The 142,837-nt window shown below is 38.1% G+C and overlaps 13 protein-coding genes and 1 pseudogene across 23 annotated transcripts in view; 7 read left to right on the top strand and 7 right to left on the bottom strand.

Moving 5' to 3' along the window:
• LOC131333758 (bifunctional dethiobiotin synthetase/7,8-diamino-pelargonic acid aminotransferase, mitochondrial) overlaps window positions 1–6,667 on the top strand; it is a 9,910-nt gene extending 3,243 nt beyond the window's left edge. The window contains exons 5-14 of one of the 3 annotated variants that reach the window (XM_058368498.1): window positions 1–87; window positions 382–530; window positions 1,641–1,735; window positions 2,380–2,495; window positions 2,571–2,717; window positions 3,826–3,959; window positions 4,037–4,168; window positions 4,849–4,983; window positions 5,372–5,484; window positions 6,136–6,667. The exon at window positions 1–87 is cut by the window's left edge and continues 34 nt beyond it. In XM_058368498.1, coding sequence (XP_058224481.1) covers window positions 1–87; window positions 382–530; window positions 1,641–1,735; window positions 2,380–2,495; window positions 2,571–2,717; window positions 3,826–3,959; window positions 4,037–4,168; window positions 4,849–4,983; window positions 5,372–5,484; window positions 6,136–6,337 — 1,310 coding nt within the window. In that variant the 3' untranslated portion in view covers window positions 6,338–6,667. Of the gene's footprint in view, window positions 88–381; window positions 531–1,640; window positions 1,736–2,379; window positions 2,496–2,552; window positions 2,718–3,825; window positions 3,960–4,036; window positions 4,169–4,848; window positions 4,984–5,371; window positions 5,485–6,135 lie in introns of all 3 variants that reach the window. The other 2 variants (XM_058368502.1, XM_058368493.1) reach the window with 2 other exon arrangements.
• Window positions 6,668–9,639: 2,972 nt separating this feature from the next.
• On the top strand, window positions 9,640–16,072 carry LOC131334939 (calmodulin-binding protein 60 B-like). Of its 7 annotated transcripts, none has more exons than XM_058370224.1 (9): window positions 9,640–9,811; window positions 10,164–10,318; window positions 11,160–11,235; window positions 12,497–12,555; window positions 12,925–13,418; window positions 13,509–13,669; window positions 13,746–13,949; window positions 14,313–14,544; window positions 15,224–16,072. In XM_058370224.1, the coding sequence occupies exons 2-9, from the start codon at window positions 10,203–10,205 to the stop codon at window positions 15,799–15,801; spliced, it is 1,920 nt and encodes a 639-aa protein (XP_058226207.1). In that variant the 5' UTR covers window positions 9,640–9,811; window positions 10,164–10,202; the 3' UTR covers window positions 15,802–16,072. The 7 variants fall into 7 exon arrangements, with proteins under 7 accessions (XP_058226207.1, XP_058226204.1, XP_058226206.1 ...); XM_058370221.1 differs by having other exon boundaries at window positions 15,218–16,072; XM_058370223.1 differs by having other exon boundaries at window positions 13,746–13,953; window positions 14,317–14,544.
• A 1,157-nt stretch (window positions 16,073–17,229) lies between these two features.
• Window positions 17,230–27,230, bottom strand: LOC131335015 (xyloglucan endotransglucosylase protein 7-like). 2 transcript variants are annotated; one of them, XM_058370227.1, is made up of 3 exons: window positions 26,870–27,230; window positions 19,621–19,814; window positions 17,230–17,813 (listed from the first exon to the last, which is right to left on the bottom strand). In XM_058370227.1, the coding sequence occupies exons 1-3, from the start codon at window positions 27,131–27,133 to the stop codon at window positions 17,354–17,356; spliced, it is 918 nt and encodes a 305-aa protein (XP_058226210.1). In that variant the 5' UTR covers window positions 27,134–27,230; the 3' UTR covers window positions 17,230–17,353. The 2 variants fall into 2 exon arrangements, with proteins under 2 accessions (XP_058226210.1, XP_058226209.1); XM_058370226.1 differs by lacking the exon at window positions 26,870–27,230 and adding an exon at window positions 21,096–21,641.
• Window positions 27,231–41,212: 13,982 nt separating this feature from the next.
• On the bottom strand, window positions 41,213–42,690 carry LOC131334923 (xyloglucan endotransglucosylase protein 1-like). The gene is made up of 3 exons (XM_058370217.1): window positions 42,283–42,690; window positions 41,985–42,178; window positions 41,213–41,727 (listed from the first exon to the last, which is right to left on the bottom strand). Exons 1-3 carry the CDS (start codon window positions 42,667–42,669, stop codon window positions 41,328–41,330), a joined length of 981 nt encoding a protein of 326 aa, XP_058226200.1. The 5' UTR covers window positions 42,670–42,690; the 3' UTR covers window positions 41,213–41,327.
• Window positions 42,691–50,190: 7,500 nt separating this feature from the next.
• LOC131334901 (probable xyloglucan endotransglucosylase/hydrolase protein 23) lies at window positions 50,191–73,640 on the top strand. 2 transcript variants are annotated; one of them, XM_058370216.1, is made up of 4 exons: window positions 50,310–50,663; window positions 50,769–50,962; window positions 51,114–51,538; window positions 73,631–73,640. In XM_058370216.1, exons 1-3 carry the CDS (start codon window positions 50,379–50,381, stop codon window positions 51,514–51,516), a joined length of 882 nt encoding a protein of 293 aa, XP_058226199.1. In that variant the 5' UTR covers window positions 50,310–50,378; the 3' UTR covers window positions 51,517–51,538; window positions 73,631–73,640. The 2 variants fall into 2 exon arrangements, with proteins under 2 accessions (XP_058226194.1, XP_058226199.1); XM_058370211.1 differs by lacking the exon at window positions 73,631–73,640 and having other exon boundaries at window positions 50,191–50,663; window positions 51,114–51,709.
• On the bottom strand, window positions 61,354–67,781 carry LOC131334890 (4-coumarate--CoA ligase 2-like). The gene is made up of 6 exons (XM_058370203.1): window positions 67,022–67,781; window positions 65,771–66,124; window positions 65,349–65,547; window positions 62,426–62,639; window positions 62,232–62,334; window positions 61,354–61,863 (listed from the first exon to the last, which is right to left on the bottom strand). Exons 1-6 carry the CDS (start codon window positions 67,670–67,672, stop codon window positions 61,744–61,746), a joined length of 1,641 nt encoding a protein of 546 aa, XP_058226186.1. The 5' UTR covers window positions 67,673–67,781; the 3' UTR covers window positions 61,354–61,743.
• Window positions 73,641–76,751: 3,111 nt separating the features above from the next.
• Window positions 76,752–77,865, bottom strand: LOC131322680 (uncharacterized). Its single transcript, XM_058354096.1, has one exon. The coding sequence runs from the start codon at window positions 77,662–77,664 to the stop codon at window positions 77,272–77,274; it is 393 nt and encodes a 130-aa protein (XP_058210079.1). The 5' UTR covers window positions 77,665–77,865; the 3' UTR covers window positions 76,752–77,271.
• Window positions 77,866–85,297: 7,432 nt separating this feature from the next.
• LOC131323826 (uncharacterized) lies at window positions 85,298–86,729 on the top strand. Its single transcript, XM_058355669.1, has one exon. The coding sequence runs from the start codon at window positions 85,445–85,447 to the stop codon at window positions 86,387–86,389; it is 945 nt and encodes a 314-aa protein (XP_058211652.1). The 5' UTR covers window positions 85,298–85,444; the 3' UTR covers window positions 86,390–86,729.
• Window positions 86,730–87,154: 425 nt separating this feature from the next.
• On the bottom strand, window positions 87,155–88,219 carry LOC131332587 (uncharacterized). The gene is made up of 2 exons (XM_058366892.1): window positions 87,912–88,219; window positions 87,155–87,813 (listed from the first exon to the last, which is right to left on the bottom strand). Exon 2 carries the CDS (start codon window positions 87,782–87,784, stop codon window positions 87,254–87,256), a length of 531 nt encoding a protein of 176 aa, XP_058222875.1. The 5' UTR covers window positions 87,785–87,813; window positions 87,912–88,219; the 3' UTR covers window positions 87,155–87,253.
• Window positions 88,220–89,367: 1,148 nt separating this feature from the next.
• On the top strand, window positions 89,368–93,182 carry LOC131323716 (F-box protein At5g07610-like; annotated as a pseudogene).
• On the bottom strand, window positions 92,930–95,726 carry LOC131323708 (probable xyloglucan endotransglucosylase/hydrolase protein 23). The gene is made up of 3 exons (XM_058355558.1): window positions 95,442–95,726; window positions 95,148–95,341; window positions 92,930–93,443 (listed from the first exon to the last, which is right to left on the bottom strand). Exons 1-3 carry the CDS (start codon window positions 95,724–95,726, stop codon window positions 93,044–93,046), a joined length of 879 nt encoding a protein of 292 aa, XP_058211541.1. The 3' UTR covers window positions 92,930–93,043.
• Window positions 95,727–97,472: 1,746 nt separating this feature from the next.
• Window positions 97,473–98,976, bottom strand: LOC131323698 (xyloglucan endotransglucosylase protein 7-like). Its single transcript, XM_058355549.1, has 3 exons — window positions 98,587–98,976; window positions 98,291–98,484; window positions 97,473–98,116 (listed from the first exon to the last, which is right to left on the bottom strand). The coding sequence occupies exons 1-3, from the start codon at window positions 98,884–98,886 to the stop codon at window positions 97,720–97,722; spliced, it is 891 nt and encodes a 296-aa protein (XP_058211532.1). The 5' UTR covers window positions 98,887–98,976; the 3' UTR covers window positions 97,473–97,719.
• Window positions 98,977–102,155: 3,179 nt separating this feature from the next.
• On the top strand, window positions 102,156–106,442 carry LOC131326191 (protein YIP4b). The gene is made up of 3 exons (XM_058358855.1): window positions 102,156–102,888; window positions 104,911–104,985; window positions 105,985–106,442. The coding sequence occupies exons 1-3, from the start codon at window positions 102,388–102,390 to the stop codon at window positions 106,243–106,245; spliced, it is 837 nt and encodes a 278-aa protein (XP_058214838.1). The 5' UTR covers window positions 102,156–102,387; the 3' UTR covers window positions 106,246–106,442.
• A 9,227-nt stretch (window positions 106,443–115,669) lies between these two features.
• Window positions 115,670–117,664, top strand: LOC131304492 (AAA-ATPase At5g57480-like). Its single transcript, XM_058331741.1, has one exon. It carries the CDS (start codon window positions 115,825–115,827, stop codon window positions 117,409–117,411), a length of 1,587 nt encoding a protein of 528 aa, XP_058187724.1. The 5' UTR covers window positions 115,670–115,824; the 3' UTR covers window positions 117,412–117,664.
• The last annotated feature ends 25,173 nt before the right edge of the window (window positions 117,665–142,837 follow it).

The raw sequence follows: 142,837 nt of genomic DNA, 5'->3' as shown, positions 1-142,837 counted from the left end.
CTAGATTTGGTCATGTAATGTTTCCAGAGAATGTTCATGAACCTGCTTTAGAATGTGCAGAACTTTTGCTTGAAGGCGTGGGTAAAGGTAAGCTACTTGGTCGTTTCACTTCTAAGATCCATTCAGATAACATTTACGGGGTTTTTTCCCCCCTTGTTTGAGCATTTTGATTAACTTTGGTCTCTCTCTCTCTCTCTCTCTCTCTCTCTCTCTCTCTCTCTCTCTCTCTCTCTCTCTCTCTCATGTCCGCATGCCATTAATGTTAGACATTGTGTAGTGCATTGCCACTTTAGAATGGAGTGTGGCATTGCTGATAGCCTGATAGCAGTTCTACTTTGGTGTAATAACAACAATACTCAACCAACTTTGTTTGACATGCAGGATGGGCTTCTCGAACATTTTTTTCTGACAATGGATCGACAGCAATTGAAATTGCTTTGAAGATGGCATTCCGGAAATTCTTGTTTGATCATGGGATGCTTTTGGACCATCCGAAAGCAAAGACGGGTGACAGATGTATTGAGCTCAAGGTGAGATCACAAACTGACTCGTCTAAAAGACTTGTTAAAACAATGTAGTATCTTAATATCTGATACCAAGTTGATGTGTGCTAGAAATTTGCTTCTCTGTTTTCTTCTTCTTGTGGGTAGCAATGAATGATTTGCACTCAGCAAATCTAAGGTTTCGCCTGCTCATTTCTGACATACGTTTTTAGCGTAGATTTGAAGTATTTGGATCACAACTTTAGAAGTAAAAAGCATGCTATAAATTGCATGGTAGAACTAAAAGGCAGAAAAATATATTTTGAGTTGTAAATCAAGATTTATGAAACCTTTTAGTGTTTTAGCCTACCTCACCATGTGTTCTCCTCTGTCTTTCTGCTCTCTATCTGTTGCTGGACTCCTGTGCATGTTTGGATGTCACATCAACAAGATTAGCTGGACCAAGTTGCAAAGAGCTTCTTGCAGAATGTTTTAATTGCAAAGAGCTTCTTGCTCCTTTTCTAACAGAATGTTTTATCCACCATGTACGTTTCTAGCTTTTCGTACTTGTTATTTTTCTTGTTACCTATCGTACTCAAATAGATGCTTATTTAAGCTTAATTGCTCAGCCTTATATGGTCTTAATCCTTCCTAAATTGATAACTTTTTGATGAGTATATTTTAGAGTTATATCATATATAGTGGAGGATTGTGCTAAAATCAACCACTGAAGTGCTTTCTTTTGGCACATGTAAGCCATTGTTTTTGTCACTACAACTCACCTTGATCCTGATGCATTGTGCTGTCTCCCAACTGTTGTTTAAGATCACGCCCCTAAGTTATCCATTTTTTATTATCCCTATCAATACGTTAGTGAAGCTATGGATGAAGTTGTTTCCCGGGGAAGCTACATTTTCTTGTTCCTATGCACGTAGGTTGCCATTACCCTGCAAGGCTCAATTGTTAGGCCATCTCCTAGATGCTATGACTATTTTGTTTCATATTGATGTGATTAAAAACCGTTGAAGTATAAGATTTAGGTATCCTTACAGTAGGCTTGATAATTAGAAGTTCAACGGATATACTATACATTAGACATATATATGAAATCAACTTTGGTGGAGCTAGTCATAATTCGTTCTGTGTTCTTTAAAACAGGTCTTAGCTCTTCGAGGATCTTATCATGGTGATACATTGGGTGCTATGGAAGCACAAGCACCGTCATCCTATACAGGTTTCCTCCAGCAACCATGGTACGGGCATTTCTTAGTATGTGTTTTCATAGATAGTGTTGTATACCTTTGATACTTTACCTCTGGAGCTAATGTTCTTTCGGCCATCTTCTGTGTCTTCTTTTGATTATTGCTGTTTTGAGCAGATGTAGTTTGATTTATCATTAATGTTTTCTTTGTCATGTTTTGTACTCATTGATTTCCAGATGTACCTTTGGGGACACTCAAGGAGGATGTTATCCTTAAAGTCTGGTTTCCGGATTTGAGTCATTTGACAGTTATGCTGCTTCTAAGATAGTATATTTGCCATGTACTTAAGATTTGTTCCTAATAACTTGGCATATATGAACTGGTGATAATTCATTATGGTCCCCCATGATTAGTCGAGGTGCGCATAAGCTTGCCCGGACACCTGGTTATAAAATAAAAAAGAAAGAAAGAAAGAAAGAAAGAAGAACTGGTGATAAATCATTTTGGCCGTCATACTGCATGTTTTGGTTAGCAGCTATATATGCAATAAGTATAGTTCATTTGCTCATGTAGGTTATGTACATCTTCATGAATAGATTGTTTAATGGTACTTGTCTCGGAACAATGAATGGAAGTTAAGAGCAAACCAACTTAGAATAAGGTTCTGTAATATTTTACTTTCCAATTTTTGACAGGTATACGGGAAGAGGGCTTTTTCTGGATCCTCCCACAGTCTTTATGGACAACGGAGTTTGGAAACTTTCTCTACCTGAAAGGATACATCCTGAAAACGTGAATGTGGAAGATATGGGTGAGTATATTGTGTTCCAATAGCTTGCCTGCTGATCTTCTCATTTCTGAATAATAGGTGTTGAACTTTTGACAGCCTTTAGGTTGCGCGACGAACTATTCTACAAGAGCAGGGATGGGTCAAGTCTTGCTGCTTGTTATTCATCATATATATCACAAGCGTTATCACTACATTCCAGGATGAGTGAATTTAGCCATATTGGAGCATTGATTATAGAACCAGGTAAGATTACACCTGATTGTGTTTCAGAACTACTATTAAGCTTCTTAGAATCTTTTAGTTCCTAAAATAGTTGGACTTAGTGTTCCTTAAAGCTGTTAATTGATTAAGATTCTATCAATAAATATTTTCTTTGGGTCAACCTTCCTTTCCTAGGGCACATTCTACATCATGCTCTTTCCACCCTGTTAAATGAGTTGGATTATGAGACCTCACTTTCAACATTGATGTTGCATCTTCATCATCCATACTGGTTTCTCATATGGTAGTGACACAGGTGTTGGAGGTTCAGCGATTATTTTGTTGGCTCTGTTGGGAGGATTAACCCTTGAAGTGATGGATGGATAAGGAGAAAAGAGAGAAGTGTCTCACATGAACCATATTGGACCAATGATATAAAAGTCAAAACATAGAAGATATTCTTGCTGGACCCACAGTTGCCTAACTCATGCTTGGGTCTGAACAGTTGGCTTTTTAACTTTTAAGTAGTGGTATTTCGGCATTTTTGTAATCTACCCTGCCTAAAGTCCTGTCCACTTTAGACATTGGCTCTCTTGAGCACTTTGGGATGCATTGTAGACAATTCTTGGATGCGTGCAGAAATCATAAGTAGCTTCCTTAGTTTTCTGAAGGAAGTAATCAATATTGGCCCTGTGGTCGTTTGGTCAAGCATGAATAGACTTTTCTTAAATTGTAATCATGTCATCGGAGAGGTCATCCTCAGCTTGTTAATGTATTTCTCTGCAATGTATGAAGAATTGACAAGGTGATCTAGGTCAGTGTTAGAATGGTACTGCTACCTAATTTGGTTACAGCGAGTTTAGATCAAGGAAATCTTCCAGATTTATGGTCATTGTCAAACATCTATTCAAATTTTTTTTCTTTCTAACCAGCTATTTTGAGGTTGGTGTTAAATGAAAGGCCAAAAAGTAAGGGAAAACTTAAGGTTGGCTGAAGCTTGAGAGCCTAAGTTTCATTATCCTAGTTGCACACACATGTTCTTATTAGGTGCACTAAATGGCCAAAGATTGTGCCGCAGGATCTATCTATCGTATTCTGACTCTATCGTATTCTGACTTTATGACTTTTAATTACCTGGATGGTCTTGTAGTTATACAAGGTTCGGGTGGAATGCTGATGGTTGATCCACTTTTCCAACGTGTACTTGTTGAAGAATGCCAAAGGAGAAAGATTCCAGTCATCTTCGATGAGGTTTTTACTGGTTTCTGGCGTTTGGGAGTGGAGGTTCGTTGCCCATGTAGTCTTACTTGCATCTTCTCCCTCATACTATGTTATCTGATTAAGCTTATCTTTCTTTCCAGTCTGCTGCAGAACTACTTTGCTGTCAACCAGATATAGCTTGTTTTGCAAAGCTGATGACTGGTGGGATTGTACCATTGGCAGCAACATTGGCAACAGATGCTGTGTTTAATGCATTTGTTGGAGATTCAAAGGTAATTCTGTGATGGTTGGGCATCTTGACTTTAGCAGTACATCTTTTCATTTATTTGGAGGAAAGAAAGTACATCTGATTGAATTTTTCATGAAGTAATGACTCGTGACAGAATGATTGTTTGCCCTTGGCAGCAATACCAGTTGGCAGTTGCTGATAACAAGTTATACAGTTGATTGTCTCACTTGAGTTGAGTTAAAGAAAGTTTGTGTCATTGTATGATAGAACAACATGAATTTGTGTGCTGGTTCTGGTTCTGGTTCTTGATAATGCACAATAATGTCAGTATGAAAACAAAGAGAAGAAAGAGAGAGCACCCTCAAATCTCTCATGTTTTACTAATCTACTTGTTTCACCCTACTTCAGTGGTGTTCTTTTTATAGATGCCTACGAGTAGATTTCTTGCTAGGAATGGATATCCTAATGTCGACCAAATTAAGTTTCAAAACTGAAGTAGGGACCAGTTCAATTCCAACCAAGTAATGAACCACTAAAATGCATTGGCAAACAACCTAGGAGGTATGAACCGGAATTTAGCTGGAATACAGTGAATTTTAGAGGGCCATATCAATTTATTTTGGTGAAGTCAATGTTGCTTGTCCTCCATGTTTGATAGTTAAAATATTTGCATGTTTTTCTAAGGACAGCTGTCTGCTTACATTATCTTTTGCTCTGGTTCAGCTTCAGGCTCTGTTGCATGGCCACTCGTACACTGCGCATGCTCTAGGATGTACAGCAGCTGCTAAATCCATAAAATGGTTTAAGGACTCTAAAACAAACATCAATTTAATATCTGAAGGAAGCTTGCTAAGGGAGGTATGCATAAATGAGCTTTCTTATTCATTGCTCTATTTTTCCATGTGGTGCCTGCCTTGTTTACCCCATAAATTTCCGCCTTCTGCTTATCCATTATTTGTTAAATTATCTTGTCCCAAGCTTGTGTGATGGGTTATTTTCATTTTGTCGTTCGTCTGTCACATGATTTCCACCCGTGTGCAAATCTGAATCACATGGATTTAATGGTACTGTGTAGTTGTCTATGTCTTCTTTGGTTGCTTGATTATTTATCTTGGGTTGTTTGGAATACAATTATTACTGGCTTACGTAAAATGATGCCCATCTTGCAAACATTTTCGGTATGACTATCTGATTGTGTCATTCGTGATTTTTGCGAAGGCTGTTATTTGTTTTTGGGTTTGTGCAGTTATGGGACATGGATCTAGTGCAACAGATCTCATTGCTTCGAACAGTCGATAGAGTGGTTGCATTGGGAACACTTTGTGCCCTAGAACTTCGAGCAGAAGGCTCTAATGCTGGGTACCATCTCTTAACTTTTAATTCCAGCTTTCCATTCTTTATGGCACCATCCTTCTGCTTTGGCGGAGAGTGGAATGTCGCAAGTCTTGTTCATCACTTTGGATTTGCATACGACATTTTCAAACACTAGGAAATAGAATCTGATGGGTCCACCCGCTGTGTGCTTAAGTTGTAATGGGACTTGCAAGAATGGTTGGGACACCGAACATCCATCTCGTACGTATTTTGAATACCCTTTTAAAGCAATGTTTGGATCTAAGAATGAATTCCGATGTCAATTCGCCAGAAAAACGTAGAGAGTAGGCTTTACATTATCATTGATCACCAATTGAGGTATTGGTCATTCCATTTAGAGATGAAGGAATGATCACTCGGTTCCTTCCCACATTGCATCAAACCAAACACTACCCAGTTGTTTTTGCGTTCCCTGCATTGGGTTTTGATACTTTCTGCATCTGTTCAGCGTTTTACCCAGAAAAAGTTCCCACAAAGTACTCAGTAAAAGAATTTTATGGGACCAAATTTATTCTGACTTGCATGACACCAACATTGAATTGAAACTATACACCTCATTACCTAACTCTCTGAGCATGCTTCTAAGAAAATATTCTTGGTTTCTTAACGTTTGTGTTTTACTTGAGAATTGTGCAGTTATGCATCTTTGTTTGCTAGATCTCTTCTTCAAAACCTCCGTGAAGATGGTATTTATGCGAGGCCTCTGGGAAACGTTATATACCTCATGTGCGGGCCATGCACGTCTCCTCAGACCTGCCGGCAACTACTGGGGAAACTTTACAGAAGACTTGAAGAATTTGGCCGGGCCAATGAAAACCTGAAATCATGTCAGGTTTAGTTCCGCTGCTGCTGCTCTCGATTTCTCTAAAGAATATTTCCCTCCAGTTGTAGCTGCTCGCTTTTAGGTTTTCTTGAAGGGGTTAAGATTGGGGAGGCACAAATGAATTGCTGTGTAAGCTGATCATTTCCAAGACCTGTCCAAATTATGGTTCCCTGATTAATAATGAATTGAAATGGCTTAAAACTGATCATACCGCAAGGGAGGAACATTGTTGCTGATTTTAACTTGTTTATCTCAGTTATTATGTCAACAAATAGTGGACTCATGATATAATTCTCGACAATTTGGGTTTTTTCATGTGCCTATATAAGAAGGAAATCGGTTTTTTCCCAACTTTATTTTTCCTCTCTCCTTGGTCTCTTCATAAATCCAGCCAAATATGGTTTGGGATACCATAGAATAGGAGTTGTTCAACAATGCACGATGCCCGTTGTTTGCAGTATTGGTGGGGCCTATTTTATGCCTGCTGATGTGATTTGAACTATGATTGATGGAAAAATAGTAGTAGTAATATTGGACGGATATCAATAACTATAAGTTTTTTTTTTATACATTTTTTGGCAAGTGTAGATTCTTATTATGCCTAACCGATAGAACACAAAGTCTAGAGAGAACAACACCTTGCAACAAAATCAAAGTAACAAAACCAGGCTAACCAGCACCAGTAGAAGCTATACAAAAATCAGGTTGAACCACTCTTGGATTATTAGTCATTTGCCAAGGCATCTCCTGGATCACATTTCTGTCCCACAACCTTTGCCGCTCTAGTAAAGAATAAGAGCATTTGAAGAATAGATGCTGATTGGTTTCCACACCATTTCTGCACAAGCAACACCTGTCTCACCACCTCAGTGGGCAAGTTAGTGCATGGGCAGATATTGGCTTCCCTTTCACATTCGTACTCAGCAGGCCTTCAAAAATGGTCCCCAATGACATGCATTACGACGAGTGGTGGTTGCCAAACCGTGGTGTCATTTCATGCTGCCTTTCTTTGGTGTGGGCAAGCTCAGCGTTGCCCAACTCCTTAATCTGTCTCTGGTATTCAATCTTTGATGAATGCCTAGCCAAAGAAAAATGGACCATCTAGGACATGACTTGCTCACTGACCACTTTATGCCAACTCTAATTCGTAGATTTCATCCTAATTTGCATTCCTGTGCAATAAAACACACCACTAAGGTAAGGCAGCCTTGGATCAAAAAAAAAAAAGTTCCGGCAGCCACACTACAGTGTCATCCTGATTAGGCATTGCCGCATTGGTAACAGGGGTGGAGGAGTTTGAGCAATAATAGGAGCTTTAATGGCTTGGTTCATTGTCAAGGCCAACACCAATTACCATGGACAATGACTGAGGCTACCTTAGCTCCTAGAGACCTTCCTAAGTTAGACATCACCCTTTCCCAAATCTAGCAAACAAAGGAACAAGAGATGTCAATTATCCAACCACAAAAAGTGTTTTTATCATTATCAATTTAGATATTGAAACAGGGATTGTCCTAAATGTCAATTAGCCATGACATTCCATACAGTCCATGACGCATCATTGGGATCATCTATCAACTAGATGCAGTGGTCTTTGATAATACCCATAAAGTATCAGTTTTTCCGTATAGAGTTTATAAGTGAACATTTTATTCTTAAAATTGTTAGTATGTTTTTGGAGAAAAATAACATTATCGATGTCAAATTACTATGATAATAACCACAAGTTTTTCTATACAAGGTCCGTAAGTGAATCTTCTATTCTTTAAAAATTATACTTATTGTCCGTTTTTAAAGAAAATAACATTTTTGGTGTCGAATAAACAAAAGAGGATGTCAAACAAAACGTAAGTAGGCGATATGCTATGCTCGACTAGCCTTGCATGTGAACTATTAGAGCATCCACAATGGTAATAATCAAAACTAATAACAAAAATGTGCCACTTCAGCATTTGATTATTCATTTAGTTCATAATCAAACTTAACAGCCTTTACCTCCACATTGGTTATTTTTTCATCCCTTACCAAAAAAACCCCTACAATACACACTGCACATTTGTCCAATCGCAAATCTGTCCAATCGCAAACGAGTTCCAATCATGTATCCGACCACACTAAATTAGACGATTTCAATGTGGGGTGTTTTTGAGTTATTGAGTTTTGAGTTTGGTATTGAGTTTTGGTTAATGGTAAAAGTTTTTAAGTTTGGTTATAGAATGGATGAAATTTGGTTATTTGCTAAAAGATTTGTAACTTTGCTTAGTACAATGTGGGGTATTTTTTAAGCATTGTTGTTAAATTTGGTTATCCACACTCATTTGCTTATTACAATGGGAATGCTCATATCCTGAGAAACTTTGTATATCCCGGGGATACCAAGCCCTTTGGTATCCCCTCCGGTCCGTTTCTCATTTTTCAGCATTTTTCAATCACATTTTGATGATCGGATCCGTCATTTTGTAGAGTTTGGTGAAAATCTTATTCATACCAAAAATTGCGTTTATTGAACTTTATTTGATACATGATCAACACACGTGAATATTGAAGAAAACTAAAACTGGATTCAAAAACACACTGAATCAAAACCCAATTTTAGTTTTTTTGCGATTTTCACGTGTTCCGATCATGAATCAAATAAAGTCCGATGAACGCGATTTTTTGCATGTATAAGGTTTTCACCGAACTCTACAAAATGAACGGAGTCAATCGTCAAAAATGTGATCGAAAAATGGCCGAAAAATAAGAAACGAATCGAAAGGAATACCAAGGGGCTTGGTATCCCCGGGATACACAAAAGTTTCTCATCTTATCCCACCATTAGATCTAAAGCACCAATGCCGCATCCTTCACTTGGGATCGCCACAGGTAGAACCACCTCTCTCATCATGGTCTCAATAAGTTTTTCTCTTCACTTATTACTCCCTGTCCCCTATTATCTCTTACGCCTGAGTAAAACTTCCCTCAAATTTTTTTTTGGTCCCAAGACAGGTGCATGATTACTCCAAAGCAAATCACCAGCACTGTGCATTAGCAAATAGCCAAATAGTATAGCACTGACTCCTAATCCGCCAAATGTCCGCTGTACGCCGAGCAGCACGGAAATTCCATCCACCCGCTCATCACCACAGTGAGATCCATTATTGTCTAAGAGATAAAAATCCAAAGTGACGTGGCGAGTCCAATCGCAAGCCGTCACAACTCCCAAATTCAACGGCCCGGATCCCAAAGGCCTCGGCCAACCACATTGAAATCAACGACCAGAAGCGGAAAACCAAGAAAGATCCACAAACAGCAGATCCACACCCAATCCAATCAACAGAGGAGAACCAATAGCTGCCACTACTCTTACATAGACATAGTCGTCAGACCAGACCAGACCAGACCCATCTCAGCTCAGCACAAAAATTCACTTGCCTCTCTCTCTCTCTCTCTCTCTCTCTCTCTGTCTTAGAGAGAGAAACCTAGTAGACCCAATTCACGCATATATAGGTACGCATATATAGTTACAGATATATTTGGCATGTATCCTGATTATCCAAAATTCCAGCTAGCTCATCAACTGGCGTCAGTTTGTTTCACTTTCTGTCACTGTCTGGTTGTTGCTCAATTGGGTATTTTGTTGAGTCTGATTTAGTTTTGGAGGCACACAGTTGATTCACTAGGGGTAATTGTTGTGATTTGTGCTATTGATTTTGCATATTGGGAAGAAAACAAAATTAGGGCTTTTTTTAATGTTGGGTTTGTAGATCTGTGTAAAGCTTGTTTTTGGGGGTTGGTATTGAGAAATTTGTGTAAAAGTTCGGTTTTTTTTTGAAGTTTTGTTGGTTTTTTGGTGCTGCAGATCTGTGAGGTTCTGGGGGTGTTGCACAGTGAGGGCAAAATGCAGACCAGGTACATGGAGAGGACGAACTCGATGAGAGGGAAGCGGAGTTTGGATGGCGGCGGCGGCGACGACGATGATGAGCAGCCGGAGCGAAAGCGGCCTGCTTTAGCTAGGTGAAATCGCGTTCGTTCGGTCTGTTTAGTGTCGATTTGGTGTCGTTTGTTGTGTTCTTTCTTCTGTTACTTTTGTTGATTTTTGAGCTGTTTAGTGAATTTGCAGTTCCATTATATTTGCGGTGACTGTGTTAGCTAAAGCTCGTACCTTTGAATTGTAGTTGGGTATTCTGTAATAGTGGTGTTTCTTTTGTGGAAGTGGGCCTTGGATTTTGATTCAGAGGCCTCAATTTCCAATTTTGGGAGTTTTTGTGTTGGACTCCAATTCCACAAAGCTGTGTGCAAATAAAAATCTCTTTTGAAATCTGCAATGTCATGTTTATAAAATTTATCAGGCTATCAGAAACACTCAAAACCTCAAAATTGTGGTTTCAAGGAAGGTTAAAATTTGAGGATTATATCAAGAACAATGTATATTTGAATCATTCTTTTGTTTGACCGTTGCATTATTGTGGGTGCTTCAGATATTTCTGTTTGTTTCTCTTTCTTCCTTCCTCCTGCTAGTTTCTGTGGTTTTCAGTTCCTCCTCACATTGCTTGCATTTCAGTATACTTCTGCCAAGGTTCTTTTTTTAATGTCATGTTGCTATTTTGATGCTGTTATCTTTTCCCTGAATGTGATGTCTGCTGGTTTTTCTATCGTAAGTATCGATTTCGCTTGGAATTGATTTATGGGGAGACTTTGTTCATTCTTGGAAAAGGGGCCAATGTTTTCCATTGTTAGGTCATATTTAGAATTAGATATTTTCGTAAATTTACTCTATGTACACCAGAGTTTTCTTCCGCTTATTGTCAAGCTTGGAAAAGAAAGAGCACTTTTCTAAAAGTATTCATTCATGCAGTGTAATTGTGGAGGCTTTGAAGGTGGATAGTTTACAGAAGCTTTGCTCGTCATTGGAACCTATTCTTCGAAGAGTTGTAAGTTGCATTAGTTAACACATAACTCTACGCTTGTCTCTGAAGAATAGGAAGTGACAACCTTTCCTTTATGTTTTTGTTCTGTCTGGTTCATGGAACTCTTGAGCTGCTTTTTGTCTTTGGGCTTGTGATGCCTTTCATTTCGAATGTCAACCTAGTGACTCCAGTTGCAAGATGGAGCACTTCTTCTGGTTGTGTAACTTTCTTAATTCAGATTACTCTTACTAAAGCTAGCGGATCTTATGATTATCATTTCTCTAAAACCATCATTGTTGCACATGCCATGCATTGCTCTGTATACTAATTATTCTCTTATCCATATTTGAAGTTGTGGACACTTAGCAGGAAAAGGGGAGTGGATTAGAATGTATTTCAGGAGACAGTCTAAAAATGGTTTAGCAAAGCTGGTTGCGGTAAGCTGGCCAGGAGTCATGTAAGACGGAGGTCCTTGGAGCAAAAATGAAACCTGACACTGCTTGTATACAAGTACATTGATCCCTGATAATCAGGGCCGGCCCTAGGGCAAGGCCCAAGAGGCTATTGCCTAGGGCCTCCAAGTTTTGGCCCAAAATAGGGGCCCCCTTCTTAAATAAGTATATATATAATTTGTCCGTGTTTATAAAAGAAGTGTATCTGTTGGCATAGCGGTAAGCCAAAGTCAGCCTATTAGGGAATGCCTGGGTTCGAAACCCCCGCACAATTCTTTCTTTTTAAGAGTTTTTCTGCCAAAAAAGATCCAATGGCTTTTAGCTGTTAAGTTTCGAACCTGGTCGAGGAGAATCCACTTTGGCTGCCTGAACCAAAGCTCTTAACGTGCTCCATAAAGATGAAATTAGCTATATAAAGAAATGTTTCTATTATTGTTGTTTAATTCTACAAATATGTAGGGCCCCACCCTCCGATTTCGCCCAGGGCCTCCAAATCCTGTCGGCCGGCCCGGCTTATAATGATAAACCATGATTCACTAGCGACAAAGATGAAGGTGTGTCCTCTTAGTTGTCTGACTTGAGACACGCATGCATGTCTGTGTTATGTCCGACATGGATACTGGGACAAACTTAGGGGTCTCGGTTCTTTATAGATAATAATTATTCTCTTTTAAATGTACTGTAATTCTTGCATGGTTATCTCAGCATTTCTCCCTCACCCCACCCCTCTTTTCTCCTTTTCCTAGTTAAGTTCTGAATACTGTACCTTGATTTTAAGCAATGTGTATGTAATTGGATTTATAATGTCTGATACTGCAAGTGGTGGTAAACAGGTTAGTGAGGAAGTGGAACGCGCTTTGGCAAAGTTGGGACCTGCTCGAATTAATGGAAGGTCTGAGATATCTTTAAATATTGACAAAATGCCAGTCTGCATACTGCAGATAATTTGCTTCTCATATTGATGGTATTCCATTGCTATGTATTTTTCGTGTCCTTATGCGTCTTTGACTCCATTTTTCTTAACAAATTGTTAGTCGCATTAGGATACCTGAGAAAGGGTTCTCAGACTAAAGTATTAGCGGAAATATGTTCGATATGATTTCTTCGGTGTCATCACCTAATTCCGTAGCCAACTAATGTTGCTTCATTAATTGGTTTTCCCTGCAGTAATGTGCACCTTTTGCTAATGTATTTCTCGTTTCTTCGTCCTTACACTTTTTGCTCTTTGCAAGAATTTCCATCATTGCACTTGGTATTATAGGTCTTCTCCTAGAAGAATTGAGGGACCGGACGGACGAAACTTGCAGCTGCAATTTAGGTCCAGGTTGTCTCTCCCCCTATTCACAGGAGGAAAAGTAGAGGGGGAACAGGGTGCTGCAATCCATATTGTGTTAGTTGATGTGAATACAGGGCATGTTGTAATATCTGGAAATGAATCCTCTGTGAAGCTCGATGTGGTTGTGCTCGAAGGTGATTTCAACAATGAAGATGATGAAGGCTGGATCCAAGAAGAATTTGAGAGCCATGTTGTGAAAGAGCGTGAAGGAAAGAGACCACTCTTAACTGGTGACCTCCAAGTAACGCTCAAAGAAGGGGTGGGAACGCTGGGAGAGCTTACTTTTACTGATAACTCAAGTTGGATAAGGAGCAGGAAGTTCAGGCTTGGCCTTAAGGTTGCCACAGGCTTTTGTGAGGGCATGCGTATACGCGAGGCCAAGACAGAAGCTTTCACTGTTAAGGATCACAGAGGGGAATGTAGGCTGTTCAGTTTTCTTTCGATTTTGTCTAAATTCGTTTTGTGGGTTGCATGGTATGTTGGTGTTAACTTTGGATTTTCATTTACAGTATACAAGAAGCACTACCCGCCTACATTTAATGATGAAGTGTGGAGATTGGAAAAGATAGGCAAGGATGGGTCATTCCACAAGAGGCTGAATAAAGCAGGTATTTTCTCGGTTGAAGACTTCCTCCGACTTGTTGTCAGAGACTCCCAAAAGCTACGAAATGTAAGTTTATGTGTTGTTTTCAGCATAAGAGTTCCTTGGTTTATAATAATCTACTGACTTATTCTTCTGTTCATAGATTCTTGGCAGTGGTATGTCAAATAAGATGTGGGATGCTCTTATTGAACATGCAAAGACTTGCGTCTTGGGTGGGAAGCTGTATGTCTATTATCCTGATGACTCGAGATATGCTGGTGTTGTTTTTAACAATATTTACGAGCTTAGTGGCCTTATATCTGGTGAACAGTTTTTCTCGGCTGACTCCCTTTCTGACACACAGAAGGTTTGTGTGATATATGGGTGCAATTTTTGTGCTATTAAAACAAATTTCTGATCCCATAAGCTTCTTCAAACCAAATAATGCCATTGTTTAGTGCACCAGGGCTCTTTTTTTTTTTTGGCGCCAGTGTTAGTATTATTGATCATATGTTTGACCACTTTTCAGTAACTACTCATCTTTAAACCCAATGTTTGATGGGAACTTTTGTCATTGTGAATCATGAGCCAGTGCATTTGCTGAGGTGTGATTGAGGGTGTTTCTTCAAACTAACGTAATGAGATGAAGTGGAAATGGAAGGTGGAAAATGAGAAGCTTATAATTAGAAACGCAATGCTTATGGAAAGCTGTAAAATTTTGTTGCCGCAGGTAGATGTTGATACTCTGGTGAAGAAAGCATATGATAACTGGAACCAAGTTGTCGAGTATGATGGCAAGTCCCTTTTGAGTGTCAAACAAAATAAGAGGTCATCTCGGAACGAACTTCCGATGGGCCCAGTTGATTATCCTAATGCTTTGGATAACCAGCTTACTCAACCACGTTTACCTGGTTCAATTCCTTCGGAGCAGACTCTGATGGATTCAAGTCTTCTAATTGGAGGTAAGCATGCTCTCTTTATGTAGAAAATATCTTTCATTGTTTTTCCTTTTTTCTTTGTTTACTCTACTTAGTAATAGCCTTACCAGAAAGAAAACATGAAGAAACAAAAGTTTCTTAGGCTGTTAATGACTAGGTGGTACCAAACTGTTCGACAGACTGTTAAACTTTCTTATGTGGACTTGGGTACTCGTTTCTGCTATACGGGTATGTGTCCAGGTGTTGGGCTCATCTTATTGTCTTTTAGTCCTATCCATGAATCTTGTATCAGTTGTTGAAGCCTCAATTTTCTCGTGTTTCGTGTTGTTCCTGTTTGATGGATAAATCCTCAGCATTCTTGTGAAAATATTAGCCAGTTTATCTATTATGATTTCACTGCACTTGATACTACCAAGTTCAAAATGGGTACGGAAAAGATAACATGTTCTGTGAACTTTCACCACATACAGTCATACACCATTCTCTCTCTCTCTCTCTCTCTCACACACACACGCACGCATCCCCACACCCACAGATATTTGCTCACATCCCAGACACACGCACACACCAGAAGTCGTCAATTACTGTCACGTGAAGCAGACTCTTTTTCTGGTGATTTTTGTTAATTCTTTTTCATTATGTATGGAAGTATGTAATACAGCAATTAATTATATCTTTTCACATTTCCTATTCCCAGCTTCAGGTTACAATGACAATCTGGCTACTAGATACCCCTCACAGTTTCTCAATTCCAATTCCCGTAGCCAGTTTGACAGTAGTCTCTTCCCACTGCATGATCAGCAAATCAGCCCTACTCACCAAATTCAAAACAACAGTTTCGATAACAAGGGGGGCTTAGCACTTGGTCCTTCGCAATTGTCAACGTCGTTCCAGACCATTGGCTCATCCGTTCATCACTCCAATATCAACCCCTTTGATGAATGGTCAAATAATCGCGACAAGGGTGCCACCTCTGAGTTCATGTCAGAGGAGGAGATTCGCATTAGAAGTCATGAGATGCTTGAGAATGAAGACATGCAGCATTTGCTTAGACTCTTCAGTATGGGAGGTCATGCCTCCGTTAGTGGCCCCGAAGATGGATATTCTTTCCCTTCATACATGCCGTCACCGTCGCCATTTGGGTTTGAGGAGGATCGCAACCGTTCTGGCAAAGCCGTTGTGGGTTGGCTTAAAATAAAGGCAGCGATGAGGTGGGGATTTTTTATAAGGAAGAAAGCAGCCGAGAGGAGGGCACAACTTGTAGAGTTGGATGATGAGTAGTTCTTTGCACTGAGTTGATGAAGCTCTTGGACAACGTGGAAATGCTTTATTTCCTGAAGTCTCCTCGAGTTTGTGGGCTCTGTATCAGATAGTAGGGGATTTTCTTCTTGTACAGTTGCCTCCCTGTACAGTAAGTTCTTCCAGCTTAACATCCTTGTTATTTAATTCCGTATGGTGATTTTAATTCATCTCGACATCTGGTTTGTGTATGAAATATGGGCTTTCGGACCTTAGTTTGTACTGTTTAATTGATGACTTTTTCGATGCCTAAGACTGCTTTCTACGGAAACATTCTAATGAAGTTAGGTATGTCGTGTGTAAGCTGTTTATCTAATCTGATTAATTTATAAGATATTTCTCATTTCTTGTTGTATCACCGAAACTTGCCAAGAGCCTACAACCCCATAGAAGGGCATCAGAGAAGGAAAATACAAAGGCTGAAAAGGAAGGTAAGAAGTCCTATTGGGCTACAGAGTTGCTGTTAAGAAAGGGAGGACTCCACTGCCATATTATGAATATCATCAATAATGGAAGCACATTCCTGTGGAGGATCAATCATCTTCTGTAGGGCAAGAAGATTGTTTGCTTGTTTACTTGAATTTTGATGCTTGTTAAGTTTTTCGTCTTATCAAGAAAACAAGCACACAATGCTGATAAAGCATGAATTTTCTTTGCAAAACCATCAGTATGGATACTTTTCAATCTCGTATCACTAATGCAATAGGGGAAGTCTTTCAATTTCAGGGCTGCATCACTGTTGATTGTAGGAGGGCAACATTTGCCTCCGGACAATGCAGAATAAAGATTGACCGACTATAACCCTCTGTGGCTTTTAGAAGTTCCATTCTTGCATATGACCCCTTTCAAATTGGAACGGTTTAACTTCAGCGTGTGTCCCATGCAGCTGCTGGAGTTATCTCGCTAGTGTGGTTTGCATAAAATTCTGACCAATCGGAGTCAACTGCATTGCGAGAAATTTATTGAACTGCCTGGAATAATAACTGAAGAGGATCTATTACCCTTCCAGATAACTTGCTTCCAAATTGGATGCAAGAACTTTTGATCCTACAGCATGAATAGGTCGGACAATATAGGAACATTGAAGGGAGGAATTTACCATAAACTCTAAATCCACACATTGTATCAGTATCAGCACAAACCCACACACTGCCCCAGTACAATGTTTCGTACCCGTGTCCTGATAGCATTCCTGAAAATTTGCTTAAACCAATGAATTTTGGCCCATTTGCAATTTTATCTCCTCTTATTAGCATAATCACCTTGTGATTCTTGGACCAATGTGAGCAATTACCATCACTTTGGGCCCACACGGTGTGTGTGAAGCTGTGTGTCTTTAGACTTGTGTTGCAATTTATGGGAACCAATGAACATGAATAGTGTGTTCATTTTTATTTTTTAAACAGCAAATGGACAGAACAAATTCATCGCGTGGTAATAATTAATTTGCGTAATAATTCCAGTAATTACAGACACACCAAGCACACCCCCCAACACAAAAAAATTGACTCGTATCAATTACAGGGGGACACAATCAACTGTTTACTACACCGTTATTCCTGGATTGGGCAACAAAGCATTCATATGGAATGCCCTGGGGGTACTTTTTCCAATCAGTGCAGTAGTTGTATACCATGTAGTGTGTTTGTACCCATTTGATGCTCTCTTGGACAAAGAAATCTGATTCCTCTGTATACAAAAAATCACCGGCACCATCACCATCACCATCACTGCTGGTGGAGCCAAATGAGGTTGAATTTGATTTGCAAGAAGATTTTCCGGAAGACCAAACACAGGCATCGACTTCGAATTTCCTGTAGGAAGCAGTGAAGGGAGCGTAGGTCCAGTTTGTTCTGACTGCGCCACCCCTTGTGGCCCAGTACTCAGCGTTCCATAAACTCGCATATAACCTCATTGGCTGGTTATTCGCATATGGAACACCCCCTTTCTCTAGATTTCTGAATTCTCGTATGGGTGTTTCATCTACGGATAAGCTGAAATAGAGACAAGAAATGCAGGTGAGTACAAAGGGAAATGATCCACAAACACAATTCTATACAGGAAATTCCACCACAATGGTGTGACGATGCTTTTGTGTAGTTATTAGTCAAAAGGATGTGTTAGGATCGCAACACACACGCACACGATTCACGAGTATAAAAACAGTAAAGAAATTGACACAAAGATATACGTGGTTCTCCAAAACCGGGTACGTCCACGGGAGCAAGAGCGGCTACTTTTCTTTATTATCACAGTATATGTTATTAGGGTTTTACAATAGAGAGCCTTTATAATACTCGACCTATTCCAACCCTAACCCGTTACTTACTGCGGTAGCCCTACAGCTTACTCGACCTATTCCAACCCTAACCCGTTACTTACTGCGGTAGCCCTACAGCTTAAAGCTGTAGAGCTACGCGCGTCTCTGGCCAATCAGCTAGTCTCACCCGTAGCCCTACAGAGCAAAGCCGTAGCCCTACCGCATTCACTAGCAGACTTTTCATGGCTTCTCTCGGCGACATCCAACAGGCCTATTCTTGGAACTCCTCGGTACCTCTCATACTTGACATATGAGCCACAGTTCCAACAGGATGTGTGTGTTCCCTGAAACTACAGAATCATGTATAGAAAGCCACATAATTTAAAAGAAAATCTGATGTGAAAAAAAAGTTCTTGTAGCATTACCCAGTTACCCAATTATGAACTCCCAAAGCAGAAAGAAAATGATTCACGACAAAGTATACAGAAAATGACATTGATTAGGTCGTTGTGTTAAGACTCTGAGCCACAGTGGAAGGTCTTTTATATTGAAATTAAAGGACTAGAGGCTAGAACTTCTAGAGATTTCTTTGCACATTACACTTATGCAAAAAATTACAAACCTTGTAATGAAAGGCAGTACTATGTATCACTATGTTTTTTTTTTTTTTTTGGAACTAGGCAATTTTATAAAGGGACTCAGCCCAAACAACACAAGGGGGAGAAGCCCTGATGTATCACTATGTTGTATACTACTATCTATCGTTGTCCTTGTATGAGTTGTATCAATTTATGCATAGTTAGATGTGACACTCCATGTGTTCAACTTATAGGATAATAGGATATCCGCCAAACACTGAACTGATCAACAGAACTCAAATCGGCAGCCACAGAAGATTGTGATGGAACCTAGTGCGATGTACCAATTCTTTATTTCTTTTACAAGCCTGGATAGAAGTTGCGACCTCTTTCCAAATACTGACCACCTCAGTGTTACAGTGTGGGCTCCCGCATCGGGAGTTTGGGTTTGGGTGTGTGTGTTTAAAGGGTTTACCGAGCCTCTCCCTAGTTAGCAATTGCCTAAGTGAGTTGGTAAGTGAAATTACCCTCTTGACCTTCATAAAAAAAAAACTAAGTCGTGCCTACCCGTTGTGGTGGTGTTTGACCTCTGGTGCAGGCCCGTTTGTCATAGTGCTGCGATCCGCGACGAGGCTTTTGGGCCTACGTCAGTTGGGCTGGCTCCCACATCGGGAGTTTGGGTTTGGGTGTGTGTGTTTAAAGGGTTCACTGAGCCTCTCCCTAGTTAGCAATTGCCTAGGTGAGTTGGTAAATGAAATTACCCTCTTGACCTTCATCCAAAAAAAAAAAAAAAAGGTGTTCCGGTGTGAGTTTTGGTCACATGAATTGATTCTCTTACAGTATAAGTGAAGGGTAAAACTGCATAACTACATCTCTCAGAACTTCTTTAAGGGGTAGCTTTGTGTAGGTTGTGCGTGGCAGGACAAAAGCAATACAAACAGGTAGGATAAAACTGGTACTTACATGATGCTGTTTGGTGTCCAAATGATGGAATAGGTGTGGAAATCAGCAGTTGGGTCGAACCACAGCTGGAACTGCTGCTCTCTTCCTCCGCCTCCATTGGCGAATATATTGGTGTGAAGAGTGTAAGGGTCACCACTCAAATTCCCCAAGAATTCAAAGTCAACTTCATCGTGGTTCGATCCTAGGGATGATAACTGCACAAACAATAATCAACCCCCCTCCAATAAGTTATCGCAATATCAATGGCGAACATCGATGCAAAATAAACACCCTTTTGTTTCAATGCATAACATTTTACATGGTAGGAGTAATTGTTTTCAATGTCCAAGATTCTGCACAAACCATGCGTTTCTTTCTTAATTTTTCTGTTTCTAAACAAAGCAACACTCGAATTCGGCACAGTTTTCGCCTCCATCTCTAAATAGGGGAGTGCCAGCAACACTAGCAACCGGACCCAACATTTGCATACCACAACATTGGAGCTTTAAACTAGGATATCAATGTAAAAAAGAACTGATTAACATCAAGTTTCTCCATGTATATACTACAAACTTTGCGTAGGCAACTTTTTCCTGCAAGAGATTACACATAATTCTCCATCTCACGTGTATCAACTACCATCTAAGGTGGACGAAATAGCAACCTTAAACGGAGAGAAGGAATTTAATCATACTTCCACTCCTTAAGGTGCGAACACTAGACCTCCTAAAGGCCTTGATCAGTCTGTTAGCCTATTGGTTTTGATCCAAAACAACTCGCTTGCTTGATTGAGACATAAAGCCGAACAAATGAACTTCAACTCTTGTTTCACCATCCCAATTTCACCCACTTGCACTAGATCTAAGATCCCAATTTTGGTGGTTTTCCAGAGTATACCAAAATTTAGTGTGGTACTCGAATTTCAAAACCTTTTTAGGAGAAAAAAAAACTCAATTTTAAGAAAAGTGGGAATAATTTTCCTTAAAAACTACTACTATTTTCTAAATAAATACAGGCACAGTTGTAGCTGGGATCCACTTCTCATAAACAGTTTCTACTAAAAAAAACAGGGCTTCTTTGGGGTTTCGACCAAAAAAACAAATTGCTCAAAAAATCCTTCACGTCACATCAGAAACCAAAAAGAAAAAAAAAACAGCGATGTTCTGATTCTAAAGTAGCCCATTTCTGGATTTTGACCAGGAAATAATTTACCTCAATACAAAAAGCCCATAGATGAACAGAATTTTAAAAAAAAAAAAAAAAACTTTACCCAGAAAATTATTTTACCTCTAAAGCAAAAAGAGCATAAATGAACAGCCAAAACAAAAAAAAGCTAAGTTATGATTCTGAAGGTAGCCCATTTCTTGAATTTTGACCAAGAAAAATTGTACCCAGAAAATATTTTATCTCAATACAAAAATCCTGTAAATGAACAGCAAAATTTGGAAAAAAAAGAAAAGGGGGGAGCAATATATAAAGTGTAAACCGAAACATACGTAAAACGAAGTAACAGTGCCAGCAGAATTTCCAGGGACAAGCTTGATCTGCATATCGAACCTCCCAAACAAATACTCATTCTTGGATCTGATACTCGATCCAGAATCCTGATCTAACGACAAAGTTAAAACCTTTCCGTGATTAAGCACTCTCGCACGGCCGTCTCCCCACACTATCTCGAAATTCTTGTAGAAGTTCCCGTCGAAGGCCCCCCCGGCCGCCGTCACAGACCCCAACAGAAGAAGCAATCCCAATGTTGGTATCAGCAACATCAGGAGAGAAGAAGAAGGCATTTTTATTACTAGGGTTCTTTTCCTTTGTGGAAATGAATTTGAATGGAAGAATGGGGAAGGATAAAATGAAGGTGTGGCACAGAGGTAGAGGAGATTTAATGGGGCTTTTTTTTAATGTCAGCTGGGATACAGATGGATTGAGTAAAGAAATTGCGAAGATAATACGTTTATTAAGGTAGTTCTAAAATACTCCATCACAGTCTAGACTACGCGACACAGGGAGAGAGAGAGAGGAGAGTGAAGCGAAGCGTTAGTTCCGTCGGTTGGTGGGTTTGCTCCTTATATACTTACATAATTACAGAGGGTTACTATTCCGCTCGACCCAAAAAAAAAAATTTATTAAGGGTTTGATTCTTGTAGTCAGATTGTAAAAAAAATATTTTTTTTTATAAATTTTATAGTCTCGATGTGAATCGTCTTTAACTCGAATTGACGAAAAAATTAGTTAAAATGCGCTTAAATTGTCCCGATTACCGATTGAGTGACCGTAGAGACTAGAGAGAGGAGAGACTGCGTAAGAGAAACGGGCGGGATGGTCCTTGATATTAGCTGTAAAGTAGAATCTTCAAACACGTAGAGCTAGGCCATGTGGTCAAAACGAAAATACAGACTTCCATCTTCTTAAGGAGAGAAAATATAAAAAAGATAAACGCGGTTTTTTTTTATTACTTTCTTGTAATAAAGGGTCTTTCAAATTCAACTTTTTAAGACAAATGGCTTTTGGGGGCCTACTAAAAAGTTGTTATTCGCTCTGTTACGATTGATTATCGGCTGATTAATGGGGTTAGGTTAGCCTTGGTTCATAGGGTCAGTTTTTGGACACTTTTGTCCTTACAAGTTGAGAATGAATTATTCCATGCTAGCGTTTGTCTTCGTCCAAGTCACCTTGTGAATTGAAGTCATTTTCTGTATAGTTGGTGTGAATAAATTGTGGTATAATTGTAAACTAAACCAAATCAAATCAAGTCTTGAGTTGCAATCAACTGAGGTCAATTATAAGAATTCATTTTTAATTGGGTTCATGTGAACAGAATGGAGCGGGTCTTTTATGCCTAACTTTTATTTTATCTTTTATCCAAGTTGCGATCAGTTGTGTGACAAATAAAACTCGAAACTTGATCGAATAGTTATATGGTTGAATTATATTGGTCCAACATATATAGTAGTTAAATTATGTCAACACGTTAATAGAAACTTTATTGTTTTAGTATTTTTTTGATTCCTTTACTGCGAACTTTTTATGATAGGAATTACGTACTATTTTGATCAGGTTATGAATGTATTTATGTGCGCACATAAATATCACGAATAGTTTTTGCTATTGTGACTAGGTTACGAAACTTTGTGTATGTACGCACATAGATGTCAAGAATAATTTTTACTAGTGTTGAATATATAGAATATTAATTTTATAATATATGAAAACGAGTTTAGGCCATAGGGGCAAAATAGGCCACTTCAAAATTGGGACCATAACTCTTGGAAACACATGCTTTCGGCTCCATTAGCACGATATTTTATTTTTAGGGGGGGACCTACAGGCAAATGAATGTAGGAACACCAAAGAAAATCGAAATGAATGCGAGACAAAATTATACTGCGAAACACATGCTGTGGAGTGTAATTAGCATTCTTCACTTTCGGCTCCTTTGGTGATCATAATAAGCATATTTAGGGAAGGTAGTTTGGAAACTAAAGAAGTGCTGACACGAATACAGATATTGACACGCGAAGTGACAATTCTAACGAAATAGAGATACGGGAGAAATTAAATAAATATATATTTAAGTTTTTAGAAATAGAAATATTATGTAACAACTGTTGTTTGTCCTCAGTAGTGATGCCGCTATGTCTATGATGCCTTTAATCTTTGTAGGCCTTTGTTCAAAGATTAATAAAAAAATTCTCTTTTGCTGAGAGAAAGATTGTTGTATTACAATTAGCGACCAAAATTAGTGAACCACAAACGCTAATTTTGCCCAAAATTAAAAACCAACTCGGCTTCTGCATAATTAAGAGAGAGATTCATCGGAGAGACAAATCATGAGGCATGAGCGACAAAATTGTCATGATATCAACCCTTGAAATAAGTATCGTATGCGATGAAGTGATATCATGTTGTGTTCCTAAACGTGCGAGACACGTGTGTTCCCTGTGTAAATTCAAGAGCGGGTAACCTTTTGAGTGATCAATTGAAACGAATCCTTTAATTTCGAGCAAAGTGCATGCATAATCTTTGGAAGTTAAGCTAACAAATTTCCAGGATTGTTTTTAATGAGCTGGCCGGCCTTGTCATGATATTGAAGTCCAAATCCGTTTTCTAGTTTTAATCACATGGGTTGTCTTAATTCCTAGTCATGGATTGGGATTAGTTCGTTGAGAGATCAGATCCCTTTTTAATTAATCAGCCAACGGACAAACATTAATTATTAGCCAGTTGGATAGGTGAAAAAAAACCCATAGATTAATCCCGGTATTAATTGCTTGACCAATGCTTCAATTAATAAGATAAGCAAGAAAGGGATATTATAAAGATTGATTAATTGATATATTGTGATCATGCCAGCTTTTGAGTCTTTTTTAATTTTCATTGGGAGGATTAAAGAACTGCTATAAACACCCTTATTTATGCAGGTAACCTCAGTTATGCACCTCATTATATCGCTTTAGCTATATTATATTTTTGTATAAAAATTTGCAATATTTGTTTAAAAATTCTGAACATCAAGAAAGATTAGAATAATTACGGATAATTGTATTCAAAGTCAATTCGATAAATTTATCTCCAAAAGTTATAGTTTTCTATACAAAAGTAATGACTTCAAGATTGATTTTATACTTTCTTATGCAATGAAAGCAATTCAATGAAGTACATACCATACACATCTAAATAAGAATGTGCATTGTAAAATTTCCCCGTGTTTATATTGGTTTCAGCTAATGAAAAGAGAGAGAGATGTTGGTTTTATTCGTATCTTCACTCTATAGTGGGAGGCTCATGTCCAGTTTTGGACAATCCAGTTCTGGACAATTCAGTTTGGGGTCCAGTTTGGCCTTTTGTGAGCCTATCTCGGCCCCACAACGATAATTAAAATCATTCGTTTTATTGGGTTTGTTGAGTTTGTCATTCACATAAAATATCGGACATTGATATATACATGATCGAAACAAATTTGTACAAGAAAAAATGGTATTCGATCCCTAAACCAACGAGTTAGCGTATTTGCAACACGTACCCACCAAGTGGGTCATTTTTTTTTTTTATCTCCTAACTCAACAAAATTATTACCACCTATTAAATTTGTCGCTACGTGATTGGTTGGGACCTGAAAGTATCACATAATTAAAATACTACTCCATAAGGTATTCTAGGAGTGTTACATGACCCATTTACGATTGAAACCGAATACTTGTACAAATTACAGGAGCAGGAGAAAATCAACGGGGTTGCCCAATTGACCAAAGCTCTATCTTACACCTCATTTTCGAAGTCAATGGCTTAATCTAGACACTCACTCTTTCTCTCAGCGTGCACTGCTTGAATAATTAATACTCCTATAATAAACAGGTTTAATTTGTTGGAAGGTCAGATACGTTTTGGGATGATTAATGATTAATGTAGCAGGCCACCTCTCATTATCGGTTCCCAGTTGGGGATGGTTGATCATGGTTGTTACAGTTGAATATTAGGTCAACTGTATGATTTGGATATACTAGGATCATCCAACTCAATGATAGGTTTACTATGCCCCTCAATTTGCCTGGCTTCTCACGTATGTATATATTTATTTTATATTCGGGATATAAGGTTAGTTTACGCGTACTTTAATTAACTTCTAACGAATCAATCCTGCTGTCAACTAGCCACACCAGATTAAATCTGAAAAGGTCTCTTATGGAATAATTAATCTCATGAGAGATGATAGTACTTAGGAGATTTCAAACCTGAGGCTAATTAAGAGAGAGTAAAGACTTAGGTACCAGAGCTTGACAAGAATGATATGCAGACGAAACCGGGATTTGAATTTATAAGTAAGTGATCGAAAATATGTAGTCAGTGGACAATGAGAGCTATTACATGTTGCTCCGACCTCCTATTTGAGCATAAATCCTTTCTATGATAAATTCATCATACGAGGTAGCCAGGGCTGTTCACGGGTTGGGTATCATCGGGTTTCACTCGACCGACATTTTGTCAAGTTGGTCAGATGAGGACCCGAGTCCGACCGAACAGGTGGTCGGTTTTGACCGAAATGGAGTTCGGGTTAGGCGGCTCGAGTTAATCGATTTGGTCGGGTGTGGTCCGACCGAACAGGTGGTTGGTTTCGACTGAAATGGAGTTCGGGTTAGGCGGCTTAGGTTAATCGGTTTGGTCGGGTGTGGGTGTCTGTGGTTACTGGTTTTTAGAAAAAAAGTGAAAATATGGAGTCAGTTGACACTGAGAGTTGCTCCGACTTCCTATTTGAGGATAAATCCTTCGTATGATAAATTTATCATAATAGCCTACTACGACATGGTAAACAATGACGGTGCTTGACCCAAAATAAAACTTTTTCAAAAAAAAATAAAAAAATAAAATTAAACACAACCAACTTAGTAATGCAATTAAAGAAAACAAAGCTATTCAAAGAGTACTGCTATGGGTACCGACGGTACCCATAGGGAAAATGCACCGACGGCCACCGGACGGCCGTCTCCGGTCACCGGACGGCCGATCCGAGCCGTCCAAAAATTTTAAAAAATAAAACCGAGTGGCCTTACGCGAGAATCAATGGCATCCGAGGTGTGTAGGGTACTTGATCCGAGCACCCATTTTTCGTGTATATTTGTATATACGTGTATATACACGAAAAAGGGGTACTCGGATCAAGTACCCTACACACCTCGGATGCCATTGATTCTCGCGTAAGGCCACTCGGTTTTATTTTTTAAAATTTTTGGACGGCTCGGATCGGCCGTCCGGTGACCGGAGACGGCCGTCCGGTGGCCGTCGGTGCATTTTCCCTATGGGTACCGTCGGTACCAATAGGATTTCTGCTATTCAAATTGTCTAGGTCATGAGAAATGATTTTCACACTACCTTTTTATTCATTAACACTCTCTTTTAATTTTTGTCTTTTATTCATGTAAAATTACTAAATTACTCTTTCTCAATAAGTCACTTTTCCCATCTAAAGGAAAATTTGTTACTTTCACGTGAATAGAGACAGAAAAGATAGTGCCATAAAATTTAGTGCCGTTCAATTTGTTTAATAGTGGAGTATATATTTAAGGGTCTTAATTAAAATTTAGCTCGTCAGATAATTGTAAGAGCTTGATAATTCATTCATTCAAGTTTCGGTCCCTGCAAATTTAGGAACTTAGGAACCAAGAATAGAAAATATTTATCAAAAAGTGTATTTTTAAAGAAGAGCATATATGAATAGAGAAATTTAAGATAAAACAAGCAATAGATAGAGTAATTCAAAAACCGAACATACATAAAACGTAGCAACCGTGCCAGCAGAATGTCCAGGAACAAGCTTGATCTGCATATCGAACTTTCCAAACAAATACTCCTTCTTCGATGTGATACACGATCCCGAATCCTGATCTAGCAATAATTGTAAGGCCTGCCCATGTTGAAGGAACCTTGCATGGTCTTGTCCCCACGTTACGTCGAAATCCCGGAAGTAATTCCCAACGGACGCTCCGGCGGCCGTCAAACACCCCAGCAGAAGCAATCCCAATATTGGTGGCAACATTAGGAGAGAAGAAGACCTAAATCAAAGGGTTTTCCGTTGTGGGTTTCGGGTAAAATTCAATGGATAATAGAATGAAAGTGTGGGGAACGTTGACGATCGGGCACATATATATACGTAGAGAGGGAATTTAGTGGGTTTCTATGTTAGCTGGGAACAGAGAGATATGGAAAAAGACATTCTAACATTAATTTGATTACTTTTTTCTCTAAAGGTTTCAAATTCAACTTCTAGGACAACCATGTCATCTTTTTTGGGCCTACTAAAGTCCCCATTGCTAGTCTTCTTTGCTTGCTTTTTTTTTTAATAATCAGACGTCTGAACTAGCTTGCTCGTACCTCAACTGATTTTGAGATCTTGAAGTTAAGGACTGATGAAATTCTCTAGTAGTCCACGATTTGTGATATTTTACTTCCATGAGATTCGAACTTGTGATCTCATGAAGAACATGCAAACTCTTTAGGATTGTTTTCATTGATCTGTTAAGATTGATCATCGACTGAATATGAGATTAGCGTATATAAGATTATGTACAATTCTAGCCTAGCTAGTGTTTGACGCATCACCTTCTGAATGAAGTCATTCATCATTATTATTATTATTATTATTTTTTAGTTTGTGTGATTACAGCTAGGATTCATTTACGTTGCATAGCTAAACAGCTAAAGTATTTGCATAAAATTCAAATTGATCATATGGTTGCAAAAAAATCAAATCGAGTCTTAAGTTCCAATTTAGTGAGATGGACTACATTAATCATCTTTTATTTAGATTCATGTCATAAGTATGGAACAAGTCTTTTAAGTGCTAGTTGTCAACTATATCTAAACTTAATTGGATATTTATATGATTAGAATATATTTTGTCCAACAATTGGTGTTAATCTATATCGATATTATATTACACAAAGTTTTTAGTAAATGTCCTACATGGAGTATTCGATGGTTGAGATTGAATTACTTTCTCAACTCTACTAAACAAATCAATGATATAGATGCAACTATGAGGATATTAACTAAAGGGAAATGATTTTGTCACTCCTTTTTTTGTTAATGCCACTTTTCTTTGTGTCTTTATTAAATGATTTGTTTTGTGAGAAAATGGAAGTGACATTAAAAAAAAGGAGTGGCAAAAATCAATTCCCTAATTAAAACGAATACTGTCAACTTTGGCTTTCATAAAGATTATTATATAAATCTTAAATTATCCCAACACTCTTTTCATAAAGTTTGAGCACCCAACTTACTATATTTGCACAGTTAATTAGACAAAAGTTGATGTATTTAATTTATTTATTTTTGGCACATATTGATATTAATATTAGCCTTGTTTCGTGTTTATGAAATTTAGGTATTTTTATTAACATTTGAATTCTTTAACGACTATCTTGAAAATAATTTCTCGAGCCGCCACCGAGACAAGTGTATTCTCAGGAAAATGGGAGGGGCTGTAGTGTACTCACCGTACTACATAGTGCGGCCGATCCAATCGTTTATCTCGGCACGGACGACTTGGATTTAATCCGAGCTCCTACAAATCCTAGCCGTCCATTGTTCGAATGAAAATCTAAACCGTCCATTGCCGAGATGGACGGCCGAATTAATTGCACTACACATGTAGTGCAGGGGTGCACATGTCCCATGCTTCAAGTTTATTGTACGTCATATAGAGTACCGCAACGTGTCCTTCAGCGTGCATGTCAACCAAGAGGCGCCGGTACTTTTTTTTTTTTTTATCCGCAAAAACACCTCAAGGGCAGGTGCCAGTACTTCACAACTTGTACGGAGTATTAAAGTTTTGGGCGCTGCTATTCGCAGCCCTCTATTTTCTTTCATAACCCGTAAAAAATTTCTAATTATACTTGACAGTTAGTTACCGAAATTGAGATATATTTTCAGCATCCCATTACCGAAATATAATATTTTTTCAACAACTATTTACCGAAAATGTATGTTCGGCAGTTGTTTACAAAGAGTTAAACATATTTTCGACATATAGTTACCGAAATATAATCTTGTTTTCAACGGCAATTTACCGAAATGTTATTTATGATTTTCAACAACCATTTATCGAAATGTAATGGGCTATGGAAGAAAATAAAATGCTGCGAATAGCAGCGCCCTTAGTTATAGGTCCAAACCAACAAATTCGAATTTTTTTTTTACTTTAATGCGGTGGCCTGTCATGATGTTGAAGCCCAAACCGTTTTCTAGTTTTAAATGTCATTATTGCATAACACTTCAGAAAAGTTTGTTACAAAGTTGTAATTTGTTTAGCATTTTTCAGTATTTGATTAATTATGATTTTCTACCTTGAAATTGATTTTAAGTATTCCAGTTAGTTAGAATGTAGTACTAACATTAATTACAAATACAATTCATTTGAGTCACATGGGGTTGGCATGATTAATTCCTAGTCATATAGGATGGGACCAGTTTCGTTGAGAGAGATATGTTATCAGCCAACGGACAACATTATTGGCTAGTTAGACAGGTGAAAAAAAAACATAGATTAATCCGGTATTAAAGCTTGAACAATGTTGCAATTAACAAGAAGATAAGCATGGAAAGGGATTAAAAGATTAATTGATAATGATTATGCCAGCTATTGAATCTCTTTTTCACTTTAGCTATAATATGAACTCTCATTTAAGGGGTATGATATGGATCTTTTTGAATAGCTTTGAATTCATACTCCCCCGTCCCTTTTTAAATGTCCTGCTTCGTAACTCTAACTTATTAAAAAAACATCATCATTACACTTTTCACATCAACTTTTACCTCTACTTTTCCTATTTACCCTCTATAAAGACATCATCATTACACTTTTACTCACTAACTTTTCAAAATAGAATCTTCTTTTAGGGGCAAAATAGAAAATGCACCAACTTTTACCTACTAACTTTACAAAATGGACACTTATTAAGGGACAGCCCAAAATAGAATACTAGATCTTAAAAAGGAGACAGAGGGAGTACTACTTTTTAGGAAATTTCGTAACATTTTTATTATTATTATTTTTTGTGTGTGGAAAGTGGCATGAATTACACCAAGGTTACAAATGACTGTGTGCAACTATTATAACACAAATAATGAATACGGTACCTACTACACACAAAAGAGTGCGCCGACAGCATGACAACATAAAAAAGAAACGTGGGGATGAAACAAACTATACACTAGCGAACATTGATAAGGCGAGACCATGTAGGAGATGCGCATGCAAATCGTAGACAAACAATTGCAATAGTGCTTTCACTAGAGATGAGTTTTTCAATAGAAACCGACCAATAGCCAACCAAGTGACGAACACCTTAGGTAGAGAATGCTGCACGCATGGATTATATATGCAAACTAGTTAGATCATAGAACTCAACTACAACACAAAACCTGTAAGGAAAAAACAGAAAAAACGTAACCGTGGTTATTAGAAGTCCTTTGTAGCTTGTGGAAGGCTTTACAAAAGGATAGTATGGTCCATTGTAATTAAAATTTGATAATGTTAGACATATTCCGACGAATTTTCTAGCGGCTACATCATGATAGGGGATAATTTGTTATGCGACAAGGAATACTTTGTAATTTCTCAAACAAGGGGGGACAATCTATGATTAATTTGCAAAAATCTTGGGGTGATTTTGGTAATTTGCCCATGCTAATAAGTAATAATTACAAGCTGTTGAAATGTCAGAGCACCCTTAAGTATGTTTTTGGACGATTCATGGATGTTACAGAGATTGTTACAGGCCACCTTCGTTATCATCTCCCATTTAGGGTTCATAATGCCCCCAGTACCAATTGAATATGAGGTCAACCCCAGGATGATTAGAGTAGTCTAAAAAATCAATGGTAGGTTTTTAATATCCCTTTATTTTATATTTTCAGCTTCTTACGCATTCATATCTTTTATAGTTGGAGTGTGTATATCAACTCACGCTACATCTTGACTAATTTCTAGGGGACCTGATCCCGTAGTTCCAATTGAATATGTGATCAATCGCATGATTAGGATAGTCTAATTCAATTAATGTTAGGTTTTTAATGTACTCATAATTTTGTTCAGCTTCTTATGCATTCGTACTTTTTTATAAGTCAGAGTGTGTGTTGATCAGCTTACAAATATCTTGATTAATTTTTAGAGGACATTTTCCAACATTCACTATTGGAGGTCATATTAAAGCCAAGAAAAAACATTGTGTGAACTGCCCTAACAAAAGTTGATAGTAATATGTAAGAACTTGTGAACCTTTAGGAGCTAGCAAGGGAGAAAAACCTAAATTGTACGCCTTGGCATGTATGATATACTCATATTATTTCTCCCGCTTTCTTTGTGCTTCAATCCTTCACCAATTAAAGTAAGGGACGGAACAAAATTTAAATTTAGGGGTCGAAAAAAAATGTAGTTAGTTGACGATTACGAGGTCAATGGCTAGACATACTCTCTCTCTCATAAGTAACGAGTTTGTTGCTTATTGAGAAAATCAGAGAAATGCATCTCAAAGTGCACGCTACAAGAAAATTAAAAGAATTTGTTGTATAAACATGAGAAGGAGAAAATCACGGGGTTACCCAGTTGACCAGAGTGTTGGGTTTTTGCCCATGAAAATAGTCCAATAGTGTATGGTCCAAAAAAAGAAGATGATAAATTTGTGGGCTAGTGTTTTTGGTGGAAGTTTCTACATTTTTATGGCACATGGTTGGCACATAACTTTGCGGGTAAAGCTTCTCTTGGAACTTGGAAGCAAATAAGGTTTTATAGAAACCGAGAGAGGTGCACTGTGTGCTTGTGTGTATTTCGGTGGAAGCAGGTAAGGGAAAAACGTGGGAGTGCACTGTGTGTTTGTGTTGTGACGGTGCTAAGGAGAAGATCAAGGCAGCCACTTTCCTCTCTCGATCCGTTCAAGCAATTTGCAGCAGCTTTTGTGTTCCTTTGTGGGCTGATTTGCTCTAGCTGGGGCCCTCTCTGTTTCAGTTGTGTTGGAGAGTTTTGGGTAAGATCTTTCCACTTTGATCGTAGTTTGTTGGATATGGTGTTTATGAGATCTTTGATCTCTTTGTGACCCATTAATCTTGGTGATAGTGGAAATCTCTCTCTCTCTCTCTCTCTCTCTCTCTCTCTCTCTCTCTCTCTCTCGTGGAGTAGGCATTGAATACAAACCACTTATATTGCGTGTTCTCTTTGTGCCTTGTTTATTACATGTTTAATTATATGATTATGCTTCCATTTGCAGGTGTGATTGATTTAGGGGAAAAATCCCAACACATCTCTCTCTCTCTCTCTCTCTCTCTCTGCGCGCACGCTTGAGTAAGGCTTAGTTTTTCATATTGTCTAAACGGACTAAGCAGTCTAAAACCCACAAAAATACAACTTTCGTGACATGTCATTCTCTTCACATACATTAACTAAAAGTCCAAATAATGCAAACAACTTGTCTAAATACCATAAACTATCAACATGCTTTTTATGAAAAACTCACCTAAGGAACAAGTTTGTTGCAATGTCCCTGAAATATGTTTTGGGATGATTAATGATTGTTCTGGTTGTTAGAGGCCACCTTCATTATCTGCTCGATTCCATTTGGAGATTGTGTTACAATTGAATAAGAGGTCAACTGCATGATTAGGATTGTCTAACTCAATGTTGTGTGAATTCTATCCACCTCGGTGGAAATCAAAATCATGGGGTTTTCACCACCACCAATTGTGGGTTCCACCGTGAGTATATTGCAGTAATCTAAACCGTTCATTTTGTAGGACTCGCAGAGTAGTATATCTTCACAAAAAATCAGCTTTATCGGACATGGATAAGCATATAAAAAGTTGAAATTTGGTTTAAAAAATCGACGGTGGATGAGTTAAAAGTTAAATTATCCATAACCGTCTATTTTATAAACTAAAATTTAATTTTTGATGTACCTATCGATATCCGATAAATATGATTTTTTGTGTGAATGTACTACTCCGCAGGCCCTACAAAATAAACAGTTCAGATTACTAGAAAAAATGCTCGATGGGGCTTGCAATGCGTGGTTTCCATCTAAGTTGGAAAGAATTTTAACTCAATTCAATGGCAGGGTTTAAAATATCCCCTTTTGTCTTTTCACTTCTTACATATTATTTTGTCTATTACTTCTTCTTCTTCTTTTTTTGTTGAATTTTGTCTATAATTTTGTGTGTTTGGATCATGCATCTTACGCACACCTCAATTAATTGTTTGAGTTAAAATTAATTTCTTGAAGTAAAAAGCTAGAAGTGGAAGACCTATATTGTTTGATGGTAAGTAAAATGGTTCCAACAAAAAAAGTATAGGATATAGGCAATTTCTTTTTCATCATATCTCTAATCCACCCACCCCTAAATCCCCCAAACAAGCAATCCAATAGTTGTTCTTGGCTCTTCCTGCTGGAAAAGAAAATGCAGAGGTTAGTCTAGGATGGATATTAAGTCTTGCATTGACTGACACTCATATTGACTGTAAATTTCAAGACTAGAACGGATATATTAATTCTTTTAACTCACATAATGGGACAACAAGATGGTGCTGATAGCATGGAATACGGTCCTCCGAAGTACTAATCAGAACCAGCTAGACGGGGATTAAGAGTGTCCTTCATACCCACCATTTAGGGCCTTACGAGTTCCTCACGAGCCATATTGGCTCCCCATCCCAAAAACCCAAACCCGACAAGGACCACCGCGTGGCCTTGAAGAAGTTTTGGGTTATAGATGGGGGTGGGGGGGTGGGGGAGGGGGGCGGTAAATACCCTACAACATGTTGATTTTGTGTTAGTGCAATAATTAAGTTGTATATTTAGAAAACTTGATTTTGACTAGGAGATTTGGTTCTTCTTACCCTTTTGTATCTACGCTATGATTGTGCATGAATATGCAAGGGAGTTACTACTGGCTAGTGAATTACAGCTTGCTGCAGGAGGTACTCCCTATTCGTGGGAACCCTTCCAAAGCCATCCCCTTCAATATCTGCCTTAAATGTTGTTTTAAAAAGGCATTAATACATAATAATCATGAAGAAATGTACAAAAAAAAAAGGTTTCTAGTTATGTAGCACGAACACGGATACGGACATGAACATGGAATATGTGATTTCTAAAAAAAGGGACACGGCGGTCCCGTGTCTATGTCCGTATCTGTGTCCGTGCTACATAGCTAGAAACCTTTCTTTTGTCCATTTTTTCCCTGATTATTATGTATTAATGCCTTTTTAAATTAACATTTAAGGCGAATTGTGAAGAGGGATGGCTTTGGAAAGGTTCCCGTGAATCGGGAGGACCTCCTGCAGCAAGTTGTAATCTACCAACCAGTAGTAACCCCTTGCATATACATGCACAATCATGGCATAGATAAAATAGGGTAAGAAGAACCAAGCCTCCTAATCAAAAACCAAATTTTCTAAATATACAACCTAATAATTGCACTAACACAAAATCAACATGTTATAGGGTATTTACTGCCCACCCCGTATCTATAACCCAAAATTTCTTCAAGGCCATGCGATGGTCCTTGTTGGGTTTGGGTTTTGGGATGGGGAGCCAATATGGCTCATGAGGAACTCGTGGGGCCCTAGATGGGGGTATGAAGGACACCTCTTAATCCCCCGTCTAGCTAGTTCTGATTACTTCGAAGGACCGTCTTCTATGCTATCGGCACCATCTTATTATCCCATTGTGTGAGTTAAAAGTGTCAGTATATCCATTCTTGTCTTGAAATTTGCAATCACTGTGAGTGACAATTATCAATCAATGCAAGACTTAACATCCATCCTAGACTAACCTCTGCATTTTCTTTTACAACAGGAAGAGCCAAGATCAACTTTGAGGGGAGTCGAACTTCGAAAAGTTCACGAACGACTCATTCATTTATAGTCCCACGTGTTGTAGATTGCTCAAGTTTACATTGTGATAAATCTGAAAAATCTAATTCAAACTATATGAGCAAATTTTAAAAATTAAATTCTATAACTTAGTGTGTTTCTGATTTCATATTTTTATACCTCTCAAAGGTTGATTGCTGCTACCTTCTTTGGATGTACTAAGGAGCTTGTCACCATCACCATCAGGTAGGCATATCTACACATACAAAACTTTAGTTAAGCTTTTTCATTTATTGTAAATTTCAATGAGGTTAAACTAAAATACATACATAGTTTTCCCATGTGTTTGTTTAATGTTGTAACGACCCGCTTCTGTCCTATACAATATTATCCGTTTTGAACACCAAACCTCATTAGACTTCCCAGTGAGATCACCCATCCTTGGAATACTCCAAGGCAAGCACGCTTAATTGTAAAGTTCCAATGGACTTTGACGCTCTCACGGCTTTAAAAAGCCTTGTACAAGATAGGATGGCGATCTATTATTTATAGCACACGACTTACACTCCACCAAGCGATGTGGGACCACCCTCGGCTAACCGTCACTGATTAGACAGCCCCCGCACGGGTTCCAACTCTCCGTAAGGTGGGCTCATTGGGTTGCAGTGATTTGCAGTTACACAAGGAATTGACTTGGGCTAGAGGTCCTTCTGTATTTTTTTTTTTGTGTGTGGCTGGGCTGGGCTTTGGATTAGGCTTCTGCTGGACTTAAAGATGGAAATATGTGCTGGGTTTAGGTTTTAACTAGGGCTGTCCACGGTCCGGATTTGATCTGTTTTCTATGAATCTAATCTTAATTCGTATCTCACAGTTTTTAGAGAATGCAATCCAATCCTAATCTAAAAGTCTCACGATTCGGTCTCGATTTTATCCACGGATTTTCTTCCACAAAAATAAAATAACGCTATTGCCAACTAAAATGCAAAGTGCAAACACTTATAGTTACATGTGTAACACCCTGATTTTTTGAAACGTTAATTAATAAATTTTTTAACATTTATTAAATAGAAAGAAACATAAAGTCATTACAAGCCAAATTATCCTCAAATTCGTGTTACACTTATTTAAATAGATACGGGAGGGGTACTAGGGTAACTTCTACTCCTCTGGACGTCCGTATTCTTCTGCATTATTTTACTTAGTACCGAACTCTTTCAAATTATAAAATCTTCCATGTTCGTCTCTAAACTCTCATAAAAGTAACACCGTAAGCAATTAAGCCCAATAGCTAACTCCTACCCCTATGTCTCATACACTAACAAAAATATCATATAACAATTTATTATTTCTATAAAAAAAAATTAGCATCACAAAACAATCAAAGGTGTCGGTGTCGTTCACAGTGATCGCAGCGTATCAACATCACAAAATAATCAAAGGTGTTGGTGTCGTTCAGAGTGATCGCAGCGTATCGTAAATCGTGTCATCATTTTGTAAGTATCGATTTCACTTCCCATTTTATTTTCTCGAGCACTGATTCTGCTGACCATCTTTCAAGACCTACCGGGCTCCCAGGCTAAGTTCAGATTTTGCCACCCAAAAACACTGATTCCGCTGATCGTCTCTTTCAAGACCTACCGGTCTCTCAGTCTTTAATCATTTCTCATTTCATAACGCATACACGGCACTAGTTCCGCTTGCCATCCTTTCAGGACCTATCGAACTCCTAGGCCACACACGCACATCCAAGCCATGATTCCGCCGACCATTCTTTTAGGACCTACCGGGCTCTCATGCTCACACAATCACTATCTTCTTCTTTTTTCATTTTGTTTTCCCATTTCCTTTTCATAAGTCAATTCTCGTTTTTTGTGTTTCGTAAACATATATCATTTTCTCGCGTTCACATTATTCTTTCAAAACTTGCTAGAATCATGCGGTATAAAATAAATCCTAATTTCATGCTTTTCTATATCACCAAATCTAAGATTATATCAACATGTAGTATAAGAACAACATTCCTAACACGTTATCTGTAACACATGCACTTGGCATCTTACCACTAAATTTTTGTCACGTAAAAATAGTTGAATTTCGATTTTCCATTTACTAAATTTTAAGTCATGTTTTTCTTACTAAAAAAATTAGTAATAATAATAAATAGCAATGAACCAACATTTTAGTAAAATTCCTTCGTTCTAACCATGATACCATTTTCAAGGACCCAGCTAACCATTATGTTTCTTTTCTTTTCTTTTCTTTTTTAACTTATAGTTAACGTACCCTGATTTTCGATAATCATAAAACTCTATTTTCTTTTATCGATCAATACATTTTAAAATTAAGCGAATACATAGAACTACTATATTAAGGGGAGTAGCTAAGAGATTTCTACCATTCTTCTTGGCGGTAGAGCGGCTACGGAGTACGTCAGTTGAAAATGCGGGTGGAGTAATGTCATTTCGGCTTGACCGAAGAATAAATAGAATTAAAGTAGTTTTCTTTTTCCGGAAACACAAATACTTTTGGAAAATTTAAAAATCGAGGTCAAAGAGTGATTTGAGTGGTGTAGAAAAGGCAGCAAGGTGGTGGTGGAATTGAATTAATTTCCTCCTCCTTTTCTTTTTCTAGCCGAAACCTCTCTCTCTTTTGCTCTCCAAACTCATACTAATGAAGCATGTGAGAAGTGGATGATTAGTGGTGTGTGCGTGCTTGTGAATGTGAAAAGAATGTGAAAGGGGTTATGCCTATTTATACTAATGAAGGAAGGATCTAGATCATATCTAGAATATCGTAATCATATTTTACATAATCCTATATAATCTAACAATATCTAGCTCTTAATATATCTTATAAAATCTAGGGATATCTAGTACCCTTCTTTCCGGATTATTCTTTGGACCTTACGGCTTTCCGTCTCGCGGGGACTCGTGCCTTACTCTCGTGTCGTGATGCTGTTAACAGGGTTGTGGCGACATTAGTAAAGTTTAACAAAAATTGCCACCTAGACAGAAAAATACCCTAATTTTTAATAAACCTTGAGTCACGATTGACATACTCCTTAAATCCTAACAGTAAACGACCCACTAAAAGTTAGCTCCTTATTTGTTTTTTTTAAAATTCTTTTTAGCGTCTTATTTGTTTATAAAAGTTAGGGCGTTACATCTATGACTCTATCCTTATCTATATTTATACACTATGATTAAATTTGGATATCAATCTCTCCCACTTGCTAGGATTTGTACAAAAAAAATTCAGGTTAGGGTTTGTATGTACACACACACACACACATATATCTATATAGATTACATATTTAGTCAATAGGGTTTTAGTATTTTCTTTTAAATAATTTCATAAAAAAAATCAAATCATTTATTAAAAGAATACTAAATTAACATCTAAATGAAAGAATTGTAATTAAAATTGTAATTTTATTATAAAAATTTAGGGTTGTTACAATATGCCATAACATTACACTATTATAGTAAGTTAGTTTAAGTCCAGATACTAGGCGTAGCAAGGCAGCAACCAAAAAAATTTATGGGTTTCGGCTTTCGGACTTCGAAGTACTATGTGTGTATATATCTATGCTGTTTAAAATTTACGTTTTCTTTTTTTACAAAATACTAACAGTTTACCCCTTACATTTTAGATATTGTCACATTAATGTAAAATTGTTTTAAAAAATCATAACAATTAGTAAAGTTATAATTATTTATAAATATTACACACACATATATATTTTTTATTTTTTTAAATATCTCATGGTCCGGTTCAGTTAATACATGGTTTTGAAATGAAAATCCAATCCTAATCCGTATCTCACGGTTTTTTAATTTTCGAATCCGTGTCCGGACCATTAATCCATAGACAAAATCCAAAAGGCACGGATCGATTCGATCCGGACCGGTTTTACAGTTCTCGATTTTTCTTGGATTGCTCTAGTTTTAACAACGGATTAGATCTTAGTTGGATCAAAGTTTAGTTGGATCGGGGGTTGGGTTTGAAAGGGCACGGGTTATGAGTTTGGCTTGGGTTTCAAAGGGTTGGATATTGGTCACCTTTTGCTGATTGAAGTAGACCTCGTGCCTAGTGGAGGTGGTAAGTGAAATTACTCTCTTACCCTTCCATATTAAAAGAAGTAGACCTCGTTATCCTCGTTAGGGTCACAATTTCCAATTTCCATAGCTTTTTTGTTTGTTTGTTTGTTAAAATTCGGTACCAGACCCAATGCACTGACTCATTTGGATGACCAATTCTCCTGTCTACTATGGCGAGGCACACTTAAAAATGCGGCGAAACTTCATAAACTTGACCAACAAAGGAATCGATAAAAATGTGAGTGAGAATCTTATTCAAGACAAAAGGCTTCTTAAGGTCTCTTGTTGATAGATAAGAGCAGATATTCCCTGATCCGATAAGGGAATGGGATAGAGATGCTATGTGTTTTGTATTAGTAATATTTTTCTATGTAGATTTCAATCTGTTTTTTTTTAATGCTCGGCAGATTTCATTATGTTTAAATATAACAACATAAAACATCAAATATTATTTCTTTATTTCTTATTCTTTTACTAACTCTCAACACTCATTAAATTTCATTTTCTTGTCAAAAGCTTCCAAAGAGAACAAAGTAAGTACAAATTATAACGGTGAATGAAAATTTGGTTATTTTCGGCCTTGAATTCCAATTTTTTCCGCTCCGACTCTATCCCAATGGAAAACGGGACTGGAATGGAGAATATAAATCCGACTCCATTATGTCCCATTGCCCTCCCCATTGATTGGAGGCCACAACCGCGTAACCCTGCAATTTTCATAGCTTACACGCCAGTGTCTTCTTCCCCGATCACAAAGATGGGCCCAGGGCTCACGGCATAGTAAAAAACCAAAGACCAAAACTACACACACAAAGAACACGTACAACTTTTACAGTCCATTTGGATGGTTAGGTTACATTACATGGGTATCGCGAGAAAACAGAGAAATTGGTAGCATATATCACTTGGGTAGATGAATATATATGCACACGATCAATCTTTGTTTTTGAGCATTCCTCACAGAAAAAGGGATATATAAAGATTGGATGAAAGATCATGATTTTTTCTTTTCTATACATATATCCATCCAAACAAGAATGTTAATCTCGCTAGAGCATGTAATTTCAAAATTATTCAGTGTCTTGGGGCACCATATGTGGTCCCGGACCCTTCAACCATCATACACTAACGAATGGTGGTAGATGAGCTTGAGGCACAACGTGACGGTGTTGTTGGAGCACATGCCACTGAAATCGATCCACTTCAAACATTTTGTTGGTGAATTCTTTAACTTTTTTTTTTTGGAGAAAATTCTTTAACTATTTATTTTCCCAAAGAACTTTAAACACAATTTCGGATGTGTCCAGGACTAGTTGATGCACGTGGGTTTGTTAGGAACTAGGGAAAAGAAACGAAAATAATTTTTCCTTACTTGGTATGAGAGGAACAAAGAAGAAATAAGGGTGGTCGCCACCTCCTCGCAACACTTTTAAACTCAATGTAGACGGAGGTGGATCTTCTACTTTTTTAGAGGCTTGTGCAGGTGGTCTGATTAGGGATGCAAATGAGAAATGGATTACGGGCTTTTCATGCAAATTGGGTTTCATATCTGCTCTTGAGGCCGAAATATGGGCACTTATACATGATCTCAAGATTATCTTACAACGTAACATTACATTGGTGGAGATTGAAACGGATGCCTCTAATGCTATCCACCTTATCAACAATGCTACAAGCACCCATCATCTCTACAATTTGATTGTCGATTGCAGGTTCCTTTTGCACCAGCTGGGTGATCCACCATAAGGAAACAAGTGTGCGGATCTCCAAACGCAAGATGTAAGATTGCATCTTTTTCCTTATTTATCATATCTTTCAATTCCATTTTATATTAAGTCTCAATTCTGTGAGGACACAAGGATGTTACTTATCCCCGGACCTTGTATTCGTAGTTTTTCTAATTCCATGTTTAACCAAAAAAAAAAAAAACAAAGAATTAAGCCCAGTGATTTTTTTCTCTCCACTTTTCTCAATGTTTTGTTTTGTTTTCCTTTCATTTCTTTTCCTCAAGTTCCAAGCAGGGTGTTAGACTTCCATCCAGAATTTATACTGGCGTCAAGAAGTACAGGTGCTGTGTTTTTTACGTTACGTCACTAGCATTGCATGCCAATGTATCGTATCGATCCACAACCAGAAAATAACAAAATCACCGTTGTTTAAAATATGGTCACATACTTATGAATTTATCGCGTAAGGTATACCGTATACAATTTGAAGTTCAAAGAATCAAAAGAATCGAATCCGAATAACACACCTAAACAACAATTCTAAGAAGTAGCACATTCCGGAGGGAGGCCCTGCGGAAACCGCTTCGAATCCGAACAGTAATTGTAAATCATGTAATTCTTTTGCACCCATTTCAGCCTCTCTTGACTAGTTGAATCCAACTGTTCTTCCATCCATGCGGTGCTATTCCCATTGCTAGAACTCGAAGTACAAGAAGAGGCTCCAGAGGACGATATAACGCAAGCGTTAGCGTTGAAGTTTCTGTAGGAAGCAGTGAAGGGAGCTTTTGTCCAGTCAGTTTTCACTAGGCCACCCCTTGTTGCCCAATCATCGGCGTTCCATAGACTCGAGTAGATTCTCATTGGTTGGTTCTTCGGGTATGGGACACCGATCGATTCTGAGTTCTTGAATTGTCGGATTGGGGTGCCGTCGACTGAAAATCTGGAATACAGAGATTAAACTTGATCAGTACCATCTAAAAAACGATTCTTGAAATAGTAACGATCATGGATTTGGTTTTTTTCTTTCTTTGCATATGATTTTGGATAATGTTAAAAACATACCCTTTTTTTCCTTCTGGAAAATAGTTTCTAGTTCAAAACGTTTTTAGAAAAAAGTTAGGGACTACTTTTTACTGTCAAACCAAACAAGTTCGCGTTCGGTTGATTTATACATAAAAATTATCGCGGGTTACTTACATGATGCGTTGGGGATTCCAAAGGATGGAATAGGTGTGGAAATCGGCAGTCGGGTCGAACCATAAGTAGAATTGTTGCTCTCTGTTGCCCTTTCCTTGACTAAACACATTGGTGTGAAGAATGTAAGGATCACCGCTCAAATTCCCCAAGAACTCAAAGTCTATCTCGTCATGTGTTGGCCCCTGTGATGATAACTGCAATATTCCCAATTACAAAAATCAAGTATTAGTATTAGAGTTCATATACCAAGGAAATAAATCAATATATGTAAGTTATACAGGCATTATGAGGCACGTACATAATAAGCGGTGACAGTGCCAGCAGAGTTTCCGGCGACAAGCTTGAGTTGCATATCAATTTTCCCAAAGAGGTACTGACTCTTGGACTGAAATCCGGAGCCGGAGGTTTTGTCGAGTGAGAGAGTGAGGAGGTCGCCGTTGTTGAGTATCTTAGCGCGGCCATCGCCCCATGTGATGTCAAAGTCTTGGTAGAAGTTACCAGCAGAGGTGGCTACTATGGAACATATCAGAATTGAAACAAGAAGAAGAAGTGGTGTAACAGAGGAAGATGCCATTGGGAAAAAAGAGAGAGGAAAGAGTTTGGTTTGAATGCTTGTGTGTTGATGAGACTTATATGGAATGGTGGGTTGGTATTTATAGAGGTAGAGAGAGAAGGGAAGGTGCATGGGATGGATCAAAGGAAGGTTCTCTCTTTCAAACATTTTTGTTGTAAAACACAGCTAATGGGGATGAAAGAGAGTGGCAGAGTGGGCTGAAACTTTCAGCTGGACACAGCTGGGAATATAATTTTGGTTGGCGAATTCTGGAAAGTGCATGACAATCAATTGACAGTCCCACACGCATTTGTTCTCTCGGGTGTTTCGGTCATTTTAGGAGAATATTCATGGCAAGTTTTAGTGCTTTGAAATTAATCATCGGAGAAATTTCCAATATGTAAGGACATTTTTGATGCTCGGATTGTAATCTCGTATCCGAGGTAAAAAGAAATATATCGTCCCACATGTTCCTCATAGTTGATTAGTCCTACGATATTCTGTAAGACTAAAAGTAAGACTCGATTAAAGGGGACTATTTCGTCACTCGATACTAAATACGCTGTGAAATGATTATTCATAAATACTACCTTAAGTACAGTACCATTTAATTTGGACCTTTTGGATTATTTCGCTCGCTCAATGGTAAAAAATGATCTTGTCCTCTCATGATCTTGTCCTTTATTTCACCCAAATCAAATATAGTATAAGAAAACTTGTTTTCTACTATGTATAGTTCTAGAGAATTTGTCTTATTCACGGAACAACCATGAATAGTTTGTTCACGGCAAATGCGCGATTTCAGTCGTTTGTTTCGGCAATCAGTGGTTGAGATATGTTTTTTAATCTTTGATCGATAATAAATATTTCTTACCATTAATAGTTTGTCTTCAATCTAAATCGTTCAATACACTTTTGGACGGTTGAGATTGGCTTTCGTAAATAAAGATTTTCCCATAGTTTCATCTAGGAAAATGATTTTGACACTCCACTTTTTTACGATGATGTTCCAAAACTTATTTTTTAGTGTAAAAATTATACATGGTAAGACAAACTAAAAAATAAATTTTAAAGTGCCATTATAAAAAAAATGAAATGACATTATTCCGTGACCCGCATACACGTCTCTTCTATTTTCATCATTAGTCATATTTTATAATTTAAAATAGTTCTTTAATCATAAAGATTTTACTGTGATTTTGAGAGTTGAACCCAGAAGATCGAATATGCTTTTGGGTTGTTTCCCTTTTCCCCCTTTCCATATTTAAGTTTAAATTCTTTTCGAATGGGGGTGGAAACCAAATGGTTTTCACCATCCATTGTGTGCCCCATTGACTATTGTACTTTAATTGTAGTAATTTAAACTATTTATTTAGGCTCCGTTCCAGAAATCTTCTTAAAAAATAAGTATTTATTTTGAAACTTCTCAAAGAAAAATAAGAAGGGTTGTTCCAGAAAACTCAAATAAGCAGCTTATTTTACATTTTCAAACTAAAAAATAACGTAAATGAAAAATAATTTTTCAATTTTTTTGCACCGTATTAAAAATCTCAATGAGATCTATCAAATAAGATCCATATTGATAAAAAAATTATTTACGTAAACACATGATTTTTGAGCTTAAAGTTGCCTTAACCAAAAAATAAGTACTTACTTCTTATTTTGTGGAACAAGCTTTATTATTGAACAAAAAATAAGAACTTATTCAAGTTCTGGAATGGGCCCTTAGTATGGCTAGTATACACGCAATCAGCTTGAATGGATATCAAAAGCTATATCAAAAATTATATTTTGATTTATAAAATAGATGGTTATAGACAGTTATTTTTAAAAACTAGTGACATAATGAGGTCATTCATTTTATAAACCGAAATTCAATTTTTACTATAAGTATTGATGTCCGATCAAGTTGATTCTTATGTATGAATATATTACTTGTGAGCCCTACAAAATTAGTTGTTCAGATTACTACAATGAAAGCTCGGTTAGACCTCCAATGGGTAGTGGTTTCCGGCTTCCACCTCCCGGACACAACTCAAACGCTTTAATATAAGTGGAAATAAAAAACTAGTGGACCAATTTTAAAGCAGGAAGCATCCAAAAAGGTACTCCAAGACCCTAATGATTTTTCTCCATTTTTATAAGAATTGAGTCATGGGTTTCACTTGTGACGGATTATTTAATTGCTATTAGTTTGAAAGCTAATACTAAAAAACAGTCAAAACGTGTTGCTTCCATGCAGGTGGAATAAGGGGCACGTGTTTTTATACACACCCTTAGATTAATGTGGAAAAAACATTGGGAGTAACAATTGCAATATTTTATGCGGTGGCCACCATTTATCAGTTTAATTATGTATAAGATGAAGGGGTGTGCTCAAAATTTTATGGCGTGAAAGTTTGGTATGTCGTTTGCACATAAGAAAATTTAAGATTTAATTGCGTAAATTGCTCCTATAAAGTATGGGTTGAACCATTTTTGTCCTTGAGATTAAATCGTGTCAATTTGGCCCTTGCTGTCATTCCCCAGACGAACATTTTTATTTCGAAAGAAAATTTTATTAACTTTTGAAATTGTTATAAAAATTAAAGGGATCAAGAATTTATCGACATCATATCCCTAAACAATTGAGAACAATCATGTGCCAATTCGAGACCCAATCCGAGATTGACAAAATGTCATCAAAGGAAACACTCATTGGGAAAAGCCCACACATCAACTGGGGTTAGCTCAGTTGGCCAAGATTCTTGCATCTCACTAGGAGATCAGGAGTTTGAGTCTTCCCACCTGCATGTGAGTGTTCTCCTTTAGAGGGCTTTTCCTTTCTTTATTTATTTTTACCCTATAATGGACTTATTTATTGCATATATTTGGTTGTTGGGCTTGGTTATCTCGTGAATTCTTACAACTGGTGTAGTGTTTCGGGTTTGTACTCTATACTTCATATCTGATGTAAAACGATCTCTTCTATCGATTTTAAAATATATATATTTAAATCTTAATGATAGCCAATGGGCAAAAAAGTTTTAATTTTAGGAGTGCTATTTACATGTAACATTTGCTTATTTAAACACATAATCGATGCACATGTGATGCGTGTGCAAGTGATGAGAAAAAAAAATATACAACTAACTATTTCATATATAATATTGACAAAATTGTATTGCGTTGCACACCGATGTCTCAATAAACTTTTAATTCTCATCGGTAGAGCAAAATTCTTGGGCCACTTTGGTCGCAAGTGGCACTTGACTTGTGTGCATGGCCAAGCAAGGAAAATAGCTCCCGATCGTTATCCTGCGATCAAAAGATCTTTGTGGCTGGCGGAATCGATCGAATATAAAATAAAAACATGTCAGTCAGGTATGACAAATTGTGGAGCCAAATGCTTTCTTGCTTTTGAGCTGGAAACAGATCATAGATTCATAGGTATGGCCATGGGTAGATATTTTGTTCTGAAAGGGTAATAAATGCTAAACTCAACTCCCCGTAATTATAACACGCGGTTACGCAGACTACTGTGGGGTTGGGGGACCCGGTGTCCCTGCAGCGAGGGAAAAGAGCTGCAAATTGCAGCCCCCCTTAAAACGACACCGTTTTGAGGGGTATTGAGAATATCACGGGAATCTCTTCTCTCTCCCTCTGACCCCTCAGTCTTCTTTTGTCTTGTTCTTAATTCGTTTTCTTCTCTTCACCATAAGAACAGCTTAGGCTCCGTTCCAGAAACCTTCTTAAAAAATAAGCAGCTTATTTCAGATTTTCAAACTAAAAAATAATGTAAATGAAAAATAATTTTTTAATTTTTTTTGCATCGTATAAAAGATCTCAATGAGATCTTTCAAATAAGATCCATAGTGCATATTTTTAGATTTCAATAAGCCTCTCATTTTTTAACTTGAAATTGCCTTCTTAAAAAATAAGGGCTTTTTTTGAGTACCGGAACGGGGCCTTAACGCTGCACGCAAGAAATAATTGGTTCTCTCTCTCTCTCTCTCTCCATTGAACTGTAAGTATTTGGGTCCTCCTCTCCTGGTTATTTGGGTCCTCAACCAACACAATCCTCTGTCGGTCCTGTAATCCCAAAATTCCCCAAAAAACTTTCAAATCCCTCTCACTATTTTTGAAGAGCAGCTTTTGATTTTGGTAGTGTAATCCCATTTGGCCCCGAAGTTTGGACAAATCCAGACATAGCGGTGGGTTTAGAGGTAGAAATTAGAATTGAACAAGTTGTTAAATAGTCAACTGAAAAAAAGGTATTAATGAAATTTGTTTGTAAAGAGGCGTCAGGAGAGATCGAAGCACCAAGGGAGGAACGGAGAGAGGGAGCATGGGGATGGAAGTTTTGCGTGGGGTTGGGGGACGGGCATTAAGATCAGAAAACGAAGAAAGAAGAAGAACGAAGACTGAAGAAGACTGAGGGGTCAAAGGGAGAGGAAGAGAGATTCACGTGATTATTCCCTATACACCCCAAAATGACGTCGTTTTCGGGGCTGCAATTCGCAGCGCTTCCTCCTCCTGCAGGGACTCCGGTTCCGGGGTGGGGGTGGGGAAGCCTTCTTTTTCTTTTTCTCTCTCTTTCTTAGGAGTAATAAATTGTACTCTCTTCGTTCTTTTTTAAGTGTCATGCTTCGTAATTCTAACTTATTAAAAGATATCATCATTAAACCTTTCACATCAACTTTTTCTTCCACTTTCTCTGCTTACCCATCATCATTTCACTTTTACTCACTTACTTTTCAAAATGAAATATACTTTAAGGACAAAATAGACAATGCACCAATTTTTACCCGCTAACTTTACAAAATAAACACTTATTAATGGACAACTTAAAATAGAATACTAAACTCTAAATAAGGGGCGGATGGAATAGTCAACACTAGCTGACGCTTAATTTGGACCAAATCATACAACATTCGGCTATCTTCTTCACCATAACCCAAGTCTAAGACACTCTACCTTAATTTGTACAGTAGTTTTTACTTTTCTATTATTAAGAATGTTTTTTTATAAGAAAAATTATTAAGAAGAGATGTGCATGGCCTTACACCGACATTATGGATAACCTGATGATAACTAAGGGCTTGTTTGATAACCTAAATTCAGCACTTAATACTGAATCAATTAAGTAATAAGTGATTCAGTAGGTTTGATAACCACATTTCATATTACTTAACAAATTAAGTACCACTTAAAATATAAGCTAAAAAGTTGAAAAAAATTAAGTAGCTTTGAGCTACTTAATTTTGGCTGAATTTTTGTGTACTTACATTCAACCGTCATACCACCACCACAACCACTTCCACCAACACCTCCACCACTCCACCACCACCACCACTACCACCACCTCCACCACTCCACCACCACCACCTCCACTACCACCACTCCTCCTCTACCACATCACCACCACTCCCTCCACTACCACCACCACCACCACATCACCACCACCAACTCCACCACCACCACTTCCTCCACTACCACCACCACCACCAGCTCCACCACCACCACCACCACATCACCACCACCAACTCCACCACTCCACCACCACCACAACTCCACCACAACTACCATCACTACACCACCACCACCACCTCCACTACCATCATTACACCACCACACACCACCGCTCCTACCACCACCTCCACCACCACCACCGCCACTCCACCACCACTACCATCACTACACCACCACCACCACTCCACCACCACCACTACCAGCACTCCTACTACCTCCACCATTACCAAAAGTATATTGTGACCGTTAGTAAATTAAGATAAAATTGGAACAAAATTAATTCATCATTTTTTTAATTCAGTACTTAATATATTTATCAAACAGTTTTTCAGCTTAAAAATTTCAGCATTCAGTTTTCAGTACTTAATTTTTCAGCTTTCAGTTTCAGTTTTCAGTTTTATCAAACAGCCCCTAACACTATAACACGGAATGACTCAACTATTTGAGCTGGTGAGTTTTTTTTTGATATCACAAGTGTTCGGGCCAGCTTACGCTCATGCCTTGACTAATTTTGTAAGCCCAATCGCAGAGGCCATTTGCGTGGAGCCCAATTATAGCCAGAGCAAAACTCCATATGGACTGACCTCAAAAGAGTTGATAATGCCTATGAGATTATGAACTCGAGACCTCAAAAGCAGTGGCAGAGGCAGTTGTTGTTGTTGTTTTGGGTGGGGGGGGCGGTGGGGTGGGGTGTTGAGGGTTTAAGCATGCACATGCCACCACGGTCCAAAAATAATAGAGTAAAAAATGTAGGTCTATGCAAAAATGTTCACTCAACATATAAAAATTGAGTACTGCTATGGGTACCGACGGTACCCATAGGGAAAATGCACCGACGGCCACCGGACGGCCGTCTCCGGTCACCGGACGGCCGATCCGATCCGTCCAAAAATTTTAAAAAATAAAACCGAGTGGCCTTACGCGAGAATCAATGGCATCCGAGGTGTGTAGGGTACTTGATCCGAGCACCCATTTTTCGTGTATATTTGTATATACGTGTATATACACGAAAAAGGGGTACTCGGATCAAGTACCCTACACACCTCGGATGCCATTGATTCTCGCGTAAGGCCACTCGGTTTTATTTTTTAAAATTTTTGGACGGCTCGGATCGGCCGTCCGGTGACCGGAGACGGCCGTCCGGTGGCCGTCGGTGCATTTTCCCTATGGGTACCGTCGGTACCAATAGGATTTCTGATAAAAATTGGTCTCCCTCTTATTCCAATTCAATAGAAAAATCATTCTTTTCAAAAAAATTCTTTGAAGTTTAGTTTAGAATGATTCCGGACAATTTTCGGAATTGAAAAGAACATCGAGTTTCATTTTGATATATTGTTAAACTACTTTCGTCTATATGACGGATGATTAAATTATAAAAAATATGTAAATTTTTTTTTGTATTATGAACAGTTAATTTAGAATACTGTACTATTTTAATTTAGAATATAAATTTTGGCTCCGCCACTGCTCAATAGAAAGCAAATTTCTACGTCTCAAATCTTGACTACTGGACCAACCATATAGGGTTTTGAGCAAGTGAGTTAACTGAACTATTGAACCTTCAAACAGTCTTCGTGAGTCGAGAGGCCAAAAGTTCGAGGAATATTTCAGTGCTGGGCGGGTATTGCCGACGTGGCACCCGTTTGGTGCATCCGAGTCGTCCGATACATTTTTGGACGGTTCGGATTAAAACACTCTTTCTCCTCTCATCTCAATACTTTCTCTTCCTTTTTCTCTCTCCAAATCTGAGCTATCCAAACACATAATGGACGGCTCGGATGCGCGAGCGGGCACCATTTGGTACCCGCTCGGCACTGAGAATTTTTTTCCAAAAGTTCAATCCTTACCATCTTTCTCGTTTTCTGTCCTATAAGGTAGGCTATGCTAGAGGATAGTAATTTTGCGTGGTAAGTACTCCATTAAACTGCTGAGCTTTTCATTTACTAGAACAAGAGTCAACTTTTTGGAAACCGCGGGTGTGGTGGGCTGAGGTTGGTCCACTCCTCCACTCGGCGGTGCAGTGGGTTTGGTACTCTCTCTCTTTTTTTTCCTTACTCCGACGCTCTTTTTTTTGGAAGAATTACTCCGACACTCCAAACCTTCGTTTATCCAGCTGTTTTCCAGCCAGACTCTCTGTCCTCTCACCTACACCAATTAAAGCCCACTGCCTGCCTCAGCCTCACTTTCCTACCCACCTTCACTCTTTCCAATTTTCACCCCCACCCCCAAAAAAATCCCACCTATATAAATCCCTCCAAACACCTCCATTTCAATCCATCACGAAAACAAAACCCAAATAACCTTCTCTCTCTAAAACACTCTCTGACCAAATGGCTTTTTCTTCGAAAGTTTCAACATCAGTACTTTTGCTAGCCATCTCTCTTGTGGGTAGCTTGTGCCTTGTTGTTTCAGCTGGTAACTTCTACCAAGACATGGACATCACATGGGGTGACGGCCGTGGTAAGATACTCAACAACGGCAACCTCCTCACTCTCTCACTTGACAAAACCTCCGGCTCTGGATTCCAATCAAAGAACCAGTATCTCTTTGGGAAAATCGATATGCAACTTAAGCTTGTTCCCGGGAACTCTGCTGGCACCGTCACCGCTTATTATGTACGTGCCTAGCTAGCTTGTAACGCATGTTTAGTTTACGTTAATGTTTTTTCCAAGATGTATTATCTCTAACACGTGATTTTATTTTATTGGAAAATATTGCAGTTATCCTCACAAGGCCCAACACACGACGAGATAGATTTTGAGTTCTTGGGGAATCTGAGTGGTGATCCTTATATTCTTCACACCAATGTGTTTAGCCAAGGAAAGGGAAACAGAGAGCAGCAGTTCTACCTATGGTTCGACCCAACTGCTGATTTCCACACCTACTCCATCCTTTGGAACCCTCAAAGTATCATGTAAGTACCCCCCCAATCAGAAAGCAAATTTTTTTTTTTTTCATTGTTTGGTTACCACGAATGAAAATAACATTAGGAATAATTATATTAGAAATGATGTTTGTCATAGTATGTACTGATTCAACATTAATTTCTTTTGAGCATTTTTCAGTTTCTCAGTAGATGGGACGCCCATTAGAGAGTTCAAGAATGCAGAGTCAATTGGCGTTCCGTACCCGAAGAACCAAGCCATGAGGATATACTCGAGCCTGTGGAACGCTGATGATTGGGCAACAAGGGGTGGGCTTGTCAAGACCGACTGGACGAAAGCCCCTTTCACTGCTTCCTACAGGAACTTCAATGCCAACGCCTGCGTCGTCTCGTCTAATGGAAAATCCTCGTGCACTAGTTCGAGCAAGAGCTCCGCTAGTAACTCATGGTTATCGCAACAGCTGGACTCCGCAGGTCAAGGGAGGATGAAATGGGTGCAGAAGAATTACATGATTTACAATTACTGCACTGATGCCAAGAGGTTTCCTCAAGGATTCCCACAAGAATGCAAAATGTCCTCCTAGAATAGAAAAGACAGAGAGATATATTATTGATCGAGCTCAAGATCAATGATTTTGCCAATGCTATATATATAGAAGTGAAACCGATCGTGTGTTTTCCCTTTCATCGTTTTCTAGGGTAGTCACAAAAATTGGATTCTTTATTCTTGTGATATATGGTTCTTGAAATCAATAATACGTACAAGTTGCTATCTAATTTCCATTCATCTGCATGTGTGTGTTCAGCTGTACGGAAATTATACTCATGTATCGTATGATAAATATATAATAATGGACACCATATCAAATATGTGAGAATCAACTTGCAAGGCTTATAAATCAAATGCAATAGATGATAACGCAGAAAGAACTCGCTCCATAAGGAAAGCTAGAAACAAATCAACAAAAAACATAGGCAATTACCAGTAAACATCTGACACTAACATTCTCCTAATATGGCACAAAAAAGAAGAGAAGGAAAAAGAAAAAGAAAAAAGAGGAGGATCAACAAAACAATTCTTGTCTTAGGCAAGATTTAACCTCAATCTTGACTTCTCACTCGAGAGTGTATAAGGGTGGTCATCGTTGCTTCTTAAATTTGATGATTGAAATGGCAAAAATACATTTTTAAACATTGTTAATATCACAATTGAAACTTGTTAAGAAGTACAATCTCATATTGTTTGCTTGTGAAATGAGTGATCACTAGTGTTGTTGGCACCCCTCTCTCTTCGCCGCAACAAAATGACCTTTAGAGAAAATCCTTCTATTTCACTTTAAGAGAGTATTAAATTGAAACGGAAGGTGAATTCGTATTTTTAGTGACGCATGACACGCCAACATGAAACGAGGTGCCATGAAGATGAAAATCCACGACGGTTGAAAATAGCTGATAGCAAAAAATGGAAATTTCTGAGATAAGAATGTGGTTAGTGGATAGGTGTTTTCCAACAGCCGACTAGTGATCATGTGACTACAAATTATTTATTATGTCATGTTTTTTATCCTTCTTGTTGTGAATATTTTATTTGTAAGCATGCATAGTCCCGGGAAAAGTAACTATGGGATGGCCATGTTTACTGGTGGTATTTTGCCATGGCCCATGGATTAGTTGGGTTAGTTCACGTTTCTCATCACTTGTTCAATTACCAAAATTTGTTTTTAGATTTAGAACATCTAGTATTTTAATTACAACCCCTCTCATGCCGGGCGGGCCTGCCACTAAAAGACGGTGCCCGACACCCTTATACATTGTACATTTCTATAGAACCTCGTATTAGGTGTATACTACGGAAATGTGAGGTGGATAAAGTGTTGAAGTGTACTACATGACGGTGTCGCTGAATAATTATGCAGAGAGGAAGAGAGTTAAGGCATCACGTGACGGTGCCCAAAAGTACTCAACAATTATTTGTCATCGAGGCAGCAGTTCGGATCAAATCCTCACCTGCCACGTACCATAAAGGAATACAAATGTCTCTCACTTTACTGCCTATATAATTTGCTCCAAATTCAAAAACTTGGGCTTGAACTTGTTACATGTGGCTTGAACCTGGGCTTTTGGTGGGTATGTTTGAAAAGGCTAACGTAACCCAATCCACGAGGAAGGTACCCGAATGAATTGATTTTGACAGTGGCCCATCGCAAGCACAAACCACGCCCACGCATCTGCTGAAAAATGTAATTATTGTTACCGCCATTGTTGGACCATTTTGGAAAATTTTCACTTGAAAGGTTATCATCGTTTACATTTGTTTCTCCTATTATCCTTGAAAAGTTTCCTTTTTCGGTTCAAATTTTGAACAAAAGGTAAAAGAGTAAAGTCATGGACTTTTTCCCATCAAATTGTGAGGAGAAATGATAAGACCCATTTACGTACAGATACCGAAAATTAAAATAATTTCCACCGGGTCAGGCCCAAATCAAGAAATACACGCAGCGGCTGTGAAGTGATTTTGGTGATGGTGAAGTGAAAGTGGTGCATGGGGTGGAGAGTTGTGGTGGTGGTAGCTAGTGATGGTTATGCAGTAGCGAGATGATGAAAGTCATGTGACACTCTAGGGTGGAGTTATTGGTAAATAAAATTTGTGTCATTCTTTAATGGAAATTATTTCCTGCTTTTCTAGACCCATTGGTAAAAAGCCGAAATAATAGGACGGCAAAAAAGAAAAGAAATGGATCAAGGACAAAGACGAGTGTTTTGATAAAGGTATATATCACATCATTTGCTGGAATGGTAAGAGCAGCCAAAGTTGTCTTAAATCAAAGACACAAAAATAGCTTTACATGAAGAATCTCCAACTTAATCACATTGACTACTAAACCCAATCAATTGCACGCGTCTTGATTATGACGGGGCTTAAACACAGCTTAATTGCATGTGTTGAGATGAAATGTCAAATGAACCGATCGAAGAAGAATTGTTGGCTTAATTATTTGAGAGAAGTTGAAATGACACTGCCCCCACTGACATACATTGCGTCTTAAAATTTTCTTCTTTGATGTGTCATTAAACTTAGGCTAACCTTAAGCATTTCAGAACAAAGCATTAATTCAGGAGATATATTTTTGGGGGATCGAGGGGTGGAGATGATGTAATCGGTAGCATCTCCATCATGCCCCTATAGCCAAAGCCAAAAAATGGCTTCAAGGCCATTTTGCACCTCTCCAATGGTAGGCCAAAACCAAATATGGCCGGGAAAAGGGCTGCTGGGATTTTGGGAGTGATCAATTTTTTTTTTTCGAAATGGCAAAAAGAAATTTTATTATTCTTTGAAAATAGATTTGGTACCTTTGGATTAGTTTCGTCAAAATTTAGCAAAATCAAACTATAGCAAGGCAAAAACTAGATTTGGCTTCCAAAAATTGGCTCCTACCACTAGAGATGCTCTAAGTTGATTTGTCTCATATAGGGCTTATAATTGTGCCCGTGGGACAATGCTCTAAAGACTTTTTGCATCACGCATTAGCATGAAAATCACGCATTTTGTGGTGGTGTGATGTCCATATCAAATGTGTGATGGATAATAGTTCGCAACTCTGAATGATTTTTAATCTATAGTGTTTTTCATAATTTCGACAATTTCGCATTATAGAACAAATTAAAATCTATCAAATAGGATCTATATTACATATTTATGAAGACTGGTCACATTAAAAGATATAGACACAAAAAGAATAATAAAAAAACAAAATGGGACAGAGGGATTATTATGGGAAATGTTAATGTCAAAACTTTTATGCATAAAAAACTCGTGCCATGGGCAAGGTAAGAATATCTTATACACTACAGTTTTGACATTAACAAAAACTATTTTGGAATTATCATTTTTCATCTATTATTGCTGGTGGATCAAGTGCTAACTAACTCACCTAAAAACAATTGTTGTTAGGGAAAGGCGCAACTTAATCTTTAAAAGGTAATGTAGAGTCCTATACTTAGCGGCAGACGGAAATGAGGGGCTTCGCAATGCTGCCCATACAGCACTGATGGGTGAATGTGGTTAGTCCTCCCAATATGCTTAATTGCCCCGCGCCAGCAGGGGGCGTCTCGACAAGAGCGAAGGTATGTAGGGGCCCCTGGCTCCCCGAGTGTCCGAGTTTTAAAAATTTTATTTTATATGTACTTGATTTTAAATATTATTGATAACTATTCGTGTATAGTTACTTATAATCTTAATAATTTTGCTTCGATTTGATAAAAACTGGTTATTTTACATTTTTATTTCTCAATTTCTTTCATAAATAAAAAATAAGCACGTGACAGTTGAAATAGCCTAAAGAATCAATTTAATATACAAATGTAATGAATTGAAAAGCAAAAATCTTATGATATAATAATTATACGTTCCGATAAAAAATATATGTCTGTTAAGCCGGCCTCCTCGATAACAAAATCCTAGCACTGCCACTGCGTCTCAAGTACATGGTGGATGCTGGCCCCATAAAGCCAACAATCTACCAAATAAAACACAAGGGTATGAAGACCAAACAAACACAATTTGAAAGAATGGCTGAGATTCATTTGATTTAAGGGTTGACAAAGAACTTTGCAAATGTAATGTAAGTGCCCACATTCTTTGTAGTAATTGCGCAAAGGAACTTTGGCAAATATAATGTAAGTGCCCACATTCTTTATAGTAATTGCACAAATGCTACCGATCTTTCAATTCCAAAACTCTATATGCAAATTGATAGTTCTTTATAACTAGCTTAAAAGTTTAGTTGGGAAGTGCGTAAACATGAATAATTCTCTTTCGTACCACTAAGAAGAAGATCACATGCTATACACTAATGAATCGATTTAGTGTTTAAACCATTAGCTAGCAAGTGCCTTGGGCACGGGCAATTCCAATCGGAGTGCGTAGTGCCGTAGGCACGGACAAACACTAGTTCCTAATAAGAAACGAAGAGAATTCAATTAAGTTTATGATCACCAACCATGCATACTCACAAACATACGTACACTTATGATCACTTGCAATGGTCTTTATCTACTACCAGCTCGATCAGACTACTGCACATATTCTGGCTTCAACTCTTTTACTCTTCATCTTCAATTCAAATACATTTGGCCATCATAAACTTGAAAATGAAAAGAAAACAAGAATGAAAAATAACACTTAGAAAGTGGGCATCCGGTCTGTTTAGCTCTCTTGCCTCGCCCGTACGCAGCTGGTAGGAGCTCATCTGATGACGTTGAAGAGGGGTACCTTCTCTCTGCTCGACATAGTACATTACTCCCTTCGTCCCAATTTGTTTGTCCATATTAATTCAAACTTATTAAGGGAACTTTTAAAAGCCAATCTCAAATTGGACAGATATTTTGCGGACATGTAAAAATTAAAAAGTGGACAAATAAATTGGGATGAATGAATTATCGTATTTCACAGCCGCAGAGATAAGTCAAGTTGACTAGTGACTGCTGGCGCTACGAGTCCATCGTGTGTCAAGCCACCTGAATCGGGTCCGGACCAGTGGTTCCACCCTGCATGTGGTTGAAGGGCAGAACCCATGAGCTCTTTGTTCTTCTTGGCTAAGGTTCTTTCGAGCTTGTGAGCATTTTGATGGCCTCCAAGGGCTTGGGAGCTCCTGAACTTTCTCTGGCAGTAGTTGCAAGAGAAAACTCGATGATCGGCCGGGCTTAGTGGCGATGAAGGAGAAGAAGAAGAGAACCTATCAAGAATAATATCCATGTTTAAGTCGTTCCTAGATAGACTTAGATTAAGAGAAGCGCCTGATTGGAAACTCATGACTGACCTAATTAAATAAGAAACAAGGAAAATAGTGAAGATGGTACGAAAGTTCGAACCAAGGAACTAGAAGGGAAGAGCTACGTTTACTAGAAGTATGAGAGAGAGAGAGAGAGAGAGAGAGAATGAAGAAGAAGAGTGGAGATATCAGATATATATACCAGTAGCACCATGTGACTGTGCCGTTACTCTGTATAATTGAGCTAATAAGAGACAAAAAAATTTCGTTTATTATAGTAATTGCGCAAATTTTAATTGTGAAAGATGCTCTGTAATCTCTGTTAGACCAAGTATTTATTCGAGGAAAGTGTTGGTCTTGGTTTTATGGCTTTACGTCATGAGGTAATGTGGCTGCAGCCACAAATAGAAAATGAAGTGGAAAAACAACTACCTGCAAAGATGAGTGGGGAATCCAAAGGTTTGTTCCCTCTATTAAGGGCACCATTTCGTGTCCCTCGGAACACGTCGGTTCATATGAAAGAAATTCCTTGAATTCACTTAACACTAATCTTCAAATTTGATAATTATTGGCTTATTTTAGTTTTTATTCAAAAAAAAATTAGGTTTCTATCGTAATTTTTTACTTATTAGCTTCATCGCGTCATGACGAAGCAATAATTCACCAAAAACTAACAAATACCAAAAACAATTAGAATAAGGACAAAAAAAATAATCCATTTGGATTATTTGTGCAAAATAGGCCTAATTTGGATAATTTATGTGTCCCGACCAGTTTATTGCAACTAATTTTTTTGGAATGAATGTCACCGTTCTTTTTTCTTTTATGTGCAAATACTGTACATTTTTTTGTGTGAGGTAAATATCATATACATCAGCAATGATGAATAAGATGTTAGTAGGTCAGTACACAAAGGGTTTCATAGACTATCCATATATCTGAATCCCAAACGTCCACGACAGAGCTTGAAACCTGACCTTCCACACGGGGAGGACCAGGAGATGCCGGCCAACAGGGCTAGAGCCCATTGGCAATTTGGCTTTGTCTACAAACAATTTTGACAACAAAGAAAACAGATAGCTAGAAGAGGGGATTCATCATGTACAGTTTACAAATGCATAAAGCAATTCAAATGGGAGCCGCCGAGTTTATCATTTTGATTTCAACCATCTAACTTTACTGGAATCAGTGGAAGTTGGTGATTAAATTTGGTCATCATCTATCCATGGGGTCCAATCAAACATTTGTTGTGGTGCATGTCGTTTATCACACAGGAGAGTAGAAGTAGGAGTTCAGATCTTGCACTCCTTTTTCCAATTTCAGTACCAAGATTGTCAACAAAGATAATCAATATTGACTAGACTAAACCATGCAATAATAGAACCCCCATTTTCATATTTACTTCATTTTTAATGAGCTAGGTTCAATGAATCCGAACACCATGTTGTCAAGTACATACGATGTGGAGTGCTAGTAATTAAAAACATGTGCCCAACCGTACAACTGGGCTTGCTGTTTCCTCGTCCTCTACTGCCTAGGTTAAGGAAGGATTTATTTATTTATATATTATTATTTAACAGCAAAAGAAAATTTTATTAATCTTTGAAAACGAATTACAAATTAAGATTAACCGGAGGTTACATGTCAAATTCACGAAAGGTTACATGTCAAGTGATTTCTTTATCATCAATTATATCACGAAAGGTTACATGTCAAATTCAAACGTTTGACCTGAAGCACCCTGTAAGAAATATACATAACCACAATGTATCTAGACAAAAAAAACTTAAGTATCGAGCAATATATGCTGCCAATAATTTCGATATAGAATTGTCATTTTCGTTATCTTTATGTCATTTTCCTAGTTTGGCTCTGTTTTGGCTTTGGGTTGAGCTTAGTTGGCTTCTTGCCATCTATGTCTTCTGTCTCTCCCTTTCGTACTTTTCTTTGTATCCTCTTTCTCTTCTCTTAATATATTTCTTCTTTGCCGATCAAAAAGGAAAAAAAAAAACATGATATTAGCCAAGGCACAAATGTCTGGGCAGCTCGATGGACAACTATCGACACTCTACTCTGCAAGCTCTGCCACCAACTTGACACCTAGCTAGCTAGCTAGCTAGCCGTTTATCTTACATCCGGATCGGGTTTTAAACCACAGTTAGGTTTAATAAAATGGAATATCCTTTACTAGTAAGGAAAGCAACTGAGCCAATCACATGGGCTTTCAAAAATATAGCCAAGCTTCACATGGGATGTACATCAACTATATATCATAATTGATTACTCTATCTTAATTAAAGTTGTGATTTGAGATGGTCGATCATGTAATTAATTATTAAAATTGTTTGGCTACTGTTGCGCTGAGTCTTTGTCTCCTATTCACAGGCATAAGCCGCACAACGCAGTCCGATTCCGAGCAAATATATGTAATTAATATGTTCATTTTTTATTTTATAACCCCATGTATCGTGAGATTTGTAACCTTAACCTACGACTCTATGCTTCTGTGCCTCTTTTGAACAATGGCACTTTGACAAACCCACAGCACATGGGGGTACATCCGGGATTCGTATAGCCAAATTGGTAGACAAAACCACTCATTGGCTTCGTAATTCTTTTGGACATTGGGGTTTGGTCCAATGATCGTGCAGTGCTTCTTTTGAAACGTGAGGTTTAGAGTTTGACCCTTATTATAGCCAGAAGGTCGGCCCTTGTAGTAATTAATCTATATATTCTAGGAGTAAGGTAATATATACTACAGTAACATACTAACTCCTGCTTTAAATTTCATTAATTAGACATTGTAATTCGTTTAGAAGAGAAAGACATCGTAATTCATTTTCTTAATAGGTTTGTATTTTCTTTCATCTGCGATTGCGAGTTTCTGAATCACGGTACTTTAGGATCTGAGTTATGGGTTTCAGGAATCTTTGCGAAAAGAGTGGCCCAAACCTTAGGCCATTAAGGCCAAGGCATATGGCCTCCAAGGTGGGAAGACCTCAAATTATTGATTTTGTATAACGTTTATATCGATGTAATTATAATTATAGAAAAATCGATCTATTTCTATCTTATCTTGGATCTATAAGAAGAAAATATGACTTTTAAGTGGGGCCCTACTAGTGGACGATGGGTATAGGGTCCTCAAGATTAGTCGAGGTGCGGGTAAGCTAATCCTGACACTTGGTTTAAAAAAATTAGGTGTGGATTAGCCATATTATTAATGGAAAAGAACATGCTAGAACAATTTGATTTTAAAAGCTTGATGAGTAATTTTGCATTTAAAAAGCAAGATAAATAAATTTTTAATAGTTAAATAAATTATTATCAACTAAATTGAAATTCAAGATTTTAATTCTAAACAAACTTCAGGTTATTATTTCGACCAAGGCGTCGAAGGCCTTGGGCTGCCAGCTGCCTCTATCTTCCAAGGCATGTTCAGTGCGAGGATTCAACTTGACGAGGGATGTTTAGTCATTGGATGCGCAATCAACGGTTGGTTGCAATGTCTCTTATAACTACGCCGCATAACATATTCGAAAACACTAATATCGTGTGACCACATTTTGGATTCTATATGTTTTGTGTCACCGACATATTACAAGTAAAATACTGAATATATCTCGTTTATCATGTAGCGGAGCAAGTTAAATTGCATGGTCATCAAAATATATTGCCAAGCACCCCTTGCCAAGCAGTCACGCAGCATTTGGCTGTTCATTTTGACACCGACGGTTTGAATTGAATCTGAGCACATACAGATCTAAATCGTTCATTGCTCGGTCTAGATTCAAGCCGTCGATTCCTTAGATGAACGGCCAAATCGACCGTTTGGCACAGCTATCAAGCGGGAGTGCTTGGCAGCATCTCCAAATCCTCAAAATTAATAGTACCCGATCACCTTCCTACTTTCTTGAAGGCTGCTATCTGCTCGAGACTGATCATCTCTATGATTTTGCTCCTTCTGGACTTCTTTGCTCTGTCGAAGCCTAAATCTTACCTGGGCCAATATTTGGGCTTACACAAAGTTGGATCCAGATGATCCCCCCGGCCTGGCTTGGTTAGAACCTGCCCATGCTTTAGACTTTGGCCCGTATCCGACTGAACCCATGTTACCCATCTAGTGCTAGAATCAGTTCATCCACTGATGCCAAAATAAAATTGTCAAAGTTATTTTTTAGCTTGCAACAATTCAAAAAGCCAAATAATGAGAATGTTGTTGCAATGGTTTGGAGGATTTTTAGAACAATCTCAAATTCAAACAAGTGGATTAAACCCATCTCATGTTTCGATATTAATCAATAAATTGTTTGGAACGGCATTATCATAATATATGCATTGTTTGGTGGAGAGGGCTTTGTTATGCTTAATGCTGGAGTAAATGTCAACTTTGGCATGAGATTTGACATAAGAGTCGACTTGCTCTTATGCTTAATGCTGGATTAAATGTCAACTTTGGCATGAGATTTGACATACTCTATTTTGACTCCCTACGAAAACTTTTATCGAAATTACTAATTTAGTTTTTCCCTTACCTGGTCAGGCTGGGGATAAGTACCTTTCATGAAATACTTTCAAAGAACTATATCATGCGCGCCTTGTAAACTATATAGTTATTTAAGCATAATCACAACATTGATTACTCTTACGTTTAATAAACGGCATATATATAAATCTGAAGAAAAAATACTAAATGATTTGTCACTGATCGAACTGATCAAGAAAATATACATATGTAGTCTGTCACTGATCAAACTTGAAGCAATAATACTGAATTGTCCAATATTCATCATATACATAAATTTAACAATTTCATACAGAAACTCAGGATGCATGTCTCTCTCTCTCTCTCTCTCTCTCTCTCTCTCTCTCTCTCTCTCTCTCTCTCTCTCTCCTTTGGAATAAATTGAGTGCCTTCTTTTGTCTTCGATCTTCAGGGCCAATGGGACGAATTAAAGTACTCCATGGCCACTTGCATGCCATTGTAAACAAATCTATCAAAAGCTTGACACACCAGTACGTATATAACATATATAGGGGTTAATTGGGAAAACCAGCTGCGAGCTTCGCTCTAAGGTCTTTTCTGAGTATTTTGCCCGTTGGAGCTTTAGGGATTGAATCAGTGAAGAAAACCCTATTGATTCTCTTGTAGAATACCACCTGCAAAATACATAATACCATCCATTAAGACAAATTATTAACTAGTAACTACCAACGGTACGTATCAACATATATATTTGGTGCCAAAAATGTGTTCGAAAGGTGGTCCGTTTGACGTTCGAAAAGTGATTCCGAAACTTTAAAGTACTATTCGGATTGCTAAGCAACACAGAATCGCATTCGCATTCCACCTCCACCTGGAGACTATTCCTATTCTTTGGCTACATTTAAATTTGATGGTTGGAGTACTAGGGTACTTATCCGCGAGTCAAAAGTATAATCACCAAGCATAGTTGAACCATTGTTAATTTCTATAACATGTGCTTAATTTTGTGACAATTAAACTTTGCTCATTGTTAAAAATTTACCTGTTTTGAGATATATTGCTTGATTTCATCCTCATTGATCTTTGAACCATTGGCTCTTACCACGAATGCAACCGGAACTTCTCCTGCTCCCTCATCTTTCATGCTGCATTCGAAAGTCATATTTTTAATTAGGACTGAAAAATAATCCGCGCCAAACTTTTTTTTTGAACAAAAGGAATCAGGTTTCGACGTACGGTACAACAGCCGCGTCTGAGATGTTGGGATGAGCAATCAACATTGCTTCGAGCTCGGCAGGGGCTACTTGGAACCCTTTGTACTTGATCAATTCCTTCAGCCGATCGATGATGAATATCTCATCGTCGTCGTCAATGTAACCTATATCACCAGTGTGCAACCATCCTTCTTTGTCTACTGTTCTTTCAGTGGCCTCCGGATCATTTAGATAGCCTTTTCGATCAACAAAAGTAAACAATTATTTGTTAGAACACTTCATATAGTTCACAATTGCTGCAGCTTCGGAATTCCAATAGATTGCAATGGTTTTTAATCGATTGATTGATAAAGTTATTAGGTCAAGAAGTTATAATTTGCCGGGTACAGGGATCCCCATCACACCCATGACGGGGACGTCGTATTGAAGGGAGCTGCTCCCATAATTTTTTGACACATGTCAAGAATAAGGTTAATTTATCTTGGAAAGGACCTACACATGCAAGGACAGAATCACCTTTTATGATCGTGTAAATATGTTATGTCTTTCCCATCTAGGCATCTACAAAAGCTAAATTATTGTTATTAGCATTAAACAAAAGGAGGACGATTCAAGAGTCATGTGATTCATGGTGGATTCAGGGATGCTGCAAAGCAGATTCTGTAAGGCACATTTAGACCATTCAAAAATATTTTTAGCTGGTTGGATTAAAATCGAATTTTTTCAGAAAAAAAAATTCACTCTCTCTAATTCTTTCTTGGAAAAATTTATTTTCAATTCGAATTTTTGATTGTCAAGATGAATGTTCGAAATGCGCCATACAAAATGCTCTACAGGGAGCTGCTTTGCAGTATCCCGGGTCTGTTATTCATGTGGTAAATTAGGAAAGGTAATATTTATTATTTCATTGTGGTAATAATAATAATTTTTCCGCTGACTATATATGGTATTATACTAATCGAAATATGTGCCAAAATTGACTTTTATAATGGGTCCTAAACCAAAGATGAAAAATAATATTATATATATTCTTTCTCAATAATAATAGTAATAATAATAATAATAAATATTATTATTATTATTATTATTATTATTATGAAATCAACGAAAACATGCATCACGTTGAGTAGATCTAAATTAATCTAATCTCGTAAGATTCCATGTGCATGTCACCCACCAGACATATGATTAATGAACTAAAGATTCTGACAATCTTAAGTGTTTACGATATTAACCATTTTATATTGATATAATCACCTTCGATTTGTCATATATACAAGCTCTTGTTTTCGTCTTCGTTTTTCTGAAATTACAATATTGTCTTTTTCCTCGCTCAATTTTACATACATGAAAGGTGCTATAAATTCACATGAATAAAAGCATAAAAAAAAAGAGCGCAAAAATCAATTATCTGTATTATATGTATTGTTTTAGTTAATTATTGTTGTTGGTTTTCAGTCAATACTTATGTGATTAACCTCCAAGTGTAGAAAATATCTTACTAACAAAGAAGGCGGTTTAGTAAATGCTTTGAATACACCCCTACAACCTAGTGTTTTAGGGACCAACTTCTTGCCTTGTTAACTCCTGCTTTCAATTTCATTAATTAATTAGATACTGTACTACTCCCTATGTTGAAGGTAGAGGTTGAGATTTTGAGCAATAATATACTCTTGTCTGTGCCTATATTGCAATTCATTTGTTTTGTTTCAAACGTTTTTCAAAACACAGATATTCGGTTAGCTTACGCGCATCTTGACTCATCATGAAGGTCTAATTCCACCGCGCAAAGATGAATAACTGAGTCATAAATGTGAGAGATCAAATTCACATATTAGATTATCTCCACTCCAATACGTAGAGTATGCCGTGATGTTAGTGTTTGTGGACCCACCACGACTCTTGTTTATAAGATTCTAATTAGTGCTTTCATAAATCCTGCTGTGTAATTGTTTGCAAACAAATTTATTTTTGGGGTGTAGGTTTGCAGAAAAATTAAACTTTGTTTGGTTGTCAGTTTTGAGATAAAAAAAAGTTTTATAAGTTTGCGTATTTTTCGTCTTTAGTCAAATTTTTTTAACATTTTAACAAACTCTTTCATTTTTAGAACAGTGGTATGCTATTTACATCTAAAAATTAAAAAATAAGTAAAAAAAATCACTAAAGAGGAAAAATACGAATGACGAAATAGTCAAAAAATTTGAAGAGAAAATTTCTAAGAAGGGAACCAAACAAAGTGAGAGTACAACAAAATAACAACGAAAAGTGTGATGACAAAGTAACAACGAACAAAATGTGATAGAAAACTCGCTGTGTTTGTTTCCCATTTTAGTTCTGTTTTCCAATCATTACTTTATTTCTTTCTTCAATCATTACCTTATTTCTCCAATTATTATTTTGTCATCCCTCTCTATCTCTCTACTCGATCATTACCCATCTCTCCAATCATTACCCTATTTTTTTCTACACCCACTAACAAATCAAAACAAAACTAAAATGGGAAACAAACACAGCAAAGTTGTTGTTTGTTATTACTTTGATAAGTGCCACTTGTCTTCCAGAGAGCTAACTCAATATCCACTAGTTAAATTAGCTGTTAATTCCAGACATGAATTTTTGACAGAATACGCGTATCACGTCTGGATTGGGGTGAAAAATATCGATTGTTGTCTGTTTTTTCTTCTTCTTATTTTGCATTAGTTAAATGATTACTTTGATTTTGTTCAAGATACTTGTAATGAACTCTGTTTATACATAAATGTCATTGGGCTTTTATCCGCATAGTCTTCCTTGTTGACAAAAAATTAAGTTCTTATTCAACAACTATATACCTCTTGTCAACAACTACCAAGCGACCTTTCACATGCAATGTTCTCTACGTCATTATACTTTATAATCGGAAAAACCACGAGGAAACTTGTATGCTAATGGTAGTATGTATATACCTTTCATGATCTGGTCCCCTCTGATGCATATTTCTCCGGCTTGATTCCGGGGAAGAGAATTCCCAATGTCGGGATTGATGATTTTCATCTCGGCATTTCTAACGACAGTCCCGCATGACCCTGATTTTATCTCAAACGGTTCTTTTGCAAACGCTAAGCACATCGACAGCACTGGTCCTGCCTCCGTCATGCCATAACCCTGTGCACCAAACGTTTCTGAATATATCATTTAATTTCTCAATAGGCTTACTCATGTTACATATTCAATTCCACAGCTCTTTGGGGTTACTTATGGAATGTACATAACTCAAATCTCAATATTATACCAAAAAAATGAGTGGGTGGACCCTATACATGGATAAAGGATTAGGTGACCAAAAAATAATCAACTAATATTTGTTGCGAATTAAATGATGATGTACCTGTCCAAGTTTAGCATTCGGAAACATAGCTCTGACTTTATCCTCTAGTTCGTTCCCCATGGGAGCAGCACCGGACATCACTGTTCGGATCGACGACAAGTCGTAGTTATCGACCACCGGACTTTTGGCTATTGCCAGGACGATCGGGGGCACGAACGGTGCTATCGTCACCCTGTACTTGTGAACGAGCTCCAGCAACGCATTGATCTCGAACTTTTGCATGATCAGGATCGCAGCCCCTACTCGGAGCGCACAGAGCAACACCGAGTTGAGGGAGTAGATGTGGAAGAGTGGAAGCAAACACATGATCACATCCTCGCTGTGGAAGTACAGGTTGGGATTATCCCCATCCACCTGTTTTTTAGAAGAAAAAAAAACTAAAAAATAAGTATTATTTTAACTAGAAAGAATATTCTTATTACAGTGGTGATTTCAGTTCTTCTTAGTACTCTATTTTTACATAGTTTAATTTCTATCTAATTTAATGGAGTCAAATGAGAAATGTCTTTAAAAAATATGACCACGAATGATATAGTTTGTTTTTAATAATTGATGAATAAATTGACCGTTATCACGTGGGACTTCACCACTGAGGTAATTAAAACTCAAATACTGCATGCAATCTTTATAGCAGAGCATGGCAGAAACATAACAAAAATTGAAAGAGACATTAAGTAGCGTGATTGGAGATAAGGTTCAAAAGGCTGGAATTTTTTCCCAAAAAAATATCGGGACGAGTAAAGGTTACGGAAAAATTACTCGATTACTGCACGAAGAAAGATAAAATCAAAGATTTAACTTTCTTAACGAGAGCTTTGAAGGCCGTGGACCTCATAGCTGACAATATTTAATGTCCTTGTTTGACATAGCTTTTAATGAGAAGATATATGATGTTGTATTATATTGATGAGATTAATAATAACACAATTCCGTCGTACTTTCCAGAAATCATCCATGAATAATAGTACTCCAGTATTTATTAAAGGATTGTGATTTAGGTACTTCAAAAATTGATGAAAGGATTCCAAAATTGCACTATGTTGATACACAAAACAACGTCGTTTTGGAGCCTCTCCATTAATTTTTAGAGTGTTAAAATCAATTTCTTTATTAAAACGCCAAAGGTAGGACAAAATGGATGTATCCTCTGTACCAGGATTTGATTTGTAAATAACTTAAAAACCAAAAAAAAAAAAGTTCGAGGCACGTGCACAGCTCGTGTGACATACGTGGGGCCGTTTAAGTAGTTACCTGTTGAGCCACGCTAGTGACCAACCCCTTGTGCGTGAGCATAACGCCCTTGGGCAGCCCCGTCGTCCCCGACGAGTACGGCAGCGCCACCACATCGTCAGGGCTGATCTTCACCGCCGGCAACTCGCTCTCGTCGGCCCCTGTCAACTCGGAAAAATGCAAACACCCCTCCACGGCCGCGTCCGTACACATGACCTTGATCCCGTTTTCCTCCCCCAATTCCGTCACTTTCTCGGCGTAGCACGCCTGGGTGATGATCAGCTTGACCCTGGCGGCCCTGGCCTGCTTCTCGATCTCAGCCGGGGTGTAGAACGGGTTGGCCGTGGTGGCGGTGGCGCCGGAGTAGGACGCGCCGAGGAAGGCGAACACGAACTCGGGCGAGTTGTGGAGGAGCAGCATGATGACGTCGCCCTGGCGGATGCCGGTCTTGTGGAGGCCCGCGGCGACCCTCCTGGCGGTGAGCTCGACGTCGGCGTAGGTGTGGGTCTCGCCCGTGGCGCCATTGATGATGCAGGGCTTGGAGCTGAACTGTGATATGTTTTCGAAGCAGTAGGTGTGGAGCGGTAAGTGCTTGGGAATGTAAATATCCGGAAGTTTGGACCGGAATATGAATTCATGATCATCTCTTCCTTGATGATTTTGTTTCTCCATTAGGGTTGAGAGAGAGAGAGAGAGAGAGAGAGAGAGAGAGAGAGAGGAGGAGGAAAGGGAAGGTGAGGGATTGTTGATATTTGGTGCCTTCCCTGTTTGGTTTGAGTTTTGGTTGGAGTAATATAACAGGAGAAAGTAGGTGATGGTAGGAGGGAGCTGGTGAAATGGAGTTGATTGGAATTTTCAGGGTGTGGCAGGGGTACATGTGGAAATTTGACTTTTCATTTGTACTACCTCGTTTTAACATTTTAATTCCCAGCCTGTTTTAATCCCTCGTTGCGAATCCAACTATTTAAGCAGATATATTATGATTACATCTTTAAAAGTAAAATTTTTAACAATTGCCATTTAGGGAAAATTATTTACGTTAACCTCAAGACAAAATAAAATTAGTAAAAACTCACCCTTATAACTCAAACTTGTCTGTAAGTGGAGTACTAGAGTGCAATTCGTGCCTATCTTATAGTTTCATACACATAGGTAGGGTTTAATTTCCATAAGCACACATCCCCTCTCCAAGTCTCATAACTAGGATAGAGTATATTAGGATTAACGAATGACAAAAAAAAAAAAAAACAAATTTGTCTATTGCAAAAAAAAAAACACTCAAATTTGTGAGCGAAGGTGTCGAGAATTCATGATCTCAATGCACAGTTGTCATTTAAGAAGTGTCAATTAAAGGGACAAGTCCAAAAAAACAGGAGTAGTATTCATTTGGCTGGCTTCTAAGTTCTAATAAAACAATTATGCTTAGCTAGCTACGAAAACAAATTCATTTCGGCTATGACTCGGCCACGAAATACTTACTCCTTTGATAAGAATCTTGACTAGTTGTTTCTTTTGTGCATTTTTCAGTGTCCATAGTTTTCTGTCATGTCAAACTAATTGTTTGACTTCTAGATAATCAGAATTATAGGTTATGACAGTGGCGGCTCCAGGATTTCTCGGTAGGGTGTTCAAAAAAAACATTACAATATACTACCCAGTATTTTAAATGGCGCTTGCCTCTAGTCGGGCGGTGACCCGCCGCCAAGCACCAAACCCGCCTAGGTGCCGCTAAGCAATTCGGCATTTTATTTTTTTTACAAAATTCAAGAGATTATTTTTAATACAATATGGACTGAAATAAAAAAATAAAAGATACAACACCGTTTTTATATTAAAAAAACTATGGTTACAAGATTAAATGATCCAATTTTCAATTTGTTTCAACCGGTATGAAATTCTTATTTTTATGATCATTTTATCCTAAAAAGTCATAATTATATTTATGCTCTCAAAATTAAGTATATGCTCTTTATTTGGTTCTACTGTTCTCTTAGGGCTCTCATATGCCCTAGAGCCAAAAATTAACTATGACCCTTTAGAATAAAATAATTAGGAAAATAAATATCTTCATACTGGTCCAAACAAATTAAAAATTGGAGAACTTAATTTTGTAGACTGTTTATATATTAAGAAATATGATGAAAAAATATATAGACGGTCTCAAATAAAGAGAATAGAGACCCGTAATTTTATCACTAATCAGTGGTCATTATGTATGAACTGGGTGTTCAAAATTTTGTGAATTGCGTGTTCATTGATGTATAAACTAGGTGTTCAAATAATTTCAAAGCAGGAATTATCCTAAAATTTCTACATGTGTTATAGCAAATTTTTTTTTTTTTTTGGGGTGGTCATGTGACCATGGTGGTCTCCATGTGGAGCCGCCACTGGGTTATGATGAAATTGGGAGGCAAAATTACTTCAGTTAGTCCCTGTATATATAATTCCTTGAATACATGAATCTATTTGTTGTTGAGAAAGTTGTCCAAACACCAAACACACGACATAAGATATATAAGATCGCATAAAAAGGTGCAAACATGTTATTCTGAACGGGTTTAACTCCTCATCTACTCAAATCAATCATATAACTCGTCTTTTTTGCAATCTTTCCTGTATTTTTGTTTTTTTTTTATTATTTATAAGTTTTATGTAACGTGTGTATAATAGACACGAAACTTTAGCCAAATAAATAAAAAAGAGAGAAATTGGTTAAACATATATATGTGGGGGGTTGGTGAGATGGGGACTTGAATGGATTAGTAATCATCATATGGATGGGGAAGGCAAATGTGGTGTGGGTGCGTGTTTGTCACGTTTGACAGGAAAACCACTGATTTTGCCACACCAGAAATTTCACCTAACACACAAGGCAGGCTTTGGAGTTGGTCGGTCTACGTGCATATATAGACATAAAACGACACCATTTACCTACTACCACCTTTTCGGACAACCAAAAAAATAAAAGAAAAAAAGACACGGCCGGTACGTACACCCCTACACTAGTTTTGTTGAGGGAAATTACAAAAATATAATTCCTACTAGTATTTGACACAAGTTTAAAATTGGGTCTCGATGATATAGTTCAATTTGATCAACTAATTAAAACCTTCTACATTTTGAGTATGTTCTGACAATTCTAGCTGTTAGAATAAATACATATAATAAATACTATCGTGATTGATTGAGATTGTAATTTGGATGATTTTCTTCCATAGTTAATAATTAGTATGATTTTCTTTCATAGTTAGACTTTCTCTCTCGCACAAACAGAGGGCTAATTGTATAGTGAAATTCAATTCAGTACAATATTGTAGTGCTTTTCTCTTATTTTACACTGGCCATCTATCCTTGTAGGCTGAAATAACTAAAGGAGAAGAAAAATAGGTGATCTCTTTTTATACTTGCTAGCTATCTAGTTGCTTTCAATAGTCAAATTAGGTAGAAACATGAGAATGCAATTAATTAACCTAGCTTTGGCGGTGGCAAAGGCTATAGAGAAACTTCAAAAATAATTTTTTTGGGGGATACACTGGAAAAAAGGAAGGTTCATTTACTGAAGTGGGAAACCATAGCACAGAAGGAGTTTGGTGGTTTGAGAGTTAGGAGACTGATTCAACAAAACCTTGCCTTGTTGTCCAGATGGTGGTAGAGATTTAACAAGGACAAAGACTCTCTTTGGGTCAAAGTTATCAAAGGGAAGTACAATCTAGATAATGGAGTTTGGCTACCCTCTTTACCAAGGACTGGTCGTATCTCCAATATTTGGAGAGATATTTGTTCTTTACGAGACCCGTCTTCAAGTATTGGTTCGGTTCTCACAAAGGGATTTCGGATTCAAGTCCATTCTAGGTAAGACACTTCCTTTTGGAACCATATATGACTGGGGGACAGGACTCTCAAAGAAGAATTCCCTAGACTCTTCCTAATTTCTAACCAAAAAGAGGACAAGGTGAGTGCAGTGAAGGAAGGGTCAAGGAATATACATTGGAAGCTACAATATAGAAAGAGACGACTAAATGTGTGGGAGAACTACTTATCTGAGGAATTGCATCGAATATTGGCTCTGGTAACTCTTGATCAGGCTACGAGGGATGTGCTTCAATGGAAATGGACTGCTGATAAACGTTTCTCATCCAAGTCAGTCTACAACCAATGGGAATAGATTGGACAAACCAGGAACCAAGTCTTGGGATCACTTTGGAAAAACCTCTACCCTCCTAAGGTGGAATTTTTTTTGGGGATGGCGATTCAGGATAGGATCCCAACGAGATCAATGCTCTACAGCAGGAATATTATACAAGAGGGCCAACCGGTATCTTGCCCTTTGTGCTCCTTGCATCTAGAAACTCCGGATCATCTACTTTTGCACTGTCTTTTTTCTTGGAATATCTGGTCTCTTATTTTGGACTGGTGGCATGTCTCATGGGTTTGTCCTACTTCACTATCAGACTTGGCTCTATGGTGGTTTGACAATGGGTTTGGGAATCTGGAGAAAACTATATGGGAAGCATCTTTCTATGCCACTCTATGGTCTTTGTGAGTAGCTGCTTCGTTCACTCCGATATATGGAATAACGCCCTAAGCGTAAGGCTTAATATGTCAGTTGAAGTATGATAATCCGGAAGACCGGGATTGTACCCACGGGAATAATTAATACGGCTTTGCTGGATTTGTAGATGTAAGCTCAGGTTTACGGCTTTTAGACAGCCAACTTGGTTTTATGTTTGTAGTGGAAAGTAAAAAAAGACTAAATTGAAAAGCGAATAAACTAAGATAAAAAGCAGGTTAGGTCTAGGAATTACTAACACTCACAACTCGAGTTAAACTGCATTTCTCACCCAATTATGCGGTTCTCTTACCTACACATGAAAACAAGATGGTTCGATTACCAAGCTAGCTCTAGAAATTATTTAGCAAATGCCTCGTGCTACAGAGCTCCAAGCATCATGTGTGGTGAGTAGGCGATACTCTTACCTATACATGATCAAGGAGATTGACACCTTAGCGATTTGACAAATAAACCCGAACCCCACATCGATTCTCGAACCAAAAGTTTAAACTTTATGGTGAAAAACACAATTCCACTTGAGCCATGAGGTGCTAATCACCCCATGACCTAACCTTGGAAAACTACTCACACATATCTATTGAGATAAGAGCAAACAAAAATCTACTTAGCATAATTAAAATAACAATGCTAGAAGAAAATTGGATTAAACGATAGATTGAGGGATTCGCTACAACTTTAATGAAAACGACAATGGCAAAAACTAATTAATTAAGACAGAAAAATAAATATTCAAAGCTGGAAAATGAAGAACAACCAAGAACAATTCAAAATCTAAATCTAGATCTAAAAATGATGCAATCAAATCTATTCTACTTCCTTGTACAAAGTGACATCACGGCTTTTATATCTTCCAAGTATGCGCACAGAATATTCTTCAAGATGCTCCAAAGACGCCCTCTTAAAGCCCTCGGCATTGATGGAGAAAGGCTTAAACTGCTTCACTAACGGCCTCGGCATCGATGGAGTGTTATTCTTTCCATCGATGCCGAGCAGCTTAGGCCTGATTTCACTAATTGCTTCAGCATCGATGTAACCTGGCTTCTCTCATCATTGCCGAACCCAATAACTCCAGCCGCTTTGCTTTGCCTTGCTTTGGTCTTGCCTTGCTTTGCGTCAGGCCACCTTCGGGTCTTGGCATGCTTTAAAATTCCTACTTTGGCCAATTTTCTACACAAGCAAAGCCAACACATCTAACGAGCAAAAGCAGTTAAAAACAACTATTTAAGCAATAAGAGTAACTAAGACTAGACAGCTAGCATACCTTCCAATGCAATAACGAGTGTTTATCAGTAGTTCGGAATGACCATGTGTTTAACAATGCACCATGAAGTGGTACGGCAGTAGGGGATTTGGCGAAAACTAGAGTTGCAATGTAGATGAAGACCAAGTTCGGGATCAAGATTTATTCGGTGGAGGAGTTTAAGGTGTTTCTTGATGGTATTCGTAAGCTCAACTTGTAGTTCTTATTGAGGTGTAGAGGCTGTCCAACTTTCTGTTGGATGGGCTAGTTCCTGTTTTCCTTCTTTTTGTTTTATCCTCGATGTACCATTTCGAGTTTATATAAATTGTTTTGTTTGCCGAGAAAAAAAAAATTAACCTAGCTTAATTGAAACATGGATGGAAGGCTGCATCAATTAAAACATATATCGTCTTTCTTGATCAAATTGAATATCAAAGGGTTCAATTCGAAACTTGGGTCACACACTAGGTTCATTTTGGAAATTTTCCCTTCTATTTATTATTATTATTTTTTGTCTCAAGGACTTACGTTCCGGTGGCGTCATCATCCGCTATCATGCTCTTTTTCTCTTCTATTTCCACGGTGGCTTTTACTCCATTATTATAATCCTTACCAACTTCAGGGAGAACTCTTTCTCTCATCCCCTCTTTTAATATTTTAACGGTTGTAACATGAAAAAGTATATGAGAAAGAGATATGTTTAATAATTTGTTAATATACCTAACGTTACTATTTTACATTTTTCATTAATTCATTACTTCATAGACAAACATTTTAATTATTCATGTATAAATGGTTTTTTTTTTTTAAATAATACTGATCGATGTGTCAACTAGGCATGCTAAGACCGAGTTAAGTATTTTACAATGTTAAGATTTGATATATTGGATTAAAGAGTTACAAACATTGTAAATTAAAGAGATTAGCTATATACAAACATATGGTGGAGTGACATTAGAGTAACTGCTCCAATGATGCAATAAAAAAGTAACTGGTCTAGTTAAATAAGGAAGAAAATCTTATACAATTGAGAATATATGCGAAATTTAGTAATCAAATAGAAAAACAGAAGGTATCTTCAGGTAATGTCAACATGTCCCTCGTAATGAAAGTGATTTTGATGCAGATCGAGATAACCTTGAAACTTGAATTTGGAAGAACTATAGTATGATATATATCTGTGTGTGTGTGTGTGTGGTAGAGAGAAACTGTGGAGATGGTGTCCAAATTTTGAGTCAATCCTAAATGATATATGTGGTTGAGAGATCTAGAGATGGATTGGAAGAAGAGACATAGAGGCCGGTATTAGAGCGCATTGGTGTTGGTTGAGGCTAAAAATTAGCAAAATTTGAAATAGCGAATCAATTTAAACAGTCATAGTCGAGACATTAAAATCTCGGTTGGACAGAACCAAGGAAGCCAAGATGAGAGAGATATGGAGGGAGAATGTGTGACATGTGAGTGTGTGTATATATTTGTATAAGAGTTTGTACGTAGTGCTACGTACCATTTTTTCTGGTGGAAAATAGTACAACAGTTGCTTGCTGCGTTTTTTTTGTTTTATTATTTTAGATTAGACAAATTATGTTGGCTGCGACTTACCAAATAAAATAAAATTTTGTTTGCTGCGGTTTAAGATTTAAGTGTTGTAGCCTAAAAGAAATCTTATTTAAAGAGCAATATATTTGTTTAAAAGACTATCGACAAATTTTTCACACACATCACATGAGTTGTGGGAACCCACATAAGCAGCAGATCGAACTTGTTTGTATAGACTACGTAATTTATGTGAGGATGCGTAAATACCATGGTGATGCTTTATAATAGCATAAAAGATACGGAGTAACTTAATGCGTGTATGTTCGAAAAAGTTCATTTTGATATTTTTTTTGACTTCTACTTTTTAATAGTCAACTTGATTTTTTTTAATTCATAAGTTCATAATATTAATTAAATGTAACCTTTTTCAAGAAGAGCTAAAGGATCATCAACATCAACTAAATTTCTAGATGTTCTAATGACTAATTGTGTATGCTTCTATTGCCTAGCCCGGTTGACGTGAAATATTAAATTCAAAAATTACCAGACAAGATACTACAGCTAGCTCATTCAAATATTAAAATTAGGTAAAACCATATTGTCTATTGTGGGCCCGAGATAGCTAGCTTATCGTGTCTAATAATCATGAAAATTAACGTACGTACATCCCCATCGTATCTTTGTATAGCCATATGAATAATGTAAAAAGGGAAAATTAAACTTGAATCATATCCCTTACAGTCCTATGGATAACGTGGAGGCTAAATTTCACGCACACCTCATCATGAGGAGGTTTAATTGTCTTAATGATGGACACCTCTCTTACGTATGAGAAATGACTATAAATTCCACGTGGTTTTAATTTTTATTTCACCGACACCCAACCAAGGCAACAACTGTTCGACTAAACACGTAATAGAATTAGCCAAAAATGTCTAACATTTACGAATTCACCATTTTTAACTATAGAAAAAATAATTAAAGCTCTCAATTCTCAATTTTTTGACTTGAACGTAAAAAACTTGTCCTTTCTGACCAAAAAAAGGGTTATTTAGAGTAGTAAAAAATAAATAGGTATTAACAGGTCATATTGCTTGTGATCAAAACAGCTCCTCCAATGGATAATAAAAAGAAGTTATTTTGATTAAAAATAAGTGAGAATTTATAGTCTTTTATGGTGAATTATTAGATATAAGCCATTTTTTGCTCATTCATTACGTGTTTGGACAAACAATTATTATCGGTGAAACGCACATAGAAACCACATGGATAAATATGGATTCATTTTTTATTGGAGTAGTATATATGAGGATGTTGTAGGTGCATTTTTGCAAAGTAGTTTTGCTGGGCCCATGTAGTGGATTTGCTTGCAATGCTGGGCCACACCTTGGGCTCTTTGGCAAGCCCATCTTCACCGGATAAACCAGTGATTTGGTGGTTTAACTAATTTTCTTCGCACTATTGTGGCCAATTATTTTGATCCAGTATTATGGCCCATTTGGAAATCGAGAAATGATGCTCACCTTGTTTGGTTCTCATCCTATTTATATCGTCTGCAACTTGGTTGCCTTCCCTCAAGGTGCGTTGGATCGAACAGCCAGTTGCTATCATGATTGTCCTACACTCACTTTGAGCACACTGTACTGCGCAATAGGCACGGGACCGACCTTTGTCATTTTTATTGCTATGGCAGAATCACTTTCAACCTTCAACTCCCTCTAGGTTCTAATCTTGTGTCATTTTGCAAGTGATTGATTTTTGCGAAGTTAGAATAGCCTTCTCGACAATGATCCATTTCCAACTTAAAGTGTCTTATATAGCAGATGTTTTATTTTATATACTTCAAGAATTTATAGCGGATTATCAGATGTTTTTTCGTTGCTAAGTTCCAAAATTGTGGTTACATGTCAAGATTCCCTATAAATATTTGATGATCAAAATGATCATGCAACTCTTTGAGATCAAAAATGAAAAATGATCACTCTATATATACTATAGTGTTTATATATACTCCTTATAATAAAACAATTTTCTATACTAATTAAAATTTCGTTGTAAATTCTCTTCGTTTCTTTCTCTTCCTTTTCTTCTTTGTTGTGCGTTCTATTGCTTCTAGCATACATTAATGAAGGGAAAATTAGAGGACAATTAATTGAGTCACTATTATAAAAAAGCGTTAATATAATACTCTCACCAACATCACTATTTCATCGACTTGATGTTGTCAATACACGGTGTCCGCCACTCAACTGCTAATCCACTTGCATCCAATGTGGTGAGCTAAAGACACTCTTAATAACACTAATAATCACTATTTCATTGAAGGCTTGGGGTTCAGAAATTGTTAACTCTCCTCAGTTACAGAACACAAAGGTTATTGAACACAATCAAGCACAACATACTCCAAACGCAAAATCTAGAAATCCCATTTCATTTCATTTACACAAATACAACTTTTAATATCAAATATAACCAACTAGAAAAATCAATCAAGCATTGGGATCGAACCATCTCAAACCAAATCCACCACACACAAAAAGGTAAGACACCCGGAAAAAACGGGTCAAAATCAAATTACTAGTACATACAAATAAATGAATGTTGGCAATCAATCATAACAGCCAAGAAGCGAAAAAAATAAAAATAAAACCAAACAATTATTGCAGATTTGCTATGGAGATCCACTGATAAAACCCAGATCAATCCATCACCTAAAACTCCAATTCTTCGATCAATTATCGCTGAAGTTTTGTAGCCATGCTCTGCCCAAGATTTTCCATCTTCTCCCATCAACCAAAAAAAACATTCGTGTTGCGGACAAACAAAATTATCATACATAATGATATCAATCACGACCCTTCGTTCCAAATCAAAATACCCCTTATTGCATATTTTAACTCCACAAAAGTGCAATTGAAATTATCTAGGAGTGGGAGAGGCAGAGTCAAAGCTATCCTCCCTGCAATATCTCAGCTGCAAGGAAACTTGCCTTTCAAGCCGTAGCTGCCTATAGAAGTTGGCTATAAACATCTCAGCTCTCTTGTCAATATCATCCTCCGACGACTGTAAACTGGTGGTTCTTGAAATCCCACCACCCCGCGAAGATCCGGCGGCTGGCGAATCCAAAAGCTCTAAATCCTCTGTGCACGCACTCAGGCCAGGCCTGTCGTTGAAGCTCACCCGTCGCTTGTCAGCGCGACCCGTGATCATCGAAGCAATTCGGAATCGGTTGACGTTTATGTTTAGAAGGAATGTTATTTTCTTGACGGCTCTCTTTAGCCGGCCTAGCAATAACCAGCTATCTGTACCCATGTCAGTTGAGGACTTCCTAAATCAAATGAGTTCTTTGTGAATGATAATAGGTCGGTTGTGATGGTGATTGTGGTGGAATGAAATTATTGAATTTGAAGAGGTGGGGTCTGTGGAATGATGTTTGGTGTATATATGTATGAGAGAGAGAGAGAGAGAGAGAGAGAGAGAGAGAGAGAGAGTTGTTTAGCAGGTTAAGGATTGAGAATGCGTATCGAAAAGTGCAACCGCGTATGGATGATGGAAACAGATGACGATCAGATGAATGATGTTAATTAAGGAGTCAGTCAAAAGTTTGATAAAGTCCTAATAAGTAGTATATCCCGAAATTCCTTTTCTGGGAAGTGCTACAAAACACATTTTTTATTTGGGTGTGTATCATATGCACATTCGTTGAAATACACCAAATGTTATGATTCTAAAAATGTTATGAATCTATTGCTAAAAAGTTACGAATCGTATTGATAAAAAGTTACGAATTTTAGTATAAAAATCACGATACGAAATAAAATGTTATGAATGACCGATTCTACGAGTTTTTTTTTATGAGGTGACATAGTATAAACTACACAATAGGTACATATGATACACACCTTAAAGGGGTGTGTGTTGAAGACTTTCTTTTATTTGAATTGGAGAAAGCGATTTCGTGCATGAGAAGATTAAATGAAAGTTTTTGATCGGTTCAAAAAAAGAAAGAACAGAAGCTGCGCGGATAAATAAAATGGGTAATCTAATTTAATCGATACTTGCAGGGTGAGTGTTGAACGAGATATCCATCTATTATTAAATTAAAACACAAACGGAATTTTCCTTGTCAATTCTACGTTAGGCTGTAAGAAAACCTACCCAAGTTGTGGCGGCCGGTGGAGAATATATATTATTACTCAGTAGACATTTGCTATATAAATACCGTGTGCTAATTACAAAAGTATACATACCATCAAGCAGCGCAGTATTAACCTTTTCCTATTGACCAGTAGTATTAAAATGATGGGAAGTGCTAGCTACCCGGGTACCCAGAAATTATCCCGAATTTGAAAATCGATAGTTCAGATCGACTTTAAGTGAATCTGTTCGGGTACCCAGAAATTTCTCCGAATTTGAAAATCGATGGTCCAGATTGACTTTAAGTGAATCTGGACCATCAATTTTCAAATTCGGAATAATTTCTGGGTACTCTTTTGGGGTACATAGCATTTTCCTAAAATGATATACTTGGCATCCAAGTTAATTAATTAGAAAATTAGAAGCCGGTCCTTCTTTTTAGGCTTGATTTGATCCCAACCCTAAATATTTTTTCCAAACCTATATAGGCTTGGTAATTTTACGTAATGACTTTTATACCCAAATGGATCAAATCAGACCCCCTCTCCCTCTCTCTCCTCTGAAATACTCCCTCCCCGTCACCGATTTCCCAAACCCAACCACACACGTCTTCAACCGAGCCCCAACCAATTCAGTTCCCGAGAAGACGACGACGTGGCCGTGGGCGACTAACAGTTGCAGATGTCGTGGCCGTCGTCGGAGACTTGGACGAGTTTGAGGCCGTTGACAGAGGTGGAGCCGGCGTCGGCAAACCCATCGACGCCATCAACGTGGCACGCGAGCCCGAGTTCTCCGACTGGCCGATATCTCGTCACGACTTGTCGCGAATCACCGAGAGCCCGACCCCTCGCGGCAACGGCTCTGCAAGGGTTTCGTTCGGCGAATCGAACAATAATAGCATACCCGAACTGATCCACCGCGGGTCCAATTTCACTGGCAGCGACGGAGGCGAGGTGTTGGTTTGCACGTCCAACTTGCTAGGGCGTAATTCAAGCTTGTTGATGACGGAGACCAAATCGAGACTGCTACACCCAACGAAGCAAGATAACAGATCACAGAGGATAATAAAGTTCAATGATTTACCAAACGAGTGTAGAACGATGAAGTAAAATACACTTTTTGCTCTCTCTTTTTTTTTTTGGTCTGTGGTTGTAATTAGGAAAGGTTATGTGGTGATTGTTTGTGGTTTTCACTCTTCGACGATAAAGAAGACAAATTGGATGAATTGTAGTTTCATACTTTCATTGGACCATAGTTTGTCAGGCCAAAAACTAATACGAGTGCCAAAATATCAGAAAGTAAAATTTTGACTATGAGAATTAATAGTTCACATAGCAAGTTCTTATAGCTCAATTCAAATAGTCAGTTATGAGACTTGGAAGTTAAAAATTCAATTCTAAATCAATTTATTTCTTATGTGAACTATTACTTTTTTTATTTTGATTACTTTTTGAAGACATGACAGTGAAAACATTTATAATTATATTTAATTTGATTACCATTTTATTTTTGTTCAATTTTTATTCGTGTGTATATTTTTTATGAAAACTGTGCATTTTTCTATGAGAACTGTGTATTTTTCTATGAGGACTGCGTATTTTTCTATGAGAACTTGTATTGTCCATGAGAACTATCTATTAGAACTGTGTATTTTCTATGAAAATTATATATTTTTTATGAGAACTGTGTATTTTAGTGTAGGGTAAGACTATGTGAAGTATGTATTTTTTAGTTCACATAGCTTAGTTCTCATAACTAGTTTACAAAGCTAGTTCTCTATGAGAATAATTACTTCTCATAACCAATTCTCATATAACTGACTATGAGAGCTAGCAGTTCTCATAGAACTGACTATGAGAATTGGCAGTTCACATAGCCAGTTCTCATAGCTCAGTTCACAAAGTCAGTTTTCTATGAGAACTGCTCAGTTCTCATAGAATTGACTATGAGACTTGGCAATTCTCATAGTCAGTTCACATATCCAATGGTATTTTTGTCCGAAATAATATGATTCAGGAATTGATTCTAAAAATATAGCTCTCATAGCCTTAGTTCTCATAACCATAGTTTAGAGGTACTTTCTAGGAGATTTGTGTATTTGTCTATCAGAACTGTGTATTATACATGAGAACTATGTATTTTCTACAGGAAATGTGTATTTTTCTATCATAGACACTTCTTAGACAATTCTCCAACTGATTGATGAGCTGAGTGATGTGGGAGTGAAATTTTTGCCCACCGTCAATTCCCTTCACCATTTCTCTCTCTAGAATTTTGTAAAAAAATAAAAAGTTAACAAAAAGAAGAAGAAGACGATGACGGCATAGGGAAAGAGAGAGTAATGATGTTTGGGTCCAAAGAAAATAATCAAAGAAAAAAAAGTAATTGTTCACATAGGAAATAAATTGATTTAGAATTGAATTTTTAACTGCCAAGTCTCAGTTAATTCTACGAGAACTGCTCAATTCTCATAGAGAACTGGCTATGTGAACTGCCAATTCTCATAGTCAGTTCTATGAGAACTATCAGTTTTCATAGTCAATTATATGAAAATTGACTATGAGAACTGGACTATGTGAACTGACTATGTGAAATAATTCTCATAGACAATTTTCATAGAAAATACACAATTTTCATAGAAAAAATCATAGTTCTGGTAGAAAATATATAGTTCTAGTAGAAAAAATAGAAAATATACAGTTCTTATAGTAAAAAATACACAAAAATATAGTCAGTTCACATAACTCCAATACACACTGTTCACATATGCCACCACACAATTCACATGGCCCAACACAGACTAAAAATGCATAGTTCACCTAAATTCACATAACTCCAATATTAAAATTGTGTATTTTTCTATGAGAACTGTGTGTTATTCATGAGAACTGTCTATGAGAATTGAGTATTTTTCAATGAGAACTGTGTATTTTTTTATGAGAACTACGTATTATCTATGAGAACTGTCTATTAGAATCATATATTTTCTATGAGAACTGTATATATTTTATGAAAATTGTGTATTTTAGTGTGTGGTAAGATTATGTGAACTGTGTATTTTCAGTTCACATAGCCAGTTCACATAGTCCAGTTCTCATAACCAGTTCACAAAGCTAATTTTCTATGAGAACAGTCACTTCACATAGCCAATTCTCATAGAAGTGACTATGAAAACTGGCAGTTCTCATAGAACTGATTATGAGAATTGACAGTTCTCATAGCCAGTTCATATAACTAAGGGTATTTTTGTCCGAAACAGTTTTCATAGGGACAGTTCTCATAGAAATAGTTCTCATAGACAATTCTCATAGAAACAGTTCTCATAGAATTTTCTCATAGCAAATGGTATTTTTTTAATCTTTCATAATTTCATATTCAATATGGATCTTGTTTAGTAGATATTGTCGAGTAGGTTCCAAAAATATAATTTTTTTAAAAAATGAATATCTACAACAAAAGATATGACTTTTTGAAATTTAAACAATGTTTTAATGTTTAATGGTGCACCAGTGCTCATGGAGCATTGGATAATTTTTCTATACTAGATGCTCTCTAGTTCTGTGCGCTGATGCGCGTGAAGGGGCAAAGTTGAAATAAAAAATACAAATAATTGTACAGGACTAAATGAAGACCGAACCTAATTTTTTGGGCCGGCCTAAAAATTTCCCTTAATTAATACTATGTGTAGAATTGAAGACTTTTTCAAAAGGTGCATGTACACAGTTGTCAATTGAAGACTTTTTCTAAAGTTAGAGACCTACCGGTTAAAATGGCTTAGGTTCGTCTTTTTTCTTTTTCGATTAGCACAAGGCTTGTCTGCTGTTCACGTTTAGGCCGCAGAGATGCGGTTCGGGTGTTCTTAACATTCGGATGGTGTGTTTAATGGTCGAGATTAAAAAAAAAAACTTATTCCCGAAAAAGTTTTTTAAAATCTAAACCGTTGAATGCAAAGATGAACAACTGTGATATAACTGCATGGGCTCTGGGAAAATGGAATGTATTAGAAAGTTAGAAACAATGTCTACTTCCTTATTTTGTTAAGAAAAATGCTAGTTAATGTGTAAAAAGTGAATCAGAATCTGTTAAAAACATATTTATATTTGTAAATGTCAACTAAGTTTTTTATTAGTGCATATTATTTATCGTTCAATAAGTGGTGGTAAGAAAGACCTTTTTTTTTATTTGTAATTAAGAGTCTCTTCATTTTCAGCAAAACATTATAAACATTTTTTTTCCGATTTTCTTTCACCATGAGTAGTGTTTTTTTTTTTCCCGATCGATTCTCTTTGCTTGGATATGCCTCTTACCTTCTCTCATGTTTATTAGTGCTTCGTTGATTTTCCATCTTAGATTTGGGCTTGTTCATTTTGAGTCTCAAAAATTTTCCGCAAAATCCAAACCGAATAGGGTTGCTGCAGATACTACATGAAATTAATATGAAGGAAATGACAGAGATGGGCTGGGTATGTTACAATCACTAGTTGTTGTACTAATTAATGATCGTATGTTAAAGCCATACTGGATCTAAACCAAACAAATACAAACACACAATCATACCCAAAATAGAAATATACGTGGTTCTCCAAATTAACAACAGGTAAAAGTAACAATTGAGAAGGATTACAGTAGAGTGTGCCAACATTCAACATGCCACTGGAAAAGGGAGAAAGAAAGAGAGGGAACTCCAGATACATTTATTGTAATCGACCAAGCTTATTTTAAAGCCCACATGGTTTGCCTTACTGCCGGCTCTATATATCACAAGTTGTACCAAACTTGATCTCATGAGAAAGGTCCTTATAGATCCTCATGTGATTCTTCATATATAAAATAAACTCAAATTCAACACAATTCTATATGATACTTTGACCTGTTCATTGTGTAGTCATTGATGTGTTATCTGTTTGGCATTCATCGAAAATATAAGGCCGATCAGGGCCGGTGACTTTAATTTGCTCCCTTCTAGAAATTTGGTTAAGAAGATGCTATATATAAGCTCTTGTGAGGCCAATCTGGGACTTTTTATCCCAACTTTAACGGGCCCTGCTGGTGAATGGTGGAATAGTATGTACCTCAGAAATGCACAAATTCAAACTAAAGCAATAATTTAATTTAATTGGGTTCTTCTATTTTACAATTATGATATGATTATTTCTCCATTTTTCAGTTTCACTTTATGGTCTCAGAAATCGATGATCCAACATGTAGTAGGCCAAACATATGCAGTCCGAACCCACGTTTAAGGAAACTAGACCAAGGTTGGGGTCGAAAGGGGTAGCCGTGTTTAAGCCCAGGTTTGGCTCAATCGAGGCCTAGCCGTGAACGATGGTGCACCCGCCTGACGGCCAGCTCTAGGAGAGAGCCTTCAGGCTTGGCCACCTTCGAGCAAGCAACTTCGTTCCCCCTGCAAGTCACCTACCCACATGCTCGGCCAAGAGGTGAAGCTCGGCCAACCGAGATGCCACATGCCTCCCCACACCCCAGAACGATTATGCCAAAGGATAATGATGGGCGCCAGCTCACACCAAAACAGTTACTAGATCTTATTTGTGACATCACGATGACATCAGCCAACCCGTGCAAGGCACATGTCTGCACTTGGAGAGCAAGTCAAGCAGACTCTATAAATATCAAAGGATAGCAACCCTAAAGAGGTATAGACTACTCAATCCCTAAAACCGTAGTCTTTTGCTTTATTCTCTGCACATTCTCATCCTCTCGCCGGAGGGCCTTGCCGGGCAACCCCGGCCAGGTCTTAGTCGTGCGTTCATTGTGCAGGTTAGGGCAAGACGGCTAGGAAACTCTCGAACCAATTGAAGAGGAGTTCTAACCAAGAATCAGCGGGCCACACACAATGTATATAGGAATGCAACAGTGACTAAGAAAGTAGGAATGCGAAAACGATATACGAAGGTACATTGTCATGCCATGCCAATAAAGAGGGAACTCAATTACCAAGGCATATTATCTGAGGATCGAATATTATCAATCATTGAGCAAGAATTTGTGCATTCTTTTCATCAATATACGCGTCTTCACAGTAGCAGAAAATACCAAAGTCTTCTTGGATCTCACAGGAAAACAGGCTCCCTTTCCCTTAATTATGGCCATGGCTTCATAGTCAAGAGTATGGTACGATGCAAGTATCTAAGTTGGAGCCCTCCAACTTTCATGCAAAAACACCTAATTTCCAAAGACTGATTGATAACTTTCTTGTAGGCCATGGGCGCCCTTAAGTTCATTTCCAAGTGAAACAACCCATTGAAGTAAAGCTAAAGTTGGGCACATTTCCACCATGCGTCTTTTTCTCCGCCCTTTTCTTACACACATGTATTCAACAAAACAAGGGGAGATTCCAAATGGTATGTCGAACAGCCAAAAATTCTCTCATTTTGTTCAACTTTCCACACTTCTTGTTATATCAAGAAATAAAAATTCTCTAGTATGATTTAGATATATACTACAATTTTCGGAATAGATATTGCAATGTTAAATCCACCTAGATCTAGCTCTCAATAAAATAGAATGCTCAATCATGTAGGTACCAACTTATTCGTTCAGAATTCTTAGTACAATTTTGGTTTGTAGCCAGACAAAGGGGAATAGCAGTGCTGAAGTGCACATGAGCTCACGCAAACAGCCATTTTTGTATACAAGTTATGTATAGGAATTACGTGCCATTAGAATCTCGACTTAAAAAAACACGTTTTTTTAAGTAAATATGACACATACTATTGTGTACATAACTTTCTTGTGGAATATGAAAGAAAGAGTGGTTGGCTCAATAGTACCAAATTGCCTACATAAAGCGTTGCTACTAAGAATGTATTGAATTTATTAGGTACTCCACTATAAAGACATTCCATGATCTTCCCACTATTCCATTAGGTCTCTCTTTGAACCAAACTCTCTAATTTCTCTCTTCATTTCACACCCTTTGATTTCACATGTTACCATGAAGGTCACAAAGCAAAATGGCAGGCAATTCATCCTCACCTCTTTCTTCTTCATTTTTTTCCTCTGCATCTTAGCTTCAATCAACCAAATCCGATTCGGTAGTTGGCTAAAGTTTGGTAGATGTAAATCACCATTCCATTCCCACAACTCATCTTCACCCAATTTTCTCAGAGAAAACTCATCGTCTAACGACATCCGAATCCTCCTCGGAATTCTAACCCTTCCTGACCAATACCATCGTCGCCACTTTCTCCGCCTCATCTACGGCACACAATCTCCAGTGGGTGCGAAAGTTGACGTGAAGTTCGTTTTTTGCAACCTAACCAAAGAAGATCAGAAAGTGTTGGTTTCGCTAGAAATAATGCGCTATAACGACATTATGATACTCAATTGCAAAGAGAACATGAATAAAGGTAAGACTTACACTTACTTTTCAAGCTTGCCAGAGATGCTGAATGAGGAAAACAAGCCATACCCGCCTTACCATTACGTGTTGAAATCCGACGACGACACGTATTTTAGGTTGGCAAACCTGGTGGAGTCATTGAGGGTGCTGCCGAGAGAAGACTTGTACTATGGTTATGTGATTCCATGCCCTAGCATGGACCCTTTTAATCAATACATGTCTGGAATGGGATTTTTGGTTTCTTGGGACATAGTCGAGTGGATTCGGGTTTCGGACATTCCCAAAACTCACTTGGAAGGCCCTGAAGACAGGGTTTTCGGGGAGTGGCTTCGAGATGGCCATCGGGCGAAGAACCGGTTCAATGCAAAGTGGTCAATGTATAATTACCCGGAGCCGGCCACGAGGTGCACGCACGAGCTCTGGCCAGAGACAGTGGCGGTTCACCTTTTGAAGACTCAGGAGAAGTGGATTCGTACCTTGAGTTACTTCAATGTCACGAAGGATTTGAAGCCTTCTAAACTGTATCATATACCTTAGCTACTACCTTGACCTTGTGTTCATTCTTTTTTACGATACAGACGCCTTCTAAACTTTATCTATTTATTTGCACGTTTTTCACTCCGCTCCGGAGCATTTCTGAAGCCAAATTATGCAAGCTGATTTTTCGCGATTTCATCTTCGCGTTGTTGGCAACTAGAGTAGCACCAATCAAAAACTTATTGGCAAGTCAAGTGCCAGCCCAATAGAGCAATTCTTGTGGGGAAAAAATTACAATATGAGTGGATAATCCAGAGTACAGATTCCATTACAAACTATAAACTGGAATTCAGATTGTATACAGATTATAGATTACAGAAATCAAATGTAATGAAATCCAAACCGAGCCCTGTAAACAACCTCTTTAAAACAGATTTACCGCCTTACCGATGGGTGTTGGAGGTTGATCAGCGTCTATCTTCCAAGATAGAACGGCTAAACCACAACCGTCGGAACACGCCAAAGAATGCCTTGGTGAAGCATTTCCTCCTAAAAAATACTCTTTTATTTTGCAGTTACAACAATTGTTTTCACTGATCTCTTTTGATTATCATTTAAAATATCTTCGGAAATTGCATAAAAACATTTGGGTCTGGGTGAATAGTTTCCAAAACAAAATTGCACTCAAGATTCCTCCTCTAAGTTACAGAGAATGCTCGTATCATTAGGAGAAATCCCCATTACTTCATTTGTATTGGCAGGTGGACTTGTCAAATTATACTTTGTACAAAGAGACACAAAGACCAAACAGCCGTATGAATGTTTGATGAACACAACGAAACATTTGTTTCACAATGTATGTGCTTTGATAAATACTAGCAAAGCCATAAATTGGTTAATTATTCCCATCTTACGAATTCTATCTTAAGATCCAATTTGTTTTAAGGCTCCAACAGCATTCTCACAAGAAGTTCTGGTTCTGTATAGCCCCTCAATAAACTGGTCTGGATATCTCGGCTTTTTAAGACCGTAAAGACACACAAAATAATCACCTATTGCTTTTTGTACTAGATTTTTGGAATCTTGATAGCGGTTGTTCTTCCAACTTTGCTGTGCTAATGATAGTTTCTGCACGATATAGTCGAATTGCTGTAAGCAGAATGCGTATTCAGAAAGACCGTTCCGTGTATACGTCGTGAGCAGCTTGTCAACATCGATAGCAGGAGCATATGAACACTTGATCGCTATCCCTGCAAGGCCTCTGACATCAACTCGGCCATTCTGAGGATCGGAATCAAAACAGCGGCGACAATCGGCAGGAAATAATGTTTTGCCACAAACGCGACCAATCAAAGTTGCATCCCCATTCACCAACGCCGGGTTATGCATAATCTTGAAGGCGACAAGAAAGATAACAGGAAGAAACATTATATTGACGCTACGTGACACTACCATCTGTTTGAAGCAATTCAAAAGCGCAAAACCTGCATCAATTCAACCTCTAAATACATTCGGACATATTGTGATTCAAAGTATATCACAAAAAGGTAGTAAGAAATAAGAACTAAGACAAAGAACTAACCCCTTGAAGCACCTTCTAAAGCCTGTGGTATTGCTTTAGACGTTGATTATGATTCCAATGGATTTCGTAGCAAGCAGAAGTTATTTATATACAAGGATTTCCACCACACCTTTGTGTGACATTAAATGTTTAGATATTTCCCTATGACATTTTGGGAATCCAATAATATTGACTTCATTCCATTAGGACAATATTCCTGGGATTCTAAGAATCCAGTCAATTTTTTCACCTGTATTCATTAGTAGTATTTTCTATATTGAGACAGATTTCAAGCGGATTTCTTAGAACAAATAATCAAAGATAGTAAGTATCAAAGATGATCCCTCAACCCCATAAACTTCTTGGCAAAAATGTCCTATTTTCCCATCTAATTGCTAGCTAAAAGATAATAACCTTTTGAGATTTTTTTGGATTTGTACGTAGTTGTTTTTTGATGATAGAAAGGGAGGAAGTGGGAAAGCAGGAGAGGAGAGGGAGGTGCCCCTTAGGTGGAAAGTGTAGAGGGAGAGGCTCTCTAGTTTACAGAGAGAAAAGAGAGGCTTTCCAAGTTGCAATGAAAATGAAAAGTGTTAGCTATGGTTTCCATCCTATTGGGGGTCCTACCGTGTGTTTTTTGCAGTAATTTGAACTGTTCATCTTGTAGGTCCCGTAAAGTAATACATCCACGCAAAAAATCAGATTAATCGAATATCGATAAAATACATTAAAATTTTATTTTTGGTCTATAATAAACGGTTATGGATGGTTAAAGGTTAAACTTCTCTACCATCAATTTTTATAAATTCGAATTCAATTTTTTATATACTTATCAATGTCCAATGAAGCCTATTTTTAGTGAACATATGCTATTCTGTAGATTCTATAAGATTAACGGTTCAGATTGCTATAATATACGCACGGTGAGGTCCACAATTAATGGTGGCGGTGAAAACCTAGAGCATCCGCAATGGGAATAATCAAAATCAATAATCAAAATGTGTCACATCAGCATTTGATTATTCATTTAGTTCATAATCAAACTTAACAAATTTTATCTCCACATTGGTTATTTTTGCATCCCTATAAAAAAAACTCCCTAAAATACGCAATGCACATATGTCCAATTGCAAACGAGTTTTAATCACGCACCCGACCACACCAAATTATTCGTCTCGATGAGACGATTCTAATGTGGGGTGTTTTTAGTTTTTTAGTTTTGAATTTGGTTATTGGGTTTGGTTATTGAGTTTTGGTTATTGGTAAAAGTTGTTAAGTTTGGTTATGGAATGGATAGAATTTGATTATTTGCTAAAAGACTTGAAACTTTGCTTATTACAATGTGAAGTGTTTTTTTAGCATTGTTGTTAAATTTGCTTATCCATACCAATTTACTTATTACAATGTGGATGCTCAAGATTAGAATTTTAACTTTGTCTACTAACAAAAAAAGACTGAGTAAACATTACATTAGGTTAACGATTCATACTGAAAGGGATTAAAGTGCGAAGAACATAAGAAGTAACCAAGAATGGCACGCAAAAGCGGCTGCAGCACCAACACCACTCCCCCCTCCGCCGCCGACGCCGTTGCCGGAAACAACGATCTCCTAACAGAGATCTTAGCCCGCCTACCCGCTAAGCCCCTCACCCAGTTCAAATCCGTGAGCAAGCACTGGCTCTCTCTCATCTCCCAGACCCAATTCCCACTCCTCCATGCCCGCCGCCGTCGTCGCAAACCCGCCTCCGCCCTCTTCCTCCGCACCCCCAATGCCGACCCAGAATTCTTATTCGTGCCCTTCGACGGCTGCCACCTCCAGGGCCCTCATTTCAGGTCCTTCGGCCACCCAGGTACCACCATCTTGGATTCTTGCAATGGGTTGTTTTGCTATTCCAAGTTAGATGAAACTACGGGGGATTCTATCCTAAGGTACTACGTTTGTAACCCACTATCAAACGTTTTACTAGGATTCCTTTACTGGGTGTGGTCTACGATTATACGATGCCCAATGCTGATTCTAGGGTCCACCACAAACTCTGTAATTACAAAATTGATAAATCTACTAGACCCTGGAGTGAATTGAATATTACTTTGGTGGGTGTTTATGTGACGTTTGATCCTCTAGTGTCACCTCATTATAGTGTTGTTTGTGTCTGGGAATGGAATGCTGCGGCTTTTAATTATAAGGTACGAATCGCAATTTTTCGGTCCGAGGTAGGGTTGTGGGGTGAGCTGATGGGGCCATTTACGGTACCTGATGAAGTGCTGTTTGAGAATGGAGTGTTCTGGAATGGTGGAGTGCATTGGATTAGTAATAGGGAGCTCGTTTGTTTCGATGTTGAGGGAGGAGGCCTTAGGATTGTGCCGTTACCATTGAGTTGTGGGGAAGAAAAAGTTGCCTATTTTGGGGAGTCAAGAGGACATTTGCAGGTTGTTGTAAATGACAAAGCCGACGACGATCTATTCCATGTTTTTGAGATGAAAAAGGACTTCTCTGGGTGGGTTTATGTATTATGTTGCGATCTCAACCGAGAGATATTTTTATTTTCAGAGACGTCTTCATACTACATCAGTTCTGCATTTTCTTTGGTATTTTTGGGCAGAGGAGAAAGTGAAGATGAGTCTTTTTTTGTGGTAGAAGTGTCTGGTAAACTGTTCTCTTATGATATTAAGAACCAGACCCCAAAGGAGCTTTGCAATTTGTCACATTCTTCATCATGCTATAAAGCTTTTCCATATGATGAGACTCTATTTGAAGTTTAGCCCTTGGGTTTTTTTGGATATTAACTCATTTTAGAACTTACATTGCATATATGAATAAGTCTTTTGTTTAATGTTTAGCTTTAAAGGTTGGTACATAGTTTACATGGAACCTTAAGTCGGCTGATATTTGAGGGGAAGGATAGTTACCATGATGCAGTATGACTTGGTCTAGACGCTTTCAGGGCCAAAGTATTTGTCAATAACTATGGGATGGTGGATGCACAACTTAATGCTGAGTTTGGGGTTTGTTTGCAATCATATTCTTCAACATCCGAGGGATTTCTGGAGATGTGATCAGTTTTTGCTCTTCTTCAATGTGGCTTTGAAAATCTACGCACATCATCGGTCTACAGCCTTGTTCATCATTTACATCTGCAATGGAGGGGATATGACTTGTTATCATCGAAGCATGGAGAAAGTAATCTTGGGGCTCTACCGTTGTGTTCAAACTGTTTCACCTCTCCAAGCAATGCTATTATGTTATGTTAAATCTTAAAGCAACATGTATCTTCAGTTTCAAACATGACAATCGAGTGTAATTGATACCTATGGTTACATAAGAAGGTTTAATTCTGCTCCTAACCCCATGTTTGGTTTTTCAAGTCTCTTATTAATGATAATATAGTGAACAATGTTCGGTTTGCTCTAATTCAAACTGCAAAATTTCCCATCCGTTTTGAAGTTCTACCTTTCCCTACTTCAGGGGCTTTAGTTTTGTTTAGTTTCTGCCTTGTGTAAATAGTCAATTGTTCCAAAAGCGAGTTCAGTATTCTGCTCAGGAATATCTGATTCACTTGCATCATTTGCCTACTACGGCATCATTAGGCTGGAAGGGCATTTGTGTTTTCAGTTATGTAACTGTAATTTTTTTGTGGTTCATGGCATTACTTTAATTGAAAAGGCAAGGATATCCTGTTCGCATTCGGATAAACTGTATGAGGAGTTAGACCATAGCATGCCAATCAATTTTTTTTATAATGACTGCTGCCGGAACTCCTGCGGCTATAATGGTTATGGGCCTTATGGCTAAGCTTACAAAAGAATTGGTTTCGCTGGAATGCCTCTTTTTCTCCTTTCTTATTGCTGATTCTGCAGAAATGGAATATTAAGGACTGCATTCATATTATTTGTATTACAAACAGGCCGATATTTACATCGAAGGGAAAACTACAATTTAGGTCAATGGAAAGTCCAACACTCGGATGAAGGCTTCAATAATGCTTTTGGGACTTTCGAAAGATAGAATGGGTGTGGAAATCAAACGCATGGTCGAACCACAGGTTAAGTTGTTGCCCTTTATGCCTTTAATTTGCTCATTATTTTCAGAAAAATGAAGGGATCATCAGTAAAGTTTCCTAAGATTAGTTTATTGCACTGAGCAATGATAAACTTATACAAGTAGAGCAAGGAACCCGGGGTTCCTGTACTAGTATGTAGGGTTAGATGCATGAAGGACTGTAATGGTAGTTCCATAGCTTTCTGTCGACAGATTTGTTTTTTTATCGCAGCTAAGGGAATGAGACAATGAAACTTGCCACTGTTGATTGTCTTTTTAGCATTTAGCACAATCATCTCTCTTAATGATGTCAATATATTTACAGAAGTCACCACTAGATGCACTGAATGTTGTTGCAAGAATCATAGTGATTGCGCCGATCAAAAAATAAAAAAGAATGACAGTGATTGTCAAATCAATTGAAACCTTAAAGAAAAGCAGGGAATTCATGATAAATGGAGTCCCACTAATGAAGAAAAGCATGATGACATCGAATAGTCCAGTCAATGTTGCCTGGGCGGAACGAGGATTTCATTTCGACAGGCCAAACTTTGGTAACTGGTTTGCTGGTCAAATTGGCAAAGAGAGGGAGAATAAAATTATGGAAGTACTTTTCCTCTTTCCTAAATAGCAAGTCACAGACTCACAGGGAGAGGCCAAGTGGACAAAAAGACTCTTTGCTTTGTTTTAGTTATTTGTTGCTTATATACTTGTTGAGTAATTAGGGTTGGGGGTATGTTACCTGAAATGCAAATCGTTCTATAGGAGCAATGAGAAAGGGATCACGGTACGCCAAAGCGTAGTTTTGCCGTTATTGCCGTGTTTAAGATGGTACACGGCATCTGTCAAGGAAAGTGAGACAAGACACAATTCTGATGCATTTAGTCATTTAGATTGTTATGCTTCTCTGTTTGTAGCGTTTAAAAGTTCAGTCCATTGGTAACTCGACTGTCTTCGTCATTTGGCTAGTTGAAAGAAAAATAGGGTAAAATTCTACTCAGTATGGACTAAATCCTTCCTTCTTTCTAATGCAAACTGGTGGCTGTTTATTTTTATAAACCTTAACTAGGACACTAATTACAAGAGTGAGGGGACTGATATATGTGTGATTTTATCTTCAGGATGCTGTGGCTTTGCATTCTGGGGGGAATCCTTGGGGAAATCGTTTAGCATCGGTACAATAGTTGTAGATCATGTGGTTGTTGTGCACCCATTTCATCCGCTCTATGCCCGTGGCATCCAGCTCTTGCGACATCCATGTGTTGCCTCCGGAGGCCAAGGAACTACCACAAGATGATGCCCCAGAAGACCAAATGCAAGCGTCGGATTTGAAATTCGCATATGAAGTGGTAAAGGGAGCTTGAGTCCAGTCTGTCTTGACGAGTCCCCCTCTAGTCGCCCACTGGTCAGCATTCCAAATGCTGGAGTATATCTTCATCGGCTGGTTCTTTGGGTATGGAACGCCAATTGACTCCATGTTCTTGAACTCTCTAACCGGGGTTCCATCCACGGAGAAACTGAAACAAAGGATTACAAATAAAACCCTCTTTATGAGACAATGTATATCAACAGAAACATGGCCAACAACGGCTAAATCACAGCTCAGAGATGTAAAGAACTAGCAGAAGTAATGCTGCCCATCAATTAGGGGTGAGCATGGATTGGATTGGTTCGGCTTTATAGTAAACCAAAAACCAAACCACTACATACGGATTATGAATTTGAAAAACTAAACCAACCCACAAAAGGTATAGAACCAAACCAATCCAAACTATTAGACTACGGTTCGGTTTTGGTTTCGAACCACAGTTTACTTAAAATTGAAATATCATCTTCGTAAACTATTTAAAATACTCAAAATTATGGAGATAAACTAAGAATTCATTTTCATTTATAGAAACATAGGAAAATTTAGAAATTAATGGATCATTACATTATACCATGTGTTTTTGGTGTATCAAAATTATAGGATGATATATAAAAGTTTATGCAAAATAATTTTGGTAGTAAATAAATACTCAATAGAATAGTAGATTGAATAGATTATTAATTTAGAAAATTAGTTGACTATAACTCTCACGTGTACTTGGAGTATCTATATATATACATACATACATACACACAAATCTTCTTACAATAGCGCCCTTATTGTAGTACGGTAAAGACGCCCATTTTTCGACCAATTTGGGATGATCCAAGCCGTTCAATGTGTTTAGAACGTGATTTTAATGGTACTTGCTAGAAATAAGAAAAAAAAAGACCGGAAAGGACTTGATCCGAGCAATTTTGTTTATATTTTATCAAATGTTTCAAATAAAAACTGCTCAAATCAAACCCTTTCTGGTCTTTTTTGTTGTTGATTTCTCGCAAGTACCCTTAAAATCACACGTTCTGAACACATTGAGTGGCTCGGATCATCGAAATTTAGTCCCCAGAAAGGGCTTAACCCGAGCAGTTTTTGTTTATATTTTATCGAATGGTTTAAATAAAAACTGTTCAAATCAAGCCCTTTCCGGTCTTTTTTTTTGCTGATTTCTAGCGAGTAGCATTAAAATCACGTTCTGAAGACATTGAATGGCTCGGATCATCGAAATTTGGTCCCCAAAAAGGGCTTGATCCGAGCAGTTTTTGTTTTGTATTTTATCGAACAGTTCAAATAAAAACTGCTTAAATCAAGCCCTTCCCGGTCTTCTTTTTTTTTTTTGGCTGATTTTTCGTGAGTACCCTTAAAATCATGTTCTAAACACATGGAGCGGCTCGGATCATCAAAATTTGGTCGGAAAATGGGTGAAAAGGGGACGCCCTTACCCTATTACAGTAAGGGCGCCCTTATAAGAAGTGGACTCTGTGTGTGTATATATATAAATATACACACACATGTGCGCGCACGCAGGGTTCAAATCGGTTTGGAACCGAAATGATTAACATAAATCTATAGACCAAACCATTTAACGCGGTTTCTAATTTTTTTAAACCGGAACCAAACCAAACTACTAAATATCCAAACCAAATCATTCGGTTTGGACTGGATTCACGGTTTGACTGATTTTTTCTCACCCCTGCAATCAATACGTGCACCAGGTTTATTTTGCTGCTAAACAGTCCAAGTATGTTGAATCTTGAATGTATACTAGTAACAAGCTTGCTTGGTACTTTTCTGAGTATATATCTTCTTTTTCTTTTTGTGCATAGCATTTATGAAATAGTGCATGGGTGCTTACACAATTCCTTTGGGGTTCCATAGGATGGAGAAGGTGTGGAAATCGGCAGAAGGGTCGAACCAAAGCCGAAACTGCTGTTCCCTGTCACCCTTTCCTTGACTGTACACGTTCGTGTGAAGAGTATAAGGATCGCCACTCAAGTTCCCCAAGAATTCAAAGTCTATCTCATCGTGGGTTGATCCTTGTGATGATAACTGCAATACAAGCACACGTATCCCCGGGTGAGCATAATACATCATGAGACAATATGGAAAATAGAACATGCGAAAACCTTGTATGGACGGAAATACATACGTAGTATGCCGTAACTGTGCCAGCAGAGTTTCCAGGGACGAGCTTGAGCCGCATATCAATCTTCCCAAATAAATATTCGTTCTTTGATTGAAACCCCGAACCGGATGTTTTGTCAAGAGAGAGAGTAAGAAGGTCGCCGTTGTTGAGTATCTTGGCTCGACTGTCGCCCCAAGTGACGTCGAAGTCTTGGTTGAAGCTAGCAGCTGAAGGAACCAGTGAAGAAGCAAGTAGCACAAGGATTGACAAACACAAGGCAGCTGTGGAATATGAAAGGGAAGCAGCCATTGTTTAAAAGCTCTGTTGATGGTGATGAAGAGGTGGAGGATGATGTGAGAGAAGCTTCAAGAAGTTGAGTGACATTCTCTTGAGATAGAGAGAGAGAGAGCATTTATATATGGGTACGGGTGGGGAGGAGGAGGTGGTAGAGACAAAGGGGTGCTTTGGAGGTTTCCACTGCTAAATGGCAGCATGTGAAGAAGTTGAGGAAGAAGTGAATTTGTAGACTGAGATATGGATAAGAGGGTCATTGAATGTGCTTTTTGTGCGAGCTCCACCTGTTTCCCAGATTTTTTTTGTTCATTTTCTATATAAACAAAGTATTTCCCTGTTAGTGGGGAGGGATTTAATTGTGGATGGTGAGCCACCTGTTATGACATTCAGACATATTTGTTAATGAGGAGAGATTTTTGAGTGTGAAACGGGTATATTTCACGTGGTATTCGTTCGGCGCAACTGAGCCGTCCGATATATTTTTAGATGACTTGGATTGAAACCCTCTCTCTCCTCTCATCTCAACACTTTCTCTCTCCAAATTTGAGCCGTTCAAAAACAAAATAGGCGGCTCGAATGCACAAGCGGGCGTCATGTGGTACCCGCTCGTCACTGAAATATTTTCCGTTAATGAGAGCTGGTTTTGTAAATAATGCAAGTACAAAATGGCATCTTATTCAACTCCAGTTTGCAATCCTCAGGTTCCTTTCAGTTTTCAGCTTTTGTGGGTTCACCTTGGGCTTTTGAGGATCTTTCGGACCGATAATCTCGTAGACCTCGCAAAAATTAATTTTCATGAAAAAAGAAGAAGTTGATCAGAAAGACCAAACTCATTTGTGCAAGAGAAAAAACAGAGTGTTGAAGTTTGAAATCATATTTTTTTGTGCGCAAACAGCGGCGGATGCACTGTATGACTGGCATGTGCCCACACTACACTTCTCATTAATTTACTTCCACCCCTATAGTATAATGTCCATGACAATTTGAATCCTCAGAATTATACTATGTCTCCTTTCTTATTATTTACTTACATCCCCTATTGTCTTTGGCAATTTTCCAAAAAGATCTTTCAACTTATTTGTTTTATATAAAGACCCATTTCCTTCTGCATATTGCAGCAAATTTTACGTTTTACTAAATTCATTTCTTTATATTATTTTTGTATAGTAAAAATAAAAAAATAAGATATTCTAAGACCATGTTTAATGTTGTCCTCGCGCGCTAAATTTTTAGCTACTGCACAAATTCGACTTGTTCATGTAAATACTGATACATGACCAAGTTAATTTCTGACATGAAATTCTCTTTGCAAATATACCAGATGAACGGTCCGGGTCTCCTTACTACAAACACGGGGTGGGCCCAAAAAATTGAAAACTTGGGAAAAATTGGAGGTCACCAAACGCAAGAACAAGGGCATCTGTTAGGTTTAGATCTTGAGTTTGTGAGTCAAAAAATGAAATAGAAAACAAAAGATATGTGATTATTTTTGGCCGTTCTTGCACAGTTCAAGTTGAAGTTAAATGAAGGCAATCCAAGGCAACAAAGGTCCACAAAGGATTGCTAGCTTCTCATTTGTTCAATCTTCATGTAATTACATTTTCTAATGCACTTTATTAGACTTTATTTAATAATTTGAAAATAGCATACAAAATCGTGGGAACACTTAAATTGGAACGGAGGGACACTGGTTGGAACCAATGTAGTATCATTTTCCTTTCAGAAAACTTCCAGCAACAAGCAAAAATGCAAAAAGGAATATAAACTCGGAAACACATAACAAAGTCTTATTAATCACTCGCAAACTTCCAACATTATCATTTAAGCTGATTAATACAGAAAGAATAACAAATTATTAATATTGATTCCAGCTCTAGAACAACAATGACACAAGAATTCAATTGTGTATGTATCAAAAAGAATATCCTCAAGACAAGGCTATACGGCAGTAGCAAAAACAGATAACACTATTTGGGTTTGGAGGGTACGATCGATCTTCTCTGTCAACTTAGGACATGCTGCATTCCTGAGGCAAGCCTTGGGGGAACCTCTTGGTATCAGTGCAGTAATTGTAAATCATGTAGTTGTTCTGCACCCATTTCATCTGGCCTTGGGTCGCGTCGTCCAACTGTTCTGATAACCATGAATTACTGTTACTCCCAGAGGTACTGGAACCACAAGAAGATGCTCCATTAGACCAAACGCAAGCGTTTGCACTGAAGTTTTTATACGAAGCAGTGAACGGGGCTTTCGTCCAGTCAGTCTTCACAAGCCCACCCCTTGTTGCCCAATCCTCAGCATCCCACAGGCTTGCGTATACCCTCATGGCTTGGTATTGTGGGTATGGAACACCATTTGACTCCTCATTCTTGAACTGTCTAATGGGTATCCCATCTACTGAAAATCTGAAATTGAGACCAGAAAATCAAATGAATTATTAGTACAAAATTTAGACTATTAGGAAAAGATGGTGATTTGACGAAGTCCAATGCCTTGCCGCGTCGTTCTAGATCAATTTTGGTCAATGGAAATTGTGTTTCTGTAGACTATTATATATATCTTGCGTGTAGGGTACTTACATGATGTTTTGTGGGTTCCAAAGGATGGAGTAGGTGTGGAAATCTGCAGTTGGGTCGAACCACAGGTAGAATTGTTGCTCTCTGTTTCCCTTTCCTTGACTAAAGACATTGGTGTGGAGAATGTAAGGATCACCACTCAAATTCCCCAGGAATTCCATGTCTATCTCGTCATGGGTTGATCCTTGTGAGGATAACTGCATTAATAAACCCAGATATGTTAGAGCTAATATAATTGGGAAAACAAATTATGCGAATCGCAGTACTATATACTACATAGGAACAATAAAGATACGTACATAATAGGTGGTGACGGTGCCAGCAGAGTTTCCGGGGATGAGCTTGAGTTGCATATCCAATTTCCCAAAGAGGTATTGATTCTTGGATTGGAAGCCAGAGCCAGAGAAGTTGTCGAGTGAAAGAGTGAGAAGGCCGCCGTTGTCGAGTATCTGACCTCGGCCGTTGCCCCATGTGATGTCCATGTCTTGGTAGAAATTACCAGCGGAGACAACCATTGCTGAACCACTCACAATAGACATCACAAGCAACAATGCTGAAACTCTTAAAGAAGAAGAAGAAGAAGAAGAAGAAGAAGCCATTTGCTTGGTGAGAGGTGTTTTTGAGTGGAGGGGTTTTTTTTTTTAAGTGAGAGAAACTGAGAAGGTGTATTTGATTGTGTTTTGGAGTGAGAATATGAGTTGCAATGGTGGGATTTATATAGGTGTGAAGAAGTAATGGGCCAAAAAGTGGGACTGAGTAATAAACTAATTAAGGGAGGGAATGTGCATGGGAAGGTGAGAGTAATGGATGAATTCATACGTTTCAGTGTTATTGTTGAAGGAATTGACGTTGTAGTAATGAAGAACAGCTGGATGAGGGGAATAAATTGGCATTAAACAAACCAAATTTGGGGTTGGCAATTTCTCCCAACCAAAGCCCACACACCGCCAATAAAGAAAGAGTGGGTGAGCCACAAAACACGCGGTTTGGTTTGAGTTGGCAGACCTGTTCTTTCTAACTGCATGGCAGCTTATTCCCACTACACTCTCTCTCTCCCTCTCTCTCTCTCTCTCTCTCTCTCTCTCTCTCTCTCTCTCTCTCTCTCTCTCTCTCTCTCTCTCTCTCATACTATTTTCCATATGTTCAAAATAGAAAGAATACTATTTTCCATGGGTGGGTCAGGGACACAGTGGTCCTGTTGAAAAGAAAATGTGAGTAATTTCACATATAGAATTCTAATGCAAAAGATCACGAAAACATGTGCCGGGAACAATATTTGAGTTATCAATGATTGTAAGTAACCGCTGATCAAGGAATTTATATTTGTTATCTATATAACATATAGTAGTTATTTGTAGCAAAATAATTTATGCACTTGTGGTATTTTAGTTTGAATTTTTTTGGGGCGACAAAATGGAAGTGCAAGTATTGTATTCACATTGGAATATTGTTCCGTCACAGCACATCACTATTTGCAGAGAATTCCGCTGAATATAGGTTAGGATACGTGAGTGATATTATGAGTATGTTTAACCTCAATAAAACTATGAGAACTCGAATCTAATCCTTCTCGAACCAGGTCACCACTGAACAACCTGTCAGTGGTCTTTTAGTTTGATTAAAGGACGTGCCAGTGTGATTATCAAAAGCAATACCTTATACTCTGATAGGGTCAAAACCTTGGAATCTCTAGAAGTAGACATTATACATATTGTAGGGGCCGAAATATCCAGGGGTTCGGAACGTCCAGAGGGTCGCAGACCAATTTAGTATTCGCTATAGATACGTTGATCACTCTGTGGACCCATTCGCATCGAGAGCTACAAGAAGCTTAATGCTCGGCGGCCAATCCCCTAACGTTCGGCAGATATTTCCCAATGTTAGGTGGTTTTTCCCCAACGTTAGGAGGTCGTTTCCCTGATGTTAAGTGGTCTTTCCCTAACGTTTGATGGTCATTTCCTTAACATTCGACACTTGTTGTAACGTTTGACTGAATTTTACTCTCTGAAAGATCTAACAAATATCTAAAGTCGGTTTAGAAGCTTCTAGAAGATTCTTTTAACAAGTGGAGGACAGGTGTGATAAAGCAAATCTCTTGACATATGACGTCATCCGAAAAGTACAATATACACGTGGGTGTACGGCTTACCAGTTCAGCACTCCAAGCCTTGCCTATAAATAGAGGACTACTTCTCAAGGTTTAAGAGAGATCTTCTTCACAACTCTCTTCCTAAGAAAAATTCATTCATTCTTCTTCTTCTTCTACATACTGACTTGCTCGTCGGAACCTCTTTCCGGATGTACACCCCCCTCCGGTTTGCAGGTACTTGCTCGTCGGAGCTTCTTCCCGGAGGTATACCTCCCTCCAGTTTGCAGGTACCAATCTCGGTGGCAACCTCTCATGGCTCGGTAGAAACCTCTCTAGATTAGGCGAAAACCTCTTCGGACACGACAAACACCCACACCGTTCAACAAAAGGAAGAAATGATTTAAGTGGAATTCACCCCACACATATGTAGCTCCTTAGTTCATCTGAGCCCCACTGCCCCAGCGTATTGGATCCCTTGGATTTAACTTCTACGGCTAGCTTAAAGATAGATCTAGCTTATATGTGTTGAAAGAATCCGGGCTCTTTTTTGGGCCCGACATTGGGAGCCCAAAATCGATTCCTCCTTGGAGTTTTCATCTCAGACAGTACTCTGTAGGAACTAGGAAGGTCTGGTTCGTATGGAACTTAGACCCATTCATTCCACCAACACTTTTTGCACTTTTAGAAGAAAGTGCACATTTTGTCTTCTTTTTTTTTGTGTTTATTATTTTTGTGCTAAATTTTTATGGATTATTGATTCGTCTCGACGAGACATATCGGAAAAGTAAATTTTTTTTACCTTTACCCAAATATTTTGGCAAAAAGAGTTGACTTTTTTATTTTGCTTAAAAGTGGTTATTTCCTGAAACATTTGGTAAAGGTCAAAAAAATTATTTTTTCATCAATAATTCACAAAAAATGGCGCAAAACTAATAAACGCGAAAAAATTTGAGTAAGGACAAAACGTGCACTTTTTCTAAAAGTGTTAGGGGAACAGCACCTTGACGGTAGTTGACATGTATGGGGAGCTTAGAGCATCTCCATTTGACTTAAAAACCGATTGTGTGTTAGTTAGGCCCTATTCCGGAACTAAAAATACGTACTTATTTTTTAGAAGGGCAATTTCAAGGTCAAAAATAATGTGTTTGTACAAATAATTTTTCTAGCAATATGAATCTTATTTGATAAATCTTGTCGAGATCTTTTATACGGTGCAAAAAAAATTATTTTTTATTTACATTATTTTTGAGTTTGAAAATATAAAATAAGTATTTATTTTTTAAGAAGATGTTCTGAAAAAGGGATGGTGATGCTCCAGCCGAATAACTAAAATGTGTGGTAAAATAAAAGGGAACTTACAAATAGATGTACTTTTCTTACTCCTAACTTGTTTGTCTCTCCGCTCCTCTCCTCTCCTCTCCCTTTACATGCAAAAACTATTTCCTTGTCAATTATGTCATTCTACAGCCACACTCACTTACACATTCAAGTACACACCAACACTCACAAGGATATGGACGTAAATAAATGTGGTTTTAATTTTTTTTTTTTTTTTTTTTGTCAATTATCCAGCCCACACCCTTGTGAATTTAGCCACTGACAATGTTAAGTTTTTAAAGAGTCAAAGGCGCATCAAAACTTAAAACTTCATGTTAACTGCATAAAATCCGACAGTAAAAATGTGCTAAATTGTCAAAAGGAGATGCTCTTAAATGGTGATCCAAAAGAATTAGGAGTTTAATTGAAATTTCTAAAAGCTTAGGTTCCTTTGTAACATTGAGCAATAGTATAGGGGTTATATCAGAATTACCCATAACTTCGCGGCAACGTTTCAGGAGATCTAGGGCTGCGTCGCGCGAACACGACCCGACCCAAACAACCGAACCCCCATTTCCTTCTTCTTCTTCTTCTTCTTCTTCCTCTCTCTCTCTCTCTCCCCTCTGACATCAATTCCCCGGTAAAAGTTCTCTCAGATCCCCCAATTTCCTCAGCAAAATAAAACCTCTGAAAAATGTCACACGGCGACACAATACCCCTCCACTCCACATCCCAGTCCGACATCGACGAGATCGAGAACCTCATCCACTCCACCCTTCAATCAAACCCCCAAGCCACCGTCCTACCCGCCCGCCCACCAAGCCCGCCCCGCATCCCCGTCTCCTCCTCCCCCTTCATCCCCTCGAATCTACCCCCGCCGCCGCCGCCCGCCTCCCACCAGAAACCCACCCCGGTTCCGCCGGCCGCGTCAGCTCCGCCTCCTCCCCCGCCGAGATCCGGTGAGAGTATTGGGGCCTCGGGCTTCGGGTCGCCTCCGAACACGTTGACGGAGCCCGTGTGGGACACGGTGAAGAGAGATCTATCGAGGATCGTTAGCAATTTGAAGCTGGTCGTGTTTCCGAATCCGTATCGGGAGGATCCGGGGAAGGCGTTGAGGGATTGGGATCTGTGGGGCCCGTTCCTCTTCATTGTCTTCCTTGGCCTCGTTCTCTCCTGGTCTGCATCTGTTAAGAAGGTCAAACACAAGTATACCCTTTTTAATGCATATTACTCCAATCTGTCTGTATGTTTTTATATATGTGTATGTCTTGTAGTTTCTTATCCAAGTTTATATGCTCTTTCATTCTTGCCAATTGGGTAATTCGGTGATTCATTTTTATGTTTTGGAGATCGCTTTTCTGCACATTATTGTTTGGAGATCTTGTTTAGTAAGTCAACACATATTTGTTGATGAAACTCAAGGATAGAAGTGTTTGCTGCTAAGATTGTAGGCAGGTGTCTGATATTAGAAAGACTTGTTCAGTCTGTACGTTGTTTCTCAAAACCAATCCATATAGGCAGAGTTGCTACGATAGTTGCGTTACCATAAAGTGTGAAAGATTCAGGATGGGTGTTTTTGAGAAAGATTTATTTGTTCAATTTGTGTTGTTGTTTGTCGAGACTATAGTGTTGACACTCGTAGCTTATTAAAGCTATAGACTGATTGCAGCGGATTTCAGCGACGAAAGTGTTAGGAACATATGTGAAAGATTGAGTCCCATATCGGATGAATAGAAAAACAGTTGGATCTTAATATACAATTGGATCTTAAGTGGATATGGGTCATCCAATGTACATTGAGTCCGGATGATGTGGTGGGGCTGTGGATTCCATGGATACTCCCCAATAGATTGGCCTATGCGCAACCGGGAAATAACTCACAGCGGATCAGACTCCTAACAAGTGGTTTGAGAGCCGATGGCTGACAATATATGGGCAGATTCTCCTGGAAGCATCGGTGGTTGTGAGCTTGCACGGAGACTCTCGGAGGAGTGGAAAAATCCATTGTTACTCTCGATGTAGCAGGACAATTCCTAGTGCATGCGACAGGTGGCCTGCAGCAAGGTGGCTCTTGTGGAGTATGGATGCCCTAACTTAGGTGATGTGATTTGGACTCGGTAGATACTCCCCAAAGGATCGGGCCTACGCGCACATGGGAAAATCTCAAGGCGGATCGGACTCCCAACAAGTGGGTATGAGAGGCAATGATGGATTCTCCTAGAAGCATCGGTGGTCATGGGCTTGCAAGGAAACTCTCGGAGGAGCGGAAAAATCCGTTGTAACTCTCGATAGAAAATCTATTGATTTTTCATGGGTGTTGTTATTGCTGCTATTGTTGTTGCTACTATTTCAACAATGACTGTTGTTTGATTAGACAATCATTGCAAAGGGAGGACAGGAGGAGGAGGTTCTAGAGTTGAATAGATAACATTTGATCAACTGAATCATTTCCTTCTTACGAATTAAGAGATATAGTTGGCAGTTGGGACTGGAGTATCATTGACACTAGCTCATCCCATTTCCTTAGTTTTTCCTCCCAATTTTAGTTGGGGAAGAAAGCTCTGGGGCCTTTCTCCCTTTGTGATGCTCAATATGTAGCCCATTCGCTCTTTCTATGCAATCTTTGCAATGTGAGAATTACTTGTTCCCTTCCTTGTCCTTTATTTGCCCAAACTTCTAAATCTGAATACGGTCAGAATTGGTAGGCCTGCCTTTTGGAATATATTAATGTGAAGCCTACTTCTAGAACCAAACCGAGATCTATTGAGAAAAAGAGAAAATTTGCTAACCAAGATTTGTCTGTCTTTTGTTTGGTTTAACAATCCATATGCAAACATGGTAAGTGTTCTCCGCTAAAGGGAATGGTAGAATGTTTCGGAAGCTTGTTTTTGAGGCAGAGTAGATTTACTTGTGTGAGTAACTTCTTTTTTGCTTGTTTTTCTTCTTTTTGCCCATCATGCACTAGTTGAAGATCTCCTTGCCATGCATGGTATTGAAAAAGGGATAAAAATTGACAGATTATACACCTTGTATGATCTTAGTGCGTGTAGCACGCCTTGTTGGTGGATCGAAGGATTGTGATCTTTCTTTCATACTGCTTCTGTTACTCTTAAGGAGTACTGTTACTGTTGTCTCTCTTTGACTTCACTGGTACTTCATACTGAGCCTAGTATGTATGGCACTGATCGCTTTTTGATGCTTTTCATTTATCTTCCAGTCTGAGGTTTTTGCTGTTGCATTTGCACTACTTGCTGCTGGCGCTGTGATTCTCACGTTGAATGTACTACTTCTGGTAACTCTCTCTCTCTCTCTCTCTCTCTCTCTCTCTCTCTCTCTCTCTCTCTCTCTCTCTCTCTCTCTCTCTCTCTCTCTCTCTCTATGTATCTATCTGTCTATATACATATATACATAGAGGAATTTTCAAGTGAGGGATCCCTCATTTTGTTAAAATGAGGGACTTTCATTTCCCGATCAAATTTTGAAAATCCGAACCGTTCAATGTGTGCAGAACGTAATTTTAAGGGTCCTCACGAGAAATCAGCAAAAAAAATGACCGGGAAGGGCGTCATCCGAGCAGTTTTTTTTGAACTGTTCAATGAAAGTTGCTCGGATGAAGCCCTTCCCGGTCATTTTTTTTGCTGATTTCTCACCGGGACCCTTAAAATCACGTTCTGATAACTTTAAGCGGCTCGGATCATCGAAATTCAATCGGGAAGGGGAGTCCCGCATTTTAATAAAATGAGGGATCCCTCACCGGAACCTAACTCTATATACATATATCTATATACATATACACAAATATATAGCTAAGGTCGCCCTTAGACCAAAAAAATGCGGACTTTGCTTCCTAGCCGCTGGATCTCATCCAATGGCTCAGATAAAAGGGAGAGACATGAAGGTAAAAAAGGAGGTGGATCGGGGAAAAATTCGTTCGCGGGTCGACTGGGTCTCCTCAGTCGGATCCTAACAAAACCCCAGTCCTTCCTCGTCCCCGTACATACCCACAGACGGGGAGAGAGAGATTTATGCATTATATATATGTACGCACGTATGCATGTATGTATGTATAGGTATATATGAGGTAGTAGATTTATGCATTAGTCGAGTATTAGTTTATGCTGAAATTTGAATGCTGAAATTTGAATGCTTTGATCTGCTTGAATGGAAGAGTAGAGTGTTGATAAGAAACTCTGAAATCTCTACATATAGTCTCCGAATCTTGGAAATTTTGAAACCCATATAGTCTGTGAATCTTGGGGTTGACATGAATTGTCTATGTAAATTGTTTCAGGGGGGTCACATAATCTTCTTCCAGAGTCTGAGTCTTCTGGGTTACTGTCTAGTCCCTCTTGATATTGGAGCCCTTGTATGCATGTTGTACGACAATGTGATACTGAAGGTGATTGTCGTTTGTGTGACGTTGGCTTGGAGCTCATGGGCTGCTTACCCATTCATGAGCACAGCTGTGAACCCAAAGAGGAAAGCTCTTGCACTCTATCCTGTTCTTCTCATGTATGTATCTGTTGGTTTTCTCATCATTGCAATCGATTAGAAGTTGTGGCTGTCATACAGATTGTATAGGCTGATCAAATGCACTTGCAGTTTTTAGGCATTTTATGTAGTGGTTATTTTGCTTTTCTTATGGGATTCTTTTTCATCTTTCCCTGGATTCTGGTTTTGACACAGTATCTGGTACTCTACCATCAAACTCTATCAAACTCTATACATATATGAAGTGTTTACATGAAACTGTTCCATGTTGCGCATGTTATTTTTTAGCCATTATTTTAAGGGATGTACCACATTCAGGTTGGAAGTTATGAAATTTGTCTTTTGGGCTTGAGCAGCACTTATTGTTAAGAGGAGTTTGAGGTTTTGTAATTCTGATTTCTGACTGCATTTCTACCTAAGTTTCTGCGGATGCACACTCAAAATCCAAGGATATCCTTTGGTCTAGATGCCAATTTTCTTTTTCGGCAGTATCACAGTGATACCATAGTATTAGAGTGTTGTCGCTCGGCTGTTCGAGTTCGTTTTAAATTCTCCTTTCTTTAAAGCATAAAAGATGGTTTTATATTGTCAGGAGGATTTTAATTATGCTCTGATACTTGGTTCTTTTTCTCATATATTCGTTTCAAATGTTGACCTATTATGTTAAAAAGTGGTCTTAATGTGTTATTAGGAATATCCAAGTGGTATAGATGCCCATTGAATCCCTGTTGTTTTGGAGCTTATGGTGGTTATGTAAAGGCTCTTGATTTTTGGGTACTTGTAGAATATATTCAGTCAAACGAATCAAGTGTATGGTGATAGAAATTTGCTGAGTATAAATCCCCTGATTTTACGCTATTGCTTCTGTTGCTCTTTCTGCAAATTCCCTTGTTGGCTCCATGCTGTGGAGGAACCTTAAATCTCATCAAAGATTGTGGCTCGTCTTTTGCATTTTTTTGACTACTTTTGCATACTTTTCTCCTTCCATATCAACCTTCTGTTCTGCACCATTAGGCTATTTTATGTAGAATAGTCTTTGTCTTCCCACGCATTTAAGGATACGAAACCAGGAAAGACTTTGAAACAAGTGGTTGTAAATAGGCAACCCAACAAGTGTCGACCCTCGTTAAAAGATTGTGAATTTCACCATGCGCAGGTTCAACCCTGGTCGTTTGTGCATCGATTAACAGACTATTTATGTTAGGGTGACACAAATCAAACCTTGGAAAGATTTTTTCTTCAGGCCATCTTGAGGTTTCAAATGCATCCAAGCATTTGGTATCCTATTGAGACAGAAAGCATAGATTCGGGGTTGCCTATTACTGAAAGCAATGGAATGGTAGATCATGTATTTACATTAAGACCTCACTAATCAACCTTACACTTTTATTGTTTCCTAATGAATGAAAATGAACCCCTAGATGTTGAGAAAACAATCGCATTTTCCCATCTCAAATGGCCGTAATGCTCACCCAAGCAGATTTAAGTCCAGAAGTTTTCCTCCATTTTGCGCCGAGTCCGACTATGGGTACCCACTATATGGTGTACGCCAAATGTGCACCGTCTTTCAACTTGTTTAAAATACTTTTAAGAATTCCTAAAAAGTTTAACAAAGTCGGATGTCAATTCTTCATTCAATTTCGTCACCAAAAAAATCTTTATTTTCAAATATACTTTTGATTACTAATTTCAATCTGTAGGTGGGTGGTCCTCGTATACTGTGAAGGTAGAAGCGTAGGACCCAAGTAGTCAGCAATATACGTACACTTTCAAACAGGGAGTACTATTTACGTTAGTTTACGTGGGCTTGAAGTGTTTTTTTAAGTGTGAAGTCTCTCTCCAGTCTGTTGTTTGTCTACGTAGATTTTGACTAGTATCTATTCCTGCCTGGATTACGTGAGGCAGGTTGTGAATTACGTATTTAACAGTCAGACCAGTTACAGCAGAGAGAGAGAGAGAGAGAGTTCAGAGTTGGGAGGGGTTGCTTACTGGGAGAGGTTAACTTGAAAGGGAGACTTGCATGCTATGAAATCACGAAGAAAAGGGGTTCTCTGCGGAACCAACCAACCTGAGAAGGATTCTCTGTTATCAAACTAAACATAAACAAAAGGCTTCTCTATCACCAAAGCTTCTAAGATACCGTTCCACTTTTAAAAAAGGAAGGTTTTGGAAAAAAGAAGGTACAGTAATTTCAAGATCAAAAATCATGTGTTTAAGTAAATAATTTTTTTACCAATATGGATCTTGTTTGATAGGTCTTATTGAAATCTTTAAAATGGTGGAAAAAAAATTGAAAAATCAATTTTCATTTTCGTTATATTTGAGTTTGAAATTACCTTCTTTTTAAAAAAGAAGGTTTTGGGAGAAAGCGGAATAGGACCTAACATAAATCACATATAATTCGTGTGAGGATAGGGGAGCGTGGGTCTAAAAGCATTTTTTAAATACATCATAAACTAATATTAAAATTCTCAAATGTGAGAATTGAGAGCAGGAGCTCCTACCAATTTTTAAAAGATTATGTGACTAGGGGTTATAATTAAAAAAAAATTCGCAAGAGTGAAGATAAAGAACGTGTTTGGCATAGGGGTTAACCTAGTGATCAAGACTTAGAAATTAAAGATATACTCTTTTTAAGATCTCATATTCAAAACCGATCAGGTTCTATCAACTCCTTTAAAACCAATTTATTCATGACTTTGCTCTGACTTTAATTCAACATTTGCAATAAATGGTATGATTGAACTATCAGGATAAGTTGAGTTGTGCTTAATCTGCCCTCATACGTACATTGTACTAAAAAATGGGGGGACCTAACCAATGTAAGACAACTGTGAATGGCTCTGGCGCCAGTTTTGTGCCTGAAAAAGATGGCCTAAAACCAATGCATGAAAAACAAGAAATATACTGTACTCCATCCCAATTTATATACTTTCTATGAGACCTAAAAAATAAAGTACTTTTAGAATTAATTTTTAATTTTTTTGCACTATTCAAATGATCTCAAATGCATACTTTCAAATGATACAAAAAAGTTCTGCAAGACATTACGAAAAATACAATTTTTTTGAGATCAAAATTATACGATCTCCTATGAGAAGCATTTAAATTAGAACCGAAGGAGTAACAATCATTTCAAAATCCCCTTGGATTATTATAGTACACAGCTGTCTTTTATTGGCCCTCTCATTTATGGCAGTTTTGTAAAGATTTTCTCCACTGAATCAAGCAACTGATTAAGCAGGACCAGTTGCATTGCAGCAGGAGCTGAGCAGCAAACCAGAGTGAAGCACAGAGACCAATTTTCCTTGTGGGGTTAGTGAAAAGCTGTAGTGGGGGACCCTTCTATGCTTTTGGTTATATTCCTTCTGGATTTCCTCACTCAATATTTTATCTTTCCTTAATGATTTTGTTCTGTTTTTTAAACCTGAAACATCACAAGTCACATGCACAGGTTCTCAGGAAAACAAAAAAACAAAGAAAAGGGGGTCACATGCACATATCCTTGTAAGATCTGTTAAAACTTGGAAAATCACATTATTGGTACCTATAGTTTTCTTGAAAACTTTCTTTGGTATTGTAGAGGCCGGTTGTTCGGTAAAGATTTTGAGGGAAGTTTTGGGGTTATAAATAGAGATTTGTGAATAATAAGTGGGAAGAAAAAATTTTGACAACCGTACAGAGATAGAAAGGGGTAGTTCTGGGATTCGTTTTCTCAAATTGAAACTTTACCCTCTCGTGAGTTGAGCCTTAATATAGTCAATCGGTCATACACCATCAATATTTTCACCAGAAAGAACAAACATTTAAAATTAGAGGGATTGTTTTAAGCAGGCCGGTGATCACAAAGTGACCATTGGTAAGTAAGGTAACATTTTAGTTGGGCTAAATATTTTGCAAAAAGGTTTATCATCCATTACCTTAACCAATTAGTTGCAAGTTTTGTTTGTTGTTTGAAATATTTAGTGAAGATGACTGATAGACGATATTAGACGAAATTGAATTTTCTGAAAACCAAATCACGAAAAGTAAAATGCAATTTACCAAAATGTAATTGTGAAACTATAGGGATCATTGCGCAAATGTACCATTCTACTAGTTTTTTTTTTTTTTTTTTTCACTTTTCACTTTTACGAATTTGCAAATACGAACATGTTTTTACAGGAGGAAGTGAATTATGTTCAGAGCATTCATTGTCTGTTTCCAAAGATCCTGATTTATCTATCACACATTGAAGCCCTTCTCATTTCACAATCACGGTTCTAACAAAGGGCCAGAAATTGACTTATTATATGAATCTGGACAGAACCGGGACCCCATAGGGCATGGTGTACTAAAGGAGTGTAGTTTCGGTCCGCGCGAAAGACTCGGATTGCCCACTGCAGGGCCCTCGTTTCCAATGTGGACTGGATAAAGAACAAGAAAAAATAATAAGGAAAAGATGAGTGCTAGGGACAAAGAAAATTAGTAAAGAAAATACCTTTAAAGTGTACATGAACGGCTCAAATTCACTGTACAATACATCTGAACCGTTCATGTATACTTTAAAAATATTTTTTTTGTTCATTTTCTTTGCTCTTAGCATTTCTCTAAGGAAAACCACCAAAGTGTGTGTATGTAAATGCAACTAAACTCCAATCATGCCAGGCAGAAGCGCCATCACAGTCACAGGCCCCATCTATGGTCTCTAGTCTACCCAACCCAACAATTCAAAAAACCTTTTGGCTTTTAGCTTAGCAAGTAGTAGTAGTACTTTCCTTTGCCGTTTTCCCTTGTACTTTTACCCAATGGCCAGCCGACCTCCCCACCCACCCCCCCCCCCCCCCCCCCCCCCCCCGTATCTTATGCCCTTTTTACCCCTCTCTCTCTCTCTCTCTCTCTCTCTCTGCATACTCATTTTCAACATGTTTTATTTAATACAGTATACTATAGTAATGGAATGCAAATAAAGAATTACGGAGAAAATTTACGGAAAATGACGAGGCAAATCTTGATTTTTATCCCCATAAAGTAAAATTATTCACTGAAAGAATATGTTTTGAAAAATATCATTATTATGTCATTCTGTCACACCGTTTGAAGAGCATATTCAAACATCCTATAATTGAAAAATGCCAAAACTATGTACTTTCCTATGGAAAATCCTTCTGTCACACCGTTTGAAAAGAATTTTCACATATCCTATAATTGTAAAATGCCAAAGCTATTTACTTTCCTATGGAAAACCGTAATCATGTAGGGATAGAAAGAACTATGGCCCGAGTTCAATTTTTTCTTAAAAGATGCCCGAGTTCTATTTTCAAAATTTATTTCCTGAAAATATCATAAAGTCTACTACAATACATATGAGAATAATACTCTAGATCTCTCGGCCTCTTTTTAGTTTCCCCAATGAAAAGATGTGAAATTTTCATATTAAAAATAAATTACTTTTGTGCATAAGTTTTTTATAAATAAATTTAGCAAATTAAAGATCTTATAAAAATTATAGAAGGATGTATTTTATTTTTCATCCAAAAATTGCGCATCGTTTTGTAGGGAACACTTGAAAATAGACTGAAGGAGTGGTATTTTGATTACACACACACACACACACACATATAGTATAATTTGTTTACCATCTAATTTGAATACTATATAGTAAGGTGTGACAATTGTGGTAAAAATTAAGTTTGGATGGGAATTTTTTGTGATATGTTCAAAAGATGATACTATTCTAATTGCAACTCAACTTATCAATAAGAACAACAATTTTGTCTAAATTAAGAATACCACTCCTGTCCCTGCAAATGATTGCAGCTTTACAACTATTGGACCAATTAATATTAGTACTGCACTGATTATTTATCTAGCACGTACACTCCCTTTTATTCAGTGTGTCACAATGTAATACTCCAATGGAATATCAAAGTAGTGACTTTACGACCAGATTAAAATAAATGGGTTCCATGGAATTTCGGAACTACAACATTAGAGCATCCACAGTGGAATAATAAAAAATGGATAATCAGAAGTTGCCACATCATCTCTTTGGTTATTCATTTAAGAGATTATTAAGGTTAGCAATACAGATGTTCACAATAGCATAATCAAAACTTGCAATCACCTTTTCAACCTAGTAAAAAAATTTTAAAATTGTCACCATATAGTAATTTTTTAAAAATAGTTTTCAAACTAATAAAAACAGGTTATTAGAAATAGAAAATAATTTTTTGAAAATTTTTATTTTGAAAAAAAAACACTTTTCGGAAAAAAGTTTAAAAGAAACAATTTTTGAAAAAAATACTTGTTTTAAAATAACATTTTTTGAAAAAAAAGGCAGTTTTAAAAAATATATTTTTTAATAAAAAATAGTTTGACTGTTTTTGCAGAAAAAAACAAAATCTTTTTTAAAAATATGGGAGAGAGAGAGAGAGAGAGAGACAGATGGAAGAGAGAAGGTTTGATTATTGGCAAAAAGGTTGCTAGTTTTAATTATCCAATGACCAAAATTTGATGAGTTACTAAGAGATTATTAAGTTTAGTTATGCCACTCTGAGCACTTTTTTTAGAAAACATTGCTAATTTTAACAACTCTATAATTTTGGTTATTTCATTGTGGGTGCTTTTAGGACCGTATCATAAAACGGGTTGTGAGCGATTCCTATAGTATGAGGGGCGGAGTTATGTCGGGGGCGAGGCCCGACCTTTCGAGTCCTCGAGTTTTAAAACTCGAAGTTGCTTGGCTCGATTCGCATTATTTTTGTTTATTGTGAATATATAATAATAATCAGCGTCGGTCCTAACTTTTAAAAGGCCTAATGCGAAAATAAAAGATAAATTCTTTTGTTGAACTATTATTAAAAAAGAGTAAAAAAGTACAAAGAGTCTTTGAAATTTAAATTTTTTAAGAGACCTAAAGTAACCGCGATATAAATTTTAGCTCATGACCAGCTTAATAATAATGGAGGCCGGGATGGCAGGTAGCCCGCCCGAATAAACATGCTCCATTTTTCATTAAAAATTTGTTGGGAAGTCCACTATAGCATATTTGTAACCCACTAAATTCACTTCTAAATTTCATAACCCCTCTAGTCCACTAATTAGGTTTTGGTGAGGCTTTAAGTCCAATTCAATTAAAAAAGAAATTAGTTCAGGACCAAAATACCCTTACCTTTAAAAACTTTTAATCTGATATATCTCACTCCTATAAAATCTCCCATATCCCACTCCTATAAAATCTCCCATATTCACGTTGTTCCCATATCCAAAAGGGAAACAGAGTCCAAACAAGAGAGAGAAAGAGAGAAGATTACCCTTTCCATTCAAATCCCATATTTTTAGCCCATTATCCGTTCTACGTTTGAAATCCCAGCAGTTACGTTGGAATAAAGCGACAAAAGATTCTCCTTTTCTGATACACTGTATATAACGTAATTGTACATATATAACGTTATATACTCGTTTATCAGTTCTCATTTAACGTGCGATACTTACATTTTACGTTATATATTCATTCATCAGCTCGCATTTAACGTTATATGAGTTTTTGAAATCTTTTTTTTTATTATAATACAAGAACATATAACATTCCACATTTATATCTGAACGTACATATATTAACATAAAATGGTATATGTTCTATAATTTTTTTGGAGTTTCGCTGCACAAAAACTTCCATATAACATTATATTTTTACTTTATTGAATTGGTCCACGCAGCGGCCTCAATGACTTTCTTCGAGTAACAATATATGTTCTTTTTTGGTTGGGAGGTACACAAGTCAGCAGGTTTCATATAATGTTATATGTTTTATTTTTTTGGAGTTTCACAGCATAGAAACTCACATATAACGTTATATGTTTTACTTTATTGAATTGGTCTGCGCAGCGGCTTCATTGACTAACTTCTGATAACCGTATATAAATAATCTTATATATGTTTACAATGCAAAAACAAACAAAGAACTTTATATGTGTATTATTTTGCCACATAAATAAATACACACAAAAAAACGTAATAAGTGTGACAAAAAATAAACATATAGCCTTATAACATTATACATGAGATTCTGTCATTTCTAACTCTAAAAAAAATGGGAAAAAAAAGAAGAGGAGATCTTATAACTTCTTTCCCTTTGTCGCCGTCGCCTTCTTCACGGTCGATTTCACATGTAACTTAATACTCTTCACCCCTTGAACAACTGCACAAATAATAAGTCAGTAAGGCCGCTGCGCGGACCAATTCAATAAAGTAGAACATATAATGATCAGAATTTGATATAATCATATCTACTCGCAATCAAAACCCTAACTTATATATTATTAACTGTTCAATTGTGCTTTGCTAATGAGTTCCTATATATACCTTGAACTGGACTCAGTTACCAACATTGATATAACCATATATAACCCTATATATTTGTTGAACAGAATATCATATATAATGTCTCACGAGATAGTAGATCGTATATAACGTTATATAAATCAGAAACTATATATACATATATGCAAAAGCGACAGAACATCATATATAATGTCTCACGAGACACTATATTTGTATATAACGTTATATAAATCATAAACTATATATACATATATGCAAAAGCAACAGAACATCATATAAAATGTCTTACAAGACAGTAGATCATATATAATGTTATATAAATCAGAAACTATATATACATATATGCAGAAGCAACAGAACATCATATAAAATGTTTTACGAGACAGTAGATCATATATAATGTTATATAAATAAGAAACTATATATACATATATGCAAAAGCGACGAAGGGCGACGATCGACGACGAAGGACCACGGCGAGGAGGAGTGCGATGTCAGCGACGAAGGGCGATCGACGATGAAGGAAGTCTGGGACATGGGTTGATCTCTGTTTTTCGTCCGTTGATCTCGTTGTTGGAGTGACGATGGCAATCGAGTGCTTGACGATGGCGACGGAGACGACTAGAACGATCGAATAATGGCGATTAGCGTCCGACTAGAACAGGCAAGGAACGGAGAAGAATGTCCAACTGAATCTTGATGAAGAACGGCGATCTAGTGCTTTTCTCGATTCTTCTACGGTTTTTCACCAAAAGTATAGTTCTTTCTGAAAAAATAATGGTGGGGGAGGGGGGAAAGGGAGGGCGGGAGGGGAAATGGGTTTTGTATTGGATAGTTCTTTCTGGAAAAATAATGGTGGGGGGAGGGGGGAAGGGGGGGAGGGGAAATGGATTTTGTACTGGATTGGAGAGAAATTTAGGGATAGAGAAATTTTAAATTGATGTTTTTGAAATAAATGAAAAAACGGGGCAAAAAGATTTTTTAAAATAAGGGTATATTAGTTTAAACATGGCTATTATATTTTTACTAATAAGTTAGTGGACTTAAGGGGTTTTGAAATTTAAAAATGGACTTAGCGATTTTGAAAAATGGTATAGTGGACTTATGAAAAATTCTCCAATTTTTCATCCCTATCTATAAATCCGTCACCCCTCCAATCTCTTTACAACGGAAAATATCACGAGACCCCAATCGTCTCTCCATCTCTCTCTCTCTCTCTCCCTTGTTCCTCCATCTCTCTCTCTCTCTCTCTCTAGACATACATATCCAAGAAAAAAGAGAAAACATTTCACCATAGTAGGAAAGGAACAAGAAAATGGAGTTGTGGACCTCACTGGCCTCCTTCATGGGCGTGTACGCCTTCTGCCAAACCCTCCTCCAAACCATGCTCCCCCCTGAACTCCGATTCGCATTCCTCAAGCTCTTCGCCCGCCTCTTCAACTCCTTCTCCTCCCACTGCTACTACGACATCACCGAGATCGACGGCGTCAACACCAACGAGCTCTACAACGCCGCCCAGCTCTATCTCTCCTCCTCCGCTGCCGCCATCTCCACCCCTTCCTCCTCCTCCCCCGACACCCGCCGCCTCAGCCTCACCCGCGCCCTCAACTCCTCCGCCGTCACCTTCGGCCTCTCCAACAACGACCGCCTCGTCGACGTCTTCAACGGCGTTCGAGTCCACTGGGAACACGTCGTTACTCCTCGACAAACCCAGACCTTCTCCTGGCGCCCATTGCCCGAAGAAAAACGAGGCTTCACCCTCAAAATCAAAAAGCAAGACCAACCCCCATTAATCCTCGATGCCTATCTTGATCACATAATGGAGAGAGCAAATGAAATTAGGCGCAAAAACCAAGACAGGTTTTTGTACACGAATTCCCGCGGCGGATCCCTCGACTCGAGGGGCCACCCGTGGGAATCCGTCCCGTTCAAGCACCCGAGCACGTTCGATACTTTAGCTATGGATCCGGCTAAGAAGGAAGAAATCAAGGCGGATCTAACCGACTTCGCAAACGGGCAGTCGTTCTACCAGAACACGGGTCGGGCCTGGAAACGAGGCTACTTGCTTTACGGGCCGCCCGGGACGGGCAAATCCAGCATGATTGCCGCCATGGCGAATTTCCTCTGTTACGACATATACGACCTGGAGCTAACCGAGGTCCACAACAATTCTGACCTGAGGAAGCTTTTGATGAAGACGAGTTCCAAGTCGATTATCGTGATCGAAGACATCGATTGCTCGATTAATTTAACTAACAGGAAGAAGAGCAGCAACAGTCCGGCTAGGAACCACCACGAGGGTTTGTCGGCGTCGGCCGCGATGGCCGCCGCGGCAGCAGGGGATCAAGAAGGTGGGAATTCGATTACTTTATCCGGGTTATTGAATTTCACTGATGGGTTGTGGTCGTGTTGCGGGAGCGAGAGGATATTCGTGTTCACGACGAATCACATTGAGAAGTTGGATCCTGCATTGTTGAGGAGCGGGAGGATGGATATGCATGTTTTCATGAGTTATTGTTCTTTTCCGGCGTTGAAGATTTTGTTGAAGAATTACTTGGGGTTTGAGGAGGGGGATTTGAGTGAGGAGGTTTTGGGTGGGTTGGAGGGGGTGGTTGAGGAGGCTCAGATGACGCCGGCGGATATAAGTGAGGTCTTGATAAAGAACAGGAGGGACAAGGGGAAGGCTGTGGGTGAGTTGCTGGAGGCGTTGAAGAGAAGGGCGGAGAGGAGGAGAGAGAGTGGTGGTGGGGTGATGAGAGAAAGGGGGTTGGAGGAGGTGGTGGTGGAAGATGAGGAGCAAGAGAAGAGGGCGTTGGAGAGCCCAAAACTGGGTGGTGGTGATGATCCGGTGCAGGAAAGTTGTGAAAAAGGTGAGAAAGATGACAATGGGAAGCCTAATTGATGCACGAGTGGAAACGTTTTTTCGGGAAATTATTCATTAGTTCACCAGTACCGTCACGTGTTACTTGAAATCACTCTACAATCACGTATTCCTATGATATTCGAGATATCTGCATGGATTCATATTTTTATGTGATTTTGAAATGGTTAGAATATAGGTGACGGTGCTCGGACTAATGAGTAATTAATCTGTTTTTTATGGATTCATATTTATATGTGATTTTGAAATGGTCAAGAGTATAGTTGATGGTGCTCGGACTACTGAGTAATTAATCTTTTTTTTTTTTTTTTGGGAAAGAGAGGGGACTCAGGAGGAGCCGGGACATGAAATTTTGTTGGTGGCCGGTCAGGTGGGAGAAAATGAGAAAAGGAAACAAGAAACTGTTGGAAACAAAAATGAACGGTTTAGATTTCTGTTGAAGTGAAATTGAGGGTTTATCCAGATGACCCATGTTAATGTAATACAGTATTTTTGGTTGATGGACACGTGTTGATGGCTATCTTGTTTTTGGTACAAGTTAAATAATGAAATTAATGACGTATGGTTTTTTAGGTTATCCTGATTTGCATGTGGGTGGGGATGTTTGGCCATAATAAAATCGACACCGTGAGTTTATTATTATTATTATTATTATTATTATTATTTTTTTGAGTCATTATTCTTGATGTGAAGACCACGGGTGAGAATTTTCAATGTCTAGCTTTTTCTTTTGCCCATAGGTTTTCTAATTTGCCCATAGGTCTTCTAATCCGGTAGCTCATGTTTTAAAGGTCTATTTGGTATGGGTAGTATAATTTTTGGACTGAATCTAACCGTTGTCGTTATTTGATCCCGTGCTTAGGAACGAGTCTTCTCTTGATGTTTTTTCAATTGGAGTTCGTCTCGAAAGAAACAATAATTTTACTATTGTTTTTTGGATATATATATATATATATATATATATATATATATATATAAAGCTGTATGTTTATATATAAAGCTGTATGTTTATTAGGTTGTCTTGGCCGTATGCATGTTGTGGTGCTTGGTTTATGATTATTGCTGGGTTAGCCTGATATGCATGCGGACTACTCCAGTTAATACTACTGTATGTTTTGGTACATGGGTTTTTTGTTTATGTCTCTTAAATTTAGGTACATGGGTTTGTTTAATGTCTCTCTTAATTAGTAGTAACATCTAACTAACAGTAGATTTCCGTACATGTGATTACACCTGCTGTTGCAGATGCTAGTGTTAACAAGTACTACTGTATACTACGATAATTGAGATCCTACGTTAGAGCAACTCCAATAGTTGCCATTTTAGAATTAATAGCCATGTTTTCTTCTGTTCTGGGTCATGCTTTTGTGATGGGAGGAAGGACGGAGAAAATCGACTAGGGTTAAGACAGAAACATCCCCAGAAAACACCGGCTTATGATCCTCTTTAATCTGTGTCCTGATCATTATACGTTTTGTATCCTATATAGTATGCCCATAGACTAATTATGGTAATATTCCATGCATACACACACACACGGTTTGTTTCAAATGAGAGGGTCCTTATTTTAGTTAAAATGCAAACCCTCCTTTCCTGATCGAATTTCGATAATTCGAGCCACTCAATGTGTTCAGAATGTGATTTTAAGGTTACTTACGAAAAATCGGCAAAAAAAATGACTTGAAAAGGCTTTATCCGAACAGTTCCAAACGATGGAATTTGGAAAGATTGGCTTTCACGAAACTGACGAAAGCTAAGCCTAGTTGCGGGCAATATTCACGACTCATGTTACGTTTTTGCTCCATTTTAATCACTCATCTATAGACGCAAGGTCAAGACATCCACACACCTACCTTTCTTACCCCGAGAGAGAGAGAGAGAGAGAGAGAGAGAGAGAGAGAGAGAGAGAGAGATCCACACATGCAAGGTAAAGAGACTGAGAGAGAGAGATCCACACATGCAAGGTAAAGAGACTTTTTCCCCCCTTGTTTTTTTTTTTTTTCTTTTTTTCTTTTCATGTTTTGCCCTTTCTATTCACACAGCGTATAAGGCCGATATTTTTGACAATCAATAGACATGGCAAGATCATTATTTTTTGCTTGAAGATTCAGGGTGATCATTCGCACGAGTCTAAGAATGAGACAATGTGGAACATATGAAATTATGTGTAACGTTTTTTCTTTAATTCTATTTAAAAAGTAGTAATGTATTTTCCATGGATGAACAAATTAAGAAAAGGATAGAAAATCAAGATATGAAACTCATTGCAAAGATATTCAAAGAGAACACAAGGGAGTTGAAGGCAAAGAGCATTTAGCACCATAAATATTAGGTCAATTATTCATCATTGTGCGTAGCTTTTAATTGGACTTTCTTCGAACATTTTATTTTGATGAGTTTTCCTAATGCACTTGAGGCTATCAAGTAAATAATTCTCCTAATTCTGAGTGATTGATCAGCAGAGCTACCCATTAATTGTGGCCTATTACCGGTGCCTCTACTTGAACAGATAAGGCTATGTACGTCAACCATTTTAATTTCAAATTCTAGGCTTTCATATTTGTGAATTTCGTGCACTAGCTAAAGACGTTCTTTGTTTACTGATGATTAGGTTAATCAGTCTTTGACATGTGGCCTTGTATATAGTTTTCTTTTGAAGAGGTATACATCGCAAACTCTTTTTTTTAATAACTCATGTATATATCATAAACTCTAATCACTAAATTTGTTTCACTGATTGCTACTATATCATAAACTTTAATCACTAAATTTGTTTCACGAAATGCATGACAAGCTAGGGACAATCCAAAGTAGGTTCTAGAAAATGTACTAATTAATTAAGGCCTTGTTTTTCCTATATTTTTTCTTTACAACTTATTGTCGATCTTCAGTAGAGTTATTTCCACTAAACTTCTTAAGCCAAAAGATTTTTATTTTCCTCCTCATTTTTTTTTTCTCCACAACTTCTTATCCACTCATTTTAGTTAGTGGAAACAACTAGACTATAATTAAGGGCAACAATTTTAGTGGAAACACCACCTTCATATGGTACTGTATAAATGGATAAGATGACTAGATCGATGAGACTTGAGAGGGGCAGTTTAAAGAACAAGTTGCAAAAAAGATGATCGAGGAAACAAATGAACAAATCCCAAGATTTGGTGTTGGGAAAAGAAGGGGGAAAACCAGCTAGAAAGTCTCCTTTTCATGATGACAAAGTTGACATCTTTTTTTTGTATCAATTTTGGTGTACTGAGTTGGAAAGGCACGTTATAACTGCCCTTTTTTTCCATCTCATGCCCACATCGTTGATTTCAGACTACGTAATGACAATAACATAATCATTGTCCACGTTAAATCATCATGCGTTTTTTCTTTCTTTTTTACTGTATTATGTAGAGTAGAGAACAGTTCGACTGATTTTTGTTTTGAATTTTTGATCGATAGCCAATCTACAATCTTCATCTCCAATAACATAGTTAAATCTGTTGTTTGTGTAAGAATTCACTCACAATTCTTGGCTACGTCACTCAGTTAACATGCTTGTGTAATTTTATTTTTTATTTATTAAAGTAATAAATTTGTGTTCATTCTCTTGGAATATGCTTTTTCATCTTGGCAAATGCTAAAATCAGCCCAAGAGGTGGAGGATAGTGAGATACACGCGCCCACTTTTTCATAGAATTTGTCGTCAGCTCAGTACACCTGTCAAGCGGTACTGAAATGCTTATCTTTCAGACTTAAACGACCAAATTAACCACTACTCCCCTCCCCTAGCAAAAGATAGTACTGCTCCAAGCACACCCATTTGGAGACCCGTCCCCGTAGAATTCACAAGACATAACAACCCACTCCACTTCGACGTTCCCTTCCATATGTTCTCTGTTTTTTCTAAATGTATTCAATATTTCAACCTTCGTCAACATTGCTCGTTGATTCAGATTCAAATTTTTTTATAACTCAGATATTCAGACTTGCTTACGCTTTTCTTGACTAATCCTAGAACTTAATTCTACCTCCCACTTGCGTAGAGCCCAAAATTTTCAAATTGTCCACAAAAATCAGTTTCATCATGATTTTTAATTTATATTTCTAATTCTAATTAAAAAAATTAGACAATTGCCGTTCAGAAAAAATTAGACAATTAAATCAGTTGGAAATTTATTAAGATTTGAAGACCATTAAATGAAGAAATGAATAATTGATTGAAGCGCTTATAATTAGTCGATTGAGTTAATTTCTTAAAGTAACTTTAAAAAATTATTTGACAATTCAATTTCTTTATGTGAGATTTAAGGTGGGCGAACAAGGGGATCAATACTTCAACCCATCGGTTCCCATAGCAGATTGAGCTGATTTTTTACGGACCCATTCAATTTTTGAATCGCTCCGTCGAGACTCTAAATGGTGATGATTTGGATTGAAAAGTAGAATAGTAATTTTTTTTTTTGTCTTTATTCAAAAAAAATCGTATTTGTTAGTTTTGTATCAAACTTTTGAGACTTATTGATTCATATCGGTGAGAAGAATCGGAAAAGTAAAAATTTTGGTCAAAACTCATAAATTTTTTAAAAAAGAAAAAAATAAGTAAAAAAAAAATTGTCTTATTGACTTTTTTTTTTTATTCAAAAAATTATGAGTTTCGATCAATTTTTTTTTACTTTTTCGATTAAATCACAAAATTTTGACGCAAAACAAACGAATGCAATTTTTTTTAATAAGGACAAAAAAATAAGTCACTCAACTTTTTAATCCGAACCCACTTGCGCATCGATAGTGTATGAATTTCACTAAAGAAATTGATTTTAGTACTCCAAAAATTGATGGAAAGGTTCTAAAACAATGTCGTTTTGTATATTAACACCGTTCAATTTTGGAGCTCCTCCATCAATTTTTGGGTGCCTAAATCACAATCATTTCGCCAATTTACTTATAATAAGGGAGAACAGTTTTTGAATCATCTCTCTATAAATTCTAACCATTGATTTGCTTCATAAATCTTACGGCTCTTCCTCTCTCTCTCAATAATATTAATTGCACAATTGCAACTAATTAGATCTCATATTGTGCCGTGTCTTCGGACACGGACAAACCCTAGTTCACTTATAAGATTAACATAACAGTAAAGGGTATAATTGTCAGTTCAAAAGCATGAATCACTTGTTTTAAATAGGGTAAAAGAAGATAGAAGACTGGGGTGTCAGTTATGCATTGGACGGCGAAAAAGTTTAATTTTAAACTCCGCCCAGAAGGCGGATAATAGCACAACCGTTTCATCTTCTACAATTGGATCAAAAGTAACGAGGAGATAGTTAATGTTTGTACTCCTAGTTGTTTTTATCAAGAGATTAATCATTAGTGACAATAACCTCATCATTGCCCAGCAGGTAAATCATATCGATCATGCGTTTTCTTTTTCTTTTTCTTTTTTGGTCAAACGGAAGATCATGCGTGTCCTTTCTTTCTCTTTTTTTCACTAGAAGAACAGCTCGACTGATTTTTACTGGGTTTTTGGGTTTTGATCCAGTGTTTTTACAACTCAATTTTGATTTGTTTTTGTGCTTGGATGATCACATGTTAATTGGTAGTATCTAATAAACACGATTTCTAATCTCTCTTATCCGTTGCGATGAGACCTACGATATGAACAAAACAAATTATCGACGTCGGCCCGGCAAGAAATCTGAAAATGGCCAACTACATGGAGTGCAATTTTGAACAAAACTATCGAGAAGACGACTTTTTGGTTTTTTTTTTCCTTAATAATTAACTAGATATTTCGATTAACTTACCCGCACCTCGACTAAGGTTAACTCAAGGCAAGAGCCATACAAAGAACAGAGGCCAAGGGAATGGTAAACTCAAGGTAATCTATCTTTCAGGAAAAAAAATATATATTGCACTTGGCCACACAAACTATTATTCTTGGCCGCAAATAATTTCACACGCCGTATTTGAGCATATATCAAATACATAAGAGCGTAATGTAAGTGTTTTCAGCGAAAGTTAACCTTAACATAAACTATTCGTGGTCAAGATTGATCAGAATGATAATCTTGATTAATAGGATAATTACCCTCGTGGGACGTTATAATAAGTCATGTTCTTTGTTTCACTTATAACCATGTGAGCCGCATGAGAAAGTAGACTCTCATTGTTCCCAATAGATCTACTTTGATTAAAGAGAGCGAAACGCAATTTTACTCCTAATTTTGTCGGTGCTCAGGTGGATAACAGCACCAAGTTGTTTTTAATCTCTACATTAATTAGCTAAACACATGTTAATCACCACATACTGTTACCTTTTTTGTTGGTCATAATGAAAAAGAAAAACAAGAAACCTGGTTCTCTTACCCACCACATAAATCCAGTAAGACCCCTCCGCTCCCGCTCGTAATCCTCAATTCGCCTAGGTTGAGATGTTTTAGGACGACGAATTTTCTTATATTTGTGCTCTTGCTCGTTTACTCGCACACACTTTTTTAGGACTTCAAATTAAGTCTTACCCCATACAAAATTCCCGGCACACCCTACCCTCATACCACTTCTCTAATAGTACAATATCTTGGCAAAAGTTTACAATAATTCTCCAGCTACGTACTCATTCGAAATGTAAGGTACATATAGATTCAACTTTAGTAAATTAATGAATCTGAATATAAGATTGATTCTCATTCATACGTACCGATTTTAAATTGACCCTCTGTTACTAAATGGTAGATTAATCCATATACATATAAACTGACGTGAACTGCTTGTGATCGTATTTATTCATAGCGATTTTAGACCACGCATTCTCATTCAAAAAGTGAGATGATGCATTCTGTAAGTGAGGGGAAAGTCTACAATACATATTCTTTAAAAGTATGTACTATACGCATCTATTGTATAGTTTATTCATACGGAGTAATATTTTGGTGTATTTCGTAACTTTTGTTCTGAAGTTCATAACCTTTCAGCAATAGGATTCGTAACAATTTCAATATGATTCATAATATATATTTTGGTGCATCTCAAAACTTTTATACTAAAAAAATCTTAACTCTTTAGCAATAGTATTCATAATGTTTAGAATTCATAACATTTTCGCTAGGATTATCTCTTAACTTTTGTACTAAAAATCGTTACTTTTCAAAAATATGATTTATAATATTTCTTTTATAAATCATAAAATTTTAGAGATGCATATGAAACACTCCCAAATAAGGGTAGGTCGAGTAGGTTTGGTAAGCAGTCACGTCTAAAGATGTGCCGAAATGTTCCTTGGAAGTGATCGCAATGAAGTCTTTCGATTCATGATTGAACTACCATCCATGTGTTGATCATTCGCTGGGGTTTTGTAATAAAGTCCTTTCCCGCATTCATAAAAAACATTGAAACAACCAATAAAGTGCACATGCTTGAGTAGAGCAATCAAAGAATGCATCCAAGTGCTCGTGGTCCCCTTTCTGATGTAGATTTTCTTATAAGTAGTCATATACGCATGCACCTCTCGATTAATCCTCATGAACCAATTCCACCGGACCACCGCCCTCATGCATGGTCTCAATTTGAATATGAGTAAAGCTCTGAATGTATTGAGCCAAGTGAATTGATAGCACTTGAAAAGTTTTAAACTCATAATTTTAGAAAGAAATAGATTTTAAGTTTCAGGGCTTGACCACTAGGTGGCTTCCCTTTTTTAAGAAGATTGGTTGCTAATTGATAGAAAATTAACGTTTGAAAGCCTGAATAAATGATTAATGTTAGGAATCAATCTTTTTGTTTGGACTTGAGTAAATTTCCATTAAAGCTGGAATTTCTGTGTAAAACTTGAACTTGTAAATGGGACACTAGGACCCTACGAGAGAATAATGGTACCCCGTCCTGCAAAAATGGTTCACTGCAAAAATGTGTTATTTTCAAATAAAAAAATATCCATGCATAAGTGTTTAAGTAATTTTCTGAACATCAAATTAAAAAACTAATTGAGATTTTTAATTTGGTGTCAAAACAATTTTAAATTTTTTTACACATGCACTCTATTTTTATTTAAAATTTATACATCTTTTCGTGATCAACTATCTTTGCCGACAGAGGCAGTAAATCTTTGAGAAAAGTTGGATCAAATCTTAGGAAACCGGACCGGAAAAGACATTTTAGTGTCTTTATGTTGCTATGTCTATGAATTCCCTCGGGGAGAAAAAAGTAAAGGAAAAGAAATGCAGTACAAGAGGCAACTCTTTGGGTCATTGTTTGTCTATTTTACTTACAGTCGACGAATCGACTAAGAGTTGATGAGCGTGTTGGAAATGTGGGTGTTTGTGGTGGTGGAGTTTGGTTCCTTGCCGTATTTCAGAACTTCTTTGGAAGCAAACTTAATGAAGTGAATGGAGATGGAAGAAGAACAACAAAATGGACTTTATTATTCCTCGAGATAGAAGTCAATCGATTATGAAAGCACAATCGAACAGACAGTTACGTTACAAGCTACTCCTAGAGCAAGAAATGTAAAGTACAGATAAAAGTAGAAGCCTTTGGACGATTGATTGGGGGGGCTCTAATATCTTCTATTCTTGTATTTATAGGCTGTCATCGACTTGAAATTCAAATCATATGGAATTCCCTCCTTCGATTTGAATTAAGTTGCTCCATGCTCCATATTCTTGCTCCAATATCTGCATGAGGCGGTTACTTCTCCATGATCTCACATGTTCTCAACGTTGTAATTACTTCAACTGCCTGCTTGCATTAACTGTTATGCCCACGATCTGTATGTGACGCATATTCTGAAACATGTTCAGTTTAATATCAACCGTCGATCAGTCCACTTGATTTTTCCTTAACAAGCTTCATACTGCATTTTATTAATTAGTCTAAAACGTGTTGACACGTGTAACATTCTGACCCAATCGATCATATGAGACTAAATACTAAAATATGGTGTAAACAATGCCCCCCTATTTACCTGAGTTAAATATTAACTTTGGTAAATATTTCTCTTAGTAACTTACCACCTATATAAGGCAGAGCACTTCAAATTTTTAGGGCACGAATCGAGCTTTTCCCTCACAAAAATTCTGAAACAACTTTCAAACCCTAAAATAGCTCTCAAATGGCACCGAAATCCAAACTACAGATTGTCAGTGATCCAATTGAAGATCCGGCTACCGAGTCAGCGGCGGAGGAGTCCTTCCGATTCCCTGAGTCGTACCGAAATGGGGTTAATCAGAGCACCCAAGTCCTGATTCCTGACGATAACGTCAGTTCTCACTGTATATTGGGTCCAGTTTTCTCGTCAGCTCTTCCGGATGGCTTTCCGAAGGTTTACCCAGTGGGGGAACGTGATCCACTCCTTCTACAGCTGCCATCGCTGGAATGGTCAGGCTGGGACAAGAACACCTGCCTTCGTTCCTGGCCTTATACCGTCGAAATGGGATGGGTAGACTGGGTAAGGCGCATGATGAAGTTTCTTTTTGAGGATTGGAAGACAATGGGGATTCGTGAGACAATCGAGCTCTCACAATTCCCCTTGGACATGAATCTTGAACTCTTAGCTGCTGCCGCCTGTTTCTGGTCCAAATCATCCAATGCCCTAGTTCTACATTATGGCTTACTGTCTCCGACAGTTTTGGATATCTCTAATTTGACCGGCCTCCCTTCCTTAGGCCGTGAGGTAAATGCCCTACTTTCTCCTGATCCATATGATCCCCCATTCATTGTTCCATCAGCTGGGGTTCGTTATTCGAAATGGCTTAAGATTCATTTCAAAGCCAAAGCATCTGGACCCTGTTTTCATGAGAAGGTTGCATTTTATCTGTTTTGGATTTGCCGATTTCTTATGGCAGTTCTTGGGCTTAAGGTTACCAAAGAATACCTTAACTTGGCCATCTGTATGGCCCAAGTAAAAAGATTGGCCCTTGCCCCATTTGTTCTAGGATCCCTGTATAAGGGTTTATTTACCTTTGTTGACAAGAAGATAGCAGATTCTTGTGGTGGTCCTTTTTGGATTTTTCAAGCTTGGTTGTATGCATACTTTCCCCAACTGAAACCGAAGCTAAATAATCCTCTTCGATCGGATGAAGCCTTACAAGCACGTCGTAGTTATGCTGAATACTTCTTAGGTTTTCTGACTCAGACAGAGGAGTCATCCTTTCAAAGGTACTTCACCTTCTTCTATGAAGATAACAAAAAGAATTGGCCTGTTTTCTATCCCGATAAATTCGAATATGCATCTGAACGATTAAGGCCATGTTTTGAGGATATTCCACCAGCCTCTCCCCAGCTTGCAGAGAAAATGACTCAATCTAAACGGTTATTCTGGGCCAGCATCCTTCTTCCAAGACTTATTCCGGTTGGCTTTGCCCTAAATAATACTCCTTTTGGGAACTATGGTTTTGAAAATTATTCTCCTTGTCAATGTGCCAGACAATTTGGCCTTGCACAAGGCATTCCAATGCCTTTTGTTCACCCCAACATTGCTGAGATGGCTTCAAGCAGGCCAACGATTAAGGCCAAGGACTCACAAATGATATCCTTGATGGTCAGCAATTTTCAACATCGTGTGAAAGCCTTTCAGTTCATTGACTTTAAGACCAATATTGTGACCCTGCCTGCTTTTGATGAATGGTGGTTAACTATGAGAGCCCTTTATTTCAGTGTTCCACTTTCAGACTGCCTATACAAGCTTGATCCTGAATACAAATACCTCCAGGATAAGGCTGGTAAGCACAGCTATTCATTGATTTGCAATTCAATTAGTCATGCTTCTACTAATCATTGAGATATTGTTTCCTTGACAGAGATAACAGCTCGACTGCCTGATGAACCTTTTAAGGCCATTGTGCCTCATGCAGGAGCAGTTCCCATATCATCTGTGCCAAGCGGGAACACTAGGAAAAGGAAAGCTTAATCGATTAAGGACTCCGAAACCAGGCCACGGACGCGGACTCTCAAAATCACATCAGGTGTGAGCCAAAAGGTTTCTAAAAGTCCTTCCACTGGTAGATCTAAAAGACAAGTTGGTGAAGTATCTACCTCCACAAAGCAATCAACAAGAAAGCCCACCAAAAAACAAAGCTCGAGTGACAAAGAGTTGGCTCCAAGGGTACATTCTTATCTTCTCTTTTCCCTTATTGTCTTTTCAAAAGCCTTTCTATTCTCATTTTCTTTCTTTTACAGAAAGGCAAGGGAACCAAAATTGTTGATGCCTTTGAAGAAATGGAAGAAGAATAGGAAAATTCTTCAAAATCCTCACAAGTTCAGAAATCCTCCTTTTCAGCAGGAGAGACAATTGACACCGAATTGGCAATCGATCAATATGAATCTTTTGATACAGCAGTATCAGATCCTTTGGGTCAGGCTGACTGGTTGCCAGAATTACAGGAACAACTGCTACACCAAGAAAATCCTTTGCTGCAGGATGACAGTCCTTTTATGCAGGTTGGTGAGGGCTTGGTTCTGATGCCAAATGTTGCTGAGCTTGGTGTACAATCCATTCGACAACCCATTGTCACAACAACTAATCCTGCAACAGATGTGGTCAATGCTGTACCAGGGCGGAAGACCACTGTTGACCCCAATCCCCAACAAACTCAAAAAATTGATTTAAATCAACAGGGCGACGGTAGGGAGGAAATGATTTCTCCACGGGTGGCAAATGTACCTAATTTGGAGGCTCCATCAGCACCAATCGAAAAGGATTTGGAAAAGAAAGGACCAGTAGAGGGTCCTGTTCAGATTGCCCCCATTGCCCAAACTAGTCCTAACCAAGGAGGTGGACAAGGGGCAGAGGATGTGGCCTCTAGTCCTTCTGGTAATCCCTTTGGGAATCAAGTCCTATCACCAGCAGGTATGATCCCTGCAAGTATTCCAAAGGTCCTTGCTCTAAACACATCTCCACGCTCAGTGAACAAAACGGCAACAAATCCTGTGGGTGTTGAGGATTCTGCTCACGTTAAGTCTTCTAGTGATTCATTGGACCATCTGATGGAGGAGATAGAGTCGACTTCTCAAGTCTTTCGATCCCTCACTGAAGTTTCAGAATTCAGTAGCTCTTTCTTCTTCCTTCAATTCAGTGCAGAGACCCAGAAAGAAATCCAAATATTCTTTGACTTCCTAAAGCTTCCTTTTGAGGAATTAATGACAGTAAAGTCCACAGATTTTAGTGCCTGTGTTGAATCCCTGTCACAAAGGCATGTTTTCCCCCTCAGGGAACAAATCATCCTGGAAAATTATGCATCATCATTAGGTGACAACATCAGCCTCTTTCAATATTACCAGCAGGAAATAAGTCAAAAGCAGGACTTGATTGGTAACCTTTCCAACTTGACAGTGAAGTTATCGAATATGCATGCTGATGCTTCGACTTTAAAGTCGAGACTCGTGGCTATTGATCAGGAAGAAAAGGAATTGTTACACCGATTGGGTCAACTGCAGACTGAGAAAGGAAATCTTCTGGTAACAGTAGGCCAACTTGACAAAGACTTCAAGCACTTAGCAGAGGAAGGCAAAGGAGTCTCAGTACATGTCTCTGCTGCCCGTGAGGACTTGCAGAGAAACAGAGTTAAATGTGATGAACTTGTAGTTAAATGGAAGGCTTTTAGGTCCTCCTTTCTGCATGATTGACTTTAGTTTTGCAGTCAATCGACTAGTCTTGTCAGTACAAAATTATAAGTACTTTTGTTTGCTGTTTATTTTCTACCTATCAGCAGGTGGTATGCCAAAACTTATGAATGGCAACTTGGAACGAGTGTTAGGCCTTCCATGGCCCTTCTCGTACTTATTGTTTGGGATGATTTTTCTTACACTAATGTTTGGATTGGATCAAGGAAATACTCACATGTTTGAGTTAAGGACTAAACTCACATAAATGTTCACATAAGAATAAATAGGAATAAACCTTACATAATTGGTTCGTATTCCTTTACTTACAAATGTGATGTGAGCAAACTATACAATCAGAACCCTTGATCCCTATATATTCGGATCGTGGGCACCTATAATCATGGCAATACCACGTCATGATTATGGTGACGTTTCCCTTCTACTTTTAGGGAACACGCACAGTAATAAATGACAGTTAAGTACAACAAATAATGCCGTGCTGCAGCATTTCAGCTGCTTTACTTTGGGAAACTACAATTGAGAGCCCACTAACCCTATCAGCTGTCACGTCTCTTAATTTCCCCTCAGGGTAACCGTCCACGACCTACGTCTTTGGATCTTCCTGGTCTATAAATACTAACACTGAGGGTAAGTTCAAACACTTGTGCTTCTACATTATGGCCACCAACGTCTCCTCTACTCCTCTTTCTACACAAATCACCCCGGCTCATATCAAGTAATTGGCCATCGAGCTCTCGTGGGCACTCATGGAAGATCATAATGAGTGCAAACGAAGGATTCAGGCTATCCACGATCGAGTGGAGGGCATGGCGCTTCGATTGGAAAAGATGGAGTCTGCCATCAAACTTGTGGTGGCCAACTGGGACACCATCGACTACAAGCCTCCTTCGATTGATCCTGCTGACATCAGGTCCTCCATGGCTGGTACCTCTGGTCAGTGGAAAGAATGGCCTAAAGAATAGGCCTTCTTTTGTGGGGGAGTCCTGATGTGGTTTTCTTTGTTCGATCTCACTTGAGATCTTTTTCCTTTTTGTAGGTTGGTTCCCACAAGGGGTTTTCTTTTTGTTCTGTTAGATCCTTCCTGGGATCTTTTCCTTTTCTGTTAGATCCTTTTGGGACCTTTTGCTTTTCTGTTAGATCCTTCTTGGGATCTTTTGCTTTTGTTTGGACTTTCTCTTGTAATGCTGCCCTACGCATGGGCAGCTTCTGATTATGAAATGGAAGATTTTGTTTTAACTCATGTTCTCCCACATAGACGGAAAATAATGCTTCAAATATTTACCATTAATGGTCCTTTCATGAAGGACCCCTTCGATTGATGCCAAATGATATGCACCTCCCCGTAAGACTTGGGCAATACGGAAAGGACCTTCCCAATTTGGAGACCATTTCCCGAATCTCCCCTTCTTTCTTTTTGAATCGATTGGGAGGATTGTTTTCCACACTAAGTCTCCAACTGCGAAAGATTTTTGTTTTACCCTTTTGTTGTAAGCCCTTTCTGCTCTTTTCTTTTGGGCTTGAATTTGGTTTAGGGCGTGTAACCTTTTTTCTTCCAATCCGTCGATGTCCAAAAACATTGCTTCCTCATATTGCAACTCGGGATCATAATGACGTGCCACCCTTAGAGATTGAACATTAATTTCGACTGGCAAAATCGCTGCGTGCCCATAGACTAATTCGAACGGAGTTACCCTAGTACTATCTCTTTGTGATGTTCTGTATGCCCACAATACTCTGGGCAACAGATCATGCCATTCTCTTGGGTTATCATCGATTACCTTTGCCAAGGTGTTCTTTATAATTTTGTTAGTCGATTCGACTTGCCCATTGGCTTGGGCATAATACGGAGTCGAATTCAAAATCTGTATTCCATATTTTTGTGCATACTCGATAACTTCTCTACCATTGAATACAGATGCTTGATCAACAGTAATAGTTTCAGGAATTCCAAATCTACACAAAAGATATTCCTCAATAAAATCAATCACTTGTTTTTGTGAAACACCTTTTAAAGGTATTGCCTCCGTCCATTTTGTAAAATAATCAGTTGCTACTACCACAAATTGGTGCTGTAATGAAGACGCTGGGGGGATTTCTCCTATCATATCGATTGCCCAACCTCTGAACGGCCAAGGTTTGATAATCGATTGCAACTGACAAGCAGGTATCCTTTGGATAGGTCCATGCTTTTGACATTGTTGGCAACCTTTAGCATACTGAATACAATCAGCTCGGATGTTTGGCCAATAATACCCGTGTCTCTTAATTAACCATCTCATTTTATTACCAGCTTGGTGGGCACCATAGGTTCCTTCATGAACCTCTCCCATGATCCTCATCGATTGGTCTTTGCTAACACACAACAGTAGTAGACCATCAGAAGTTCTTCTATACAAATCCTGTCCTAACAGAACATAATTGATGGATCTGCATTTGACAATCTTTTCTACCTTCTCATTAGGATTCAGAAGATAATTCTTTATTGGATTCATCCAATCATCAGAAACGTCAATTACCAACACATCCAATCGATCTTTTTCCCTTTCCTCTGAGAAGGGTAAAAACCTTTTTTGGATTCTGATCACTCTTTTCGTGTCCCCTTCAGGAATTTTAACTCCCGAAGCTGCTTGGGCCATTTGATTGGCCTCACTATTTTGAAGTCTCAAGATATGCTGAAAACATATCTCGTCAAAGTTTTGAGTAAGACGTCGAACTTTTTCAAGCTGTAAATTCAATAATGGGTGATTGCACTTATAATGCCCTGTAACTTGTCGAATGATCAATTGTGAATCCCCAGAGACTTTCAGATATCGTACATTCAAATCTTTTGCTATTTCCAAGCCTATGATTAAGGCCTCATATTCTGCTTGATTATTCGTCAAAACTCTAATCTCATCAAGTTGGAAGGAGAATTGCAACATTTCTCCCTTTGGAGATGTCAAAACAACACCTGCCCCAACTCCATTGTCTGTTTTTGAACCATCAAAAGACAATTTCCAAGGTCTGAGTTCCAAAAAATGCACTTCAAAGGTATCCTCTTCCAGGGGTAAATTTGGATGCTCAGATAGGAAATCTGCCAATGCTTGTCCTTTTACTGCCTTTTGAGGCACGTATTCAAAGTCGTACTCGATTAGGGCTAATATCCATTTCCCTTGTCTCCCTCTTAAAATGGGCCTAGACAAGATATACTTTATTATATCGGTTTGGGAAATGATCTTTACCCTAGCTGGCAAAAGGTAATGCCTTAACTTAATTGCTGAAAAATATAATGCCAAGCAAATCTTTTCAACACATGAATACCTTCCTTCACAATCATTTAACCTTCTGCTTAGGTAATAAATTGATTGCTCTCGGCCTTGTTCATTATCCTGGGCTAACAGGCTTGCAATCGAACGGTGTGTTGCTGATATATATAGCTTCAATGGTTTGCCATTTATTGGAGGCATCAGAACGGGAGGCGTTACCAATGATTGTTTTAAAATATCAAAAGCTTTCTGATGCTCTTGTTCCCATTTGAAATCCTTTTCTAACTTCAATTTTAATAATGGGGAGAATGCCATTGTTTTCCCAGATAAATTGGCAATAAATCTTCGAAGGAAATTAATCTTTCCCAAGAACTGTTGGAGCTCTTCTTTATTAGTTAGGGCTTGCGCTTTCAAGATAGCATCAGCCTTAGTTTTATCAATCTCAATTCCTTTTTGATGCACCAAGAATCCTAAAAAATTTCCTGCTGTAACACCAAATGCACATTTCAAAGGATTCATCTTTAAATTGTAATGCCTCATCCTTTCCAGAGTCTGTTCAAGATGATGCAAGTGCTCATCAACTGAATTTGACTTTACAACAACATCATCTATATAAACTTCCAAGAATTTATGTAGAAAATCATGAAAAATCAAATTCATAACTCTTTGATAGGTTGCTCCTGCGTTTTTTAATCCGAAGGCCATAACCACCCACTCGAACGTCCCTATGTATCCAAGACATCTAAATGCTGTTTTATGTGTATCTTCTTCTGCTATATATACTTGATTATAGCCAGCATTACCATCCATGAAGGACAGCATTTGATAACCTACCGTTGCATCGACTAGCAAATCAGCAACAGGCATTGGATACTCATCCTTTGGTGATGCGGTATTTAGGTCTCTGAAATCAACACAAACTCTAACTTTCCCATTTTTCTTTAACACTGGGACCACATTTGAGACCCATTCAGCATATTTGACCGGTCGAATGAACTTTGCCTCGAATAAACGTTCCATTTCTTTTTTTACTTGGGGAAGAACGTCATCTTTCATTCTCCTGGGTGCTTGTTTAAAAGGTACATAATTCTCTTTTATAGGTATTTTGTGCTCGACTAAAGATCTATCTAAACCTGGCATTTCATCATAACTCCAAGCAAAGCAATCTTTAAATTTACGCAACAAATACTTGAACTTCTTCTTTATTTCATCAGGCAAAGTGGCATTTACATACGTGATCTTAGGATCTTCTGGAGTTCCTAGATTTACTTCTTCCGTGGGATCTTTCACTTGGGCCCCATCATCATCCAGCTTAGCCGGTGCTGGTTTCAAGTCTGCTAGACCTAACTCTTTCATGTTTAATGGGCTATCATCAAAAACACATTCAGCCCAATTACAAGAAATAGGCTCGTCTGCCTGCAACTTTCTGTCAACAAGAAAAGAAAACAACCTCCTAAAAGTGGCTTTAACAGTAGCCAACTCTTCACTTCCTGTATTGAATAACTTTCTAAACATTAAAAACCTTTTGGTCGCTTTTGACAGGCCTTGATATAATGTTAGGCCTGGTGAAATCTTTGCTTAGCTCCTGGAATCCTTCCTTAATGTATGTGAGGAATTGACTCTCAGTTACCCCAACTTGGTTAAATCAGACTTCTGAGTCTTCTATCCTTGTTGGCCACAAATGTTCGTTGTAGAGATCTGCTTCGATATTATTGGTCTCTGTTTTGAATGGATGTCGATCTGCCCAAAAGACCTCCATTCCTGTTGCTTCCTCCTGCTTCAGAAAGATCAAAGCCTGATGCAAAGAAGATGGTACACAACTATTTATATGGATCCAATCCCTGCCTAGCAAGGCATTGTAATTAGATGAAGAATCGATTACAAAAAACATTGCATTCATCTTCCTAGTCCCAATTTGCAGTTGTAAAGATATAACCCCCTTAGCAGGAGAACATCCTCCAGCGAAGTTGCCCACTGTGACTTCTGTTGGGATCAAATCATCATCAGTTTTGTTCAAGACTTTCAACATCCTAGAGGGTAATATATTGACTACTGCCCCATTATCGACCAACACTTTTGAAATAGGCTGGCCATTCATATGCAGTTTAATATATAATGGTCTCAAATGCCTTATGGAGGCATCATCAGGTGTTCTAAGAACCACGATACTGTTTCCGTGTTCATCCATCTCGACGTTAATGGGTTGTGACTGAGAATGCTTCTCTTTATCCATTATTTTTACAATCGATTGGGTGGTATCTTCGACGTCACCTGCCAAGTTCATAGGCTGATTTGGTTTTACCTTGAACTGCTTTGGCAGAACTAAAATCATATTACATTGATAATTTATAGGTACTGACCCGAATTGGATTGCGGCCAGACTTTCACCAAAGGTTGCAGATCTCTGCGGAGATGGGGAAACATCTTTGATCAGGTCTTCTTGTTCTGAACCCTCGTCAAAGAGATCATTATCGTCTGCTTCCATGAGTTTCTGGAATTCCTCCATTTTCTTCTTCAAGCTCTGCTTCAACTCTTTCCTACCCTTTGGTTGGGCAGTCGACTAGGGAGAAATTGCAGCATCACTTTCTTGCCCCCCATGCTTGAGAGTTGGTTTTCTCTGCACACTGGCTTCTCCTTGCTCTCGGGTCCACACCATGTTTGAAACCTTTGATGGTTCCACTCTTTCTCGTGGTGCAAAAACATGGTCCCATGGATCACCATAAGCCCTGGCTGCAAATTTCCTTTGAAGCCTCCTCTTCTGTGAACTGGATACTTTGGTATACCAACCCTCTGCTGGAAATTTTGGGTGGTTAAGCGTGCTCCAATCCTCATGATCATGATTAGGCGGCATTATCATCCTGAGTTGGTGCAACCCACGTCCATAAAGTCCTCTTCCTCGTGGTCCAAAACCTCTTCTGGAACCAACACCCCTTTGATTAGGGTATCTCCCTCGATTGGGAAATTGGTACCCTATTGCTTCAAGGTCTTGGCAAGAAGGTACCCCGGGCCTTGCAGGCACCACTGGGTGTCCTCTGAATAAGAATGGTCCATCATCTGGCCCATAGCAATGCTCTCACTCTATTTTGTTAAAAAGCCCTGGATCTATGCCTTCATAAATCAGTTTGGCTCCAACATACATTTGAAGATCGTTTCCCCCCATTGTGTTGAACCTCAGTCCGGACTTGGAGAATGCACTTTTTTGCTCCTTTTCTGCTATGATTGCTTCTCCATACTGGACCTCATGTCCACACCTGATACAGAGGTAATCGTTTGGGAACCTGGAAGTATGAGACTTTGCTGACTCTTCTTCAGTCTGCATTTGATCTTCATCCCTCTGCTTTTGTTTCTCAATATTAGAACCCAGCCTTTTAGCTAGGCCGGCCGTCACCATGTTCACTTCAATCTTTGGAAACGGATTGGATTCAATACCCATCTGGTCCTTGTCACCTTTAGCATATTGCAGCAATCCCTTCTGGATCAAATCCTGTACACAATTCCGAAATGTGACACAATTGTTAGTATTATGCCTAAATGAATTGTGCCATTTGTAGTATTCTTTTCCTTTTCTATCTTTATCAGAAGGAATAATATGCCCAGGACTGAGGGTGATAAACTTTTGTTTTAACAGTTCATCAAATATTTGGTCAGCTTGTGCTAAGTCAAACGAATACTGTCTATAATTTGCTTGCCCCCCACGCCTATTGGGTTGGGATGAAGGCATATTCATTGGTTTTTCTGCTTTAACCAGAGTGTCACAAATTATGGGGGTCTTTCCTACAACTTGTGCTACATCGATTTCAATATCTCCTTCTACATCTTGGTAATACGTTCCTAGAGATGTATTCTTTAATTGCTCTTCTTCCTGTAGAATAGCTTCAAATTGGGATGCTCTCATAGAAAGCTCAAATAGATCTTTGAAATTAGATCCATTAAACTGCTTTTTAAAGTTAAACTCGAGACCATCCTGAGCTATTCGAACTATCTCAGTCTCTGGCACATTACAGTGGCACTAGTTTTTTAATCTCTTAAACCTAGTTAAGAACTGTTCTGCCGTTTCATTTGGCCTTTGTTTTAACTTAGCCAAATCAGCAATCGAAACCTCTGGTTCGTGCCTAAAGTATTGAGCATGAAATTGTTCTTCCATATCTTGCCACGTATGAATGGAATTTGCAAGTAAACTTATGAACCACGTGAATGCTGTTTTAGTTAATGAATGCGGGAACAATTTCAATTTAAAAACATCATCCAAGCCTAGTTCGCCTAACTGCAGGCAAAACCGGCCCACATGTTCGATTGTTGATTGGTTTTCCATACCACTAAAGAGTGATAACTCAGGTATTTTATATCCCCTTGGTAAAGGCACACTGTCAACCCAATGTGGGTAAGGCTTCCTAAAGATAGGTTTCTCTACCCTGCGCAGCCCTGGTTCGTATACATCTTGAATGACTTCTAATATTTGTGCCCTGTTAATATTCATGGGATCTGGGGCTCTAAGAACATTTGGTACGTGAGGTTGTACGAAAGGAACGTTCTGACCGTTTCCATTGCCATTATTTGGCAAATTGTGAACGTACTGACCATTATTTCCATTATTTGACACAGCTGGCATAGTATGGTACGTGTAATTGCCATGATTTGGCACAGTTTGTGCAGAACTGTATATGTGCTGACCATTGTTCATAACATGGACCCCTGTGAAACCATTTTGAGGATTCTGACTAGGATTGATACCATTAGTTTGACCATTCCCACTACTGTTTCGAGCTTCATATATAGATGGAACATTCTGATAAAAACTGGTTGGCCTTGCGGACTGTAAAGCAGTTGGAGCTACAAATGGTCGACTATGCATATTCATATTTGAGTCAAATACCGGATTTGAATATACCTGTTGAGGGGCCTGTCTAAGCAAATCACCGGTTTGCAACTGTTCATGAACTACATCATTTGCATCAACATCTATGATAGATGGAGGTGTAACCACCCTTCTCATTAGGGTAATCAATTCCTGTGCCGCTCCGTCTTCTGGGTTAGACAAAACTTGTGCCAACTGCCTGGAAAGGCTCTGTATATCCGTTGGCGCACTCAAGCCATTTCCTTGGCTATTCTCTGGCATCCTTTGTTCAGGATGCATCACATCGTTTTGGGTTTCCAAGCCTTCATTCTGAGGCTCTGTTGGTCGATCGCCTTGCTTTCTTGTTGCCGGTGCCATTACTTCCAAATTAGTAAGAGCCCTCCTTCTAGCGCCAAAATTGTTTGTCTATTTTACTTACAGTCGACGAATCGACTAAGAGTTGATGAGCGTGCTGGAAATGTGGGAGTTTGTGGTGGTAGAGTTTGGTTCCTTGCCGTATTTCAGGACTTCTTTGGAAGCAAATTTAATGAAATGAATGGAGATGGAAGAAGAACAACAAAATGGACTTTATTATTCCTCGAGGTAGAAGTCAATCGACTATGAAAGCACAATTGAATAGACAGTTACGTTACAAGCTACTCCTAGAGCAAGAAATGTAAAGTACAGATAAAAGTAAAAGCCTTTAGGCGATTGATTGGGGGGGCTCTAATATCTTCTATTCTTGTATTTATAGGCTGTCATCGACTTGAAATTCAAATCATATGGAATTCCCTCCTTCGATTTGAATTAAGTTGCTCCATGCTCCCTATTCTTGCTCCACTATCTGCACGAGGCGGTTACTTCTCCATGATCTCACATGTTCCCAACGTTGTAATTACTTCAACTGCCTGCTTGCATTAACTGTCATGCCCACGATCTGTATGTGACGCGTATTCTGAAACATGTTCAGTTGAATATCAACCGTCGATCAGTCCACTTGATTTTTCCTTAACAGGCTTCATACTGCATTTTATTAATTAGTCTAAAACGTGTTGACATGTGTAACATTCTGACCCAATCGATCATATGAGACTAAATACTAAAATATGGTGTAAACAACATGAATGTTACAACCTTTTCCCCTTTGATACTCGATCATCATTTATTCTCGAAGGAACAAATGGTAGCAAGTGGAGTACTGGAGTAGAGTGCAGTTGGAATCTCCTTAATACTCCCATGCACATAGGCATAGTTCGTTTTCCATCACTCCTCCCCCTCCTCAAGTCCCTTAGAATATAGTAGATTAAAATTAACGAATGATAAAAAAAAAAAAAAAAGAACAAATGGTAATTACATACTAGTGTTTGTCGAAGGAACAAAGTTTGAATGACTTATATTCGAACATTTAGTTATTATATAGTATAACTATAATCTATACCCGCAAATACAATCCAAGAAAGAATTCGATCTCTAAAAAAATCGCCGAGACTGCTTATAAGTTAAGAATGTGCAAACGAGGATGCGCTGGCCAAGTTGGTTAATTATAATGGTTCCAATTCAGACATGTACAAATGGAAACAAAGTTCAATTAATGGGCCGGTTGTGAGGATTGTCATACCCACAGCAAGAAGAATAAATCCAACACTTTCTTGCTTAATTGGAACAATATTTTCAAAGATTAGAACCTTGAGACTGTAAGCATCGCATATTAAGTATAAACCAATGCTAGCTAGCCATCGACTGAAAATAAATTACCTTCAGATTTGAAGATCTAGCTGGATTCTATTCTTTTGAATTTGTCGTTTTCCATTAATGGTGGGCAATTCTCTCAAGGAACATACTCCTACATAATGCTGTCAGAAATCTTTTCGGATGCGCTATTAATTTTTCAGCCTTTGGAAAAGGTCCACAAATATGGGCCGACTGTGGGTAGAGAATAATGTTTTACGAGTCCATATATTAATTGAATAGCTTACTGAGGTTCTGTGCAGTAATTGGTTTGTGTTTATGGGGTAGTACAATTTATGACACGAATTACTAATTGGTGAATTTAGCTTAGTCAATAATGCCGCGCGCGATGAACGAGTGACCATAAGCTCTGTTTAAGTGCTTGACGTGAAGTTAGCATATAACATGTTTGATCGTTTTGCCGAGCGTTGCAACTTGGCATCAGTTTATAGGTATGCAAATGAATGGCTTACGATCGAAAATCAATTCTCCTAATTGATATATCGACCCATGACCTTATACAAAAGAATAATAATATTTGGCTCATTTGCTTTATTGACATGTGGCAATGATCGATATAACTGGCCGAGCTTAAAGTAAGCTCACTATGAAAAGAATACTATGTTTTATGAACGTGAATATGGTTAGAAAAAGTAGAAAAAGTTGTCACCTGCTTTTCTTTCTTTCCTTTTTGAAATTTTAAATTTGGAAGATTATGCAATGACCGTCCAACATACTCGTGCTGTACAAAATCCCTTAATGAAGACCATTAAGTCATAAGTCGACAAGAACCATATACTGATGCAAGAATAACCAAAAAGCAGCCGTTGAGTACATTGGCTTTCAAATATGATCAATATCTTGGACTGAAAAGTTGTTCTTACACATTGTTTTTAGACTCTTTTAGATTAGAGACGGGATTCATTTACTGATGCTTATTTGCTTAATTTTCAATCTAAAAATTTAATAATGTTATTATTAAATACATAACTAGGTGGAGGTGAGGCACACTTGAGGAGCCAACGGCGTACTTGATCTTCGCCTAAATCGCATTTGGACTGTTGAGGATGCACCGGGGCGCACTTGAATTGCACATGAAGCGCACATTTGATCTGTGAAGGATGAGTCGGGGGCGCACTTGAATTGCACCTGAGACACACATTTGACTTGTTTAGCTTGCACCTAGGCGCAATTCAGGAGCACTTGATATGTCTAGGATGAGCTCAGGGAGCACTTAAATTGCGCCAAGGTGCGCATTTGATCGATTGAGTAGGCGCACGCGAATTGCGCCCGAGGCGCATTTGATTTGTGGAGGATGCTCTTGGGCGCACTAGAATTGAGCCTAAGACGCGCATTTAATTTGTTCAGCATGCGCTCAAGTGCACTTGAATTGCGCCTGAGGCGCACTTGATATGTGTAGGATGAGCCCCGGTTGCACTTGAATTACGCCTGAGGTGCGCGTTTGATCTGTTGAGCATGTGTCCGGGCGCACTTGAATTGCGCCTAAGGCGCATTTGATCTGTTGAGTATACACTCGGGGCACACTTTAATTGCTCCTGAGGCGCATATGATTTGTGGAGGATGCTCTTGGGGTGCACTTGAATTGCGCCTGAGACGCATTGCATCACTTCGATGCGCATGGGGCGCACTCCAAGTGCACCTAAGGTGAAGTACATCTCCACCACAACAGCCACATTCCCGCCATCACTTCACCACCACACTACCATACCTCCACTACCACCAATAATTACTGCCACCCTTTATCCCACCACCATCGCCACCTTGTAAACTACTATCTTACTATGGCTACACTACCACACCTCCTCCGCTACCATCAATTCGCCAACACTAACACCGCACCACTAGCCCTCAACCATCTACACCACCTCTTCAACAGCTACACCACCATTATTTCATCACCATTATTACTTCAGTATCATTATCACCACCATCACGACCAACACAACAACAAATTGGGAATATTCCACTACCGCTAATCACACACTCTCGCTTTAGCACCACACCTCTACCATCATTGTCATTTTAATTACCACTACGACCGCCTACACATCATTACTCCATCACTATACCTCCAAGGCTCCACCCAATCACTAACGCCATCATATCACCATTACGCCTACCATACCTCCACCACTACGACTACCATACCTCCACCATCGCCATCTTGTAAATCACTATCTTATTTTGTTACACCACACCACCTCTGCCACCATCAGTTCACCAACATTACCACTGTATCCCCACCCTCACTCCCTCCACCACTATTGCTTCACCACTTGCACTACCTCCTCATCAACTACATTACCATCACTTCACCATTATTACCAATATTATCTCATAACAACCACCATCAACAACAACTTAATAAAATCTTGAGAATGTTATCAAACAAGAAATATAGATATAAAACTCAAAATCCGTTAACAGAGGTGATTGAGATTAATGATTAAACAAATCAAAATAACTAAAATATTTTAAAAGTTTGTAAAGAAACAAACTATGACAAATACAAGAATGACTGCTGAGGGAGAAATCAACATGCTAATTCGAAAGACTACAACTATAACATGAGAGGTTATTTGATAAAAAAAATTCAAAAACGATAATGAAGGCAACCAAGGATAGGAAGTGTAGTGAACCGAAATAAATCACGGTTCGGAAAGGTGAAAAGGGCCAAGGGTAAACCTGACCCTTGCTATGTACACGTCATCCCTAAGGTTATCCGGCCGTATTAGTTTGTTTGTAACATCATTATGGATCTCAGGAAGGCATTCTATTGCTCCGCCGAACGTCTCCAGAACCCTGGTGTCTTTGCTGAACGTGTACTCATTTCCTTGCATCTTCACCAGTTGAACGTTCGTCGCGATCGTGAGTTGTTTGGCGGGATAAGCTATCGTTCGGAAGACATGCTCGTGTTTGGTAAAATATCTCCTTAGGGGACGACTCTTGCCAGCTAACACTCAAGAATCGTCTAGAAGCTTCCAATGACGACCGAAGGGACATACCTGACGGT

This window comes from Rhododendron vialii, chromosome 1a (genome assembly GCF_030253575.1).
Source record: "Rhododendron vialii isolate Sample 1 chromosome 1a, ASM3025357v1".
In the NCBI taxonomy this organism is placed as follows: Eukaryota; Viridiplantae; Streptophyta; class Magnoliopsida; order Ericales; family Ericaceae; genus Rhododendron; species Rhododendron vialii.
The sequence above is the reverse complement of the archived record's forward strand: the minus strand, read 5'-3'. Positions and strand labels throughout refer to the sequence as shown.

Coding starts and splice junctions, on each gene's coding strand:
- LOC131322680 (XM_058354096.1), bottom strand. CDS start 77,664: ATGGGTACAGATAGCTGGTTATTGCTAGGCCGGCTAAAGAGAGCCGTC.
- LOC131323698 (XM_058355549.1), bottom strand. CDS start 98,886: ATGGCTTCTTCTTCTTCTTCTTCTTCTTCTTCTTTAAGAGTTTCAGCA. Junction 98,485..98,586: donor GCACCGTCACCACCTATTAT/GTACGTATCTTT, acceptor TTATTAATGCAG/TTATCCTCACAAGGATCAAC. Junction 98,117..98,290: donor TGGAACCCACAAAACATCAT/GTAAGTACCCTA, acceptor TCTCAATTTCAG/ATTTTCAGTAGATGGGATAC.
- LOC131304492 (XM_058331741.1), top strand. CDS start 115,825: ATGGAGTTGTGGACCTCACTGGCCTCCTTCATGGGCGTGTACGCCTTC.
- LOC131323826 (XM_058355669.1), top strand. CDS start 85,445: ATGAAGGTCACAAAGCAAAATGGCAGGCAATTCATCCTCACCTCTTTC.
- LOC131334901 (XM_058370216.1), top strand. CDS start 50,379: ATGGCTTTTTCTTCGAAAGTTTCAACATCAGTACTTTTGCTAGCCATC. Junction 50,664..50,768: donor GCACCGTCACCGCTTATTAT/GTACGTGCCTAG, acceptor AAAATATTGCAG/TTATCCTCACAAGGCCCAAC. Junction 50,963..51,113: donor TGGAACCCTCAAAGTATCAT/GTAAGTACCCCC, acceptor AGCATTTTTCAG/TTTCTCAGTAGATGGGACGC.
- LOC131334890 (XM_058370203.1), bottom strand. CDS start 67,672: ATGGAGAAACAAAATCATCAAGGAAGAGATGATCATGAATTCATATTC. Junction 62,640..65,348: donor AGGGGACCAGATCATGAAAG/GTATATACATAC, acceptor TTGATCGAAAAG/GCTATCTAAATGATCCGGAG. Junction 61,864..62,231: donor AGCAATATATCTCAAAACAG/GTAAATTTTTAA, acceptor TGTATTTTGCAG/GTGGTATTCTACAAGAGAAT.
- LOC131323708 (XM_058355558.1), bottom strand. CDS start 95,726: ATGGCTGCTTCCCTTTCATATTCCACAGCTGCCTTGTGTTTGTCAATC. Junction 95,342..95,441: donor GCACAGTTACGGCATACTAC/GTATGTATTTCC, acceptor CTTGTATTGCAG/TTATCATCACAAGGATCAAC. Junction 93,444..95,147: donor TGGAACCCCAAAGGAATTGT/GTAAGCACCCAT, acceptor CCTTTGTTTCAG/TTTCTCCGTGGATGGAACCC.
- LOC131335015 (XM_058370226.1), bottom strand. CDS start 21,389: ATGCCTTCTTCTTCTCTCCTGATGTTGCTGATACCAACATTGGGATTG. Junction 19,815..21,095: donor GCACTGTTACTTCGTTTTAC/GTATGTTTCGGT, acceptor TTGTTTGTGCAG/TTATCATCCCTAGGATCGAA. Junction 17,814..19,620: donor TGGACACCAAACAGCATCAT/GTAAGTACCAGT, acceptor TCTCTATTTCAG/CTTATCCGTAGATGAAACAC.
- LOC131334923 (XM_058370217.1), bottom strand. CDS start 42,669: ATGCACCTTCCCTTCTCTCTCTACCTCTATAAATACCAACCCACCATT. Junction 42,179..42,282: donor GCACTGTCACCGCTTATTAT/GTACGTGCCTCA, acceptor GGAATATTGCAG/TTATCATCACAGGGGCCAAC. Junction 41,728..41,984: donor TGGAATCCCCAACGCATCAT/GTAAGTAACCCG, acceptor TCTGTATTCCAG/ATTTTCAGTCGACGGCACCC.
- LOC131332587 (XM_058366892.1), bottom strand. CDS start 87,784: ATGGTAGTGTCACGTAGCGTCAATATAATGTTTCTTCCTGTTATCTTT.
- LOC131326191 (XM_058358855.1), top strand. CDS start 102,388: ATGTCACACGGCGACACAATACCCCTCCACTCCACATCCCAGTCCGAC. Junction 102,889..104,910: donor GGTCTGCATCTGTTAAGAAG/GTCAAACACAAG, acceptor TTTATCTTCCAG/TCTGAGGTTTTTGCTGTTGC. Junction 104,986..105,984: donor CGTTGAATGTACTACTTCTG/GTAACTCTCTCT, acceptor AAATTGTTTCAG/GGGGGTCACATAATCTTCTT.
- LOC131334939 (XM_058370221.1), top strand. CDS start 10,203: ATGCAGACCAGGTACATGGAGAGGACGAACTCGATGAGAGGGAAGCGG. Junction 13,419..13,508: donor TAAGGATCACAGAGGGGAAT/GTAGGCTGTTCA, acceptor TTTCATTTACAG/TATACAAGAAGCACTACCCG. Junction 13,670..13,745: donor ACTCCCAAAAGCTACGAAAT/GTAAGTTTATGT, acceptor TTCTGTTCATAG/ATTCTTGGCAGTGGTATGTC.